The sequence below is a fragment of the Onychostruthus taczanowskii genome, unplaced genomic scaffold (assembly GCF_017590055.1).
Source record: "Onychostruthus taczanowskii isolate IOZ18803 unplaced genomic scaffold, ASM1759005v1 scaffold43, whole genome shotgun sequence".
Taxonomy (NCBI): domain Eukaryota; kingdom Metazoa; phylum Chordata; class Aves; order Passeriformes; family Passeridae; genus Onychostruthus; species Onychostruthus taczanowskii.
The window spans coordinates 1,286,321-1,428,582 of NW_024501792.1; the positions used below are offsets into that span (position 1 = coordinate 1,286,321).

Below are 142,262 nucleotides of genomic sequence, written 5' to 3' on the forward strand. Positions count from 1 at the left end.
GGGTTGGGTCACTTTATAAGAGCTTAGGCCAGACACCAACCAATAACCTGGTCCACGAAAAAAAAAAAACAACAAACCCTGCACCAATTGGAATCAATCGGTTTTTAACAAAAGAACAGAGGTGGGCAGGTGGGTTGTGCATCCAAAAGGTGGAAAATGTGACTGTGAGCACCAGAGGGTGCTTGAGCAGCCCTGGGGAAGAGCTGAAACCCTCCCTGCAGGGCTGGGGGAGGATGTGGAGGGGCTTGGATGCTCTCAGAGGAGGGGGACAGAGTTGGGAGTGCCTCCTGCCAGGCTCAGGGCTCTGGGGTTGCCCACTTTGGGGAAAAGCAGCTCAGGGGAGACCTCCTGGCTCTCTGCAGCTCCCCAGGAGGACAAGGAAGGGAGGTGATGAGTGCAAACTGGTTATTGGGAGGCATTTTTTAGCCAAGGAGGGGTGAAACACTGCAAGGGCTCCCTGGAGAGGGGATTTTGTTCAATGCCCTGAACACACTTTGACTTCTGCTCAGCCCTGGAGTGCTCAGGCAGCTGCACTGGGTGATGGTGTAGGTCCTTTTTAACTGAACTGTTCTATAATTCTGACCTTTTTTTGCCAGTTTGTGGCAATAAAAACGTCCCCAGGGATCACCCTGGATCCCAGGGAGGAGCAGAAACCACAGTGAAACCAGCACAGAACTCAAACCTTTCTGACAGCCAGAGGCTTCTTGGGCACAACCACAGCAACACCCTTTTTTTTTTTAGCCACAAAGCCCCCAAATAAATGTAAACATTCCCTGCAGGCAGCAAGCAGGGATCTCTCAGTGCCAGGCACACAAACCTGCAGCCAGGCTGAGAGAGGATGCTGACACAGCCCTGCCTGTGTGAGGGCACTGAACACCTGAGCAGAGGCAGATAAGGGCCCTAATGACAGCTGGGAACAACAATATTCTCCATTATTCAACAATATTCTCCATTATTCAACAATATTCCCCATTATTCAGCACTATTCTCCCCATTCTCCAGGCTGAGGAGGGATCCAGCAGGAGCTCACTGAGCCCAGTGCCAGCCCAGCCCTGCTCTCACCTCCCTGGCAGGACCAAGGGCAGGGCCCTGCAGCTTTTTCCCCTCCCTGGAAGGAAAAATTCCTGCCACCTGCAGAGCACCTGAATCCTCCAGGTGGGGTTTGTTACCTGTGTGGGCAGGCTGCAACCCCAAACCCCCCGGATAATTAAACTGAGGTGATCCATTGCACGCTTTCCATCCCAGAATATCCCTCCTCTGCAGTGGGATTCAGCTGCTCTCTCTCTGGAAAAAGCTGCTGGATAATTTGGCACCCCCTGCTCTGAGGGGACAAAGGCTCCCCACAGAGCTGACACCCCCAGGTGCCAAGGAGGGGAGCTGAGGAGCCATTTTAAACTCAAACTGGGCTGAATTGTGCTTATTCTTCACAGGAATGTAATAAATTCTTCTGTTTCCCGTGGGCAAAACCAACAACAACAAAAAAAAGCTATGCTATGTTTATGGCCATTAATTAAATTTATGTCAGTTATTAAAGCAAAAGCAGCCTAATGCAAGGGGGTATTTTGGTTGGTAGCTGAGATAATAAATCAACTCCTTCCTCCTGATTCTGTTTCACTGGCTTCTGTGGGGGACCAAAACCACTCCAAAAAGCCACTGAAAAGTTGAATGAATTTTATTAAAGCAGAGAAAACTCAAGAGCAGTGAGAGGAAGGGCACTTGTGGAAGGGGCTCTGAGGAGTTCAGCTGCTGTGCACGTATTTCATGGAGGAGTTCAGGATGGCCAGGCCATTGAGCTTCCTCAGCTGCTGGATGTGCCTGGAGAGACAGCAGGGGGACAGGTGGTGACTAAAAATTAAAATTTTAAGCTCTAACTGCTCTGCCCAAGCTTTCAGGGGTGTTTAATGCTGTATTCAATATAAAACAGAGTTTCTAGATAATAATAATAATATAATAATAATACAGAGTTAATGCAGATACTCTTAATAGAGTTTCTAGATAATTATTGCCCTCAGAAAGGCACATAAACAACATTCTACAAATAGGTTAATTTCAGATTAACAAAACTAAGAAAAGAAAGAGTTTCCCTTCTATCTCTGCTGTTTCAGACACATCTCAGGGCTGATATTTTCTCCACTGCTCATTTGGGATCTACAGACTTTAACATCCCTTCTGTCCTTCCAGCACAGGTCAGTGAAGTCCTTGAGAGATGTGGGGACAGAACTGGCACCCCAGGAGCCCTAAAGCAGGATTTGGGGACAGATCACAAGGGGGAAATTCTGGCTGGAGGAAGGAAATAGAATTCATGGAGTTAAATTAACCTAACAACTCAAAATTTGGCTTACCCTGCTTGGTTTCTCAGGGATTATCACCTAATAACAGAAAAGGGGAATTAAAACAAAGGGAATTTTGGTGCCTACCTTGGCTCAGCCACACAGAGCCTGCCCAGGGCTATGGCTGAGTTCTGCTGCACCGAGCTCCTGAGAGCATCACCCCCAGCCTGCCTGAGCAGCAGCTGCACCACGCTGGAGCCCAGCAGGGACGAGGCAGCCCCGGGCAGCAGCAGGCACTGGCTGAGGCAGAAAGCTGCATTGCCCACCGTCAGCTCATCCCCTGCCTGCAGCAGCCTCAGCAGCACCTGGAACCCTGGCACGAGGGGGAATCTCTGTTAGACACAGCCAGAGCTCTCCAGCTGTTTCCTGCTGGCTGCAGGGACTGATTCTGGAGCTGTTTCCCTGGAAAAGCTGGAGAAGCAAGGGGATTTCGTAGCAATTTCAGCAGCCTGGGGTTGCCTCAGCTCCTCTTGCCCAGAGTGTCTCACAGAGAGCTCACCTGGAACCCTGGCAGGAGGGGGAATCTCTGTTAGACACAGCCAGAGCTCTCCAGCTGTTTCCTGCTGGCTGCAGGGACTGATTCTGGAGCTGTTTCCCTGGAAAAGCTGGAGAGCAAGGGGATGTCATGGCAATTGCAAGGGGATTTCGTGGCAATTTCAGCAGCCAGGAGCTGCCTCAGCTCCTCTTGCCCAGAGTCTCTCTCACAGAGAGCTGAAGGTGCCACGTTAACTGCCTTAAAGCAGAGATGCTGTTGTGGAAAGAACAGCTGGAAAAAGGAACATAAAAAAAGCTTTCTGTGCATCCAGAGCTACCAAAGCTCACCTAAGGACAGCAGAGTTTGGGCTCTGACACCTGAAAGCATTATCTCAGGCCACAGAGTCCTGAACACTCAGAGATCACTGAACAGGGGCTGGATAAATCCAGAGGGAGGTTCCCTCTGGCAAACAGAGCTGACAAAACAAGAATTAGTGACTTCCCCCAGTTTAAACCCCAGAGCTTTGGTGGGGAGCTCAGGGTGAGGTGCTGCTGCTGGTTTGAGGCAGTGGGAACTCTGTCTGCAGCTGGCAGGGAGAGAGTCTGGGCTGCACAGAGGGGAGGGGATGCTCTGATGGGAAATCCTTGGGGTGCAGGCTCTGACAGCCTCTGGAAATCTCAGGGTTCTCTGCTGTGCTTCCATCAGCACTGACTGGGGCTGGGCCACAGAGCAGGGACACCCTAAAACTGCCCTGGCACATCCCTGTGCCCCCAGCTCCTGCTGGATTTAATGCCGGGCCACCATCCCCAGGGAGGACACCACCAACAGCCCCAGCCCTGGAAATCAGGGGTTATTTTAATAGGATAATTGTTATTTTAATAGGGAAATCATGAGTTATTTTAATAGGATAATTGTTATTGTAATAGGGAAGTCAGGGGTTATATTCATAGGAAATCAGGGTTAATATTAATAGGAAATCAGGGTTTATTTTAATAGGATAATTGTTATTTTAATAGGGAAGTCAGGGGTTATATTCATAGGAAATCAGGGTTTATATTCATAGGATAATTGTTATTTTAATAGGGAAGTCAGGGGTTACATTCATAGGAAATCAGGGTTTATATTCATAGGAAATCGGGTTATATTCATAGGAAATCAGGGGTTATTTTAATAGGATAATTGTTATTTTAATAGGGAAGTCAGGGTTATATTCATAGGAAACCAGGGGTGATATTCACAGGAAATGACCAGTTTCACTTACTTTTGTCCCCCTTGAGCAGCTCTTCCTGAGCTCTGCTGCTGCTCTTGGTGCAGGTGGCGAGGGTCTTTATGGCATAGCTGGATGTGAGCTGTCCCCCAGCCTGAGGGTTGAACACAGGGAGCAAACACAGCTCAGCCCAGAGCAGCCTGGGCACCAGGGCACGCTCAGGTAAATGAAAACCTTCACAGGGCATTCATCTCACAGGCTGAGAATTACATAAATCTCGTTTAATTCCTGCCAGTGAGGAACACACAACATTCCCTGGGTCTCTGCAGGCCAATCCTTTTCAAATCAACTCCATTTGACAAGAGCCCAGTGCCACAGATTTTTTTCTAGACTAACTTGATCTGCATAAATACCTGCTGGGTGCAGATATACAGCAAAAATTGAAGAAATGAAATTAAAGAACAATTAGAATTAAGAATTTTTAAAAAATATAAGAAAGAATTAAAAGAAGAAATTAAATGGAAAAAATTAAAGGAAAAAATTGAAGAATTAAGAACTAAAAAAATTAAGAGCGATTAAAGAAAAAGAAAAAAAATAAAGAAAAGCATTAAGAATTAGAATTAAGACTTTAAAAATAATTTAAAATAAAACCTGGGAGCAGTGTTACAATGAAGATGCAGACACATCCTCCAGGGAGAGGAGGATAAACCCAAGGGGAGTTAAGATTTGCTCAGGACAGGCAGAAATGAAGGAAGTTGGATTTACTTTCAAGAATTTGAGCATTTTCTTCACCACTCCTCCTTTCACCACCTCCTCCACGGCTGAGGGGGACGCTGGCAGGACACGGCTCAGCACTCCCGTGGCTCTCTAAACAGGGGGAAAGGAGAGAGAAGCAAAACCCAACTTTTATTGGTCCAGGCAGCTGGATTAGTTTGTTTCTTGCACGGTAAGCCTGAGGTAATTAAAGTGCTGAAAGGAGAAATTGCCAGGAATTAGGGAAATCCCAGAAGCTAACAGAGAACATCTTTAGGATGTGGCTTTTTGGTCATTTCGTGGAAACTGAGCACAGCAGAGCTTCAGCACAGGGGAGAGGGAGCCCAAATGGGGATCCTGGGTGTTCATTCATTAAAAAATAAAATTACAAACTCCTGGTAGAGAGCAGCCCAGCACTGGGAGGGATAAAACAGCTCAGAACAGGTCCTGGGAGCTCAGAGCCCCCATCTGTCCCTGCCTGCTCTCCCTGGAGTCCCACCCCATTCCCAGGAGTCCACCTGGAATTCCCACACGAGAACTGCAGAGGAAAACAGCTGAACACCCAAACTGCCCTGGCTGCTTTGCTGCCCCACTGATTTTTAAAGGGTTCCACGCTGAAATGGTTTGTAAGAGCTTCTGTTAAGCAGATTGCTAGGGAACCTTGAAAACCTCTTGCATCAAACCATATAAAAATGAATATTAAAGTGGTCTATTATTGTTTTATTTCTTTTGGGAATGTTTTAGGCTTCAAAGCCTCCTGCACAGGGCAGAAGTTGCTCTGAAGAGCTCAGGAGAGCCAAATCCAGCTTTTGTTGGTGACTTACTGTGACAATCCTTCCGTCCTGATGGCTGAGCAGAGCCAAGCACCTGCCACTGATGGGCACAGCAAATTCCTGGAAAACACAGGGGAAACTCAGGGGGAAAATGGGGAAAACACAGGGGAAACAACACAGGGAATACTCAGGGGAAATTCAGGGGAAACTCAGGGGAAACAACATAGAGAATACTCAGGGAAAATCAGGAAAAACTCAGGGAAAACTCAGGGAAAACAACACAGGGAAAACTCTGGAAAAACACATGGGAAACAACACAGGGAATACTCAGGGAAAAGACAGGGAAAACTCAGGGGAAGCTCAGGGTTTCAGCTGAGCTGCAGCTGGGGCTGGGAGGGCTGGAGCAGAGATGGACCCAAGGCCAAAGGAATGCCCTGGAGATCAGGGGACAGCTCTGCAGCACCCTGGGGAATTCTGCCTTCCCTGTGGGACCCTGAGCTTTGGATAATTTGGGAAGGTAACCAGGACCTCAGAACAACTGGAGAGTGGGTCCAAACAAAACATTTACACCACCATGAAAAGATGATTTATGCACTTTACACTGGTTTTTCCTCATAGCTGTTTATATACCGGAGGTGGTGGCAGAGGAGAAAATTCTGTAGCTTTTTTCGCTTTTCAGCCAAAAAAAAATTATCAACTACCTTTAAAAACAACCTGCAACACTACAATTTTTATTTTTTTTAATTCCCAGTTGTTGCTTACCTGGATGGTGCCATTGGATTCAAGCAGCAGGTTCATCATCAGCCCCAGCACTGCAAACACACACTGCTGGTAGCCAGGGTTGGCATCAGGACACCCATCCTGAGACACAGCAGGGAGGAAAATCAGCTCCAGGGCCAGGACAGCCCTGCCTCAGCCTCCTGGGGCAGCTCCAGGGGAGGAAAAGTTCTGGGAGAAGCAGAGCTGAGGACACTCTGTGACACAAACCCACATGTTTGGGCCCCAAAACTGCACCCCCCAAACTTGGCATGTTTGGGATGTCACAAAAATCCCATCCCAGCCCACGAGCCTTCAGGTTTTGGGGACTGTGCTCACAGCACAGCCTCACCTGGGAGGTGTTAGAATCCTAGAATTTTCAACTTTCTGTGCTGAAGAATTTGAAACTGGAATTTAAAATTTTCTGTGCTGAGGGATTTTAAAGAAGAATTTCAGACTTTCTGTGCTGAGGGATTTTAAAGAAGAATTTCAAATTTTCTGTGCTGGGGGATTTTAAACAAGAATTTCAAATTTTCTGTGCTGAGGGATTTTAAACTAGAATTTTAAACTCTCCCACAAGAAAATACTTTACTTGACCTGAGGCCACAGAACAAGCTTCCAGCAGGAAGGGGCCACTTTGAAGGGACACAGCTGAGGGGGGGCAGCTCTGAGACCTCCCCCCAAAAGCCCAGCTGGAAGGAAGGGCTCAGGGCTGTGAGGGGAGCACACAAACAGGGAGGTTCCTTTACCAGCAGCTCCAGGCAGGCCTGCCAGCACTCCCTGCTCTGAGCCAGCTGTGCCCGCAGCACAACATCTGCACACAGGCTGCCCAGCACGGCCACGGCACGGGCCAGGGCTGCCTGCTGCACCTGCCTGGCACACACCTGAAACACAGCAAGGCAAGGCACAATCAGCCCCAAAAAAACAAAAAATCAGCCCAAAAAAAGCACCAGCAAACAGCACTGTGTGTGTGCCACCCCTCTGGCACTCCAGAAGCTCTCAGGTAAAAACCCCAGCTGGCCAAGGTGTCACAGTCATGTTTTCTGGAAAAATCCCTTCGCCCAGGATTTCTGCTTCTGGGAAGCTGAGAAGCCTCAGAGAAAAAGGAAAACAATAATTATCTGATTTGTTTCTCCTGTGTTTTGCTGCTTTGGAATGTGGTTGGACATTGTTCACCCACAGGTGGTTGTTTCATTGGTTTCATGTGAATTGTTTTGACTTATTGGCCAAGCAGGGTCAAGCAATGTCAGACTCTGGAAAGATTCACAAGTTTTCATTATTATCTTTTTAGCCTTCTGTCTGTATCCTTTCTGTATTCTTTAGTATAGCTTAGTTTAGTATTCTTTAATATAATATAGATCATAAAATAATAAATTAGCCTTCTGAGAACATGGAGTCAGATCCATCATTCCTTCCTGCCACGGGGCACCCCACAAATACAACACCAAAGTTTGCAGGTTTCCTTCATTTTCACTTTATCTCCTGCTTTATGAGCTCTGGGGAAAGGGGATTTTGTGTCCCTAAGTGTGAACATTTCCTGCAGTCACTCCCTGGGGGCACAGAGCAGCTGCTGAAGCTGGAATTCCAGCAGAAAGAGCCACAAACAATGTGAGAGTTCTGGAATTATTGTCTTGCTGCTCATTTGGAGAAATGGGAGTATTTTAGTGCCCAGCAGAACCCATCTTCCCACTTCCTCAGGACAGGTTTCTGCACCAACCCATTTGAAATTTGCTGCTGGATAAAGGATGCCCAGAAAAGGGATTCTTTATCTCAGCACCCAATGTCATCTCCTCACCCTGATCCCTCAGATTAGAAGGCAAAAATCACCATCCAAGACAGAACAGGGATTGGGTGCTGACAGGGGATTAAAGTCACAGCAAGAAGAGCAAAACTCAAAGCTGAAGGTGAATTACCAGTGGGAATCTGCAACCAAGGCCAGAGTTTATACTGAATATTAAACTAGGAATGTGTAGGACAAAATATTGAAGAAAAAGAACATTTTCCTGACAAAACTCAATCTCTTACACCCATAGAGCAGACACAGGACATGCTACAGAAAAACGAACTGAAAATACAAAATCAGATCTTCCCTACCAGCAGCTGGGTGAATAAAGGTAAAACACCCGTGGAAAACGTGGCCCGACACTGGCTTTGGAACCTGTTGGGGATAAAAAAACAAAGTTTTGGTCACAAACCACAGCTGAAGGCAAGAGAAGAGCAACAGAAAGACCTGAGTAAGCTCAGAGCAGAGGTGGCCAAGAGCCTGTCCCTGGCTTGTTCCACACCGTTCACAGCACAGCTTTAGAGAAATGAATGAGGAATTTAAATAAATTACCTTTCCTCCCCAGTTAAGTCACACAGGATGTTCATGGCAGTATCAGCCCTTGCATCAGTGCACTTGACAAATGCCATCAAAATCTGCAGCCATCTGGTGTTAAAATAATATTTAAAAAAACCAACCAAAAATTGGTGTCAGCCTTGGTTTAATCATTAAAGATCAAAATTCTATTTTTTTGGGTTGTTGGTATTTCAAGGCACAGTTAAATCTGCCATTTTTAAGCATCCTCTGAGATGTGGCTCATTCCTTTCACCTTTCCTCCCCAGGAAAATGGACAATGCCTCCTGATCACCCATTATTACCCAAACCAGTAAATGGACATTTCTCAGAGGGAGGAAGCAGCAGGATAAGGGACAAAGGCAATGGCATGGGGTTTCCTTCCCCACTCAGTGAGCCATGGCAACACTAAATAACCCCAAATCCTGATTTTTAAATGAGGAGAGACTCTCAGCTGCAATCCAGGAGATTTTAGAGGCAGCAGGGCGAGCTCTGCCTGAGTGCTACATGGGTTTAGAGGAGGGGACTCCAAATTATTAAATCAATTTAAATCCTGCTTTGTTTCAGACATCAAAACTTCCTGCAGCTCTACCCCACACATCCAACTTGCACTTCTGCCAGCCCAGGCCTGTCCCCACGGGGCAGAAGCCTCAGTGCCACTGTGTCCCCTCAGGAATTCACAGAATGACCAGGTTGGAAGAGACCTCCAAGATCATCGAGTCCAACCCAGCCCCAGCACCTCAACTCAACCCTGGCCCCCAGTGCCACATCCAGGCTTTGTTAAACACACCCAGGGATGGTGACTGCACCACCTCCCCGGTCCCTGGGAATTCCCAAAATTCCCAGAATTCACAGAATTCACAGAGTGACCAGGGTGGAAGAGATCTCAAAGATCAACGAGTCCAGCCCAGCCCCAACAGCTCAACTCAACCCTGGCCCCCAGTGCCACATCCAGGCTTTGTTAAACACCCCCAGGGATGGTGACTGCACCACCTCCCCGGTCCCTGGGAATTCCCAAAATTCCCAGAATTCACAGAATGACCGGGTTGGAAGAGATCTCCAAGATCAATGAGTCCAGCCCAGCCCCAGCACCCCAACCCAACCCTGGCCCCCAGTGCCACATCCAGGCTTTGTTAAACCCCCCCAGGGATGGTGACTGCACCACCTCCCCGGGCAGAACATTCCAGAACTTTATCACCTTTTCTGTAAAAACTCTTCCCTGCTATCCAGCCTGTATTTCCCTTGGTGCAGCTTGGGGCTGTGTGCTCTGGCTCTGTCAGTGCCTGGAGACAGAGCCCAGCCCCAGCTGAGCACAGGCACCTCTCAGAGCTGTGCAGGGTGATGAGAGCACCCCTGAGCCTCCTTTTCTCCCCAGCTGGGGCAGCTCTGAGCCCTGCCAGGACACTTTCCTGGTGCTGCTCACCTGCTCAGGTCCTGCTTGCCCAGCAGCCTCCGGCCCTCCTCGTGCTCAGAGTAGAGAGAGATCAGTGCCAAGGTCTCCCTCTGGATCTGGGCTGTGCCACAGGAGAGCAGCTCTGGCAGCTGGGCCCCCACCTCGGGCTGGGCCAGCAGGAGACGCTGATTTTCTTCTGGAAGGAGAGACAAAATCTCACTGCAGTGTCACTCGTTGGCATCCTCGTTTCATTTATTTTATTTTTTTTTCAGCATGACTATTTTATTTAAACAGCTGAACCCCGCAAGTCATCACAATATCCTGAATTTCCACTTTACCACCCACCCCAGCCCATTTCTCACCCAAGTGGGTATTCCCTAAAAACAGAGGCAGGTACCTGCCCGAGCACTATTGATTGGTAATTCTAAAATAATTCAGCCTTCTCTTCTGTAAAACTCTGCTTTTTGCAGGTGTAATTGCTTAAAACAGAGAAAATCGTGCAAGTGGTATTATCTTAAGAGCAGCAAAAATCACAGGGAATTTACTTCCCACCCCCTGGGTGGATTGGAAATGCTCAGAGAGTGGAAATTTCACCCTGCCAAAATGATGTCACCTCCTCTGACCTGCAAAACTGGGTTTCCAACCACGTCTGGATGGGTGTGGGTGCTCTGGGAGAGGGGTGGCCATGCCCAGCCCCAGAAATGCCAAATTAATCTCACATTAACAAGGATGAGGGGGATTCCAGGGCTTTACCATTCCCAGCACAGGCAGCTTGCCACAGCAGGAGAAGGGAAACACAGAGCTCCACCTCAGCAGGGCTTTTGCTCTCTGCACAGAAGGCCCTGGATGAGAAAAGTCAGCTTGTGAAAGAGCAAAGGAGGGATCAAACCACGGGAGGCACCCGGGGAAGGGGAATTTGGATGTGCTTCACCCCTCAGGTCTGCCTGCAGCCACCACCCAAAATAAGGATGAACCCTAAAAAGTCTCAGTGCTGCAGGTGCCAGGAACACCCAAATATTCCCTGGTGCTCAATCCCAGCTCCAGGGGGTGCAGGCAGAGCCTTCAGATGTTCTTTCCCACTCAGATTTTTTCCTGCTCTCACCACCAGGGATAGGATGACTGCCCAGAAAGGGCAGACACAAACAGCAATCCACGAGTTCTCCTCCCTGCATCCGAGGGAGCACTGTTTGTGCCAGGGGCAGGTACAAGCCCCTCCATTCAGACACTAAAATCTGGGATTACATCCTCCTCCCATCAGTTCATCTGCATTTCAAGAGGCGATTCTGTTTCTTGAAAACAATATTGCATTTCCCCGGGCTGGAGTGGCCCTCTGGAGAGCTCTCACCCTCTGACAGCCTCGTTCCTCAGGATACTGAAGCCATTGTTTGTCCTGAAGAACGTTTGCCCGGTGCCTGGAAGAGGCAGAGACAAACAGCTCAGCTGTGTGACAGCCAGGCAGGCTCCTGCTCTTCCTGAGCAGTGCTAAAAGAAAAGGTCACTGCAGCAGCAGCTCTGGGGAAAAAACATCCTTGGAAACGGAGGAAAATTCAGGAAGGAATGAAGCAGGAGTGCTTCTGAAGCTGAGGATTGCTCTGGTTCATGCCTGGTGCTGTTGGTTTCAAGTGAAAGATTATTCAGGAAGGCTGAAACACAAAATTGGCTTTGTAACTCAATGGCCTTTAACAGAGAATTACAAATATTTATAAACAAATGAGAGCCCAATCCCCAAGAACTCTCAGCAGCTCAGCTACAGCATCAGTCTGATTCTAAAAAAATGCTGTAAACAAACACTGGCCACGCTGAAATACCCACCAGTGCCAGTTTTGTGGTTTAAATTGTTTTAAACACAGCAACAGTTACTGTGCTCCTTTAAAAACCGCTCCCCTGACTTCCTCTGCCTGGGTTACACCTCCCAAAATCAACAAAATTAACAAAATTAACGTTTTTCAGCACAGACTCACAGCTGTTGACGGCTGCTGCCAGCAGCCTGACGGCCCCTGTGTAGTAGGGGATGGGGTGGCCAGGGCTGCTGGTGCTCTGCAGCAATTCCTGGATGCTCTGCAGCAATTCCTGCACGGACACAGCAGCCTCACTCCCAGCCTGCAGCTCCCTCTCTGCCCTCTGCTCCTCCCTCAGCCTCTTCTCCTCCAGCCTGGCCTCATCCATGCACTCTGCCAGGTCACAGAAAACCAGGAGTGGAAAACCAGCAGGGAAATAAATTCTGCTCCCCCTTGGGAAAACAAGGGTGAAAGGATTTCTGTCTTACCTTTGAACAGGTTTTCCTTCTGGGGGTCAATCTGCAGCATCTTCTCGTAGCACTGCCTGGACTGCAGGGGGACAAAAAAGGGCTCTGGAAACAGGAATCAATTCTATCAATGATATCCCAGTCAGACCCCAAAGGTTTCTGGGGCCACAGTCCTGAATAAATGTGAAAAGTAATATTTATGGAGACACAGATGTCAAAACTCTCAGAAAAGTCAAATATTCTCAGTGCCTACACCTGCCTGCTGTTGCAAAGTCAAAGGGAATTTTCCAGTAAAACCCAAAGAGCAAAAAAAATCCGAGTTCCAGTGAGAAAACAGAAACTGAGGCATGGAAACTCTCTCCCTGTCACCCCCCAAAGCAGAACAAAGCACGGCCCCAGAGTTCAGCCAGCTCACCTCAGTGAAGTGCTGCAGGGCCAGGTGAGCCTTCCCCATCAGGAAATAGGCTTTAAGGCAGCTCTTATTGCACTGAGGTAAACCAGAAATTATTATCAGTTATGTCTTTAGAACGTTGCAGCCTTTCAGGATTTTTTTTTTTCCCAGCATTCTGATTAATTATTAGAGTTGCCTGAAGCAAAGATTAGGGTGTTTATACCATTTATTAGTGGTGGATAAAGTTTTTATGCTGAATTATTGCCCCCAAGGAACTGAAGAAAGGCTTGAGGTGAGGATGGAAAACAGGGTTTCCAAAAGGTGATTATTTCTCCTGTTCATTTTAGTCAAAAATACGGATTTCTGTAAATAATGCTGATCTCAGGGCTCTTTTCCACTTGGCAATTCTGGAATTACCTTTAATGCCCATTCACAGTCACTGATGGCTTTCTTATACTCATGGAGCTTCAGGTAGGCCTGAAATAAACCAAAAAATAGTCCAGGCAGAAGAATTAGAATCCTTTAAACAATTTCTGCTCGCTGTTGCACAAGCACTGGCTAATTAAAAAGAATAAAATTAGGCTGCTGATTGGCCTGGCCATTGATTTTGCAGGGTAATTTCCACGCTTAACTTGTCTGCCATCTCCCTGGATTTTCTAATTTAGAATCAATGGAACAGAATCCTAGACATACAAAAACATGGAGCATACAAGGCAAACAGAGACTGCAAAGCAAATATTTCACTGTGCAGTTACAGAAGTGATTCCTGGGAAAGCATTAATAATAATAATAATTTAAAAAAAAATCAGAGTATTTGAATAAAACTGGGACTTGGAAGGATTTTCCCCTCTTGCTCTGCAGGAGCAGGGGTGCTCCACATGCAAAGGGGTGCAACAGAACAATGCCTTGGGCTTTTACCCTGGCACAGCCACCCAAAAAGCAGCCAGAGATGGCTCCTTCCCTGCACTCACCTGGGCCCTGTTTGTGTAGAGCTCCTGCTTGTCCCTCAGCTTCTGCAGCCCCTCTGAGTACCTCTGGATGGCCAGGGAAAAGTCTCCTGCCCTGAAGGCTTCGTTGCCCTGCTCCTTCAGGGCTGCAGAGCAGCAGAAAGCATTGGGAACAGCAGTGATGTCCATCAGTATTGAATGTATTTATTTAATTAATATTTAATTTATTTCATTCCAGTGGGGCTGAGCAGGCAGAGGCCACGCTCTCCTGCAGAACAGCCCCAGGGTTCCAGCCCAGCCATTATTTCCATTATTTCCATTATTTCCATTATTTCCCTGCAACCATTCCCCTTCCAGAGGGAAACCTGAGTGTTCCCCTCCCTCCCTGCATCCCAAACCAGCTCCAGCACCAGGAGATCATGCAGAGAACCAGGAGCAGCAGCTCTGAGGAGCCCCTGACCCTGTCCCAGGGCTGGGGACAGGGACGAGCCCAGCTGTGCCTCCCTCAGCCCCTGGCAGGTGATTTTTGGAGGCAGAGCCTGCAGAGCTCTCGGCAGTCACCGTTTGCCAGCTGCTCATTCCTCCTCCTTCGCTGGGCTCGTTCCTTGGCATCCTGTTCCAAAGCTGCCAGGAAGCCATCTTCCAGCCAGGAGAGTTGGTGGCATTTCAGGGAGGGGGGAAAAAAAGAGCAAACTTCATTAAAACAGAGAAGAAACAGTAATGCCTAAGGTGCTTCTGAGTCATTTCTTAATAAAAGCCAATACTAAGGGGCATTTCAGTAATTAAAGTGCAAGTGGCTGACGAGCTGTCACAGACAAGGATGTGACACCCCTGAGGATCTGCACACCTGCCTTGCTCCTCTCCAGGGGAAAACGAACAGGTTTGCTCTGAAATCCACAATAAAAAGTGTAAAAGGATGAGGAGCCAGAAGAGAACAAGGCTCCCACCTGTGAAAAACACAGCCATGCTGCTGAGACCTTGAGTGTGGTCCTAGACCTGACTGAATTTTGGTTACAGACACCAGGAAAAGTCAGCTTGGGCTTTGGCAGGGGTGGAATCAGCTCTTGATGAGCTCCATCCCTGCTAGGACTGATTTTGGAGCTGTGACAGAGTGAGAGGAGCAGTGTCCTACCTGCATCTGCTGCCTGCACCCTCGGCGTGCCCTGGAAAAACAGAAACAGGGCACAAATGGTTTGGGAAAAGCCACAGGAGCACAGGGACAGGGCACAAATGGTTTGGGAAAAGCACAGGGACACGTGGCTGGGCTGCACAAAGCCACAGCGAGCATCAGGAACGTCTGGTGCATCCCAAATTCCCAGCCTGACACACAGCAGGAGCAGCAGTTTGACATTTAAACAAAGGATGGCAAGGATCTGATAAATTCTGGTGTTCCTGGAACGTTTCCATTTGTGTCTTTAAGGAGGGAAGACCTGGACTGAGCCCAGCTTTAATTTCAGAGGGAAAAGCCCTTACAGAGGTGTTGATGAGTGTTCTGTTCACCGTGGTCCTGCTCTCCTCCTCCTCCTCTTCCTCCTCCTCCCTGCTGGCCCCTTGCTCTCGGAGCCTTTTCTCTGTCTCAGCAATGGCTTTTTCCTGCACAGCCGAGTCCGGGGACTTCAGGCCTTGCAGCAAATTGGCTAAAAAAATCACAGAAAACACCCAAATAAAATATATATCCACACACAGGACTTCAAAGGTGGAAGCAGCAGGAGCTGCTTTGAAGGCAGCGCTGAGCAGGATGGCTTTTACCATAAAACCACAGAATCCCAGACTGGTTTGGGGTGGAACAAAAAACCCCACCCAGTCCCATGGGCAGGGACCCCTCCCATGGACCAGGATATTCCAGCGGGGCTTTGGGCACTTGGAATAAACAGAAACGTCCCCAGGGGTGGATTTCCTGGCACTTTCAGGAGCCACCTGCAGTTTCTGCCAACACGAATGAAATTCCCAGAGGCCAGCGGCTCCCAGCATCCCGAATAAAAGCGAGAGCCGCTCAAAACCTCCGCAGGGCCGAGATCGCCGGGAAACGCCGAAAAAACCGAACCGGGGAGGGGCACAGCGGGGATCTCCCCCTTCCCATCCATGGTCCGCCTTCCTCGGTCCGGACCCCCCCTTCCCCTCGCTGTCCCCGGGCCCCTCCGGCACTCACTGACATCGTCCACGCGGCGCAGGAAGCGCTGGAAATCCGCCTCGGTGTCCTCGTCGCGCAGCATGGCCGGGGGACACCGGGGGGACAGAGAGGGGACAGCGAGGGGACACAGACGGGACACCGGGGGGACAGAGAGGGGACACCGAGGGGACACTGAGGGGGAACCGACGGGATACGAGGGGACAGCGAGGGGACAGCGAGGGGGACAGCGGGAGCCGCCGGGGCCGGGCTCGAACCCGCGGCGCCGTTGCCGGGGGAACGCGCCTGACGCCCGAGGGGACACAGAGGGAACACAGATGGGACACCGGGGGGACAGAGAGGGGACAGCGAGGGGACAGCGGGAGCCGCCGGGGCCGGGCTCGAACCCGCGGCGCCGTTGCCGGGGGAACGCGCCTGACGCGGCACGCGCGGGGGTGGGCGTGGCGATGCAAATGAAGGGCGGGGATATGCAAACAAGAAACCCACCGCTATTCAAATTAAAGGGGCGGGGATATGTAAATGAGCAGGTAATTGGGCGGGAGAGCCGCAGGTCCCGGCCGCGGGGCCCCGGCTCGGAATCCCGGGATTGTCCCGGCTGGAAAGGAGCTCCGGCAGCACCGAGCCCTCCCTGTGACCCGTGCCCGCCTTGTCCCCAGCCCAGAGCTCCGGGTGACACGTCCAGGCCCTCCCGGACCCCTCCCGGGATGGGCACCCCAACCTCCCGGGCAGCCCTGCCGATGTTAAACCTTTCCATGGGGAAATTCCTGCTGATGCCCAGCCTGAAGCTCGTCCCCATTTTTATTCCTGACTGGGATTATTTTCCTGTTGCGATCTCCCTGAAAAGCTTTCCGGCTCCCTGCGATGGAAGCTGTCGGCCACCGCAGGGAGCCCGAGCACCGCGGAGCTGCGCTGCCCGGGATTGGCATTCCCGGTACATCCTCAGCCCAGAATTGGCATTCCCGGTACATCCTCAGCCCCGGATTGGCATTCCCGGTACATCCTCAGCCCGGGATTGGCATTCCCGACCCATCCTCAGCCCGGGATTGGCATTCCCGGTACATCCTCAACCCGGGATTGGCATTCCCAACCCATCCTCAGCCCGGGATTGGCATTCCCGACCCATCCTCAGCCCGGGATTGGCATTCCCGACCCATCCTCAGCCCGGGATTGGCATTCCCGACCCATCCTCAGCCCGGGATTGGCATTCCCGACCCATCCTCAGCCCGGGATTGGCATTCCCGACCCATCCTCAGCCCGGGATTGGCATTCCCGACCCATCCTCAGCCCGGGATTGGCATTCCCGACCCATCCTCAGCCCGGGATTGGCATTCCCGACCCATCCTCAGCCCGGGATTGGCATTCCCGACCCATCCTCAGCCCGGGATTGGCATTCCCGACCCATCCTCAGCCCGGGATTGGCATTCCCGACCCATCCTCAGCCCGGGATTGACCCATCCTCAGCCCTGGATTGGCATTCCCGGTCCATCCTCAACCCGGGATTGGCATTCCCGGTACATCCTCAATTCGGGATTGGCATTCCCGGTACATCCTCAATTCGGGATTGGCATTCCCGGGACATCCTCAACCCGGGATGGCACATTCCGCGCAGGGACAGGGACAGGGACAGGGACAGGGACAGGGACCTGCTGCATCCATTGCCCCGCTTCCCCATCCATCCTCATCAGCTGGAATGGGATCCTGAGTGCCTGGGAGGTGCTGAGCTCTGCAGGCAGCCAGAATCCCCCATCCCTTCCACCCCTTGGCTGCAGGAACAGCCAGGATACCCCTTCTCCCTGTAGGAACAGCCAGGATACCCCTTTTCCCTATGGGAACAGCCAGCATACCCCTTTTCCCTGTAGGAACAGCCAGGATACCCCTTTTCCCTGTAGGAACAGCCAGGATACCCCTTTTCCTTGTAGGAACAGCCAGGATACCCCTTTTCCCTGTAGGAACAGACAGGATACCCCTTTTCCTTGTAGGAACAGCCAGGATAGCCCTTCTCCCTGTAGGAACAGACAGGATACCCCTTTCCCCCCTCATGCCCCAAACAGTTCCCATCCTTCCCCTCACTGCCATCAGCTCTGCCTGCACCACCCTCCATCCCAAAGGGGATTTTTTCCCTTTAATGAAGCTGTTCCCAGCTCAATGTCCAATTAAAAACACCCACGAAGCCACAGCTGGGGCGGTGGGATGCTCGGGAATTCGGGGTTTATTTGTTATCCCACAAAACCTGGGGAGTAAAGCCACACAGGGCAGCGAATGTGCAGAGGGGAGAGGCACCTTTAGTCTCTGAATACTTCAAAAAGCACTTAAAATGATGCTCTGAAGCTCATGCACGATATTCAGATACTGAAATGTGATAAAAGTCCAGATAATGATGATTTCTAGAAGGGATGAGAGAAAGAGGCAGCACAAAAATCTCCCTCCAGCCCCCCAAACCCCCTCAGACTTACCCCAAATTCAGCCCGGGGGAAAAGGAGCCACACTCAGCCAAGGTGACACTGCCAGTCGGGTGCCATGGCCTTAACAGAGGGAGAGACGAGGGAAAATTACAATTAAACGGAAATTAAAAGCTCTGAGGGTTGAGAGAACGGCCGAAGAAACACAAAGCTCCAACGAGGGATCTCTCAGTGGTTATGCCACTGAGCACGGCCCCAGCTCCAGGGGCAGGAAAATCCCTTTTCACCTCTCTGGGAGAAGAGGGAGGAAGCCCCGAGCTGCTCCAAGGAGCAGCAGGAGCGGGGCAGAGGCAGGGCACAGCTCCCACCCCGCTGGCACGACACACAGGGAGGGGGATTGAGGGGGATTGAGGGGTCTCTGAACCCAGAAAGGGCAACCCCAAATGTCCCCAGCGCCTCCCCTCGACCCCAGCCAGGGGCTTGGGCCCACTGCTGCTCCCCCACTTGGAAGATGTTGGTGTTTTTACATCAGATGTGACTTAAAGAGCTTTTTTTTTCCAGCTGAATGGGAACTTCCATGTGAGAATCAACCGTTTTTTGCCCAAACTGGTGAAGGTAAAACAACCCTCCCCTCCCTTCCCCGTAATCCCCAGAGTAAAAAATATTAAAGTTGGGCATTTGGGCAATTTTTAGCTAGTATTTAGGAAAAAAAAAATCAAGACTTTAAATCAAGACTTTAAAATAAATTAATTACATTTAAACTTCATGAAATTCAGGCTGGGCAGAGGTCACCTCTTACACCCAACACTGTCACCCTGAACACAGCCAGGCACCAGAAAAGTGCCTTTTTTTGGGGGAAAAAAATCTTCCCAGTAGCTGTGAAACTTCATTTCTGTGTTTGCTATCTCCAGGAAAGAAGTAAATAGACGTAGAGGGACAAAGAAATAAACTTTCAAGTGGGACGAGGCAACCAGAGCAGCTAAAGAAGGGCAGACTGCAGGCATCAGCTTTTTTTTTTTTTTTTTTTTTTTTTTTTTTTTTTTTTTTTTAGTTTTTTTTTTAGTTTTTATTTGAACACAGTATTCTGACAGAATGCAAAGTCAAAATCCTCAGTTAGTATCAGTATTTACACCAGTGAGAATGGGGATAAAGGTGGAGTCGATGTTTCACTCGGTAAAAAGATTTTTTGTTTTTTTCTGTTTTTTAACAAGATAGAAGGCCCCCAAAAGTAGGGAATGCTGGGGAAGGATGGCCATGGAGGGGCTGAGAACAACTACCAAAACAGCCTGGTGGTGAAAGACGCGGGGTCCGAAGGCTCCGTGGAAAAGTGTGAAAAGAAAACGCCACTCTGGAAGCTGACGGGCGGGATGCACTACTGTCACCGGCACGAATGGTGCAGCACGAGATGGCACCGCTCCTGTGACACTGGGGACAGGCAGGGGGCGGCCACGGCAGCGCCACCGGCCCCGGGTGGACACACGGAGCCACGGCAGTGCCACCAGCCCCGGGTATTGACCCACGGAGCCATGGCAGTGCCACCAACCCTGGAGCAGCCATGGCAGTGCCACCAACCCTGGAGCAGCCATGGCAGTGCCACCAACCCTGGAGCAGCCATGGCAGTGCCACCAACCCTGGAGCAGCCATGGCAGTGCCACCAACCCTGGAGCAGCCATGGCAGTGCCACCAACCCTGGAGCAGCCATGGCAGTGCCACCAACCCTGGAGCAGCCATGGCAGTGCCACCAACCCTGGAGCAGCCATGGCAGTGCCACCAACCCTGGAGCAGCCATGGCAGTGCCACCAACCCTGGAGCAGCCATGGCAGTGCCACCAACCCTGGAGCAGCCATGGCAGTGCCACCAACCCTGGAGCAGCCATGGCAGTGCCACCAACCCTGGAGCAGCCATGGCAGTGCCACCAACCCTGGAGCAGCCATGGCAGTGCCACCAACCCTGGAGCAGCCATGGCAGTGCCACCAACCCTGGAGCAGCCATGGCAGTGCCACCAACCCTGGAACAGCCACGGCAGTGCCACCAACCCTGGGGATGGACACATGGAGCCGTGGCACTGCCACCAACCCTGGAACAGCCACGGCAGTGCCACCATCCCTGGGGATGGACACACAGAGCCATGGCAGTGCCACCACCCCCGGGATGGACACACGGAGCAATCACAGCAGTGCCACCAACCCTGGAGCAGGCATGGCAGTGCCACCATCCCCGGGATGGACACACGGAGCAATCACAGCAGTGCCACCAACCCCAGGGATGGACACACAGAGCCACAGCAATGTCACCAACCCTGGGGATGGACACATGGAGCCATGGCAGTGCCACCAACCCCAGGGATGGACACATGGAGCAGTCACAGCAATGCCACCAACCCTGGAGCAGTCACGGCAGTGCCACCAACCCTGGAATGGACACACAGAGCCACAGCAGTGCCACCAACCCTGGAATGGACACACAGAGCCACAGCAGTGCCACCAACCCTGGAGCAGCCACGGCAGTGCCACCAAGCCCAGGGATGGGCACATGGAGCAGTCACAGCAATGCCACCAACCCTGGAGCAGCCACAGAAGTGCCACCAACCCTAGGGATGGACACACAGAGCCATGGCAGTGCCACCAAGCCCAGGGATGGACACACAGAGCCACAGCAGTGCCACCAACCCTGGAGCAGCCATGGCAGTGCCACCAAGCCCAGGCTGGTGTCCCCTCAAGGGGACAGATCACAGCTGTGAGGCTGCAGCCGGCTGGACCGGGGCAGTTGGAAACGAAACCTGAAATTCTGTGCTGCTGAGCCCAGCACAGGTGTGGGGAGGGTCACTGAAGGAGCTGCTCCCTCAGTGCCACCCCCAGACTGTCACCAGCGCTGGGCTGGGCTCTGAGCTTGTCCCCTTTTGGGACAAAACCTCCAGTCCAGGCGAGGCTCTCCCCCAGTGCCTCTGGCAGCTGCTGGTGGAGGTCCCTGGGCAGGTTTTTGGGATGGTGCTGTGGCTCCTACCAGCTGCTGAGCTTTGGGGGTTACAGCACACACAGGTGACAAAACCAGCCAGAACTGGGCACAAAAAGGGACAAACTGTGCTCGGGCACGGGGATGGAGGCACCGCTGCTGCCCGCCTGGTCTGTGGACTCGTTTCTTTGGGGAAAAGAAAGGAATCCTCGGGACCAAGGTCCCCGGAGGTCAGGGACACTGCTGCGAGGGTGTCACCAGGGCTGGGTTGGGGGCAGCCTCAGGCTGCACCCTGCCCGTGCCCCCCAGGAGCTGAGCAAAACAAAACCAAGAAACCCCACAGTTAGCAAAGACAAGAGCATTGTTTCTCACAGCTGGGATGGTGGGATGCCACTGGAACAGAGTGCACATTCCCAAAAAACACACGGACACAGCCTCCACAGCCCTCCTCCTCCTCCTCCTGGAACGCCAGAGTCACCTCGGCTCGCTTCTCTCCTTTCAAGGCTTCTGCTCTTTGTAAGAGTTGTTCTCTTTCTCTCTTTGTTTTAAATTAATTCCTGAATGTTTATTTTTCTTTTATTTTTCTCAAATCTGAACTAGCGCTACACCTTCCACATCCAAACTATGTTGAAGCTTTTATTATTTCAATACTATGACAAAAAACACGGTTCACACTAAAATAGTCACGCACCCACAGTGCACAAGCTTGCAGATCTAAAGTAGAATTAAAAAAAAAAAAAAAAAAGGAAAATAAAAGGGAAAATAAAATAAAAATAAAAATAAAAAAAGGAGGAAATAATATCCAAAACCCCAACAGGAGGAAGGAACCTCTCTATACAATGGGCTGGTCTCTCCCTACACTCCTCTGCCTTCCTTCTGCTCAAAGCTCCTTTTCACCCCCAAATCTCAGTGTGCTCCATGATTCCTGAAAATAAATCCCATGGATCAGCTCCCCCACCCCAAATCTCAGTGTGCTCCATGATTCCTGATAACAAACCCCATTGATCGGCTCCCCCATCCATAATTTGATTTTTAGGGTGCTGCCTCAGCCCTTGCCCAGGGATGGCCCTGGCACAGAATTCCAGCCCCTGCTCCTGATTCCAGGACTGGGTCCTGCTGGAGCTGGAGCTGCAGGAAGGGTCTGGGGTCTGCCCAGCACCTGTGGGATAAAAATCTTTACTTCTGGGTTTGTTTTAGGGTTAGAGGTCACGGTATTTTCTGAAATGGGTGTTTACTGAAATTGAGATTTTCTGAAATTTGGATTTTTCTGAAACTGGGACTTTCTGAAATTGGGATTTTCTGAAATTGGTGTTTACTGAAATTGGTGTTTACTGAAATAGGAATTTACTGAAATTGGTGTTTACTGAAACTGGGATTTTCCGAAATTGCTATTTACTGAAATTGCTATTTACTGAAATGGATATTTTCTGAAATTGGCATTTTCCAAAACTGGAATTTGCTGAAATTGGAATTTACTGAAGTTGGGATTTTTCTGCAACTGGAATTTTCTGCCCTGATCAGGAGGGATGGATTTGGTCACACACTTGAGCCCAGACCAGCCCAAACTGTCCAACCTCCCTTGTGCTCCCCAGAGCTGCGGGAGGGCTCCGTGAAGGAAAGGGGAGAATGTCCTAAAAAAGCAGAGATGATATTTCTCTTATGCAGTCAGGCCCAGGTCCAGCGAGGGACTTCAAAACTAAATTTAAGCACAGAAGGATTTTCTCCAGCAAACCCCAAGCAGGTTTGGGGATTGCTGGGTAAAGCCCTTGACTGGTGGCAAGTGGTTTGAACACCCCCACCCCCCAAAAAAACCCCAAACCAAACCCCAGCATCGCTTTTCTTCTTACTCCAGTAAGAAATAATAATAATAATAATAACAATAATAATAATAATAACAATAATTAAGAAAAGAGAAAAGGGGAAACGACTACTGTAAACATCCATGGTTGAAAATGTCTCCCTTTGCAAAGCAAGCATGCTGCTACCCTAGTGTCTACAGGACTGGATTGACTGAAAAAACAAAAAAAAAGAAAAAAAAGGCAGCTATTTTACACATCCATTTCAACACAACAGAAGTTAAAAAAATATCTGTCAATTGTAAACACTGGAAAGAACCAAAGTTGGCCAAAACAACAAAAGAAAAAAAAAAATTGAAGGTAAAATTGGAAAAAAGAAATGTAGAGTCTGAATACTGCAAATTGAAATACATCCCCCAAAGCTGCAATTTTGGCATTCTTCCTAAAAAACAGATAATAATAATAAACCCCAAATAAAGGTCTAACGTGGCGAGCAGGATTCAGTCACAAAGAGCTCGAGACACTTTGCATACTGACCAGATACAAGGTGAACAGAAATTATAACTTATTTATGAGACTTTACATATTTCAAACTCGACTGAAAAGTATAAAAATAAATTGTGGACTTTGTTCTTTAAGCACCAGCTGTGCCCAGCAGCACAGTGGTTATCTCTGCTATACTAACAAAGGAAACAACAGGGTCTCTTTTCTTTTTTTTTTTGTCTTTTTTTGTGGTTTTTTTTGTGTCTAGGACTACTTGATTTTGAGCTTCCCGACCACATTGCAACCAGCATTGCAATGTTTGCCTGTTTGAATATACACAGGGCCAGCTGGGCCCTGATTTGGTGACGGGTTTAACCCTGTTTTTAACATGTTTTACTTTTTAAAAGCAAGTGCACAACGAATAGAACCTTTCTAGAAATCTCAAAGAAAGCAAAAAATAGAAATTAAAATTAAAAAAAAAAAAGAAAAAAAGGGAAGAGAAGAGAAAAAAAAAAAAAAAAGGAAAAAAGAGACATTCCCTCCCTCCCTCCCCCCACTGATGCATTTTTCTGGTTGGTTGGTTTGTCTTTCTTTTTTAAAAAAAGGCAACAGACACTAGAGGAATGAGATGGGTGTGTGGGTTGTGATTTCAATGCTCGGGTGAAGGTTTCCGCCGTCCCCTCCGCGGTGCTGATCATGCTTTGCTCTCGCTCTCGTTTGTTTGTGTGGCTTCGTTGGGCACCGTCTTCACTTCTGCCGGGGGGCTCTTCCTGTCCTGCACGGCGCCTTTGTCCTCTGCTGGCATTTTCCTGGGGAGAAGCACCACAAGGACGGGGTTTAGAGGCACACAAACACAGGCTGGGAACAGATCCTGCTGGGAGAGCAGAGCCAAATTCCCTGAGCAGGAGAAAGGAGAACCGAGCTCAGCTCCCCCACCCTGCTTCCTTTAGGTGCAGGTTAACTTTTTTTGGGCTTGCCCTGGCTTGGTTCAGGACTCAGCTGCCGGAGCAGCAAAGGAAACCTCCCCCAGCTGCAGAAGGATTTGGCTTTAGCACCCCCAAGTCCCTGACAATTTAGCAGCAATCCCATTTTTTGTGCTCCTACGGGAAGCCAGTCCTGAAATCCCCGGGATGCTGGAGAAAGGGGAACACAGAAGACAGGAATTCTGTCACAGACACTTTCACAAGCCTGAGGGAGGTGACCACCCTCAGAGGTGACAACTGCCAGCCCGGCCAGGGTCCAACATCTGCAGCACAGCTGGGACCCCCCCAGCCCCCTGGGGCTGCTCTCTCTCTCCTGCCCAGCTCAGGGTGCTCTCCCCTCTCTCAGCCAGGCTCATGCTGCCCCAGCTTGGGGACAACTCCAGAGCTTCCAGTGCTGTCACTCCTGCCCAGGGCACTGCTTGCTGCCCAGCCTGACCCCGGGTGAGCCCTGAGGCTCCTCTGACCTGCACGAGATGGGATCTGGGGGCTGTGCTCGCTGACCTGCAGGACCTCAGCACCCTGAGGAGACCAAACTGGACTGTTTCTGCTCTTCCTTACGAAAGAATATCCCAGGACAGACAAAGCTGCCCAAGAGCCTGAGGAACCACACATTTCTGACCAACTCCCAGCTTCCTGTCCCCTGCCTCCCTGGCACAGCCTATCCCTGCTCTCCTCTGGCACCTTCCAAACCAAGCTCTGAGGGCTCTCAGGTGAGTTAGGTGGCTAAGGAAACAGCGAGATTAGTCAAGAGAACACCCAACAGAGGACACAGCACGAGCACCAGGGCACGAGGGACACAGCACACAACCAACACAAGAGTAAAGGTGGCCGTACTCGGTCTCTGCGGGGGCAGAGCTGTCTGCAGCAGCAGCAGCAGGCTCGGGGGCTTGCCCACCAGCCCCGCTGGCAGCAGGAGGAGAAGCAGTGCCAAGAGCTGCAAAAACATCCTTGGCAAGGTCAATGTCTGGTGGCTTGAAGGTCCCTTCGTCCATTTTAAAGTCCTCGTTCTGCGAGGGGTTGGCGGCGCTGCCCGAGGCAGCCTCGCTCTTCACGTTGCTCGGGTTCTTGGGGGTCTCTGCTGGGCTCTTCACCGTGCTGGGCTGCACAGGCTCCTTCTCGGGGCTCTTGGCCACCTCCTGCTTGGCCTCTGAGGGAGCTGCAGGGCTCGTGAGGTTGGCAGGGCTGGAGGCGGCCGCCTTGCTCCCGGCACCGGCGGCGTCGGCGGCGCTGGGGCTGAGCACGGCCTGCCCCGGCAGGACACTTGAAGATAAATTACTGGTGGCCGGAGCGGAGCTGGGGGTGTCGCTGAGATCAACAAGAGGGGCCACTTTGGGGGTGGAGGAGGGCGGCGGTGACGACGCCGGGGCGGCGGCCGCGCCTTTGGCCGGGGTGGCCTGGCCGGGGCCGGCGGCGTCGGGAGCGGCCGCGGCCGGAGGGGCAGTGCTGGAGGTCAGCGTGGTGCTCTCGCTGGTGGGGCTGTTCTGGGCAGTGGCAAAGGTTTCAGTGATAGTGTCAGAGTTAGTGGTGCCCGTGGTGACAGAAGGCAGCATGTCCTCCACGGTGGCCGCGGTGTCGGCGGGGTGCCTGCGAGGGGGACACGGGGACGAGAGAGAGAGAGAGAAACAGAGAAAGAGAGAGAGAGAGAGAGACAATGAAGGCCCGAAACGACAGCAGGGAGAGGGGGCAGAGAGGGAGAGTGAGGACAGCACACACAGTGACGTGGAGGGGGACTGAGGAGCAGAGACATGCAGAGGTCAGACATGCAGAGGGAGCCAGGCTGGGATGGCTGAGGATCATCAGGAAGAGGAAAAGGCCAAGAGGATGTGACCTGCAGGAATGGTTTGTTCACGTGCACTGTTTGGGCTGAGGCAAATGGATCCTGTCAGCTTGCAGAGACTCTTCTCACCTACAACTCTCCTCTCAGCCTGCTGGTCCTGACCTCTCCAGGCAGCTCTGCCACCCCCCTGAGCCTGCAGCCCTGTGCCACCAACACAACACGGTGCCAGCGTGGCACCCTGCATCCAGCTCCTGCTGCAGGTCTGTCTGAAGGCCTGCACAGCCCCCCTCGGACCCAAACTCCTTCCTCACACAGGAGTGCAGACTCTCAGCTCTCTCTCAGCATGCTCAGCCTTGCTGTGACTCCACATCCTGGGGGGGATCTCTCCCCACGGCTTCAGCTCTCACCCAGCACTGCTGGGGCAGTGCTGGATCCTTTGCAGCGACCCTGGACAGTGCTGGATCTCCACATGGGACAGAGCCTTTCAGGAAACGCTGCTTCCTTCCCCTTTCCCTTCCAGTGCTGGCCACAGCAACCACTGAAGCTCGACAGGAGGCACTTCCTCACTGGCACGTGGAGATTTTACCTTTCTTCCTCTCTTCCTGCCCTAACGGGTGTTCCTGAGGGACTGGGGCAGCTGAGGGCAATGCAGTGACCCTGTGCTAGGGCTGCCTAAGGCCACATACTCTGGCTCTGTCAGCGGGGTGGTCTCGTTGGGCTCCGTGTGCTTCCCCCCGTCGTGGTTGGGGGTCCTCTCCTCCTCCGTCCGAACCTCCACGATCGGCTCCTTGGACTCATCCTTCCTGTAACGAGGAACAGCATGGGGAGTGATGGCTGCTCCTGCAGAGACAGCCTGCACAGGGCCACAGGGAGACACGGCACGGGCTGAGCAGCTCCCACTCCGGGGTCACTGCTCCCGCTCCGGGGCCACTGTTCCCGCTCCGGGGTCACAGCTCCTGCTCTGGGGTCACTGCTCCTGCCAGCACCCAGCACTGAGCTCCAGGGTCACTGCTCCTTCAACACCCAGCACTGAACTCCGGGGTGCGCTCTGGGGTCACTGCTCCCGCTCCGGGGTCACTGCTCCTGCCAGCACCCAGCACTGAGCTCCAGGGTCACTGCTCCTTCAACACCCAGCACTGAACTCCGGGGTGTCCAGCACCGGGGTGTCCAGAACTGGAATGTCCAGCACTGGGATGACTGGGACATCCAGAACTGGGATGTTCAGCACTGGGATGACTGGGATGTCCAGCACTTGGATGTCCAGAACTGGGGGTGTCAAGCTCTGGGATGTCCAGCACTGGGATGTCCAGAACTGGGATGTCCAGCACTGGGATGTCCAGCACTGGGGTGTCCAGCTCTCGGATGTCCAGCACTGGGGTGTCCAGCACTGGGATGTCCAGCACTGGGATGTCCAGCACTGGGATGACTGGCGTGTCCAGCACTGGGATGACTGGGGTATCCAGCACTGGGATGTCCAGCTCTGGGAAGTCCAGCACTGGGATGTCCAGCACTGGGATGACTGGGATGTCCAGCTCTGGGATGTCCAGCTCTGGGATGTCCAGCACTGGGATGTCCAGCACTGGGATGACTGGGATGTCCAGCTCTGGGATGTCCAGCACTGAGGCCACCTATTTGATGCCTACCAAGAGGAACAACCCCAAACCCACCTTCCCGCCATCCCCCTCCCCGCAGAGCCCAGAGCCCCCCTCCCTGAGGCAGCTCCTTTGCTGCCCGTGGGGCACGGTTTGGGGGGGAGGATTTGGGGCACAGAGGGGGGGATTTGGGGGGCAGTACTCACGAGAAGGCCGCCTTGCCCTCCTCCATGTCCTTGCCCTTGGCCCCCGGGCCCGACTTGCCGCACATGTTGACGGCGATGCACATCAGCAGCCCGCACTTGTTCAGGAAGTAGCAGGTGACATCCACGGCCACCAGCAGCGCCACGAAGACCACCACGAGGATGCCAATGATGGCAGCAGTGCCCAGGCTCGAGGCAGGGCTAGTGCTGGCTTCAGACACCAAGGGAGAGAAGAAGAGAAGGCGTTCGGGTTAAAATTTGGGGTTTCAGGGCTCAGATTTGGCTGCACTTAAGCTGCTTTTTTAGAAGCCCACCCTCTGTACCAGCCCTGTGCAATAACCAGTGCTTCACCCTCCACACAATCTGCCTGAAAGGATGGCCCTGATGGGGCTTCTCCCATCCCTGCTGGGATAAAGCCTGGGAAGCAAAGAGCAGAATCCCTGCTGTGCACGCAGGGCAGGGCTCCTGCTTCCCTCCTCCTCCTCCTCAAGAGGAAGGTCCAGAGTGGCCCTGGCCCTGCCCAAGGGGCAGTGGAAGCAAAGCCCAGAGTCTGCAGCAGGGTTTTCCTGGTGGGATACAGATGTCTGGGGGATGCTCAGTGCTGGTGAGCCCCTGGGGTGGGGGGACACTGAGTTGAAGCCCTCCTGGAGCTCAGGTGAGCCCCAGCTCTGCAGGACCTGCTCATGGCCCCCCAGCCTCTCACCACCCCACCCCTGCAGCCCCAACCCCCTGGAATCTTTGCTCTGCAGAGCAGAACACCTTGATCCCCCACTTGGACAGGTGAGGAGACCCTTCCCAGGGCTCCAGCCAGAGCCACAGCCTCTGCCATGCATTTGTCTGGTTAAAAACAGGAGGCAGAGAGGTGTTGTTTCATTCTGTGACCCCGAGATGGATCAAGGAGTGCAGATTCCAGCAGGAAAAGGGCAGAAAAGCCAGCGTGAGGCACCTGAGTGACTCTGGAATCACAAGTCCAGCCCATGTGAGCAGAACACTGTCCCACAGCCCAGTCCCTGCCAGCAATCTGACCATGACATGGATTCACCACCCTCTGACGCCTGCAGGGAGTGAGGAGGGCAGGGATTTTCCCCTTTGGGTGTGCTCGGGATCCTTGCAGGGATGATTCAACAACTCAGGTGCTCCTGGAGCTGTGTCACACTTCCCATCCACCCCTCTTTGTGGGCAGGAGCTCCTGAGGGTGAGCCAAGGGCATCAGACTTCCCTGGGTGCCTCCAGAGCTGCAACATTCCCCTTCTGGAGAATTCCCCTCACACCAGAGTGCTGCTCTGTGCCTCCTCTCCCCACTCCAGCTTTTCCAGGAGCTGTCACCCCCAAATTCCTGCTCTGGCAGGCACAGACCCCCTGTGCTCCCCCAGAGCCCTGAGCAGGTACCAACCCTGCTCCTCTGCCCCAGGAGGAGGAGGAGGATGGAGCTGGGGAGAAGCAGGGCAGGCCTGCAGAGCAATGTCCCTGTTCTTGTGCTATTCTGGGATTCCACACCTCACACAAGGGAACTGGGCCAAGGTAACTGCCTGCAATTTGGGTTTCTAGGCTGGCAAGGCAGCCCTGCAATTTGCAGGAACTTTCCAACCTTTTCCATTAGCTGTGGTTTCATAAATCCTAACTCGTGGCATGAATTGAGATTCCAAACCTTCCAGGGACTGGCATAAAGAAACATAATATAAATATAAATATAAATATAAAAATCCTCCACCACCCCGTGGACTCAGGAGGCTCTTGGTACTGCCTTTCTTTTTCCTTGTAAAGGAATTTTGCTGCTCCTACAAAATGCAGGAATCATAGTGGAGATTATTCTTTTCACAGACTGTCCCATCTGATTAAATTAAATTGATCTCCAAATACTTTCTGGAACCATTCCCTCCATCCTGTAGCTGGATTTATGTTGTATTTAATGAAACTAATGTTTAAACATCCCTAAAGGGTTTGCTGGGGCCTAGAACAACACTGTGTACAAAAGAAATGTATAAATAAATGGGCTGTGGAGCAGCTGCTCACACTGTGTGTATGAAATAAATGTAATAAATTGATGTTGGACATTTCTGACCTGATCCACATCCAGCCCTTCCATTAATCCCCTTCTGCCATTCTCAGGACATGGAGGAAAAACATTTCCACCGGTTAAATAAGGAAACACAAACCATTAAAGAACTTCTGGAGTCCTTAATTCTAAAGAAGTGAAGAATTTATTAATTACAAATTACGTTTTCCAATGGAAAATGAGCTTCCTGCGAGAGTGGCTTTTCTAATCCCCCTCATTTCACAGTGCACAGGAAAACCACCCAGCATTTTAATTTCTGCACAAAACCTGCCCTGTCAGAGAGAGCTCAGCTGTGTCTTCCTAGGGGGGTCTCAGCTACACAATGTCCAGGGCACAGGCAAAGAGACAAAAAGAGGGTGGAGAGAAGCAGGTGGGACTGCAGGCATGTCAAAGGTCCTGCAGGATTTGGCAAAAGGAAGAAGAAGGGACAAACCAAACAAAAATCCACTCTGTGCAGCCAGCAGCAAAGCCCAGGTCAGCTCTTTGTTCCCAGGGATGCCAACAGCTCCCAGGGGGAAATTCCCTTTGCAGGAGGTTTTTTTTTTCAGGTTTTCCCTCAGACACTGCCCAGCTCACCCTGGGGACAAGGACCCACCTCTGGCAGGGACAGAAATCCACGTTCCAAACCCTGAGAGTGAGCTCACAGCAGCATCCCCAGGGGATGGGGATTCCCAGAGCTGCCCTGCATTCCTGGGCATTGTGGCCTCAGGGCTCTGCTGTTCCCTGGGCCTCAAGGGACCCTAAATCTCATCCATCCCACCCCCTGCCACGTCCAGGGACACCTTCCACTGCCCCAGGCTGCTCCAAGCCCCATCCAAGCTGGAACACTTGGGGATCCTGGGCAGCCACAGCTGCTCTGGGACTTCCATCCCAGCCCCTCCCCACCTTCACAGGGAAGAATTCCTTCCCAAGATCCCACCCAACCCTGCCCTCTGGCAGTCTGAAGCCACTCCTGTCCCTCCATCCCATGGAAATAATCCCTCTCCCCTTTTCCTGCCAGCTCCTTCAGGTCCCCCCAAAGCTTCTCCTCTGCAGGCTGAACACAGAGTGACACCAAAATCCTCTTTCCTGCCCCAAAATCACCTGCCCACCCCACCCCAGCAGCTCCAAGAGTCAGGAGAAGCTGGTTTTAAAACCTTTTAGATAAAACCTTCTTTTTATCCCCCAGAACCTCGCAGGGGCAGACACCTGCAGCTGCTCCTGGTGGAGCAGGACGTCCCCAAACCTTCCAGCCCAGGAAAACAGCCAAACAATGCTCTGAGAAACAGCTCTGGGAATGTGGAGGGGCTTCAGCAAACTGGGAATCCTGCAAGGCTCTGCAGCCCCCCACACACCCAGGAACTGCAGCTGCCTGTGGCATGGAAATCCCAGGGCTTGAGCATCTTCTGCTCCCACATCTGAGCCTCTGCCTCCTCTCTGCCTTGCCTAAAAACTATTTAAATTTCATTTTACTCACATCAAGGGACCCTGAAATGCCACCCCAAGGGCCTGACAGATTTCTGGTACTTGGAGTGTTACAAACCTGCACAAATTAGTGATAAAAACCCAATTCTGCTCCTTATTTTAACCAGCAGAAAGAAAGAAGCACTTTCTGTCTCCATTCCACGCTGGCTGGGCTCCTGATTGCTGCTGTGGAGTTTGGAATTTCTTCCCAACTGCTGGCCAGGGCTGTTCTCTCTCTGTTCAGAGAATCCTGAACCCCTCTCTAAGGACAGAACCCCCTCCCCAGGTGCTGCTCTCTCTCCACACCAACCACACAAAGTTACAGATATAATTTTAATAACTGTGATTTTGTGAGAAACATCTCAGCCTCAGGCAGCGATCTCCCTCTGTGGATGGGGGGAAACCCACGAAAAGCTGATCCCAGATCTACAACGAGCTCAATTAATCCAGTTAGAGGGCAAATCACACAGTTTTTTTAGTACCAGGATTATTTTGCTGCACTTCAGCAAACTGCAAAGCTCTGACCAAGCGTCTACACTCTACGACACTGGAAATGAGGGGGTTTGTAAAACAAAATAAACCCACAGGCTTTTGTGTGTGACACACCTGGCCCAAGTTTTAAATCCAGACAGGAAAGTTCCCAGCTCACAAAGAACAAGCTCTGAACCAACACAGCAGAGCAGAAAAGGCAGAGTCAGACACGAGTGGGGGCAGGATTTTGTCTGTCCCTGTGAGAATTCTGCCAGGAATTCACCCAGCTGAGAGGGCTGGAGACATTCTGGGCAGACACTTCAAGGGAGAGACCCCTGATTTTAGGAGAGCATCAGAGGGGATGGATTTCCTATCCCAATGGATTTCCTGTCCCAATGGATTTCCTGTCCCAATGGATTTCCTGCTCCAATGGATTTTATATCCCAATGGATTTCCCATCCCAATGGATTTCCTGCTCCAATGGATTTCCTGCTCCAATGGATTTTATATCCCAATGGATTTCCCATCCCAATGGATTTCCTGCTCCAATGGATTTCCTGCTCCAATGGATTTTATATCCCAATGGATTTCCCATCCCAATGGATTTCCTGTCCCAATTGATTTCCTATCCCAATGGATTTCCTGCTCCAATGGATTTTATATCCCAATGGATTTCCCATCCCAATAGATTTCCTATCCCAATGGATTTCCTGCTCCAATGGATTTTATATCCCAATGGATTTCCCATCCCAATGGATTTCGTGCTCCAATGGATTTCCTATCACAAAGAATTCATTGGGGTGGTTGTATCAAGTTTTTTGTGTTTTTTTAGGTTTGGGTTGTTTTTTTTTTTTTTTTTTTTGCTTTTTTTTTGGCTGGGAAGTTCTGGGGTTTTTTTTCAAAGAAGCAATGCAAAAAATCTGAATTTTTGCCAAAATCTCTGACTTTTGCCCAAGGGAACTCCCAGGATTTGACACCAAAGATGGCTCTCCTGCACCAATTTAGCCCAGGCATTAATCCTGCCACACTCACAGTTAGCCAGGAAGATGATTAAGGATCAGTAATAACAATTCTGCTGCTCAGCTAACTCCACCCAAGCCAAGATTTCCTGTTGGAACAGCGAGGGAAGGGATCTGTGTGGCAGCACAGTGCAATTCCAGGGGGGTCAGAGGAGCACTGGCACTGCGTGTGCCCAGCTCCACCAGGAGCAGCCAGGCAGGGACAAGGAGAAGGAGCAGCAGCAGTGCCCCCAGGGGATCCCAGCAGATGTTTATGGTCAGAGCAGCACAGCAGGAAAACCTTCCAGGCACTGGAATCCACATGCAAAAGCCCCCAGAGACATCTGGGCAATCAGCAGGATGGTCTCTGACAAATCTTCTCTTTCTTTTTACAGTCTGTGGGTTTGTGGATGGGGCCTCCTTTTGCACAAGATCAGCACCAGATGTGCAGAGAAATCAGTAAGAAGCAGGATCTTAAAGGCTTTCAACATTGCACCTTCCTTTGATGAAAACAGCAAGCAAACAACACAAAAAAAAAATCTTTCTTTACATCCATTTAAAAGGGCAAATTCATTACAAGTAACAAAAAAAAAAAGAACGTTAAAGAGAAAAAACTTGGCTTAAACCTTTTTTCCTTGTTACAAAATACTGACTCTTTCAAATGAAACATTTTTTTAAGTGTTCTGTTTTGTTTTTTTTTTTCTCTGAACTGACACGATCCTCTGAAGCAAAATTATCTCCTTCCACACCTTGGTGGGACCCAGGCCTTCCCAAGCAAATATTGCTTTATTTGACTCTTTTTTTGTTTTTTTTTTTTTTTTTTTGAAAGTTTCTAACAGAGCAAAAGCAGAGTCACTGCAGAAAGAAGCAATGAGACAAAGGAGGACGACGTTGATGGACTTCCCAAGGTCGCTGCAGGTGCCAGACAATGGTTCCCAGGAGGGGGGAATATGGTTGTTTTAAAAACAAATTTGGTGCATGTGGCAAGCGTGGATGTTCCCCGTGAGATCCAAGGTGACCATGGATGACAGACATAGGAAAGGAATTGGGGGAAAAGGGAGAGGGGAGGGAAAGAAAGGAAGAGAGGAAGAAAAAAAGAAAGAAAAAGAGAGAGAAAGAAAGAGAGAGAGAGAAAGAGAGAGAAAAATAGATAAAAAAAATTAGGTCATAAATACAGAAAACATAAGAATCAAAGGTTTATTTAATCTCGTAAATTAAAATGGCTCAGGGTTCAAGGAGCAGCACATTCACCACAAAAGGGGCAGAAGCTCAGCAAAGCCCAAAGCTGCAGAGCAGGGTCCAAGGCAGGGCGGGTGGGGGGTGCAAGCAAATGAGATTAAAAATGAAGGGACAGAAGGGGCTCAGCGAGAGACAGGGAGATGGTGTCTGGAGCCTGAGAGCACAACGCTGCCTTCAACAGGGAAAAAAAGGGAAAACAAGAAAAGCTTTGGTGCAGCAGAGAATCCACCTGCCCGCCCAAGCCCTGCCCCAAAGCCTGGATAAAAAATCCACTTTATCCTGAAGGAGCACCAAGGTCTCAGGAATCTCTGACTTTGCCATTCAGCCTCCCAGCTGCTTGGGAACCACTCCAATGCCAGTGTGATGATTGTTGTTATTGTAATTATTATTGGTATTATTACTGAAAATAACACCCTTGTCCTTGCAGCCACTCAGAACTCTGCACAGGTGAGGGGGACAAAGGACTCCACACAAGAAATGCACATCTTCCTGCAGGGAATCCCTGGTCATTGCTGTCAGGCACAGCACAATTCCTGTTCCAGCACTGGGTCTGACCCCTGCACGGCTCATTCTGAGACAAAAACACAGAAATGCCACGGGAACACAAGGAAAGGAAAAAGGGACACACAGAGCCTCTTCCCTGCTGCAGCTTGGCAATAAAACCTGTAGGGCTGCACTGCAGAGGAAAAACCAACCTGTCCCTGGAAACATTCTCCTCAGAATTCAGTCTGGGCACCAGGGGACATCTCGGGAGGCCAAAATGACAAAAACCCAGGAGAGAGAGTGACAGAGGCAGCAACAACCACGGCACTGCACAAGGACACAGCACTTGGTGAGGAGCAGCTGAGCTCCAGCTCCTGGGGCAACCCTGCACGCCCAAAAACTGCTTTTCCTCCTGCAACATCTGAGTGGCAGCCTCAGATCCCAGCTCCTCCTGGGCTTCACACCAAGCTAAGCAAGGAATAACTGCAGAGAGGCCAGAGAAGTTTCACCCCTGGTTACAAACTGGCTTTTCCCTGTTTTTTAGAGGGTTCCTGCTCGTGTTACATGGATTTAAAGGGCTGAGAGGGGGAGCAAGGGTTAGAGCTGCTGAAAATGAGAACCACAGAGTGAGTTAATGAGTTACTGAGGGTCCTTCCACCCAAAACTACGCCCTGTTCAAGCACCCCCAGGCTCTCCCTTGGCCCATCTCCCTCCTGCTCACTGCCAGTCCCACTTTTCCCACTTTTTCACCCATTTCTGTGCTCAGCAAGGTGACCTGCCTCAGCCAAGGGGGCTGAGCTGTTCCCTCCAGCCAGGGAATGGGCTCAGGGGAGCAGGGACTGAATTCTCAGGGGAAGACTGAAGGAAACTTTCTGCTCCCAAGAGAAAACATGAATGAAATCCCATCAGGATGGGCTGGCAGCACCAAGCCTGCCTGTGCAGGGAAGCCTTGACTCAGCACCCCTGTTTTCAACCACCACAACTTCAATTTACAGCCACTGCAGCCACCCATCCTCAGGTTTTGGTTGCTTTATGTGGGTTTCCCCCCTGCTTTTTTTAAACGTCCACATGTAGGAAAGAAATCCTAACTGTCCTTTCAACAGATCGCCACAAAGTGCTCAGTTCCAGTTTCCCAGCTGAGAGTTCTGCAGGAATTGTCCTTACCCCTCACTTTATGAGCACACTAATAAGTACAGCCTGTCTTAGCAGCACCCTAAAGCCTTTGAGTTATTTTCTCCTCAACACTGAATCTCTGCTGTTCGAAAATCGCTGTCGTTTGGTGATTTGAACTGAAAAATGGTCTGAGAGATTTTTCACTGCCTTCTCATCCAACTGCCAGCAAACTCCTGATTATCACCTTTACTCCTCCAGAGACGGACTTGGGAAACGTGCCCTGTGAAGAGCACCCCCCCGCAGAGCTGAAGGGAACAGCAATTCCACTTTCCGCTCTCCGAAAGCTTTTCCTACCCCACACAAGGAGCCAACATTCCCTGGGAACAGCCAGGCAGGGCGGGGGGGTTTTTGCCACGGGGGAGCACTCCCACATACCTGCCGCAGGTATGCACGCAGCCACAACCCTCAGCTTCGGATGGGGGAACCAACCATGAGAGGATGGGCTGGAAGCAAGCGAGCTCTGGGGGTTACCGGGGCACATTAGGGCAGCTCGGTGGCATTAAGGGGCAGCAGGACCCGCGGGGGCACAGCAGCAGTACCTGGGATGGCCGTGGGCTGCGCGGACGTGCGGAAGGCGTAGTGGGCAGGCTTGGACTTGCCCTGCTGGTTCTCGGCCACCACGTACACCTCGTAGTCGGCGTTCCAGTCCAGGGACTTCAGCATCACGTGGTCGCTGCCCGACGGCAGCCGGATCTCGGGCTTCCACTCCGAGGACTGCTTCTGCAGGGAGGGCACAGGGCGCGGCTGTCAAAATCAGCACTGCTCTGGGATCCACACAAAATTAATTGTGAAAAATGGGTATTTCACAGGGCGCGGCTGTCAAAATCAGCACAGCCTCGAGATCCACACAAAACTGATAGTGAAAAATGGGTATTTCACAGGGTGCGGCTGTCAAAATCAGCACTGCCTCGGGATCCACACAAAACTCACTGTGGAAAATGGGTATTTCATTTCACAGGGTGGGGCTGTCAAAATCAGCACTGCCTCGGGATCCACACAAAACTCACTGTGGAAAATGGGTATTTCATTTCACAGGGTGGGGCTGTCAAAATCAGCACTGCCTCGGGATCCACACAAAACTCACTGTGGAAAATGGGTATTTCATTTCACAGGGTGGGGCTGTCAAAATCAGCACTGCCTCGGGATCCACACAAAACTCACTGTGGAAAATGGGTATTTCATTTCACAGGGTGGGGCTGTCAAAATCAGCACTGCCTCGGGATCCACACAAAACTCACTGTGGAAAATGGGTATTTCATTTCACAGGGTGTGGCTGTCAAAATCAGCACTGGCTCTGGGATCCACACAAAACTGATAGTGAAAAATGGGTATTTTAATTTATTTTATTTCACAGGGCGTGGCTGTCAAAATCAGCACTGTTCTGGGATCCACGCAAAATTAATTGTGAAAAATGGGTATTTGACAGGGCGCAGCTGTCAAAATCAGCACTGCTCTGGGATCCACACAAAACTCATCGTGAAAAATGGGTATTTCATTTCACAGGGCGTGGCTGTCAAAAGCAGCACTGACTCTGGGATCCACAGAAGGCGGATTCTGAAGAATTTGTATTTTAATTTCTTTTATTTGACAGGGCGCGGCTGTCAAAATCAGCACTGCTCTGGGATCCACACAAAACTCATCGTGAAAAATGGGTATTTCATTTCACAGGGCGTGGCTGTCAAAAGCAGCACTGACTCTGGGATCCACAGAAGGCGGATTCTGAAGAATTTGTATTTTAATTTCTTTTATTTGACAGGGCGCGGCTGTCAAAATCAGCACTGACTCTGGGATCCACAGAAGGCGGATTCTGAAGAATTTGTATTTTAATTTCTTTTATTTGACAGGGCATGGCTGTCAAAATCAGCACTGGCTCTGGGATCCACACAAAATTCATTGTGAAAAATGTGTCTTTTATTTGACAGGGCATGGCTGTCAAAATCAGCACTGCCTCGGGATCCTCACAAAACTCACTGTGAAAAATGGGTATTTCCTTTCACAGGGCGTGGCTGCCAAAATCAGCACTGCCTCGGGATCCTCACAAAACTCACTGTGAAAAATGGGTATTTCCTTTCACAGGGCGTGGCTGTCAAAATCAGCACTGGCTCTGTGATCCACAGGAAGCTGATTGTAAAAAATGTGTACTTTATCTGACAGGGCGTGGCTGCCATAATCAGCACTGATTCTGATATCCACAGGAAGCTGATTGTGAAAAATGCGTATTTTATTTGACAGGCCACTGCTGTCATAACCAGCACTGACTCTGTGATCCACAGAAGGCTGATCAATCTATCTTTGTTAATGTCCCAGACTGCAAGGCCACGTGTATTCTATTTGCCATCTGTTAGATGGTTCTCTTCTGTTCATGGGGCAGTTTTCTTGATCTCTCCCACAGCCAATCCTCCCTCCAGGAGATCTCTGCTGTCCATGGCCAGGGAGTACCCCTGCAGGGCTGATCAAATTCCATCATCCCATGGGGAGATGCTCCGCCCAGGGGAGGAGCCAGGCATTCCTACCTGGATACAATCTGAGGTTTGGAACACCAACACAGCCTTTCCCCTGGATTCCCAGAGGAGCAGCTGCCTTTTCCACTGGATCTTCAGAGGCAGACTCCACCCTCACTTCCTCCTCTCACTCTGCCCCTAACTAAACTATTTCCAGAAGCCAAAACCTGCAAGTTCTGCTCCTACAAAAGCGCTCCTTCGCATCTCAGCACTTCAAATTTAAACCAGCTGAGTGGCAGAGATTCCTCTCCTCGACCCAGCCCCTCCCAGAGCCCGGGGGGCTCAGAAGCTCACAGCACAAAGCTGTGTAAGCCACACTTACAGCTTTGTACTTGATCAGGTAGTGCCTGATCGGGGAGCCACCGTCGTCCTGCTTGATGACGTTCACCTTGATGGAGTTGCCATCCTCTCCTATGTGACCTTCCAGCTTGGGGGCACTGGGTTCCCCTGCAACAACGGGGCAGTCAGGGTTATTTGTGAGGGAAAGAAAAAAAAAAACAAAAAAAAGGCATTATCACATTAACAAGGAAAAAGTGCTTGTAAAAAATCAGAATAATAATTTATCATCCTCAGCTCAGGGTATGAGATGACCCAGGCACAGAGGACACCGTGTGTCTGAGGTAAATACTTCCCACACCCAAGTGTTTCTTGCATTTGAAACAACGAATTTCCATTTTTGTGTGTGCTGGAATGGAGTCAGAGTGAAAGAGATTCTCTCCTCCCCCAAGAAAACCCCAAAGCAATGAGCAATTCCTCACTGCTTCTGCTGTAAGAACTGCTGTGGAACACCTGGCAAACACCTGGCTGCTCCTGGGGGTGGATGTACAGAGCACCACTGGAAAGGACCTCGTGCCTCTCAGACAGACCCAGGTCTGCACTCTGAATTTGTTTAGGGATTTTAGACTTGCTGGACCACTAAATGAGTGTGAAAACACCTGAGCAGGACCCAGAGCACATCCCCTCACTCAGCCTGACTGTGACCTCCAGGGGATGCTGGAGAGAATTCACAGAAACCCCTTTGCTCCTCTGCAACAACCATTTCTAGGAGAAAAAGGCCACCATGTCCCAGGCTGCACCCTGCCACCAGCAGAAAATGGAAATGTCCCTTCCTCTGCAGGACACTCTGATTTACATCCCCAGCCCTGCAACCCACAGCCCCCAAACTGCTTCTCCTGCCCAGCTCCTCAATTCCTCCCTGCCAGGGAGGATCCCAGCCCCACCCTGCAGCTCTGCTAGAAAAGCCAAACACAGAAGGTCCGAGTGCACATTTGCACCCCTGGATTTGTGTCCAGCTCCTCGTGCACAGCTCAGGCACTCCTGAGTGGCCACACGAAGGTTCCTCTCCCAACATCCTTCAAAAGTTCATCTTCAGAAGGAATCTGAAGCCCTTTCCCCTCCCTCCTCCCTTTCAAAGGAATATGAGCACAGTTTTTTGGTGAAACACCAATGGGAAAACTGCAAGGAACTGTGATTGAAGATGAATTCTGTGCTCTTGCACTGTTCCAGGAAGGGAACCCATCAACTCCAGGCGTGTGGGACACACACATTTGTGTCTAACAATACAGCAACTCCTCTGATGGATGTAAAGAGGCAACGCTCCTTTTCTTCCCCAGGCTGTTTTGCTTTTCCAAATCCTTTCCTCTGCCTTTATCCCCAGTGCAGGGCTCCCACACCCCCTGGATGTGGATCCCACCCTGGGACAGCTTTCTCAGTGCACACTGCACAGGAAAAGGTGACACAAGTGTGGTTTAAGGCACAGACAAACAGGAAAACTCCATCCTCACCTGGGCACATCGAACAGACCAGTTAAACAACGATATTCTTTTCCTCCATCCCAAAAGACAAACAGCACCACCAAGTCCCTGCTCTTGGCTGTGGAGCTGAGTGGCAGGAGCTGCTGTGCAGCAACTGAGCTGGTTCATCAGAGCAGGAAAAGCCTGCTTCTGTCACCCTGAGCCCCAAAGCAGCTCCCAGGGGCAGCCCTGGCCCTGCTTTGGGGGAGCCCTGCCCTGCTGGGCTGAAATCTCACAGGGACAGAGCAAGAGCAGCATCTCCTCGCTCCTTCCCCGCTCCCCCGTCTCAGAGATGATCAGTAATGAGCACAGAGATCCTCAAGTGCTGAGGGAACACTGCACTTACACAATCTGACCTTTTCTCTAACACTGCCTGCATTTTTTTTCCCAGTGATTGAGCACTGAAACTAACAGGAACATCCTTTGCAAAGATGCCTATTCTTGATTTCAAATGTCAGAGATGCTGCTGTAGCTTACACACAGCCATTCCCATGATTAATTACCTGCTCTGCTGAAACTTTTCATCACTTTGAATTGTCTAATTTCTAGCTCCTGATTCACTCCTTCCTCCCCCAATAGTTTAAATTAATTTCAGCTTCGAGAAATGTTTCTTGTCAAAGAAAAGAACACTCCTAAGTGCTGAAAACCAACAGGTGGAGCAGTGCAAGCCCTGGTAAAGCATAGTTTTCTCTCCAGAAATAAGGCTTTATTTCATTTATCTCAAGCAGGTGGATGCAATCCAGACACAGGGCTGTAAAATGAAAACTGGGTTAGTGTGTCAAACAGAGGAGGAAGAGGTTTAGTGGGAAAAGTTTAGTCCAGCAGAATCAGCAACCCTACAATGAGTGAAAATGTGAGTAGCTGCAGAGAGAAGTGGTCAGCAGGAGCTCAGAGCAGGACTCATGCTCAGACATGCATGGGGCTGCAAAGCCAGGGGGGCTCCATGCCAGGGCAGAAACCAGCCTGTCCCTCCCTCCCCTGAGCCCTCCCCAGCCCCTAAAACAGGGCAATCCTTGAGGGACCCCACCTGCTGCTGCTGCTGGGCTGGTGAGAGCCAGCAGCTCCACAGAGCCCAGATTTCCTGTCTGATCACCAAATATCTGATTGAAGTCCTCTCTGTGCAGGAGGATGCAGGACCTTGTGCTCCCAGTGACTGAGGGACTGAGGCTGATGCTCAAATTTCCCCCAGGACACTCAGCAAAAGAGAAAAGGGCCAGACAGGAGCTTTAGCTGAGAGAGGAGCAGCCTTTGCTGTGCTGGGATCCAGGACAGCCCAGCCACCCCCACCCTGGGCTCCACAGGAACCCAGGGGCAGTCTGATCAAGAAAATGAGGATTTTTCTCCAGGCTCTCAAAGCCTGAAGGGCTTCCCAAAGCTGCTGGTGGCAGGGGAGCTGAGGGCAGGGCTCTGAGCCATGACATTTCCAATTTATTTCTCACCCAATCCCAGCTAAGCCATCAGCACTCTGCAGGGAGCAGGAAATGTTTCCTGGTATCCTCTCAACCCTTTGGTTTCTGTTCAGGGCTTCCTTGCCCTAACACAGCTCTGCTGGATTGCAGAAATTCTTGTTTTAATTCTGTGTTTCAGAGGGTGCCACGAGCACCAGGAGTGGGTGCAACTTGAGGTGGGGAGAAAAGGGAAGATGAAAAATCACCGAGGTTAAATCCAGCTGGCAGCAAGGCAAGGTCCTGCATCCTCCCTGTGCTCAGAGAGCAAACCTGGAGAATTCTGCAGCAGAGGAACGAGGGGAGGGCTGATTTCTGCAACCTTTGAGCACCACGAAACCAGAACTGGGAACACACACCAGGCAGAGCCTCCAGGAGGGCAAAAACACAGAGCAAGAACAGGCTGGGCTCGGGGTGCACACAAGGGGAGCAAAGAGCAGAAACAAGGAACAGAAGCAGAGCGTGCAGAAACGAGACAGGCACATCTCCCATCCTGCTGGAAAACCAGCACAGGGAGGGGACAGGGACAGGGCTCTGCTGTGCATGCAGCCACGTGGGGAGGTTACTGGTGTTAGTTTTTCCTGAAAAGCCCAGCCTAAATCCTTGCCTGGGGGTGGTCCCAGCCAAAAAGGTGATTCCAGAAGTCCTGGATTGTACAAAGCCAATTCCTGCCTGGCTCTCACAGCTCCTCCTCTGGCTGGGGCAGCAGCAGAGCAGGAGCTTCCCTCCCTCCCCTGCTGGGACTGGGCTCAGAGGGAAGTGTGGCAATGCTGCAGGAGCTGCTCTGCACCAGCCCAGCCTGGGCTGCAGGCTGATCCAGCCCAGACACTGCCAGGCTCAATCTCTGCTCCTTGCTGTGCTGGGGCCCAGCAGCTCCTGTGAGCTCAGCTCAAGGCTTTGCCAGGCTCAGTCTTTGCTCCTTGCTGTGCTGGGGACCAGCAGCTCCTGTGAGCTGAGCTGAGCTCAAAGCCTTGCCAGGCTCAATCTTTGCTCCTTTCTTTGTTGGGGACCAGCAGCTCCTCTGAGCTCAGCTCAAAGCCTTGCCAGGTTCAGTCTCTGCTCCTTGGTTTGCTGGGGCCCAGCAGCTCCTGTGAGCTCAGCTCAAGGCTTTGCCAGGCTCAGTCTTTGCTCCCTGTTCTGCTGGGGACCAGCAGCTCCTGTGAGCTCAGCTCAAGGCTTTGCCAGGCTCAGTCTTTGCTCCTTGCTGTGCTGGGGACCCGCAGCTCCTGTGAGCTCAGCTCAAGGCTTTGCCAGGCTCAGTCTTTGCTCCCTGTTCTGCTGGGGACCAGCAGCTCCTGTGAGCTGAGCTGAGCTCAGAGCCTTGCCAGGCTCCCAGAGCCTCAGTGGGAGGAATGAGGGGCTCTGGCAGGAGCCAGACTTTCCCCCTGATGACATCTGTGTGAGGTCTGGCTCCCACCACGGACCCTGTGCGTGCTGTTTCACAGGATTTATAAGCAGAGTTTTATACAGAGAGAGGATTTTATAACAGCATTTTACAGAGAGACTATTTCATAGCACAGCTCTCATTCTAGCTATGCTTAAGTTTTACTCACAATAAAAAGAAAATGGTTTCTTAAATCAAATTGTGACATACTCCAAATAAGCAGATTTCAGAGAATTCAGGATTTTTCTGGGAGGCTACTAAACATGTACAGCGTGGATGTGTGCACATATCTCTACATACATGTGTATTTTAGAGGGTTAAAATGCTGCTAAAGCAACAGGAGAGAGAGTGCTCCCAGAATTTGAGCCCTCCTTTCCCATCAGATTTGGGTCTGTGGTTGGTCCCACAGAGAGGCAAAAGGATTTTGGCCTTTGGTGCTCATTCCAGAGGATTTTTAGCACCTTCCTAGGACAGTTCCTTGCTGGACTCTGAGAGTGAAGAAGCAAATGACTGAGCCAGGTGATTTTTTTGGGTTTTTTTTTTCCTGTTTTCCCTCCAAGTCTTTTCCAGCTCAAGGCAGAGGACTGAAGTCGAGTTCTTCCCATGCAGACAGTGAGGAGCAACTCCTCCAAAGAGGCTCAGTGGGATTTTTTTTTTCTTTTTTTTTTTTTTGGAATTTGGAGATCCCACAGGGGAATCCTCACCCCAAAAATCTAGGCAACCAATCAGAACAAAGTGTTTTACCTTCTGTTCACCAGCGAGGACGACATCATCAGCACCATGCAAGCCACATGACAAATTCACATGATACGCACGCACATGAGTTTGGTTGAAAGGAAAGTGGAGGAGGTCACATGGAAAATACAAAAAAATTAAAAAACTGATGTAAACAATGGGCAAGGGAAAAAAAATCAACAACAGAATTACAGAGTAAATAAAAATAGGAGCAAAATTAAATTAGCCAGCATATATCAGAAACACTGGGGGGGGGACAGTAAAACCGCCTGGAAAAGAAGAATATTAAACCACAGCAAGCACTGAGTTATGGCCTTGTGTTAGGCACAGCTGCGTCACTGCTTAGTCATACAAGGAACAAAAGGGACAAAAATCATTGTGCTGTGTGCCAGGACTGCTGGAGGGATCCACAAAACTGCTGGGAAGAAAAAGGGAATATTGTTATTCCGAGGCAGCGGAGGTGAAAGGGTGAAAAGCAGCCCAAAACGAGGACAAACCCCGGCACCCCACAGCGGTGTGTCCTCCCTCTGCAGCACAAACTGCTCCTGACCAACAACAACAACTGCAGGAGAGAAAACCCTGCTGGGGTGACCACAGCCAAGGACACTTTTCTCATCCAGGAGCTGCGGCGGGACGGGAGGAGAGGCAGAGCAGGGACACCGAGGGGCTGGGTGGGCAGGGGGGCTCTGCCAGCCCAGCCAGGACAGGGAATTCATCACCACCAGGGCCCAGGGAAGGCAGCAGCTGCTGGGAGGGACGGGCAGTGCAGGAACAGTGGCAGGGAATGAGGAAAAATCAGCTGCCAGCCCAAGTTCCCTTCCCAGATCGCTCCAAACTCGAATTTCTCACGCTCGTGCCTCTGTCTCATCCTAATGAGGCCACTCCACAGTGCTCTGGTAGTTCCCTGCTAATTTGATGTATAGAGAATTAAACCCTTAATCTTGTGGGTGCTTGTCTCTGACAAGATTAAGGGCAGACCATTACCGGGGAAAAAACTGATGGCACAAAATGTAAAATCCATTTGTTACAGCCAAGCTCTCAATCCATTCTCTTTAAACACAGGCTCACAGAACTCTGGGCACTGTGGAGGAGGGAGGCTCAGGAGTTGCTGTGAGTTGCCTGGAAGGAAGATCCGTGTCTTCTGGTCAGGAAGAAACCTCTCCCAAACTGCAGGAAACTCAATATAACCTGAGATTTCAAACCAGGCAAGAGAGGCATCCTGTCCTCAGGAGAGGAGCTTTAGGTAAAGATCAAGGGCAGAGTTAGCAGCATAAAGAGAATAAAATGGTTTGGGCTGGAAGGAACCTTAAAGATTATCCAGTCCTAGGCAGGGGCACTTTCCAGCAGAGCAGGTTGCTCCAAGCCCCTTCCAACCTGAAAAAAAAATCCCCTTTTTCAAGTGAGCTCAACCACTGCAAGGCAAAGCAGGTCCCAGAGAGGAGAGAGCTGCAAGAAAACCGTCAAAACTGGCACAGAACTATTTCCTGGAGCAACCTCAGAGGGTTAAATCCAAGGAGAGACATTCCTAAACCTCCCCCATGCCCACAGACATCTCCCAGGCGCCCCTGATCCCACACCCCAAAAAGCCAGCTCAGCCTCATTAGGTTTCCATCCCTGCCTCCGTGGTGCCACAGGGCAGCTCTCATCCCCTGATTGCTGCTGCTTCCATTCACTGACCCTCAGGAGAGGCCAGGGGACAGCACAGATCACTCCCACAGCAGCAGCAATTAATTAATTATGCAGAGCTGGAGGAGCATCTGCCCTTCCTCTGCTGCTCAATTCCTCCTTGGCACGGGCTGCAGCACAGCCCAGCACACCAACGTGGGCAGTGCCTGCACGAGTGGAGTGTACACACAAAGAACAGCTCAGCCCCAGGGCAGGGGAAAGGGAAACGTTCACCCTCCTCCTCCTCCTCCTCCTCACACAGCCCCCACGCCAACAGAACCGTGGAAAGTGTTTATCATTAGGAGCTTTTCAGGGTAAAGATTCTCTTTTTTTAAGAACAAACTGTTCTGTCAAACGTGAACCCCAGGTTCTCCCTCCAAGGGAAGCTGTCCAGCCCACACAGGAACGGCCAGGAGGGAGACTCTGCCTGCTGAGGAATGAAGATGATGAGCAGAGCCTGCCCTTCGGCCTCTCCAGCCCATCCTCCAAGGCTGGCAGGAATGAAAAGGTCTCTTCAGCCCCTGAGTGCAGCAGGGGTTGGGGTTTGGCACTTTGGAAATGAAAATTACTGCACAAGGAACACGCTGCTGGCAGCCAAAGGACATTTAAAGCCACCTGTGAGACCATGAAACGTGCCAGCCATAAATGCATTCATTATAATTAATTATAAAGTCATTTGACTGGCCACACTCCACACTCTCCTCTCCCTCCATCCCAACCCCAAGATCATCCCACACTTCATGCTGGGAGTGTTCTCCATCCAGAAAACCATTCCTGCCCCAGCTCAGGTGAACACCTCAGCGGCCTCACATGCCACAAACACACTTTGGATTATTGCAAGTCACAAGAAGAGCACTTGGCTTGGCAGAGATCGTTAGTGGCTCAAACCACACCCATGCACCAGGTAACTCAGAGCTTCACTGAGGGGTCTTCTCCCTTGACCACCCTACCAAGGCAGTTCCCATCTCAGATATGGAATCTTCTGGAAGCCTGAGGCCTCTTTTAAGGCAAGCAGGGCCCTGGGATCTCTCCTGCAGGATATTTTACCTCCTCATTTGCATCTTCTTCCAGCATCCAATACCCCTAATTTTAATATCAACTCTATCTCCCTATATTCAAAGCAAACAGAGCAAGGCAGGGCAGCAAGAAAATTATTTCATGCACATCCCTTTTGCAAAAGGCAGCTGCAACACCAAAACGGGGAGGGCAAAAGCAAAACATCCCTTTTGGAAAGGATGATTTGGGGGGGGTTACTCCTCCTTCTCTCCCTTCTCTGTGCTTCTCCTAACCCTTTCATTCCCATTTTTCAGCCGCTGCTCGGCAGCACGGGGTGAAGAGGGGGCAGCATGCTGGGGTGTGGACATGCTCACACGGCACACTGCTGTCACAGCCAGCCCAGCATGCCCCAGGGCCCTGGCACTGGGGCACCCCGGGCTCCAGCAGCCCCAGAGCAGCCCCAGAGCAGCCCCAGAGCAGCCCCAGGTACTCACTCGGTGCCGGGGATGCGGCGGCAGCTGGGGTTGCTATGGAAACAGAAGGATGCACACAGGGCAGTCAGGGTGGGAACCAGGGGGTGACAGCAGGGAAACAGAGCAGCTTGGAGGAGATGGGCACTCAGGGGGACAGCCAGACCTGGTGGCAGGGCTGTGGCACCCAGGGAGGCTGCAGAAATCCTGCCCTGCTGCAGGGAGGGGGGTCCTGGCAGCCCCAGGGGGGTCCTGGCAGCCCCCAGCCCTCCAGGGCACGGGGAAGGACAGCCTGGCCTGAGGCTTTCCTCATCCCCAAGAGTTCTGGAGCTCCAAATCCCCGTTTTTGCCTCTTTTGACCCCACCCTGCCCATCAAAGGAATATTTGGGAGGCCTCTAGGGGCAGCTCCTGAGGAGAACTGAGCTCCTTGTTCCCACCTCCCTGCACGACACCCAGGGACACAGAGAGAGGAGGAGAACAGGGCTAAGAACCCCAAAAATGTGAACACCTCGGGAAAGAAATGGGTCTGGAGAGAAGCCTGCACTCCCCAGGGCACAGCAGGACTTCCAGGGCAGGAGGACAAGGAATGTCTTTGCTCCAGAAGTCCTGGGAAGAGCCCGGCAGGGGGACGCAGGCTGGGAGGGATTGATTTCTGTTAGTCCCCACAAAACCTTCAAAACCAAAGGAATTCTCACTGCTGTGCCTACAAGAGGCAGGGACACGAGAAGGGGAAATCAGACCTTGGGAAGCTGCAGAGCAGCTCCAGGGAGGGAGATCTGGGGGGGAAAAAATTTCCAGGGAAGCAGGAGAACATCCAGGGACATTGCAGTGGGGTGGACTTGATGTGGTAATAATTAGTATTGATTTTATGATTTTAGAAGTTTGAATATTTGTTTTATACTGTATTATACTACACTATTCTACTAACAAAAACTCAATGCTTTTGCAATGGGTATCTGGATATACAATTTCAAGAATCTTTTTCCTAGGCAAAAATGATAAGATTATTGAAAAGCATGTTCGTTTATTACTACTCTTTTTTTTTTGTTTGCCAAAATTTACTGCCTCATCATTGCATGGCAGAATTATATGTAGTTTTATTTTACATATATCTTATACAGTTTATATGAATTTTATATGACTTCCTTAGAATCCAAGTGCTTAGCAAGATAAATTAAATTTGCATTCTGATCTAGAGCACTGGATCACTCCCTGCTTTTCAGTTTTTTAGGCACTGATCCTTCTGAGCTGCTTGACATTTTTACCTCCTTGATTTCAGTCCAATACACTCCAGTCAAGAAGACAGTCCAATCCAGCTTTGACCTCACTGGTCCTGGAATCTAAAACTATCACTAGTGGCTAATTAAGGAATCACCCTTTGGTGAACAAACCCCCGTGACACATTCCACACGTGCACCAGCCAAGATAAGAATTGTTTCTCGCTCTTTTTTCCTGAGCTTTCTCACAGCTTCCCAGGAAAATGCGGGTTTGAGATGAGCACCCAGGGGTGTTAAGAGATGCAGCACACGGTGAGGAGATCATGCAGAGCCCTCCTGCCATACTCACTGCCTGCTGGAGGGGAGCTGGGGGCAGCAGCCCTGGCTGGAGGAAGAGAAACCAGGTGAACATTGCTGGAAATGCTGCCAGAGCCAGGAAAGGAGCACAGGGGGAGCTGGGCTGGTTGCAGTTTGTGCATTTTTGTGTTTTGGCAAAACCACACACACGCTCTCTTTGAACGCTCTTGGGTTCAAAGCCCACCCCTGCTCCCCAGGACTTTGTGTGGCTGCTGATTTGTGAGGAATGGGAAATGAAGAAAAGCAGTAAATGGTTAAAATGAAAATACAAACCCAGGTCAACTCAGATGCTCTCCCAACCTCCAGAGCTCTCATCTGTGCCACTATAATCCATAATTATCCCTAATTACCTCATGGAGAGGCCCTCTAAGATAGACAGAAGCTTCTTTTTCTTATTGAGGGAAATTAGATAAATCAAAATTACTTCAGACTTATCCCAGCAGGCATTAAAAACTGTGTCAGGTTTTACATTCAGACAGAAACTTTAAATAATAGGGCAAAGAAAATAAGAGGCCTTGGTTAATCTGAGCTGTAAAATTCCTGAGACATCTCTGTGACCTTCAAATCACACTTGAGGGGACAAAAATTCCTCCTACTTGTGACTGTGCTCACGAAGAGGTGATTGGAATTCCAGCAGAGATGGAAAAAATGCATTTTTGTGGTGCCATTTCCTCAGGCAGGGTCCGAGCTGGGCTCTGGGAAGGAGCAGAGAGAAGTGGGGACAGTGCCCAGGGGGATCCCAGCTGCAAAGCTTCGAGAGCAGGACGGAATTGTGGATGAAAAATGAGTTAAAGGAGGAAGAAATGCAACTTACCCTGCACTGGGGAGCACAGAGGGACTGGCAGCCCACTGACATGTGAAAATAATAAAAAAAAAGGCAAAATACTCCAGTGCAGAAGTGCTGGAATGTTGTGCAAAGCCACCCACCTGTCCCCAGGCTGGCCCTGGGGCTGGGCACACAGCTCTGGGGCTGCAGCAGAGCTTTCCTTGCTCTTTTTTCTCTCTTCTCAGCTGCATTTCCCCCTTTTCCTGCAGCTCTGCTGGGGATCCCCAGCCTGCTCTCCCTGGGGATTTTATCTCCAGCTCAGGAGGGCCCCAATCCTCAGCCTGGGCTCTAACCTTGACCACCACCCTCATGTCATTACTTTTTAATGGTTTTTTCTTTTTTTTTTTTTTTTCTCTTCTCAGCTGCATTTCCCCCTTTTCCTGCAGCTCTGCTGGGGATCCCCAGCCTGCTCTCCCTGGGGATTTTATCTCCAGCTCAGGAGGGCCCCAATCCTCAGCCTGGGCTCTAACCCTGACCAACACCCTCATGTCATTATTTTTTATTGGTTTTTTTTTTTTTTGTATTTTTGTAATTTTTGTGTATTTTTGTTTATTGTATTTTTATTTTTTATTGCTCCTGGAATTAAGAGGATCCCAACAATCTCAGCCTGCACAAATGCTCTGGAAATGCCTCCCAGTGCTCCCTAACTGCTGCAGTTTGCAGCCCTGCCTGTCCATCTGTCCATCCATCCCTCCCCTGCCTGCTCCCCTACATCCAATTCTGTCCAGTGCAATCTTTAAGGGGAAATGGCACAAACAGGATCCAAAATTTGGGTTCAAAATAAAAATATCAAAAGATCCTCTCCTGCTTTTCACTTCAGGAAATCTCAAAGAGGCTTCTTCGAGCTTGTCCTTGTAATCTTGGGAGTCACAGCAGCTCCCCAGGAGGATGCACTGATCAATGCAATAATGCTCACTGGGATAAAGAGGTTTTTTAGCTCCATTGATCAGGTTTGATTGGAAAGGCACAAAGCAACGGAGCCATCTCCATATTTCACTCACAATTACACAAATCCATCACATTCCTGGCTCGTTTTGCATGGGGAAGTGGGGAACATGCCATTTTTTTAAAATTTAGTATGAGGTTTATTTATTTAATCACACAATCTACACAAGTGCTGGAAGACTGTCCAATGGTAAAAACCATTAGTGAGAAGAGGAAAAGAAATTGAATTTTTTTCTTCAATTCCGTGCTTTCAAAATTGTGGAGATATTCGAAATGTTGAAGTTTTTGGTTGGCTCTGGTCCAAACCAGATCTGCAATTCAGCTGAATTGATTTCCCTGAATTATCTCAGTATCATTAAAATTGAACTATTTTTAATGGATTCATAAATATGAAGCCTTCCACTACTCCACGCTGAGTCAACAAGCTAACTATTATTATTTTTATTATTATTATGATTAGATAATCACTACATTAAATATTTCAACTGCATGCTGCAGAGCACAGACAAAGACAAACCCTAATTCTGCTCTAAACAAGAGCAGTGGCTACTCCAGAGTCAGTGTTGTTAGGAAATGAACACTACCAGTTACTCCAATCCTACAGCCCCTGAGAGGAAAAAGGCACTAAATTAAAAGTTCTGGGTGTTAGAGGAACACTCTAAAAACACAAAAAGAGAGTGAAAGAAATGCAGAGAGCACTTACGTGGGTGAGGGATGCCTGCAGTTTATCCATGGATGGGACACAGACCAAAAACGAAATAAAAAGACAGAAATAGACACACACATACAAAAAAAAAAATGTAGAAGATGTGAGGTGACAGAGAATATGGAGCTGGAAAATCAGCATCCAGTGAGCCCTGCTCAGCAGGGATGGGCAGAGCCTGGGCACAGCTCAGGGACTCCAGACATGCTCAGGGTGGGCTGGGACAGCCCCGGGTCCAGCAGAGGGGTCTGGAGAGAGAATTCCAGCACGGGGCTGGGAACAACAGTCAGGGCTGGATGCAGGAGAAAGGGAAAGCAGAACACCTCTCCCTGCCCTGGTCACACCTGCCCTGCCCACTCCACCTTTAATCCTTTCCTCCTTCCCACCCTGAAGAGCTCCCTGGGATTTATTTCTTCCCTGGAAGAGCAGGACAGTGCTGGGCCACAGCAGAACATGGGAATGGCCCAGGCAGAGCAGAGAGGAGCCTGAGGAATCCATGGAATCCCCTCAAAGCAGCATGTGCAGGACAGAGCAGCCCTCCCTCCCTTCACCTTCACAGCCCAAGGCCAGTCCTGTGCTGGGCACCTCAAAGTGGAAAACAAAGCAGCCTTGTGACACTGACAGCACACTCTCTGTGACCAAAACCCTCCTCAGCTGCTTTTCCTCATTAAAATTCTCCTTCAGAGCCCCTTCTCCTTGGCACCACCAAGGCTGAACTGGAAACACCAACCAGCTCACACGAAAACAACTCCTCCCTTTTAATTACCAACAAAACCCAACCCAAAACCAGAGAAAGCAGAGGGTGCAGCGAGGTCTGTGAGAGAGACAAGGTGAGATCCATGCACGGCAGAGGCTCCAGGAGAGGGAGGCTGGGCTGTACTTACGGACTGGCTGTGTCTTGAACTCGGCGGGCAGGCTGAGCTCCCCCACGCCCTTGCCATTGACTGCTGACAGCCTCACTGCATAGGTGGTCTCAGGCTTCAGCCCCGTGATGGTCACTGTCCCCTCCACGTTGGCTGGGGGGGGGAAAAAGCAGAGAAAAGCTCAGGATTCCAAGAAAGAAATGAACAAACTTTGTTTTCTCCACGCGGGGAGAGAAGGGATAAATAGAGCTGGCTCTAGCTGGGATCACACCACTCCAGGGGGCAATAAAATCAGAATTTCAGCTCCACGTGGGATTGATGTGGAGGATTCAGCTCTGGAGCAGAACTCTCCCTGTTACAGCCCTCCCCAGATCAAAATTCTTTTGCTTTATTTGACTCCAAGATGGATTTTGTGCCACAAGCACTGCTATAGATCATTTTAACAGGACGGATTTGCTGCTGGAATAGCTGAGTTTATTTTCTAAGTGGTGACAGATGAGGGTTCAAAAGCCTCCTGTGGGAAGCAGCAATAGTGAAAACTGTAATTCCAAACACAGGGTTCTTCACCCTGCTCAGACTGAGCTCCCAGCAAAGCCCAACCCTCATTTCCAGCTGCAAATTCCACGCGTCCCTCACAGCAAATGTTTTAAAACTCCATTGGAGCCTCCAACCAGAACCTGGCTTTTCCCTAGAGGAATTTTTCAGTGCTGCTGGGGAAGGAACCAGGATTTCTTGTCACTCCTACCTTCCTTGGCATCGTAGAGCCTCGAGTGCCAGTCCCCCTCGCCCAGGGCCCTCCACTCCGCCTTGTACCTGAGGATGGGCACCCCGCCCGTGGCCTCGGGCTCCTCAAACTCCACCTGGGCACTGCTGGAGTAGGGCTCCACCCTGCCGATGGAGGGCGAGGACGGCGTGTCTGGGGACAAGGGACAGCCGGTGAGACAGCTGGGAAAGAGCCCCCAGCCCCCAACAGCACAGGGCACGGGGGGCTGAGCCTCGGACAGGGGTTAGGCAGGTTTGGAGATGTTAATTAGGGCACAGGTCTTAATTTTGTCTCCTCTCTAAGAGGCTGGAGACTCCCAGTCCCTTCTCCAATAGAGAACGAGCAGGGCAGTGCAGCAAAAGCATCCTGGATGTCACTCTGTCCCCTCTGTCCCCTCACAGGGCTGTGCAGTGCTGGTGTCCCTCTGTCCCCAGTGTCCCCTCACAGGGCTGTGCAGTGCTGGTGTCCCTCTGTCCCCAGTGTCCCCTGACAGGGCTGTGCAGTGCAGGATGTCACTCTGTGTCCCCAATGTCCCTTCCACAGGGCTGTGCAGTGCTGGATGTCACTCTGTCCCCAGTGTCCCCTGACAGGGCTGTGCAGTCCTGGTGTCACACTGTCCCCAGTGTCCCCTGACAGGGCTGTGCAGTGCTGGATGCCACTCTGTCCCCAGTGTCCTTTCCACAGATATCTGCAGTGCTGGATGTCTCTCTGTCCCCAGTGTCCCCTGACAGGGCTGTGCAGTGCTGGATGTCACTCTGTCCCCAGTGTCCCTTCCACAGATCTCTGCAATGCTGGATGTCACTCTGTCCCCAGTGTCCCCTGACAGGGCTGTGCAGTGCTGGATGTCACTCTGTCCCCAGTGTCCCCTGACAGGGCTGTGCAGTGCTGGATGTCACTCTGTCCCCAGGGTCCCTTCCACAGGGCTGTGCAGTGCTGGATGTCACTCTGTCCCCTCACAGGGCTGTGCAGTGCTGGATGTCACTCTGTCCCCAGGGTCCCCTGACAGGGCTGTGCAGTGCAGGATGTCACTCTGTCCCCTCTGTCCCCAGGGTCCCCTGACCATCCCCAAACCCCTGAGGCTGCCCTGGAGCCCTGCCAGGCTGGCCCAGCTCTCAGACCCTGCAGTGCAGCTGCTGAGGGGGCTCTGCCTGAGCTGGGGGGCACAAACCAAAGATCACAGGGAAGAACAAACCCCTGCAGAAACAAGGACCGGAGATGCTGAGCGGCTCCAGCCCAGCAGGAAATCCGTGAACAGCCTCTCTGAAGGCAGCAGCTGCTCTGCTGCTGCCCCAGGGACAGCAGCCATGGGTCCCTGCCCGGCCTGGCTGCTCACCTGCCTGCACCAGGATGAACTCAGAGGACTCCTGCCCGATGCGGTTCACAGCCGTGCAGTTGTAGTTCCCAAAGTCGTTCTCCGAGTCCGGGGTCACCTGTGGGGGAAGGAAGGCTCAGGACGGGATCACAAAACCCTTTTCACTCTGCCAAGGCACCCTGAACTTAGCTGGGGAGAAGCTACAATGAAAGCCGGGTGTTTGTGCTCCCAGGGCTGTGCATGGAGAGCTGCAGTGGGCAAAAAGCAGAGACAAGCAGGGGCTGTCTCTTCTGCTACCAGATTTCCTCCCATTTCCTGCCCCTCTTGATCTTCTCCAACCCGATTTTTTCAGGATTTATACGCTAGAAACACCACCCCAGCTTCATTTCTGCCAAGAGGACAAGACTGAATTCCTCCAACAGCAATTATCTGATGGCACTCCTGGCTGTTGCTCACCTCCAGGTAGCTCGCTGAGGGGGTGTTGTAGATCTTGATGTTGCTGTAGTTGGAGCTGGGCAGGAGCTGCCCATCCCGGAACCAGGAGATGACAGCACTGGGGTAGGCAAACACCTCACAGGTGATGTTCACCTGGTTTCCTTCCCAGGTGTACACGGCCACGGGGCCCTGCAGCTTGGGGGCATCTGAAAGACACGTTTGGGAAGGCAATGGAGCCAGCTGAGCTCCCAAAAAAACCTCCCTGTAAGGATCCCTTGGCTGGAGTCCACCTCAATGCGGGCAGGGGAATATTGGAATATTCCATTAATATTGGAAATGGGAACTGTCCTCTCACCCAGGGCTGGGAACATCTTTTGCTGAAGGGCACAGAGAGAAATCCTGCTGAGCCCCACGGCTGCTCCTGGGCAGCGTGGGAGGAGCAGGCAGCAGGATGGGGCTGGGAAGGGGGAGAACCAGGGGAGAACTTGATTCCCAACAAACGGGAGGGCAGCAGATCCGTGGTGAGGTGCAAAGAGCACCCAGGCAGGGAGAACACCCTGAGGCATCTCACAGGGAGACTTCCACCCCTCACCCTCAGCACCACTTGGCACAGGGAGGGAACAGGGAATGAACCAGCCCCCGTGAACCCCCCAGGGCACCTCCAGGGACATGGCCTGCCAGCACCCAGGCTGGAGATGGGCAGAGAGAACACCCTGAGGCATCTCACAGGGAGACTTCCACCCCTTGACCTCAGCACAGGGAGGGAACAGGGAATGAACCAGCTCCCATGAACCCCCCAGGGCACTTACACTGCACCTCCAGGTACATGGCAAGCACTGGAGATGGGCAGAGAGAACACCCCACAACCTCTCACAGGGAGACTTCCACCCCTCACCCTCAGCACCACATGCATTCCCAGCCTCAGGGAGGGAACAGGGAACGAACCAGCCCCCGTGAAGCCCCCAGGGCACTTACACTGCACCTCCAGGTACATGGCCTGCGAGTCCTGGCCGATGGTGTTGCTGGCCGTGCACACGTACTCGCCCGCGTCCGTGTACTGGATGTCCTTGAGCGTCAGCGAGGAGACGCGCGCGTGGCTGCGCACCACGATCCGCCCGTCCAGCGTCTGTGACAGCACAGCCCGTCAGGGCACAGCCAGCAGGGCACACAGCCCGCCAGGACACAGCCAGCAGGGCACACAGCCTGGCACAGCCCCGGGGCAGCCCCAGGATGGCACATACCCTGCCCCAGGATGGCACACAGCCTGCCCCAGGCAACGCCAGGATGGCAGCCCCAGGATGGCAGTCCCAGGGTGGCACACCCCCTGCCCCAGGATGGCACACAGCCCACCCCAGTGTGGCACACAGCCTGCCCCTGGCAGCTCCAGGATGTCACACTCCCTGCCCCAGGATGGCACACACATTGCCCCAGCCCCAGGGCAGCCCCAGGATGGCACACAGCCTGCCCCAGGATGGCACACTCCCTGCCCCAGGATGGCACACTCCCTGCCCCTAGCAGCCCCGTAGTGCTGAGGATCCCTCACCTGAGGCCAGGTGAGAGCACCAGGGGCAGCTCCCTGGCACCCAGGGGTACCTCCCCGGCACCCAGGGGCACCTCCCTGGCACCCAGGGCACACTGCAGTGGCTCAGAGCACGCAGGGGAAGGGGCAAACACCAAAAGAAGGACCCAAGGTCAGCCCTACGTGGCTGGGAACACTGCATAACTGAGAGCAAAGCTTCTCCCCAGGGTGGGAACTGCAGACATCCAGCTCTGGTTAAAAAAAAAAAAAGCTTCCAGTCAGAGAATCCTGCCCTTCCTGTCCCCTCAGCAATACTGGTTTTATCTCAGTGCCCCTGAAATGGGTAAGGAAGAACAGACCCAGAGCTCAGAGTTGAATCAGGCCAAAAGGAAGCTCAGAACTTTCACCTGAACGTGTCACACCAAGAGAGGAAAGTGCAGTGAAAAGGGCAAGAAAGCCTCTAGAGACAGCCCTGCCTCAAGAAAATTCCAAAATTCCATAACCATTTCCCACACGCAAGAGATTGTGGGGATGCCACTGAAAGAGAGAAACAAGGAGTGTAAAATCCCAGGGGACTGCCAAGGGACTGCAGCCACCCAGCCACCCCAGGCTGCGTGGTTTTCCTCTCCAGTTTGTCACCAAACCCAAGAAAACACCAAGCCAGGGACTCCTCTCTCCCTCCTGCTGCTCCTGCCTCAGCCTGGAAGCTCTCAAGCACCAACTCCCTCCTCTCATTTCTGATTTTGCAGCACAAACACAAGGGAGTAAATCTGGCACCCTCGTGGCTGTGCCTGCTGCCACTCTCCAGGAGCATCTGTTTCCCTGGAAGGTACAGGACAAGTGCTGATAAATGAGGAAAACCCTGAGGATTTCCAACAGCCAAGTGCACAAAAAGCATCTCTGGTGTCTCAGGTGTCAGACCCTGGGCCTGAGCCTCTCTCTGTGCTGAGACTGACAAAGTTTCTACAAATAAATGTCTTTTGTCACCTCAGTTAGCTCCAGTATCAGCTCATGGGCACCAGGCCAATTTCAAATGCACAGAAATAGTGTCTTTTGATGGCACATGAACAACTGGGTGTATTTTTCTCCTCTCTCCTTCCCTGCTGCAATCCCTGGCCAGTGCCATGAGCTACAGCCTCCATCCCTGCCCTGGAACAGTTATTCCATGGGCTCGTGGTGCTGTGGGCATCATTTCAGAGCCTGACAGGAAACTACAGTGGTACCACACCACCAAAATCTGCTTTTATCTGACTGCACTGCTCTCCTTCTGCCTCCCTCCAAACCCCAGCTCATTCTAGCAGCACCCATGGGTGCCAGGACTCCAGACCTGGGGGAACATTCTCAATATTTGTCTCTGTGAGCTCACCAGAAGAGTGGAAGGCACAAAACACCAGTGTGGGATCACCAGAAAAGGCAGTTTTACACCCAAATGCCTCCTGACTTTGTCCCCACTCCCTCAAGATCCACCACCAAGGAGTGCCAGGAAATCATGGTCAGGGATGATTTCATGAGCAATGCAACTGATTCTGAAAACAAAGCCCTGGTTTTTGAATGCAAAAAGTCGTAAGGGAAGAAAAAGAAAGATCAGGAAAAATGCTCAAAGGAAAAGAAAAAGGCCTAGCCAAGAAAGCACAACCAAGCTTTCTCTCTCCCTGCTGCAGCTCACCAGGAGCTCTGGCTGCTGGAGACAGGACAGGCAGGAATTTGGGAGCCAGATGTTGACATCTGTAATCCTTCTACTCAAATCCCCCAATTGCAAGGATCTGGGCTAACAGAGTAACAAACTCCTCGTGCTGGGGAGAGCAGCTCAGGGACACAGGGAATCACTCCTCAGAACAGAGCAGGATGTTCTCTATACTGCAAATTACTGCAATTTATCCCGAGCTGCTGCAGAATTTCCCCAAATTCTGGCCATGCCCTGGGGCACAGATCACAGCTGGGCAAGAGCTCAGGGCCAAAGGGGGAGAGCAGAGACAAATAAACTGCATTTATCCCCCTCCCTTCACCTTCTGGAGCTTTCAGGCCTTTCCCAAACAAGCACCCAGGGATAACTCTGCAGTCCTGCCTGCTCCTCAGCCACTTCCCACCCCCACAAAGCCCTGAAAACCCCAACCCAGGCAGGAATTGCACTGAGGAAGAGGAGGGGTCTCTCCTTGCTCTGTGCTTGCAGAGCAGTGTTTGATATTTGTATTTAACTGCAACCCTAAATACTCCTAAGGCTGCACCAGTTACCAGTCTGGGGTGTGACTGAGGGTACCCAGAGATGCTGCCAGGACTGACTTCACCTCCTCACCTGAAATTCCTTCAGGAAAAGCAAAATATTTAATGCCAAACATTCCCTGACCTTCATCCTGCCGCTGGAACCCACGGCTAAAAGCCCCCAGGCAACTTCAAAGCAATTTAAAAGCAATTTTAGAGAGATATCCTGCACCCCACTGGGGTATTTTGAGACACAGAGGCAGTAAGAAATTTAGAGACAGCAAACTTAATAGTATTAGTGCTCATATTAATCACAAGCTGGAGAGAGAGAGCACAGAGGAAACACTGGGGCAGGGAGGGGACAGCTGTGACAGGAATTCCTGAGTCCTGGAGAGATGCAGCTACTCAAATTCCAAATTCTTCAGCGCAAACTGCTCAGAGAATCTGATGCCTCCACCTGCCACAAGCCAAGAGATTATTCTGAAGGAAGAATGGGCAGGATCTCCCCATGAAACACAGCTGGGTGGTGCTCAGGTTACAGCTTCACGCTGTTCAGTCTCTGGGATTTAGGATGGCTTCAAAATGATTTAAAAAAATCACAGCCTCCACAAAGTTGATCCTAAAAATACAAATCCAAGTCACCCGGTTCTGAGAGCTCGTTTTGTTCTCCACCTGACCCCTGTTATTTGCTTGGGATCTTTCCTTCTGGTCCATTTTGAAGCAAGAGTGCTACAAATCAGCTGCATTATTATCATTGTTGTTGTTGTTACTATGATTAAAGCACAGCACTGAATGTGAAATTAAATCAAACCCCATTTGCACCAACCCCAGTCACTGCATTATCCCACCTCCCCCTCGCTGACCCTTGCAGATCAAAGACAAATGAAAAAAATGCAGCAATTTGGGGCATTTTCTGGAGAAATGCCCCTCGTGCAAGGTTTCTCTGCATTGGCTTGGAAATGGAACATGATGCAGTTTCCTTTACAGAGAAGGTCAAACTGAAATGAAGGAGTGCCATGAGCAAATAGGTGAGTTGGATGGAGCAGAGGAGGCTTTCCTGGGGAAAAATGACTTTCCCAAAATACAGGTTGGTGCTAATGCTTCACTCTCTGAAGGAGAGGATGATTCACTGGCAGCACAGAAAAAAAAAATGGTGAAAAGAGCACTTTACATTTGCTTTTCATTTTAATTGCCTTTTCTTTCATTTTGAAGTGACAAGCAGAGTTCCTCACTCCCAACACAGCTACTTTGCTCATCCAAAAATTGCATCACTACATGCCAAGCAATTTCTACCTCTAGAAGCTGCTTCTTGTACGTACTGGCATTTAACTGGGTCACATTAATGCTTGTTTAGTTGGTTACTGCACTAGAGATCTGTTAATCTGTAATGCTTAGAAGAGAAACCAAAAACCAACAACCTAAAGAAGTTTGCTAAAGGTCTGGGAATCTGATACCTCTTGTTTCTCGGGCCGGGTCCACGAAGCCTGGAGAGAACAGATATAGAACACAACAACAACAACAGAAAAAAAGCAATAAGAGTTTATCAAAGGTTGCTTTCAGGCACCAGTGTCTGCAGCACATTGAGCTGTGTGCACATGCAGGCTCCAAGCTGAGCATCTCCTGTCTGTGGGGGGGGTCACAGCTTCATTTCCCATCAATTTAGGCTGGCATTCACCACTTCACAGCCTTGCATTGGTCTTTAAATGGCTAAACAAAGGCTGCTGCCACCTCAAGACTGATTTATTACATCAGGGATCATTTCCTTTGTCACATCTCACCTTTCCTACACACCTGGTGCTCAGGAAGTGGCTCTGGCCACTGCATTGCAGAGGACAGACCTGGTGGTGTGCCCCTGTTTGCCACCCCACAGCGGTTAATTAACACTGATTAATGTGCTCATCATGCATTTGGAGGCCTGGTTCCATGCAGGCTGTGCCAGGAGGAGGAGGAGGAGCAGCCCCAGAGCTGCAGGGGACCCCCAGCTCCCTGTGCTCAGGGATGGCAGCCCCCAGCCCCACAGCAGTGAAACATGCCCAGACCTTAGTGCAAAGCAAATATTTCCCACTCAGAGAAAGGCACCAGCAGCAAGGACCACGCTCCCCGTGGCTCACAGAGAGCCAACTGCCGTGTTCCATCCCCCCCTGTCATTTGTATTTCAGTTTTTTCTGATTTTTTCAGGAGTCAAAAGTCACCTGCTGGCACGAGAGGCGGGATGGCACCGCTGGCTGTGAGGCACGGTGACATTGTGGGGGTGTCACGGCACACACGGGTGACAGGGATGGAGATGGGGGCTCGGGGAATGAGAATCAGAAACAGAGCCCTGCTGGCAGCCAACACTGAGACTGAAATGCCAACAGATGGGACACACACCTCTCTGGGGAAAGCAAGTGGGCTCTCTGGGACTGGGAGAGGAGCTCCCAGTCCCTGCAGGGCTGCTCATTTCTGGGTGCACAAATCCTGCTGTGCTTGGAAGCCGAGCAGGAGCCCAACAATCCAGAATAATCCCTCTGCTCAGTGCCAGGGATGTCCCCGTGAGTCCCCTGCCACTGCTGCTCTCGGCAGTCTCAGCACAGGGAGACACTCTTCATCCCTGGTCTTCAGCCTCAAGGAGGGTGAAGAAGGAGAAGAGCCCATTCCCAAAGGCTCAGAGTTTCCCTGCAGTGACCCTTGGGAGGGGGGAAGAGGCAGAGCCACGTTTCCCCCCCACCCAGGGGAATTGAAGATGCCCCTTCTCCTTGCAGGGAGACTAAATGGCCTTTAAAGGTCCCTCCCAACCCAAAGCATCCTGTGATTCCATGGTTCAGAGTTTCTCAGCAATGCTGAAGCCAACTCAGAGATGTCAAAATTACCCTAAGAGATGAAATACTGTTGGACACACCAAGCTGATTTTAAGTCTGTTATTATTTCTGTGATCACACATGGATTCTGCCTGTGCTGTGCTCTCTGAAATGTGTCTGCAGCCCACAGGAGCAAGCAGGGCTAATTACCTGTTCCTGTGTGCTTTCCATCTAGGTTTGTTCTTACTTGTTCATATGTGCTTTCCATCTTTGTTTATTTTTACTTGTTCATATGTGCTTTCCATCTAGGTTTATTCTTGTTCATATGTGCTTTCCATCTAGGTTTATTTTTACTTGTTCATATGTGCTTTCCATCTAGGTTTATTTTATGGGTATTAACCTGAAATCGAGTCAGCACAAAAGAAAAAGATGAACTTTTATCTTTTGTGAAGATAAAAGAGAGAATCCCAGGCTAACTCTTCCTCACCCAGACAGAGCCAGAGCAGCTCCACCCAGCACCACACAGGGAATGAGGGGCAATCCAAGGCCTCGTGCACCTTCAGATTCCTAAATTCTGGAAAAATCCTCCCTCTGCTTTGGCTGCCCACAGCACAGAGCTGAGAGAGGCAGAACAGCAACCCAGGCAGCAGAGGAAGGATGGGCTGGGCTGTTTCCAGGACAGCACAACGCCGAGATGGAATTCACCTGCCAGACACTGAAATTCAGCCAGGCCCCTCAGATCCATGCAGAAATCTGCATTTTCCTGCTGGAGGAACAGGGAGCCTTGTGGGGCAGCCCTGGGGGAAGGCCCAGGGACAGCACAGGGGTTGAAGTGTGTTTGGGATGCAGGAGGGAGAAATCAGAGCTGATCCCTCTGCTCTTCCCTCCCTGTGTTTTCTGCCCTGCAGGGCGAGCAGCTCCAGGAGATCCAGCCTGGATAAGGATCAAGGAGCTGCAGAGTGTTTCCCTCCCACCCCACAGGCTGGGCTGCCCTGCTGGGTGACAAACCCAGCAATGTCCCTACAGCTGCTCCCTGGAGGGACAGCCCAAAATCTGCCAGGAGACACAGCTGAACCAAACCTTCCTTTTTTAGGGGGGTTTGGGTGGGTTTTCCAGAATGTTGTGGGAGTTAAACCATCTCTACACCTCAAAAAACCTACACTGAGGGATGATTGCAAGAGCAAACAACACAGAGCAAAAGAGAAGTATCCAAGTACCTGGATAACAGAAATGTTCAAAAGTAGGCTTGGTAATTCTTAAAATAGCATTGTTTGTCCTGCACCAAAGACCATCCACTTCCCTGTGCTGTCCCAGAGAGAGAAAGTGGAGAATAAACTGAATGTATTTGTAAGACAATATTTAATAGAATTAAATATTCTAATAGAATTTGTAGTAGAATATTTAGAGAGCTGTTCTGACCTCAGGATTTTCTGGACATCTGAAGCATTTCCCTCAACTTAGAGCACAAGCGAGAGAATGAGAAAAGTACAAGACAAACCAAAACAAAATGCACACACACACACACAAGAATCCAGCCTAGAAAGTGCATGGGATGTGAGAAAACAACGTTTGCCCTGAAGGTTTGAGCCAGCCCATGAACACATGGCAGCACCTCAAACCTTGGCTTTTCCCCCATCTCAAAGTGTCAGAGCATGAACATTCCCCTTGCTACTGATCACCCACCCGAGAGCATCAGGCAGAGTCTCAAAAATCAGCAAAAATGAGTTAGCAGTTTTGCACTGAGCTGTGATGGTTTAACTGGGCTGCAGAGGGGGGGCTCCTCTACCACCTGGTTCAGCTTTTACATTCTGCTCCCTGCCCAAGCTCTGCCCCTGGCTGGGATCCAAACTCCAGAGCCAGCAGCACTGGAGCCTTGGCACCTGCCAGGGCTGTCCTAACAGAAACAAACCCGGGAATAAATAACCTCAAATCCTGCCCAAGCAGGTGCCCCAGCCAGGCTGCAGCTTCTGCAGGCACTGGAAACCTCTCCCTGAACATTGCAGGGATTCACAGCAGCCCTGGGATCCAAAAGATGCTGACAAAGAAATGGAGCTGGAAAACTCTGGCACCCTGATTAATAAAGTTACACATGAACAACGTGGGGAGGGGCTGACGTCATGGGGGCAATTAAAAAAGCTCATTTAGGAGCTGCAGGGCAGGACAGCAGCTGTGGGGACAAGGGACAGTGGACACCTCTGTTGCTCCAAGACTTTCAGAGTGTCACCTGCTGCCTCCACGCCGAGCCAGAACCCCTGGCATGGCCAAGGCAGCTGAGCCCTCAAGCACCCTGTTATTAGGAGATTATTAATTAGCAACAACTCCTCACTCCTACTTCTGTCTAGGCTCCAAATTCTGCCTCCTGATCACTCATGAAACATCTCCAGTACAGCAGCACACCCCAGCCTGGTCTAACTAAAGGAATTATTGTCGCCAATAACAACACCAGCAATCCCATTCAAGAATAAGAAAAAAACTGCTAATTATTTTTGCCTTTTAAGAACAAAATGGTATTGATGGGATCAACAGAACAGGTGAGCACAAAAGGCAGGCAGGCTTTTGTGCTTCAGGGATGTGCAGTGTCAGAGGGCAGCACGGAGGAGGGATGGACAGGCTCGTTTTGGATCCACTGCCCTCACCTGCCCCTGCCCAGCTCGGGGGTCAGGGGGCTCAGTGCCATCCCCCAGAAGCTCCCTGCAGCTGCAGGAGCTCCTGGGAACAGGGCTCAGGGTGTCTCCAATGGAATTCACCCCCAGTGAACAGAGCAGGGATTGCAGAATGACTCCCCAGCTGTCCTGAGCCGAGCTGGCTCTCACAGGAGGGTACATGGGGCACTGGCCCTGGTGTGGCACTGGCCCTGGTGTGGCACTGCCCAGATGTGGCACTGGCCCAGATGTGGCACTGCCCAGGTGTGGCACTGGCCCTGGGCCCTGCAGGAGCAGGGCCAGCAGCAGGATCTTTTCAAAACTGGGGTGACTCTCACAGGAGGGCACCTGTGCCCCTGTCCCAGCTGTGCCCCTGCCCGAGGTGTGCCCCTGCCCCAGGTGTGACACTGTCCCAGCTGTGCCCCTGCCCCAGGTGTGACACCCATGCCCCTGCCCCAGCTGTGCCCCTGCCCCCAGGCCCTGCAGAGCAGCCCCCCCGTGCCCCCCATGCAGCTGCAGGCCAGGGCCAGGCAGGTGCTGCTCCCACCCCCCGAGGGGCTCGGGGCAGGGCTCTACCTTCTCCTCACTGCTGATGTTCCTGCTGGAGGTTCTCCAGGTGATGGAGGGGATGGGGTCCCCCGAGGCCTCGCAGGTCAGCGTGATCTGGTCCTCCAGCTCCATGGCTGTCTTGTTCTCCACGTAGGTGATTTTGGGTTTGGCTGGGGAGGAGGAGGAGAAAGAGGAGCCTTGGCTCAGGTGGGGCTCAGGGTGAGCTGCTGTCACCAGCAGTGCTGGGAACAAGCAGCACTGGGGACAACTGGGGCCACCCCTCCTGCCAGCTGGGGAAGGAGCAGAGGGAATTTTACCAGGGCACCTCCTTGCAGAAGGGAAGGAGCTGAAAAACCTCTTGTGCTCATTCTCCCAGCTGAGGCTCCAGCAGAGGAGCCCGTTCATAGTGCACAAATGCTCACCCTGGGATTACCAGCTCCCCCTTCCACCTCCCTGGCCCAAAGCCCCCAAATTCCCCCTGCCCCTTTGCTAAGCAGCTGGGCCAGCTGCACACAGGGCAGGGGGAATTCCATGTTCCTCAACACTTCCAGGCTCCTGGGAGCCAGGGAAGCTCCTGCATACCAAAGCAGGGACAATTCCATGTTCCTACACACATCCAGGCTCCTGGGAGCCAGGGAAGCTCCTGCACACAGGGCAGGGGGAATCCCAAATTCCTCAACACTTCCAGGCCCCTGGGAGCCAGGGAAGCTCCTGCACACAGGGCAGGGACAATTCCATGTTCCTACACACATCCAGGCTCCTGGGAGCCAGGGAAGCTCCTGATTCTCCCCTCCAAGCCTGAGGTCACTCCCGCAGTGCTGGGGTGGAGCTCACCTCCCCATCCAGGCTGCAGCAAGCCCCACTCAAGTGGCTAAAACCCTTTTTCAACAGCAGCTTTGGTGGATTTGGAAATATCCTGGAGGACATTTCCATCAGCCTGTGGATCTGACCCACCAGCCCTGCCTGTGTTTGAGCTGACAGGAGCTGGGACGAGCTCCCCACACACCCAGAGGGGCACAGGCACAGCTGGGGATACCCCCAGCAGGATTAACTGGGACAAAGATCTCCCCCAGCTCCCGCCAGGGTGGGCAGCACCCAGCTGGGCTGCCAGAGCTCTTTTGGGGGCTGTTACCAAAGACTTTGAGGTGGATGGTGGCATCGGCCTCGCCAGCCTTGTTCTCAGCAATGCAGATGTACTCGGCCTCGTCGCTCTTGTCCACCCTGTGGATGGTCAGCTCGGAGCCGTCCGAGGTGAAGCCGTACTTGTCCTCGTCCTCCACCTCCTCCACGGGCTCTCCATCCCTGGGGGCACAGAGCACACGGGGCTGAGCTGGCAGAAGCCATGCCAGCCTGCTTCAGGCCTGCCCATGCAGTTATTGCACTGCAGCTCACAGGGAGCAGCCCCTTCTCCTCTCCTGGTGGGCTCCAGAGCTCAGCTGCAGGCCATTCCCAACCCCTCCTGCCCCAGGGCTCTTGGCAGCTGCAGCTTTCCCCTCCTGGCACACCACAGGGCAGCTGTAACCCCATCAAAGGTGGCTCCTTGCACACCAAGGCAGCACTCCAAGCTGCCATCAGCTTTTCCAGGGCAATTTCTGCTCCTAACCTTCACGCAGAATTCCAAGAACTCCAGAATTCCAGAGTCCCTGGAGCGGGAGTCACTGCCTGACAGGCAGGGAGCTGGGAGGGGACACAGCTGAACAAGGGGGTGCACTGAAGGAATTCCTTGGTTTGCTCTGCTTTATGAAATTGTTTTTATCCCAACCAACAAGATTTTCACCCTCAGATTCTCCTCCCTGCGTGGGCTCTGTGCTCCCAGCCTAACCCACAGCAGAAGGTGATTTCAGCCCCACCATGAGGCCCTTCTTGTGAGCAGAATCAGCTCATCCCAGCCAGAGCATTCCCTCCCTCAGCCTGGCTTGGCAGGGAAGCACCCCCAGGCCAGCAGCACACTGCACACAGCATCTTACTTGGTCCAGGTGACGGTGGGCTCGGGAAAGCCATCAGCATCACAGGCCAGGGTGACAGACTGGCTGAGGTTGGCAGTGGCATTCATGGTGCTCTGCCTGGCACGCACCGAGGGAGGCACTGCAAGAGAACAGAGCCACGGCTCAGCTGGGGAGGACAGAGGTGGGAGCCACAGGGAGCTCCCTGGGCACCTCTGGTGGCACCAAACCCTGTCAGCAGCACCACCACCAGGGTTTAACCAGTGAGTTTGAGGCATGGCCAAAGTTATCAGCACAGGGGAGAAAGGGCAGCGGGGTGGGAGACACAAAAAAACTCAGCGTGGTGGCCAGAGCCACTGGTGAGTGCCACCAAGCTCAGCTCCTCACTCTAACCTTCAGGTTCCTCGAGGTGTTACTCCTGTAAACACCTGGCAAACACTCCCTGAGCTCCAGGGACATTTTTGTTGGACACAGCAGAGGAAGAGGATGGTGTGAATGCGAGGCAGCACCTCCTGCAGCAGCCTGGGGTGAGGTGCTGCTGAGCCCCTCACCGTTCACGATGACCTGGATGTCCTTGAAGTTGATCTCCCCTCGGGCCAGGATCCTCCCCTCACACCTGTAGGTGCCCTCATCTGTCTTCTTGATGCCCCGGATCTGCAGGTAGTTGTTGGACAGGACGATGAAGCGCACTGCAAAGCACAAAGGCACGGGGAGCTCGCTCAGCCTCTCCTCTGCTCGGCCCTGCTGGCCCTGGGGGGACAAAACCTCCCTCCCCACCCTGAAACGGAGATGCTGCTGGAGCTGGAACTGCCTCTGCCAGGCAGAAACAGCTGTGGAGAGCAGCCAGCTGCTCTGGGATGTGCTCAGTGAGATGGACAGACTGACAGGTGTCAGCGTCCCACAGACAGCTCTGGGATGTGCTCTGGAGGTGACAGAGCAGTGTCCCAGGAGGTGACAGAGCAGTGTCCCAGGAGGTGACAGAGCAGTGTCCCACAGACACATTTACACTCCATCACATGGCCAGCCAGCAGTCTGGGACTCATCCCCCCTGCCCAAGGGCTCCAACCTCACCACCTGTGTGCCAGCTGTGGGAAACCTGCTCAGCTGGAGTCAGAGCCCCTGCCAGCCCCTCTGGAGCACTTGGGAATAAAGGGAAAAGTTCCTGCAAGGAGCTTTCAGCCCCTTTCCCTCAGGAAGGTGGAGGGTGTCACAACATCCAGCTTTTCTGTCTGATGGCTCTGCTTTGCTCTTTTTTTTTTTTCCAGCATTCCTTGGCTGGTTTCGTGCCACAGCCTGGTGGCCACTTCAGTGGGAACATGATTGCCCTGCCCCTGGCAAACCACAGCACTTGGGGTGACTGAATCCACATCCCATGGTCTCGGGTCAGGCAAAGCTGCTTCCCCCACCCCTTGTGACCACCAGCACCCTGTGTGGGAGGGAGGTGGACACCTGACCCCAGGGTGGACAAGAACCAAGCCCTTACCATCCTTTTTTAGGATGACATCCCTGCCTTTGTGCTTCCAGATGATGGTGGGGGGCAGAGAGCTGACCACGTCACACACGATCACAGCATCGTCCCCCTCCTTGAACTCCTGAGGGGTGGGAGCGTTCTTGAACATCAGCTTTTCTGGAAAAAGGAAAGGAAAAGGTCACTGCAGCTTTTTCATCTGGAGCTGTGCTCCTGCCTCCAGCCCGAGGGCAGCAGAGACACCCCCAAATCCCAGGGATCTCCCTGTTCCAGGATTGGGGTCTGAGTGAAGGCACTGCCCACAGCACACCCATTTCCAGCCCTGTGCCCACAGGGGGCTGAGTTACCACCCTGAACACCCCCTGGCACTGCTCAGCTCCCAGCAGGGAGGGAGAAGCTGCTGCAGGGCTCTGCTGGAGCAGCTGCTGGCTCTTCACAAACCCTCTGGACCTGGGGGTCCCTCTCCCCTCCACACCAGAGGGGTGTGTGTGTCACCCACATCAGCTCCTGTCCCTGTTCCCCCTGCCAGGAGCTCCATCCTCTTCTCTCCCTCCTTGCTCTGCTGCCTCTCAGAAAGATTTCAGCCACGGGGCTGCTGGAGATGCCCTGAGCTTCCAGCCCATCCCATTCCCACCTTCCCCTCCTCACCAGGAAACCAGGCAGCACCTCAACACCTTTCCTTCACCCTCCTCTACCCTCCAGACCTTTTCCTAGGAAGGTGAGCAAGGAAAGAGCCAGCGGGTCAAGAAAGGAGTAAGGGGAGCAAGGAAAGAGCCAAGGGGTCAAGAAAGGAGTAAGGGGAGCAAGGAAAGAGCCAAGGGGTCAAGAAAGGAGTAAGGGGGGCAAGGAAAGAGCCAGGGGGGCAAGGAAAGAAAGAGCCAAGGAAAGGGCCAGGGGGGCAAGAAAAGAACTAGGCAGGGGGGCAAGGAAAGAGCCAGGGGAGAAAGGAAAGAACCAGGGGAGAAAGGAAAGAGCCAGGGGAGAAAGGAAAGAGCCAGGGGAGAAAGGAAAGAGCCAGGGGAGAAAGGAAAGAAAGAAGCAAGAGGGTAAGGAAAGAGCCAGGGGGGGCCAGGAAAGAAAGAGCCAAGGAAAGGGCCAGGGGGACAAGAAAAGAACTAGGGGGGGCAAGAAAGGAGCAAGGGGGTAAGGAAAGAACCAGGGGGAAAGAAAAGGGCCGGGGAGACAAGGAAAGAAAGAGCCAAGGAAAGAAAGAGCTGGAGGGGGGCAAGAAAAGGGACGGGAGGGGCAAGGAAAGAACCAGGGGGGACAAGAAAGAGCTGGGGGGCACGAAAAGACCTGGGAGTGCAAGGAAAGAACTTCTGAGGGGAAAGGAAAGAGCCAGAGGCAGCTGCCTTACGGAAAATCTTGACGTTGACGGTGGCCTCGGAGTCGCCCTCCTCGGGGCTGCTGACCACACACTTGTAGATGCCGGCGTCGTCGATGTTGGCGTTGTAGATGGTGAGCGTGGAGGAGAAGTCATCGTTGCGCACCACCGAGATGCGCTGCTGGTTGGGGCTGAGCCGCTCCCCGTTCGGGGAGAACCACGAGATGTCCTTGAACTTGGCCTCCCCGGCCACTGCGGGGACACAGCGGGGTGAGACAGCCCGGCCCTGCATGGCCCCAAGCCCAGGGGGTGCCCCAAAATCCACGGGCTGCCCCAAAACCCCACAGCACAGTGAGACAGCCCGGCCCTGCACGGCCCCAAAATCCAGGGGCTGCCCCAAAGCCCCAGGGGTTGCCCCAAAACCCCACAGCACAGTAAAACAGCCCAGCCCTGCATGGCCCCAAGCCCAGGGGGTGCCCCAAAATCCACGGGCTGCCCCAAAACCCCACAGCACAGTGAGCCAGCCCAGCTCTGCATGGCCCCAAAGCCCAGGGTCTGACTCAAACTCCCTGCTGAGGGTCTGCCCCCAAACCCTCCTGTTGAGGGTCTGACTGACTCCAGAGCATGGTTAGACAGCCCAGCCCTGCATCACCCCCAAACCCCAATGCTGAGGGTCTGCCCCAAAGCCCAGGGTCTGACCCAAAACCCACTGCTGAGGCTCTGCATGTCCCAAACCCCACTGCTGAGGGTCTGACCCAAAACCCACTGCTGAGGGTCTGACCGACCCCACAGCTCAGTGAGACAGCCCAGCTCTGCATGTCCCAAACCCCAGGCTCTGCCCCAAATCCCACTGCTGAGGCTCTGCATGTCCCAAACCCCACTGCTGAGGGTCTGCCCCAAAGCCCAGGCTCTGCCCCAAAGCCCCCTGTGAGGCTCTGACCGCCCCCAGAGCAGCAATACCATCCCAGCAGGGTCTGTCTCATTTTTAGATGAACCCTTCAGCCAGCACGCACCTTGACATAAGAAGAACTTGGATTCTCCAACGCTGATCTCCCCCTGGCTGGGAACAATGTCCACTTGGAGAGAGGCTGGAAGGGAATGAGCACAGTCAGACACGGGCTGTGGGCTCCAGCAAAACACCTCTGCCAGCCTCACCATCCCCATGGATCCTTTATTCCATTTACAATTGGATGACACCTATTTTCTGATCTGAACTGCTGGTTTTAAACACCAGGGGAAGGTTTTAAACATGAGAAGAAGGTTTTAAACACCAGAACAAGGTTTTCAACACCAAAGGACAGCACCCATTTACCATTTCCCATTCCCATTTACCATTTCCCATTCCCATTTACCAGCAGCCCCTCCCAGTGCACACCCACGCAGGCCCAGTGCCCTCTTCCCCCAGCATCATCCCTGCCTCCTTCTTCATTGCATAAATTATGACCCATTAGGCAGAAAATGTAATTGGATTCTGGCTCTCCTCCAGCTACAGCTTAATTCCACAGCAGATCTGTGGCCTAACAAGCCCAGGTCAAGTTGAATTTGAGGACGCCAAAATAGGTTTTCTTTGGAAAACACCCTCTGTGCTTTCATGTAGAGCACGAAAATCTGAAAATCTCTCCCCCAGAGCAGCTAATTTTACCTCCAGACCACAGAGGCATTACTTCAGCTGCCAAGCACACCTGGGGTTACGAGAAACAAGCACAAGAAATGAAAACCTGGCTGGGTGTGCCAATGGCAACATTCCTTAAATGTGGGGAAACACGTGGGCTGGGGGTCAGGCACTGAGCCTGCAGCTCCCACAGCTGAGGGAGCACTGCCTGCCCTCGCCAGCAAACACAGGAATATCAGGGATGATCAATCTCATTCCATGTTCTTAGAGGGTTAATGTATTATTTTATGGTATTAAAGAATGCTATACTAAAACTATACTGTGGAATAGAGGAAGGGTACAGACAGAAGGCTGAAAAGATAATAATGAAAACTCCTGACTCCTTCCAGAGTCCTGACACAGCCTGACCCTGACTGGTCATTAAGTCAAAACAATTCACATGGAACCAGTGAAACAACCACCTGTGGGTAAACAATGTCCAACCACATTCCAAAGCAGCAAAACACAGGAGAAGCACATGGATAATATTGTTTTCCTTTTCTCTGAGGCTTCTCAGCTTCCCAGGAGCAGAAATCCTGGGCAGAGGGATTTTCCAGAGAATGTGGCTGTGACATTCCCAGCTCCCCTGTCCTCGTTTCACTCCACAGAGCTCAGCCCTGGCTGCAGGAGCGGCTCCAGGGGGATTTGCTGCCACTGTCACCTGGACAAACAGGTCCCCAGGACAACGGGCTGTGCCTGCAATCTCACAAACCACCCCCAGCCCTCAGCTCGGGCTGTGATCACACTGCCAAAGCCAGCACTGCTGGTTTTAATCGCTGTTTAATCGTTATTTCTGCTTTGCAGTTCAGGGAAACGGGACTATTTTTCCACTCTTCATTTAATAGACACTGCGAGCCCATTTGTATTCTGCTTCCAACTTCAAGCAATAAAGGCCTTTTTAGCATCACATAATAACTGCATTAAAAGGCCTCTTCATAATCACACAATAACACTTTTTATAGCTCTGCCCTCCCCCATATCTTTTATCTGGTTATAAAGTTCCACAGCCCCCAAAAAATGCTGAATAATTCCCCATTGATTAAAAAAAAAAAAAAAAAAAAAAGACAACAAATTTGCTAATGCAACTTCCTGTTCATCTGTAGTTCAATATAATTAGTTTTGCATCTCAACAAAAGAAATGAGCTCAAATTAAGCCGTGGTTCTGGTAATAGGCAGGGAGGCTGTGTCCCTGCTGGGCTCAGACTGAGCTGAAGGCAGGAGGCTGTACCTGGGCACTAAATAAAGTAAATTATGGGGAACTGGGCCTGTGGCTGCCCAAATTCCACAGGTGACACGCCAGGAACAGGAATATGAGTGGTCACACTGCTCTGGCTCCACAAAAGGAACGTCTAGGAACACTAAATACACCCAATTAGTGGGTGTATTCCCTCAGATAAATGCAGCTCAGCCCCTCACACCCCTCCCTTCCCACAAAACCACTGCTCCTTTCCAGCCCCCAGCACCGACCCCGAGAGGTCCCAGGTTGGGCTTGGAGGTCAGCAAGGACTGAAACCCTCTGGCCTCAGCCCACTCCAGCACTGGGGTCACTCCAGACCCACATCCCCAGGGATGCATCCACACTGCAACCCCCACCAAGGGCTAAACTCAGTTCTAAGAGCTAAACTCAGTTCCAAGGGCTCTCCCTCCCACTCTGAGCCCAGGAGGGAATTTGGATGGGGTCTGCCTTGGAGGGGGTCCCCAGGAGCAGGAATGCTGTCACAGGTAACCCAGGTAACGATGCTTTACTGCAACAAAGCCCAGAGAAAACCCAGAATCAAAAAACCCAGAAAAAAAAACCCCAGAATCAGAAAAAAACCCAGAATCGAAAAACCCCAAAATCAAAATATCCAAAAGATCTGGGCCAATCAAGCCCAGCAGGGATGAATTCAGCTGTGACCAAACCCCTGCTCCATTCTCACGGGCTGTACCTTTAATTTCGCTCATTTCTAGCAACGATTCACCAATTAAACCCAATTCCAGAAATAAAAAACCATCAGGAAAGAAACATCTCCAGGATCTAATGGCCGGGATTTGCAGAGCTCGTGAGCACGAAGCAGATTATGGTGAAAGCCCTCGGGGTTTAATGCACAACAAAGGCTTAACGAGACAAAGACAAGGCTCCTGTGCGCGGTCACTTTATTAAAAATACGCTGAGTGCTCGGGAGGAGGAGGAGGCAGCAGCTGGGATTGATCCCAGCTGGGATGCAGATCCAATTCCTGCCCCGTCGCCATGGCAACCGCTCCCTAAATCTGCCAGGAGCGGGAGGAGGGGATGGCTGAGTCCTGTGGGAATATCGGGTCCTGGAGAGGCGGCAGCTGAGTGCACAACAGCAGGGAAGGTGTGCCCAGAGAACCCCAAAATTAAATAAAGGTGTGCCCAGAGAACCCCAAAATTAAATAAAGGTGTGCCCAGAGAACCCCAAAATTAAATAAAGGTGTGCCCAGAGAACCCCAAAATTAAATAAAGGTGTGCCCAAAGGCACCTCCAGGGGAGGAATCCCAAAATAAAGGAGTGCCCAAACGGGAGGGACACCCCAAAATAAAGACACCAAAGCCACCTCCAGGGGAGGGACATCCAACATAAAGAAAGGAGTGCCCAAAGGCACCTCCAGGGGAGGAATCCCAAAGGAAAGATGTGCCCAAAGGCACCTTCAGGGAAGGAACACCCCAAAATAACGACACCAAAGCCACCTCCAGGGGAGGGACATCCCTAAATAAAGGTGTGCTTGGCCACCCAGCTGAAATCAGGGGCCCAGGCAGCTGTGGCAGCACAAAAACGCAGGCAGGGAACCCAGAGAGGTTTCTCCTCTGCTTCGTTTCAGTCAGAATTATCCTGCTCCTGAACAAAGTGACACGGCCAAGCTGATGCAGGGAATCTGTGCAGGGAAAAGGAAATCATTCCAATTATGTCCACCTCGTGAGCCCATCCTTTCCTTGCACAAGATCTGCTCACAAGCGCTTTTAATTTTTAAATGACCACAAGGCACACTAAAAAATGATCCCATGAACACCTTTTCCTACAGGAATTTATGAACTGCAGTAAAACTTCCCAGACACCTCAGTATTTTTACATGGAACACAATTTTATGCCTCTTTTGACGACATTCTTGATAAAAGCTTTTTATTGCTATGGATCATAAAACTAATAGTCCTATTTACCACAGCAAATATTTTCATTTACCTGAGGCAGGGTAAGCCAGGATGCTTTATGGAGCCATTAAATCAGAGAATGGACAACTTTAATTAAAAACCAAGCAAGTTACAATCTCGTGCTGAAAGAGAAATCTGGGTGGGTGACAGGGTGCTGCGGGAAGAACCCGGAGCAGATGAGGAAAGCAGGAATTGTAAAAGCTCAGGACTCAAGGATCTGTCAGATCTCTTGGTCCAGATGACCCTGAGGTGTTAGAAAGTCTCTTTTCCCCAGCCCCAGGACAGAAGAAGGAGTTGGGATTCCTTGGCTCTGCTTTCCAAGGCTGTTTATTTTCTCGTATCTAACACATTCCTTCTCCAACCCGCTGAGCTCTGTCAGCTCCAGCTCGGGCTGGCAGAACACAGCCAAGGTGAAGGCAATGAATCAGAGCCCCTCCAATGCACACAACAGGAACAGTTCACACAACCCCAAATTTAGACATTTACAGCTCCAGAAGCTCAAAAATAGGTGATGCCAAGGCAGAAACAGAAGGAATCTGCACCCAGCCAGGGGGTCCAAAGGCCTTGAGCATCAGCTGTGACTGACAGGATAAATAAACACTCCCCAGATTGCCAGGAGCCAAGAAAAGCCTTCATCCTTCATCCCTGTCCTCTGGGAAGGCTCCTGGAAACCCAGGGAGAATGCAGCCCAGCAAACACAAGAAATGCAATCACTGCACCTCATCAGTTATGCAAGGCAGACAAAGAATGTTTCAGCTGAGCTTTTGTGCCCCAAAATTTAAGAGAACTGTCAGGAGCTCAGCTCTGAACCTGCCTTGGTCTCTACAAGCAGCACACTCCTTGAAATAACTTACTCCTACTTGCAAGAATTTACTCCAAGACTTGCAAGAATTTACTCCAAGAAAGCTCCAGAAGAAAACGTCCAGTGATCCCCAAACACAAAATGGATTGCACTGGGTTTTCACACCTCTCTCTCCACTGATCTCCAAACACAAAATGGATTTTCACACTTCTTCTTATGCAGTAAAATCCAGGACAGGGGGAAAATTGAAGGAAAGGGAACCAGACTCCAGACTTCAATTTCCCAAATTCTACACACGAATTTCCCAAATTCTGCACTTGAATTTCCCAAATTCTGCACTTGAATTTCCCATATTCTACACCTGAATTTCCTGAATTCTGGCAACAGCACTCCCAGGCACAGGGTGGGATTGCAGGGCCAGGAGTTGGACTTGGTGATTTTTCTGAGTCCCTTCCAGCTCAGGATGTTGTGGGGTGACTTTTGCAAAGGGTTACAAGTCCCAAAATCTCGACATGACTTTGAACAGCGATGTGTTTGACTGATGCTAACAACAGGGCTCTCATATAATCAGGTTTGCCACGTTTTCCTGGTACCTGCAATGTTTTAATTGGAATTATGGTGTAAGAACTACTCACTGCAAGGGAGCAGGAAGGGCAGGAGATGCTCAGTGATCTGTGAGGGCAAAGACCTTTAAAGCACCTGAGGATTCCTGCTGAATTCCTCCCCTCCCACACTGCCTGCTCCTCTCCTGGGTGTGAAATGACAGCACCAGAACAGCAGCCCTGCTCTGGAATACAAAAAAACAGCCAGAAAAGGCAGCAGGAGTCAGAGAAATGTGCTCAGAGAGCAGCAGCAGAGTGGAAACGTCCCCAGAATGACAAACCCAAAGGCAGACCCGCAGCAGGGATGGATGTGCTGGAAGGACAAAGCCAAGTGTCAGAGCCTGGCCACGACTGAAAACCCCCTGCAAACCCTAACCCCCTGCCCCTCTGAAAACCCCCCTGCAATCAGCATCGTTAATTAAAGCTCTTTGCTTTAAAGCATCCCCGGGGAGCGGCGAGAGGCACAGCTGAACATCCCAGATCCAACATCCCGCTGCCATCCCCACCCCCAGGAGCCCATCTCTGGTTTTCCAGCCCAAATCCCAGCCCTGCTCTCCTCACCCAGAACCAGGAACACGGGAAATCAACTCGCTGCAAACTGCCCCCATTGTTTCAGGCTGAAAAAAGGAATTTCATCAGTGCAAAAATTCAGCTGGGACAACACAAAATTGTGTGGACAGGCAGCATGAAACCAGCCACGGCAGAAGGTTCTGGAAGGGATGAAAGTGGAACACCTTCTTCCCAACAATTCCCATTAAATAATCAATTGTGTTCTTTGTTATCTGCATTCCTTTGGTTATTTGCAAGGCCCTTTCCTCACCATCTCCCAAAAAACCAGAGTTCAGGATGTCACCTTTCCCCTTGGATATAAAACCCCTGCCCTATCAACACAGATCAAGAAAAAAACCCCACACAAATCCAAACCTGCTGAGTTTATCTGACTGAATGGACAGTAAAAGGTAAACACAGTTTTTTGGTTTATAATAAAAACAATTCTGGCAGAAACTGGGGCAAATAAGGCCAGAAAGGACAGAGAACAGATCTGGGCAGCAGCAGAAAATCCTGACAGGACGAGCAATGTCCCTGACATTCTCCAGTGGCAGTAAAAGTGGAGAACTGAACACTCCTTATAGAAAAATAAAAAGGAAAACATGTCTTCAGCCCTGCTCCCTTCATCCCCTGCCCAGCAAGCACGGGAAATAATCCTTTGTAACTGTCCCTGAAAACTGGGATTCCTGCCAGTTTCCTGAATTACACATGGATGGGGGTTTGACCTCCTAAACCATATATTTTAAGGTCAGAAAGCACCACTCTGCTGATCTGCTCCTTCAAAGGATCCAGAAAGGAATAAAGGCAAAACCTGCCAGGAATGGCTCAGTTCAGCCCTAAAATTCATTGTGGATAATCTGGATTGTGACAGGTCAGGACAGCCAAGAAACTGCCTTTATTTCAGTGACATTAAACCAAATTTCAGTGACATTAAACCAAATTTCAGTGAAATTAAACCAAATTTCTTTGTGCCTACAAGTCAGGCACTCACAGCACAGGATTCCAAGCCAGCCCTCTCTCACTCAAATGAAGTTCTCCAAAAATCCAAGCACAAAGCTGTGCCATGCACTACACCCAGAGCCAGGAACCACCACTGCACCCAAGGACAGCAGCATTTTCCACTCTAATTCAGAAAAGGCTTGGACTCAGCCAGACAGCACAAGGTTAATGGCCATGGAAGGGCAAAAAGGACTTTGTGTTCCCATTTCCAGGATGCCTTATGAGGGAGAAAGAGCTGGCATCAAAGCTGGTTCAGCAAATTTAAAAAAAAAAAAAGCAGCATTAACTTTCTGCCACTGAAGGCAGCAGGTTTGAGATGCTCACTTCCACCAGGATGCCTGCAAGACATCGAGGTCCACCAACCTCCAGCTCAACCACCTCCCACCCATGGCTCCACTCAAATAATCCCAGTTACAGCACGGAATTTGTGTCAGAACAGCAGAAAAACTGACCAGCTTTTTCAGCCCTCCAGTCCGTGGCTTTCACGGGAAATCAAGGCAAAGCTTCAAATTCCTCTTAAAAACACCCCGAGATATCCTTGTGCCTTAAATAACACCAGACCATTTCTGAACTGCTCCAGAGGTGAGAGCAGCTCCAGCAAAGCAAAGCTGCCCCACCATGAGCTGGGGTGCCTCAGGTATATCCCAATTTCACAGCCTGTGCCGCACAAACACCCCTGTGCTGGGATTTTGGGGTGCCTGTGCTGGACCTGGCTGGTCCTGGTGCCTCCAGGATATCCTGAGATTCTGGGCAGATGCAGGAAGGAGCGGCAGGAGGCAGCAGCCACCACTTCTCTGTATTTTCTCTCCCCACATTTTTATCAGGAGCAGATGGGGCCCCTGCCCAGAGCCTGCTCCAGTTCCCCACACAATCCCCCAGCTCTGCCACTGCTATTTCTGCATCTCTGGGACAGATTTCTGCTGCCACTAACAACTGCTTGCTGCTGGAATGAAGGCCACAGTGGGGCTGGGAGGCTCTCTCCCTGCGTGGAGGGTTTATTTTTGTATTCCTGCATCCCACAATGAAATCCCATGAACGTGGCCCCTCCCCAGCAGAAAAAAGGCAGCTGCAAGAAGCACGAGCACAATGCAGAGCAGAGAGGTAAAATAATCAACATTCCTTAACCCACAGCCACTGGAAGGGAAAGGAAAACTTGTCCACTCATCCAAACTGCTTCTGTTTTGCTTGGGTCAGTCCAAAAGGCAAACCCAGCCCAGGAGCTTGCACAGCAGGAGGCAGAGCTGGCACTGACAGCAAATCCTCTCTGAATTATGGTTTGGGCATGGTGAGCCCAGAAATGCCACAGCAGGTTCCTGTGCAGCACTGGGAGCAGAGCAACATGTGCAATAAAGAGAAAAAAAATGGGGAAAAGCCAGGCCAGGCAGAATTCAGCAGCACCTTCCTTGCTGGATCTGCCTGCTCACCCTTGGCTGGGATCACAAATGTAGGAGAGGCCCCTGCTGCACCCTCCAGATCCCGCTCAGAGTTTCAGCATCTCTTTGCACCACCCCACAAACTCCCAGAGCCACTGGATGGGAAAGGAAAACTTGTCCACTCATCCCAAACTGCTTCTGTTCTGCTTGGGTCAGTCCAAAATGCAAACCCAGCCCAGGAGCTTGCACAGCAGGAGGCAGAGCTGGCACTGACAGCAAATCCTCTCTGAATTATGGTTTGGGCATGGTGAGCCCAGAAATGCCACAGCAGGTTCCTGTGCAGCACTGGGAGCAGAGCAACATGTGCAATAAAGAGAAAAAAAATGGGGAAAAGCCAGGCCAGGCAGAATTCAGCAGCACCTTCCTTGCTGGATCTGCCTGCTCACCCTTGGCTGGGATCACAAATGTAGGAGAGGCCCCTGCTGCACCCTCCAGATCTCACTCAGAGTTTCAGCGTTTCTCCAGATCCCACTCAGAGTTTCAGCATCTCTTTGCACCACCCCACAAACCCACCAAAATGCCTTCTAACTTCCTGACAGCAAAATTACCCCAGTTCCTCCAAACGAACCGACTCGGTCACTAACTCCTCATTACCAAGGGCTGGATTTGGGTTTGGAGCCTTTTCTTTCTGTACCCACAGGGTGAGAACTCAATAAAAGCATCCCTGGCAGTGCCCAAGGCCAGGCTGGACCGGGGAATGTGTCCCTGCCATGGCAGGGCTGGCACTGGGTGGGCTTCAGGGTCCCCTCCAGCCCAAATAATGTGTCCCTGCCACGGCAGGGCTGGCACTGGGTGGGCTTTAGGGTCCCCTCCAGCCCAAATCCTTCATCACTTCCATGATTTTCACCCCAGGTTCGCACACTGCCAGCTCCCAATCCTTCAGACCCTCCAATGGAATGCACAAATGGAAAGGGAGATCCCTTCCCCAGCCCTTTTAGGGTTATTTTCCGTTTCTCACTCAGCATCAGGGTCTCCAACCTTCCTGCAGATGCCCCTCACTGAAAGACCCCCAAAAAAGAAGGGGATGGCTCCTCTGAGCTCTGCTCAGGGCAGAGCTGCCTTCCCAACAATTATCAGTACAGACTATAACAATAACAATATAGTGATAGTACAACAATAGTAATATTAGAACAATAACAATACCACTAATAATAATAATACCAATAATACCAATGATGATAATGATGATAATTATAATGATGATGATGATGATGATAATGTCTTTATCCATAATTTATTATTAATAATAAATAATTGGCATAACTAAAATAATAAATAACCAGCAACGTGCCCCCAGTGCCTTTCCCCTCCCCAGGCACAACAAAGGCAATAAAGCAGCTCCACTGCAGCCTGGATGAAGGCAGGGCTCAGGTAAGGGAAGGATGTGGCCAGGAAAGGAGCACGGGCTCTCATTGGGATGTTAATGAATGCAGCATCATTAACACCGCACGGCTGCAGAGCTGAACACACAATCTTTGAACCCGGCCAAGCAAGTTAATGCTTGCATCAAACAAGCAGGTCAAGCCTTCCCCTGCCCCAGTTATTAAAATGGGAATTCTCGCCGTTATAGGGCGGCATTAAAAGGAATTTACTGGCCCTTTTATGTTTTACATTCGCTCGTGCAGTGCTACAGTTATTCAAAGTATTTGGCAGCCGGCTTTGCAGCCACAAAGGGCGTTTTGTTTCTGCTGGAGCGAAGGACAGGACAGACAAGGACAGATAAAAATAAGAGGAAGAAAAGGAGACAGAGGGTGACGGAGCAACGCCACATCCGAGGAGCTGAAAATCGGAGGGGAAAAACTTCCTGAAACAAAGGCAAGGGCCACAGAGGGATTTCTCTGCCCGGGAGAACTGCAGCATTTTTCCTCCTGTGGGATCTGCCCTTCCCTGTAGTGAGCTGGGGGTCGTTCTCTTTCTTGGGACAACAACAGACAGAACAAGAGGACACAGCCCCAAGCTGCACCAAGGGAGATACAGGATGGACTTAAGGAGGAAGTTTTTCACAGAAAGAGTGGTCAAATACTGGAATCATCTGCCCAGGGAGGTGGTGGAGCCACCATCCCTGGATGTGTTCAAAAAGAGACTGGATGTGGCACTTGGTGCCATGACCTCGCTGAGGTGTTAGAACATGGGTTGGACTCGATGATCTTAGAGGTCCCTTCCAGCCTAGAAATTCTGTGATTCTGTGATTTTTCAGCGGGTTTGGCTGCATGGCAAACAGCAGCAAGGCAGGGAGGCACTGCCAGCAGCACCCACTGAGCCACCACCCCACTGAAATAGAGCTGTGCTTCATGCCAGGGACACACAGGCAACGTGAGTCTGGGATTGTGTACGTGTGCAAACCGACCGTGGGACAGCTATAAAAACAATTCTAATAAATAACTGAGGGAGTAAAGCATGGGAGAAGGCCTTTGAACCTGTCCTTTGTTGGCAATTAACCTTCATAAGTCTTGATTTAGGAGCATTCGAATTAAAGCTTTAAAGGTGTTGCTGTTTGACAGGAACTTTCTGCTTCTAGCTAAAAAGAGTTTTGCAATAATAACCTCTTGAAGTGTAATTTTATTTTATAATTGCTTGTAGTAAAGATCTTTGAAACTACAGCTTTAGAATATATAAAAAGGAAACATGCTTATCTCGATGCCTTAACAAAACATTGAAAAGCAGCTTGAGAAAGGAAGATGAACATCAACTCAAGGATTGATAGTTCAGACCAAGGGAAGCTGGACATCAGTGCTATGAGATTTATAGTCCTTAAATTAAAAGGTGGACCCGCATCTGGAATCTGGACCTCACCAGCAGCTGGGAGACTTCCTTCTTCTTTGGGAAGCTGGACCCCACCATCTGGGGATACTCCTTTCTGGGATACATCCTGAGAAAAACTACATCACAATAGTGTATAGAATTGTGATGTAAAAACTGGGAACAGAAACTGCTGAGAAAGCTCATGAGTGCCCCTATAAATACCTGTGAGCCCCAACTATCAGGGTGCAGCTGGAGGGAAAATTTCCCCCACTGTACCCAGCGCTGTATGGCTCACACTTCACCATAATAATTAATTAATACATTGATTGCTGCTTGAATATTGGCCTAGTCAAGCTTCTCATTTATACCAGCCCCAAAAAACTGCATTTTCATCTTTTATTTCACACCCAGGCCGGCCAAAGGCAGCACAAAGCATCAGCAGAGCCGTGTCACACTCCGGGCTGGGAGCTGCTCCAGCACAAATCAATTCCTTCTCTCCATTCCAGCTTGGGCCTTTTTCTCCAGGCAGAATTTTTTTCCCTGTCCTGAGCTGAATTTTTATTCCCTGTACTAAACCAGCTCCCGGGAGAGGCAGCCCAGGCTGGTCAGGGCAGGCAGCTCCAATTAATGAGGTTTTAATGGGATTTCCAGCAGGTTGTGGTGGGAGCAGCACAGCCCTGCTCCTGCAGCACCTGCCAGGGAAGGGCAGGTCCCACAGGAGGGGAGGAAACTGGAAAAATCCTTCAGAAGGAAAAAAAAAACAAACAACAAAACCAAAAAAAAACCAGGAAAAAATCCTACAGATCCCATAGGAGAGGAGAAAAGAACAGGAAAAATCCTACAGATTCCATAGGAGGAGAGGAAAAACTGGAAAAATCCTACGGATCCTATAAGAGAGAAAAACTGGAAAAATCCTACAGAAGAGAAAAAAAACCCCAAAAAACAACACCCAAAAAACCCCAAAACAAAAACAACAGGAAAAATCCTACAGATCCCACAGGAGAGGAGAAAAAACAGGAAAAGTCCTACAGATTCCATAGGAGGAGAGGAAAAACTGGAAAAATCCTACGGATCCCATAGGAGGGGAGGAAAACAGGAAAAATCCTACAGATCCCCAGGAAATGAGAAAAAATACAGGAAAAATCCCACAGAAGGAGAGGAAAAAACTGGAAAAACCCTAGAGAATGAAAGAAAAATATACCAGGAAAAATCCTACAGATGTCACAGAAGGAGAGAGAAAAAAAAAAAAAAAAAACCAAAACCATGAAAAATCCTACAGATATCACAGAGGGAAAGGAAAAAACCAGAAAAAAAGGAAACTCTAAACCCCCCCAGGAGCCCTGACAGCGGAGGAGGAGGAGGAGGAGGAGGAGGAGGAGGCAGATTTTTCCTCCCAGGAAATTCAGATTTTTCCATCCAGGAAATTCAGATTTCGATTTTTTCCTCCCAGGAAATTCCGATTTTTCCACCCAGGAAATTCAAATTTTTCCACCCATGAAATCCAAATTTTTCCACCCATGAAATTGAGATTTTTCCACCCAGGAAATTCAGATTTTTCCACGCATGAAATCCAAAATTCTCCACCCGTGAAATGCAGATTTTTCCACCCATGAAATTCAAATTTTTCCACGTAGGAAATTCAGATTTTTCCACCCAGGAAATTCCGATTTTTCCTCCCAGGAAATTCCGATTTTTCCTCCCAGGAAATTCAAATTTTTCCACTCAGGAAATTCAATTTTTCCTCCCAGGAAATTCCGATTTTCCTGCAGAAGCCCAGCAGGACCCAATCTGTTTTAGTCGGGCAGCCTCAGAGCACGAGGCCGACCTGGGGCTGCGCTCGCAGCTTTTCTGCCCTGCAGGGTTTCCTCCGGGGGTGAGCACTGTCCTCACCCAAATCACGGGCTTTGGAGGGTTCTTTGCAGTAAAGGAAAGGGAATTGCAGGGCCCTCTTTGATTTTAATAACATTCTCTAGGAAACACCCTGAAAATACCTGATCGTTTATTTATATATAATATAAATTTATATTTATATAGTATATTTTATATATTTATATTATTTACACTTATCACCCTGAAAATACATAATATTTTATATATATAATATAAATATATTTATTTATATACTATATTTTATATATTTATAATATTATTTATACTTATCACCCTGAATATACCTAATAGTCTATATTTTTTTGTATTTTATCACCCTGAAAATACCTGATATTTTATATTATTTACATCTTATCACCCTGAAAATACCTGATATTTATATAGATTATTTCTATCTTATCACTCTGAAATTACATATTTTACATTATTTATATTTTGTCACCTTGAAAATATCTGATATTTTCTATTATTTCTATTTTATCACCCTGAAAATACCTGCTATTTTATATACAGTATCTCTATTTTACACATAACATTTGATAGAAATTTCTGGCTCCAAAGAGAAAAATCTGCACGTGTTCTGTCTGCATCCCAGCAGGATCTGCCCAAATTCCAGCAGGAGCAGCCCAGGCAGGCCCCGGGGGAAGGGGGAGCAGCTGCAGCTCCCGCGTTGGGTGGATCAAGGTGTGAAGCAGCTCTGAAAATCTCTGGGATGGTTCAGGGAATGGAGCTGGGACCAACAGCCTGAATTTGGGGATGAAAATTTGGTATTTCCTAAGAAAGCTGAGCTGCAGGCTGGGACAGAGGATCCCAAGTGTTACTGGTTTAATTTTTGGAAAAATCTCTTTATGCGCGATTTTTCTCCCGGGAAACTGAGAAGAAAAAAAAAAAAACAATATTATTTTATTTATTTCTCCTGTGTTTTGCTGTTTTAGAATGTAGTTAGAGATTCTTTACCCACAGGTGGTTTTTTCATTGGTTTCATGTGCATTATTTTGATTTATTGGCCAATTGAAGCCAAGCTGTGTCGAGGCTCTGGAAGAGCCACGAGTTTTCATTATTATCTTTTTAGCCTTCTGTCTGTATCCTTTCTGTATTCTTTAGTATAGCTTAGTTTAGTATTCTTTAATATAATATAGATCATAAAATAATAAATCAGCCTTCTGAGGACATGGAGTCAGAGCCATCATTCCTTCCCTCATCTGGGAGCCCCACAAATAAAAGACCCCAAACCTCCCCACTCCGTGCCCTCCATCAGCACCTGTGAAAATCAAAAAGGAATCTATGCTTTGGTTAATTAAAATAAATAAATCTGTGCCTTTTCTTCGCTGGATGAAAAGAACTGCAAGAGGCAAAGGAAAGGCAGCCAGGGAGTCCAGCAGGGCCACTGGGAGCTGTGTGACACCAGCCCAGCCCTCCCGGGATGTCTGCATGAGTAAAGCACCCACCAAAAAACATTCTCCCCTCAAAAAAAAGGGAAAAAAAAAAAAAAGGAAAGAAAAAAAAGGGGGGGGAAAATGGAAAAATTTGAAAAAATAAACACAAAAAGAAAATAAAAAAGAAGGAAAAAAAGTTAGAAAAAAACTAGAAAGAGGAAAATAAAAGCCGTGCTGGCTGTAAATGAGAGCACTCAGGTCACTGCAGTAAATCACAGCCCTTAATTTCATGTGAAAGGAGGGAACGTTAGACGACCACAGGACCCTCAAAGAGGCCTTTGTTAGGAGGAGCCCTGCGCATAAATACATTTCAGAAGCCTGGAGAAAGGAGGCTTAGAAAGCAAAACGCCTCTGGATTTTTTGGCCTTATTTTCTCACCTTTCAGAGGATAAAGAAGCTGAAAATCAAGAAGAGCTCCAAGTGACAATTAAGCCATTAGCACCCACCAGGAGCCCCTGGGCTGCACTATTTCAGCAGCACAAGCTCCTCCAAGGGCTCTGGGAAGCCACAAGGACTCAGGAAGAGCAGGAAAAATGCAGGAAAAAAAGCAGGAATCGGGAGTTCTCCGTCCTTCATCACTCCTGCAGATCCCACCACCACAAGGAGCAAGAGCTGAAATTCTTTGTCCCGCCTGATAAATGGGTGTTAAAGGCTCCTGCTGGAGCATCTTCTGCTGCTGGTTATGGTCTCCTCTCACCCCGGGTATTTCAGAGCACTGCAGATCCTGCCCTGGTAAAACTGCAGAGGAAATTCCCATGGGAATGTCCCCAAAACGCTCCCCCGGGGCTCCTCCATCCCCTGCCACTGATGCTGACCTCGCTTCCCTCAGTGAGAGCAAGGGCAGGCCTGAGCAGGAGCTGATCCCAGCTGGAATTCCCCCAAAATCAGAGCCCTGTTCTCCCAGGAACCACTGGAACAGCCTGGAAAAAGCTTCTGGAGCACAGGGGCTTGGGAGAAATCATTTCACGGGCAAATGAGACATGAGGAATGAGTGGAGAGCATTAAAACAAAAACTGGACATTTACAGCTAATTAATGCAATTGAGGGGAAAACAATCTCCTGCAGGAGGATGCTGCAGGTGGTGTCAGTGATTCTGCCCAAAGCAGCAATGCCCAAGGTGGATTCGCTTCTGGAATTCCATCTTTTTTTCCCTAAAACAACGGGGGGATGGGGGGATTCTCAGCTGGAATGAACTCAATTCCCCTGCACCCTGACACACCAGGCTGGGCCTGGGATGGAAGAGCTTGGGCAAGGATGAACTGAAGCCCAAACTGAAGCCCAGATGAATCCCAAATTGAACCCCAAACTGGAGCCCAGATGAAACCCCAAACTGGACCCCAAACTGGACCCCAAACTGGAGCCCAGATGAACCCCAAACTGGACCCCAAAGGAACCCCAAATTGGACCCTAAACTGGAGCCCAGATGAACCCCAAATTGGAAGCCCAAACTGAAGCCCAGATGAACCCCAAACAGGACCCCAAAATGAACACCAAATTGGACCCCAAACTGGAGCCCAGATGAATCCCAAACTGAACCCCAAACTGGACCCCAAACTGAAGCCTAGATGAATCCCAAATTGAAGCCCAAACTGGAGCCCAGATGAACCCCAAACTGGACCCCAAAATGAAGCCCAGATGAGTCCCAAATTGAAGCCCAAACTGGAGCCCAGATGAACCCCAAACTGGACCCCAAAATGAACCCCAAACTGGAGCCCAGATGAACCCCAAACCGGACCCCAAATCAATCCCAGGCTGCTGGGGCACGGACAGGACTGGCCACGGGACCAGCTGGGAACAGAGGCCCTGAGCTCGTGTTCCATGGACTCCATGCTCCTTCCCAGTGTGTGCAACCCACAACGGATCAAACCCTGCCCAAATTCAGTGCCAGGAGTCCTGGGCTGTGTGACGTGTGGGAATAAACACAATAAACACAATAAACCCCAGCAGGGCCTTACTGGCTCAGCTGAACACGGCGGACAAAGCATTAAACAAATTGGAGCCTCCAAATAATAAACACCTGCCCCCAATCCATGAGAACAGGGCAGAAATCTCCATGTAAAGAGCAGCCAGCTCCTGCAAACAAGAACTGGCACCATTCCAGAGCCAAAACCGGGCTTCCAGGACAGAGCAAAATTTGGGACTCGGCGGAGGAGAGGCCTGGAATGTGTTTGTTATCACGCAATTAAAGCACTGCTAATTCCTTGTGCAGCAAATGCAGAACTCTGCTCCTTGCAGGATGGATGGATGGGTGGATGGATGGATGGATGGATGGATGGATGGATGGATGGATGGATGGATGGACAGCAGCAGGGATGAGGACCAGGCAGGCAGCAGCAAACACAAGTCCATGGGGAATGGATTATACATGGCTTAAATGGCCTAATCCACTTTGCCTTCAACAGGTCCCACATAAACAAGGCTCCAGTGCATGTTAAATAAAAGCCCCATGAAATTTTAATGAAAAGCAATATGCAGTTACAGAAACTAATCTGCTAAATGGAATCATTTCATAAGTGGCAAATTCTGCGAGGCAAGAGGAGTGGTGAAATAACCTTATCTAATACCCAATATCTGAGAGCAGCGTGAACATCGGGTTTAGGGCACAGCAGAGTGGAACAGGAGATTTTTCCAGCCTGAATTACTGGAATTAGGAAGCTGTTCTGAACTCTGCCCCTGACATTGTGCTTTACCTTGAGCAGAACACTGCCCATGCTTGTGCTGCTTCAGCCTGACTTGTTATTTTAATATTTCCTTTAGCTTGGTGACAAGCCCCATAAGGCACCAGTCCTGCCAGGGCACTGGAGACTCCTGTCACCCAAATCACTGCAATTATGGCCAGGAACAGGAGCCACAGCCCAGTGCCAGGAGCAATCCTGTCCCTGAGCACGTCGCCATCCCCTGCCATCCCCGTGATCGTGGAGATGAGCACACACAAACCAAACCCTCTGCACTCCTGACAGCCCAGCGATGGAAATGAGATTTCCCTGCAGCACACTCACCAGGCATTGCTAAACCCCTGGTTTCAAGGCCTGGGGGCCAGCACTATTAGAATCCAAGAGTAGATTTTGCCACAAGGTAAAACAGGATTAGGAAAAAACCCCTCAGTCTTTCTTTTCAGGGCTCAGCTACTTCCTCAGGCTGGATCCAGTCTTGGTACAAAGCACAGCACATAAACAGCATTTGTTGTCTGCAGAGCTTCCTTCCACACACATTTCATTCCTCACCCCTTGGAAAGGAATTAAACCCCAACCAAACTGCTTCTGCAGGCAGCTGAGCTTTGGCTGGGGCTGATAAAGGATGTGAGGAGCAGGCTGTGGAGAAGAAGGGAATGGTGTAAAACAGATTAGCAGGGACCTCTGGCACTGGGAAGCCCAGCTGGCAGCTCAGCCCCAGCAGCCACTGAGGGTTATCAACCCTTATCTGTGGGCAGGCAGCTGATGTGATCACCTCTGAGTGTGACCAACAGCAAGGCCTGAGCACAGCTACACCCTGACCAGAGCCTGATCAATGGAGTGACTGAAACCTGATCAATGCACTGACCAGAGCCTGATCAATGGAGTGACTGAAACCTGATCAATGCACTGACCAGAGCCTGATCAATGGAGTGACTGAAACCTGATCAATGGAGTGATCAGAACATGATCAATGGAGTGACTGAAACCTGATCAATGGAGTGACCAGAGCCTGATCAATGGAGTGACTGAAACCTGATCAATGGAGTGATCAGAACATGATCAATGGAGTGACTGAAACCTGATCAATGCACTGACCAGAGCCTGATCAATGGAGTGACTGAAACCTGATCAATGGAGTGATCAGAACATAATCAATGAAGTGACTGAAACCTGATCAATGCACTGACCAGAGCCTGATCAATGGAGTGATCAGAACCTGGTAATTCACTCATCAGAACCTGATCAATGGACTGATGAGAACCTGGTAATTCACTGTCCACAACCTGATCAATGCACTGATCAGAACCTGATAATTCAATGTATTGACCAGAACCCGATCAATTCAGCTGCTGTTCATTGGATATGATCAATGTCCTATAGAACCCCAGGAGTCTGTCCCTGCAGGAGAGGAGGGGTTTGCTCTGACCCTGATCCCTGAGGATCCACAGAGAGGCTTTGGTGTCACCCTGGAATCACTGGGAAGGGGAGGGCACGTCACTCCCTGCCTCAACACCCAGCCCAAAACTGAAATGTTGTTCCCTGCCTCAACGTCCATCCCAAAACTGAAATGTTGTTCCCTGCCTCAACACCCAGCCCAAAACTGAAATGTTGTTCCCTGCCTCAACGTCCATCCCAAAACTGAAATGTTGTTCCCTGCCTCAACACCCACCCCAAAACTGAAATGTTGTTCCCTGCCTCAACACCCACCCCAAAACTGAAATGTTGTTCCCTGCCTCAACACCCATCCCAAAACTGAAATGTTGTTCCCTGCCTCAGTGTCCATCCCAAAACAGAAATGCCACCACGAAACCCATCCACATATGCAGCCAGCCTAGCAGAAACATTCCAGGGATGAGACAGAGAGATGAGAAAAAAAAAAATCAGAAAGATAAATTAGATTAGTCTTTTGTTCACTGTGTCACATCAGATTCTCTTGAAACAACTTGAAAAATGAATGTGTCAGGAAATTGGGGCTGCTTATCAACTCTGCAAACTGCAACACCAAAGCAACCAGACACACTGTGTATTTCCCCCCTCTAATGTGCAAGATAATTGCCATAAATCATATGTTTCATTCCTTAATTATTTTGAAAAGGGAACAGATGATAAAGAATGAAACACCAGGAAAAAATGAGCTGCAATGGAAATGCAGAGGGAAGGGAAATGCTGTGCAGGAGGGGCACAGCTGATCACTGATTAAAAATCAATGCACCTCCCCGAGCCCACATGTCCTGACACAAACATTTTCTATCTGGGTGTGGAGATTTAAAACCTAAAGCAGCTTTGGGTTGCTTTCAGGCCATTTTTTACCATTCTTTCCCTTCAAAAATAAATAATACTTATCTGTGTTTGTTTTCCAATGAGTCCCATTCAATAATCCATTTCAGAAAGCAGATTTCTCACAGAGAAGTGTCACAGTCAAGGATGCAACACAGCCACTGGCTCCCAAAACACAATCCCAAGGGTTTTTTGCAACACTGAATATACACTCTATTATTTAAAAGCACTGAATATACATTCTATTACTTAAAAACGTTATGCAGCCCTTGGGAGCAGCCAAAAAAAAAAAAGGAGAGGCAATCTGATTTATAACCCAGGAAGAGGGAAAACAAGGAAAATTCCAACAGGAGTACATTTTGGGACGAGAAGCGACACAATTTCCTTATTTTCCATATTGTCTCTGTAAGGAAACTCCAGCCATGAATAAGTCTCTTGTTCATTCTGGGGCATCACAAGGCAACAAAGAGCAGCCAAATCCTGCCCCGGGAGCTTCCACTGGAGAGGAACAACAGGGAAAGGAAAGGGGTTTGTCCTCGTGGGACACTGCCACCTTCATTAGGGTCACAGCCACTAATTACAGCCACCAGCAGGGCCAGGGCTCCTTCCCAAGCAGATGTGCAGAGAACCCCATGCCACCATGGTATTTTCTGGAAAATCCTCTTTGCCCAGGGTTTTCCTCCTGAGAAGCCTCAGAAAGGAAACGTGAACAATGATGATGTGATTGCCTGGAATGTGCTTTGGAGCTCGTTTACCAACGGGTGCAGCTCTGCTGGGTTCCATGGGGGTTTTTTACTTCGTGACCACTCCAGCTCTGTCAGGACTTTGCAGAGGCACAGGTTTTTATTATTCATTCTTGTCCAGCCTTTATTCTTTTTAGTTTAGCTTTAGTATAGCAATATAATGTGATATAATGTGATATGATAAGATATATGATATGATATAATATATACCATATATAGAATATAGAATAATATAGAATACTAAATATAATACATATAATACAACAATATAAATTAATAATATAGAATATAAAATATAATATAATAAATATAATAAATTGATATAATAAGTTAATAATATAATTAATATAATATAATATAAGCCTTCTGAAACATGGAGTCAAGATTCTCATCTCTTCCCTTGCCCTGGGGACCCTCGAACACAACCACACATCCCCAGCATTTCTGTCCAGTGAGGATGATGATGGTAAGGCTGGGTGAGGGAATCCAGCTCCCCCAGAAATAACCCCAGCTGCATTTCCCCAGGGCAGGCAGTGACAGCTCCCAGTGGCAGGTCTCTCTGCCTGTGGCACGCTGAATGAACCCTGAAATCTCCTTCAGGAGGAGGAAAACACCTTTGGCACTCTGGAATCAGCTAAGAGCAAAGAAACCAACTGGAGATTCAGGTGGCGTGGCAAGGAAGATGTTTCAAACCCAGCACAGCCCCTGTGAGTCCTGCACACACTCAGGGCACTACTTACAGCAATTAAAAACCCATCAGAAACCCAAACGCTGGAATTCTCGCCCTGAGAACAGGCACACTCTGTTCCCTGCTCAAATCCTGCCTCCCTTCACAGCTCAGTGCCCGTTTTCTTGGCACAATTATCATTTTTAACCACGATTTAACCACAATGCCTGTCCCTGGCAGAGCAAGGAGGCTCTGTGGGCTCCCCACACCTTGGGAGAATCAAGGAATTCCCTCCAGGATTGTGCTGTCCCAGCTCCCCCCCTGCACAAGAACTGGGAATTCTGTGCCCAGGGACACCAACCCGGCTGAGGGCTCAGAAAAGGCTTTGGAGCAGGGAAAAATGGGTAAAATCAGCTGCCTCTCCAACTGCAGCAATGCTGGAAGGAGCTGTGACCCCAAAATGCTGCAGTGGGACACCCCAAAGCCCAGGGACACCGGGGGGGTCTCCCCATCCCCAGGACTCAGCAGCCTCCCCTTTCCACCCAGATATTCCAGCTCCTGCCAGTTATTCCAGGCTGTGCTCCCAGCCCCCTCAATCACACAACTTCCAGAAAAGACAAGCTTTCCCACCCATGGAAAATTCCAGCAACATCACGTTATTGGGGGGGAAAAAATACAATAAATCAACTCCCAGCACTGCCAAAATCCTGCCCACAACAAGGACTGACAGGGGTTTAAGCTGCTCACATCCAACAGGAACAGCCTCGTGTGCCTGGCTTGGAGGAGCCTCAAACCGAGGACATTGAGTCAGGATTGTCTGCAGGAGATGATAATTTAAATTAATTAAAAAAAAAAAAAAAATCAGGCAGCTGCTGCCAAGGGAAGTGTTGGCTCTGAGTTTCTCTGCAAGTGCTCTGTGGGCAGGCAGTGAAAGCTCCTATACAGCACTGCTGGCATCCCATAATTTCCTGTTCTCCCTCCTCTGGCTGCATGGATGGTTTTCCTTGCACAAGGAACCCCAGTGCTGGAAAAGGGCATCTGTGCTGAGCAGGGATTCATGCTCACTTTGCATCATTAAAAATGGCATTTTTGGTCAAGCCTGCGGGTGGCAGGGCAGGCAGGAATTCAACCCCAGAGAGAAGGGTTTTTATTGGGAAAAAATAAAAATCAGAACTTTTTATTGAAAAAAAAAATTCAATTTGAAATCCACTGAAATCCAGATCCCATAAAACAAACATTCTAAATCAAACACTCCATTTCATCTCCACTGGGTTTTCCAGAAGCACCTGAAGGTGAAGAGCTCAATAAAAAAATGGCCAAAACTTCTGTGAGCACCAGAGAACAGCACAAACCAGAGAGAAAATGTTCCCAAAGGGTTAACGGGGCTAGAAAAGGTGTTGGTAGCTGGGTCTACCAGGATATCCAGGGAAACACAATGCTTTTAATGCACATTTTAATGCACATCAGGTCACAGCCCAGGGTGCAGGACAGACCCTGGGGTGCAGGACAGACCCTCAGGATGCAAGACACAGCCTGGGGTGCAGGACAGACCCTGGGGTGCAGGAGAAATCCTGGGATGCAGGACAGACCCTGGGGTGCAGGGGACACCCTCGTGATGCAGGACACAGCCTGGGGTGCAGGAGAAACCCCAGGGTACAGGACAAAGCATCTTCAGGAGCTGTTCCATCAGGAGCAGCCTCTGCAGGCTGGGCCAGCAGCAGTGCAGGATGCCCTGCAGCAGTGCAGGGTGCCCAGCAGCAGTGCAGGATGCCCAGCAGCAGTGCAGGATGCTCAGCAGCAGTGCAGGGTCCCCAGAACCCCCCCTGGGGATGCTCGGGAAAGCTCCTCTCAGGCTGAACCCCCAGCAGGATATTTGGATTTTGCGATCTCTCGGCTGCCAAGTGAAGGGTTGCTCAGGTGGGCCCATCAGCCAGGCACCCAGACACACCTCCTGCAGAAATACCCTGCAGAAACAACCCCTGCTGCTCCAGACCGGCTCTGCCACACCGAGACCACCCAGGGAGGCTGGCAAGAGCTTTTTTAAAGGAACTGCTGCTCGTTGTTCATCACTGTCCCCTGGCTGTCGCTTTTCACATCACCTTCTGCACTTCGGTAATGCTCAGTTTGTTTGAGTTCAGCACAGCAGCAGCAGCCAGGTCTGCTCTCCTCAGAGCTGTCACTGTTACCTTGATTGAATTCCCTTTCCCAGCCCAGCCCAAGTGACATTCCAGCAAACAAAATCACCCTGAAGGCGACTCAAGCCAAAGCGAAATCCTCAGGAACCCTGCAACGCGCACAGAAGCATCAACAAACATTCCTGACACCGTGCAGCAGCAGGGTTCCCTGCAGCAGTGCAGGGTGCCCAGCAGCAGTGCAGGATGCCCAGCAGCAGTGCAGGGCGCCCTGCAGCTCTCCCAGCACCCCGGAACCCTCCCTGGGGATGCTCGGGAAAGCTCCTCTCAGGCTGAACCCCCAGCAGGATATTTGGATTTTGCGATCTCTCGGCTGCCAAGTGAAGGGTTGCTCAGGTGGGCCCATCAGCCAGGCACCCAGACACACCTCCTGCAGAAATACCCTGCAGAAACAACCCCTGCTGCTCCAGACCGGCTCTGCCACACCGAGACCACCCAGGGAGGCTGGCAAGAGCTTTTTTAAAGGAACTGCTGCTCGTTGTTCATCACTGTCCCCTGGCTGTCGCTTTTCACATCACCTTCTGCACTTCGGTAATGCTCAGTTTGTTTGAGTTCAGCACAGCAGCAGCAGCCAGGTCTGCTCTCCTCAGAGCTGTCACTGTTACCTTGATTGAATTCCCTTTCCCAGCCCAGCCCAAGTGACATTCCAGCAAACAAAATCACCCTGAAGGCGACTCAAGCCAAAGCGAAATCCTCAGGAACCCCGCAACGCGCACAGAAGCACCAACAAACATTCCTGACACCGTGCAGCACTCCAATTTCCTTCAAACAACGGGATTAGCTGCTGGATTTGGATGGATTGGATGCTCAGCACAGCTAATAATACCTGACATGGGGCAGAGCAGCCAAAGCTGATCTGTCACTGCCAGCTCCATCATTCCCTGCATCTGGACACCACTGACACATCAGAGCAGAACAGGAACAACTCCAGGCTGCTCTTCCCCAAAGGTTCAGACATAAACAAGATCATTCATGGCTCTTAACAAGAGTAATGTGCCTTCTAGGGGAAAAAATATATTAATTAATTTAAAAAATCAAGGCTGTAAGAGGATAAAAGGGTTTAGGGTGCACAAAACCAGACTCTGAGCAGCCCCAGGAGCCCCCACGTGGGACCAGCTGAGATCCAGCTGCTCCTGTCTCAGGTTTAAGCACAATTCCACTTTGAGGTACCTAAAATGCCCCCAGGTTCAATGCAGAAAGAGCCAAAAGCACGACCTTGAACCAAAGCTGACCCTCACATCTGGGGACAGATGTGCCCAGTGAATTCACACACTTCAGGCAGCGAGGGGAAAGAAAAAAGGATTTGGTGCCTAAGTCAGCGTGGTCAGGGAATCCAAAGTGCAGGTGGAATCTGTCTGTGTGACAGAAAAAGATAAAAAATCAAAGCTTGCTAATTGAATCTTTGAAGGGAAAGATTAAAATGTTCTGTTATAAATTCTTCTTTACAGAAAGCAGAGCTGTAGGCACAGTTCTGCCTTCAATCCTGCAGCTGCACAGATAAAAATACCCACAGTAACCCAAGATAATTTCAACTCTGGAGTAGCATCTACGTAATTCATGTCCAATCAACTCCTTCCTAAAATCAGCCCTGACTCATGAATGACGGGGGATTTCAGTTTTAAGAAACATTTTCATCCCCTGTGGGAAAAACACAAAGTGTTGTTTGCTCATCCATGTTCAAAAGTCTGCTTCGAGCATCACATAATGCAGTGGGAGCTTTGTATCGCTAAAACACAAATAATTAAAGATGCATTTGGATGGGGGTTTTATTCCTTTTTTGTATCTGCTGAAGAAAAAGCCAAGCCCAAAGGATAATTCCCACAGAATTATTAAGAACTGTGGCCAAGCAGAGAACTGCAAACAGCACAAGCCAGCAATTGTCTGTGCAGGGAACAATGGATCTGTCCACGGGGTGAGCTCATTAAAAAATGCACTCTGGAGGCAGGGCTGGCACTCAGAGCTCAGTGCAAGGTGATTTTTGTTATCAGCCAGCACCTCCTGGGACATCCTCACCCCTGCCTCCATCACAACAGAGATAATGAGCTGCAATTACAGCCACACTCCATGGAAAACAAAGAAATAAACTGAAAATTGGTTCATGACAGGGGGAATACAGTCAGAATATTTGAGTGAAACCACCTTCTGTCAGAGGCTGCTGAATTTACTAAAGCCCTGCTCCAGGCACTCTTCATTTTTAACTTCCTGGTCATCACACCAATGTTTTACATCACTTGAATCCTCCTTTTAATCACCTGCTCTATTTCCCCTACTCTCCCTCAAATTGCTGCAAACTGGGAAAAACAAAACCCTCCAAGTTTGGTAACAGATGGCAGCAGGAATGTGGGATCTCCTACATGCCTGCGAGCAGGAATTCACTCACTGCTGTCACTGAGGGAACAGCAACAAAAACCCGGGGAGAAGGTGACTCACTGGGATCCTGACACAGAGTTCTGGGCAAAACAGAAATGAGAATGGAGCTCGGAGCTTCATGAGCCACGGGTTTGGGTGGTGTGAGGCAAAAAATGGGAGATTTTAGGGAAAGAAACACCTGTGAGTGTTATTTCAAACCAAGCCCTAACCCAGAGCACTGGGATGGGGGTTCTGTCACCCCATTATCCCATCCCCGTCCCTCCCAATTCCTCCTCCTAACAAACACAAGGATCCACCACCTCTGCTTTCCTGCTCTTTTCACAGCACCTCACTTTGCAGAAATTCGGATTTCCTGCACTGAGACACCTCCTTTGCCGCACAAATCAGGAGGGGATTACCCAAAAATTTCTGGGTGTCCACTGCATAAAATACCCCGGGAAAACGTGGGCACATTCTCCAGAAAAACCAGACAGAAATAGCTAAATTTCACTTGTGCACAAGAACATTTCCTGAGATCTCTCAGCTCTCTCCATCTACACCAGAAGTTTTCTCCCCCTTAATTACACTTTGCTCTGAATTAAGCTGGATTTTCCCCTCCTCAATGAGGACAATTTCCCCCCTTCATCCTCATTTATTTGCCAGCAGCATTAAAATTCTGCTGCCTCCCAAGTGCATCCCTGCTGAAACCCTGACGTCCCAGTGATGGCATTTGGGAGCAATTTCCTGTGAGATTTCCATCTCGTGTCGCCCCTCACGTCCTCCCCACTCCCAGAGCCCCCAAACAAAGAGCAGAGCAAGGAGAGGCACTCTGGAGCTGGAACAGTGACCCCATTGTCCTGCAGGACATCAAAGTCCAGCCTGCAGCTGCTCCTAATGGGCACCAGGACAAGGCACGGGGGTCTGGCACCAGGGTTTGGGAGGGGATTTTCTGATCCTGCCGCAGGAGGCCTGCCCTGGATCAGGCAGGAGCTGCTCGTTTTCGTGAGCGTGGTGTGCTGGCATCTCCCTTTTCTGCCTCTCCCAGGCAGCACAGGGAGAAATTCAGGGAGGGAATTCAAACAGGTCCTGCTCTGATGGGGGACAGAAAGAGACTGAAATGAACAGTCAGATGGTGAAAACATCTCAGTGCTCATTTTAATCTTTGCACCCCGCTACAAATGCCACTGACAGATCCGAGTGGTTGGTGTAAAAAATGGGAATGCACTGGTAGTGCATGGATGGGAGATTCCCACTTAGCTACAGCCAACGTTCATGCCACGAATGGTTTTTAGTGGAAAAAGGGAAACCCAAACATTCCCTGGAGCTGTAACCAAAGCTGTAAGGGGGAATCTCCCAGGTTTCTGCTGGGATTGCCCAGGAATCAGGAGACCTTGGTGCCATCCCCTGTATGTGTCCCTGACACTGCGAGCAGGATTTCCCCCTCCAGGAGCTCCGAGGGACATTTAATGTGCCCTGGATATTGAATAAAGCACTCACACACCTCACACAGCAGCTCTGACCCCGGAGAGCAGCCTGGGCCAGGTGTCCCCAGGGAATTCCGGGGATTTAGGTTAAGCACCCATCTGTCTGATTCCTTCCACTGCCTCCTCCAGGCTCTGTGTTCCGCAGGGAAAAAGCTGCAGCCCCAGTCACAAACCCTGGCTGCTGTTCCTTTAGGAACCTCTGCAGTGCCTGATCACAGCCCGGAGGGCACAGGGCACACGCCCAGAGGGCAAATTAATTACCCAAAACTGCAAAATCCCCATTCCCAAGTGCTCCTATCTGCCCTCCCACACCCTTTCTCATCTTTGCAGGGTGAGAGCTCCCCGGTGTGACACTCACTAAAGGCAAAACCCCTCCCCACCAAAACAAAGAAACAAGTTAATTAATTGCCCTCTTGAAGAAAAGCACAAACAAAGGCCAACTACAACACAAACATGTCACTGCTGCAAAGGGCACTTCACTGCTCACCGATCTGAGCCCTTCATTCACCTGCTCACTCTTTAATTAGCTGGTTTTACCCTTAGCATCTCCTCTTTGTCCACCATCAAACAGACAGGTTTATTCTACACTAAAAAATGCAAATGTGGGGTGAGAACCAAGCAGCACTAGCAGAGCTCGCTGCACTGCTCAGCTGTTGTTTTATTCCCATTTCTTCCATCCATTTCCCACGTTCAGAGTGGATGTCTCTTTTATCCACCTCGACAGCAGGAGCGGGAACACCACACAAGTTTCCTTCCAACAACAAGGAATGACTTCATTCTTGTTTTCCTAAGCACGCAAAAAAAACCAAGGGGGGAAGGACATATGCAAAGCCTGCTCCCAGAATCCTTTCCCTTGCAAATTCACAGGCAGAGTGGTTTCCATCTGTTTGCCAAGAATGTCAGATAATAAATTACTATTCCACCTTCTGTGCTGGAAAACAGAACAGCAAACGGAGCCTGGAGTCCCCAGCCAGCCCTGCCTGATTCTCCCAGCAGCACAAACCAAACAGCCCCTGCCATGCTCCTCTAAATCCCCCCTTTTTGGGCCAATTTACAACCAGAGCTGTGAGATCCAAGGGACAGCAGGCACCCGGTCCCCACCCACCCCTGGGGACAGCCAGCCTGTTCCCAGGCACTGCACATGATCAATTTATTAATAATCCATTTATTCAGGGACATCCAGGCTTCAGCAGGCAGCAAACAAGAGATAAACGCTGTGAAAAAGAAGGGAAAAAATGGCAATGGGAAAAAAGTCAGGAAATAATGGAATTAGGAATTAATAATATATAAAGCCCAGAATGAAATGGAATCGATATAAATCACAGAGTTAGGAAACAATGGCATTAGGAATGAATTCAAAGCCAGGGAACATCACCTAATACTTCCCCACCAAGGGTAAAATTCATAAATTTATGTAAAAATTCATGGTGTCAAAAGGAAAAAAAAAAAATTTAGAAAACGCCAACCCTGCCAATGTCACAGGAAGGAGTCCCACAGACTGCAGTGAGCTGGGCCTGAGAAACATGACTAATTATGAACTAATTATGAACTGGAGGCCAAAGTAACAACTGAACCTCCAGTTGGAGGGGAGAGGAGGGGAAAGCACCAAGAAACCCCGGAGCAGACAGGGAATACGAGCACATCAGCCCCAGCTCTGTGGCACTGAAGCCACAAAAGCTGCACAAAACTGGGTTTCAGTCCCTCACTGCGGTGCTGCTGAGCCCCTGCCAACGCCTCCCTGCAGCCTTTGGGGAGGGGAAACACAAATTCCCCAGGGAAACACAGAAACCCCAAAATCTGCAGCTGGAGGAAGCAGCAGCATCCACAAAATGCTGAATTCTGGGGAGTGGCCGCTGGTTTTGTCTGAGGTTGGTCCCTCCAACCACAGGCCAGGCAGAGAACAGATCCTTCCAACAGAAGATTGAGGCTGAGCTCCTTGGAAAACCGTTTAATTGCAGATCCCTGGGAAGGAAGGCAAGGAAGCAGAGGGAGGCAGAGCTGCAGGAACAACTCCTCCCGTGAGGCAGCAGATGAAAACACCCACGAGCGCTGGAGTCACGCGAGGCCAAACCTGCAGCGCTGCTCAGCTCCCCCTCAGCTCCAGGGAAAGGAGATCACAGCAGCAAAACCAGGTGGAACCAAGCCCAAGCCCAGGTTTATCCCCATGGAGCACCCCAAATGCTGAGCAGAACATCTCCTGCTCCGCTGGGATGTGGGGTGCCCCAAGGGCAGCATGTGGGATGCAGGAGAGGACAGGAGAGATGGAATTACAGATTCCATCTGGGGTTCCTCGCTGCCCTTCCACCCTGGGCAGCAGGACACAGAAGGTCCTGGGGAGAATGTGGGCACAAATTTACCAAAAGAACTCTCGTGGCCATTTTCTGGAATAATTAATTATTTGCTCTCACCCAGTGCCCTCAGCACCACCACAATGAAATCACTTTGGTCTGAACCAAAACTGGCACTGTGAGACTGGAACCCACCAGGAACCCTCTTTTCTTATCAGAAAGACAAGAATTCTATTTATCCTGGATTCTGTGATGGTTTCAGACACAGTTATGGCAAACCCAGCTGCCTGCACCAACACTGGCCCAGCTTCTTCCTTCAACTTCCTTCCTTCCACACAAAGAGGATCAGAAAAACCAGGTATTTATTTAGAGATGTCTTCCCAGTGCTACATATTTCAAGGATATGCTCAGCCCATCCAAAACTGCACTTCAGAAGCAGGGAGGTCATGAAGGAATCTATCAATGCACCCAGCAGACAAACAAATAAATATTGAGCATCCTCATCACCTCCTTTATGGCTTCTGTTCAAAAAATAAAAGTCTCCCACTGCATCTGATGGGTTTTTATCAACAGCACAATAAATCAGTGCCATCTAGTGGAGTCCAAAATGTTAACCTGGACCCCAGCTTTGAAAGCTTACCTGTCTGGAATTTACAGCCTCTCACAGAGCCTTCCCTGCAGGGCAGGCAGCTGATCCATCACACTGATGAGTTTAACACTGCTCAGCTCCCCTCAAAGCTGCAGGACCAACACCTGGAGCCCAAAACACTCCCCCAGCATCAGCAGGAACTCACCTTTGGAGCTCCTGGATGTGCAGCCAAGAGCTCTGCAGTCACACAAAACATGGGCCAAAAATCAACAGAAATGTTCAGTGTAAGGGAAAAAAATCCTGCATTGATTTATTGGGATTTTCCAGCAGTTCAGAACTCATAATGCATGAGGGTGTTGAACACGGTGCTACCACCACATTTCATTAAAAACACCCCAATTAGCACCGTGGGATTCTGTGTTTCTCTGGTTCAGCCCCTCCAAAAGGGCACTGAGATCATTTCACTGCTCTGGGAATGTCAAATTTGCCAACCAGATCAGGAGCACAAGCCACAAGCTCAGTCAAAACCCCCTCCCTTGCCCTAGTGAAACTCCAGGCTTTAGGTAAGCACAAAATGTGATTATTTCCCTTTGCATTGCTGCAATACCAGGCCTGGGGTTTGGGATTATAAACCCCAATGCAGTGCTCACACACCATTATTCACAAAAACCCCAAACTATCAGCAATGAGCAAATTAATTTGCACCAGAACTGACCAACAAGACGTGACCAAATGCTGCAAGAACCCACCCCAAAGTTACAAACCAATTCCTGTCAAGGCTCCCACAATGTCCAAAGAGAGAATGACACACCTGTCTGGAACAAAAATCACCTGGTTTTTGTCCAGAACAAAAAATCACCTTTTTTGTCTGCAACAAAAACCACCTTTTCCTTCCCAAATTCTGCTTCTGTGGGCTCCCTCTTCAGCAACCCCCAGGATTTTACAATTATCCCCAACCCTGCTGCTCCACTGAAGAATCCTGGCTCTCCTTCACAAGGCTCCCCCTCAGCTCCAACGTGGGAATCTTTAGAAATTGCCATCAAACATGGAAATGCAGATACTCTGGAAGGCTCTGACGCAATGCCAGGCAGGGATATTTTTAGTTCTAATCCATTTAAAGTGCTAAATTCCAAGGGAATCAGCAGCATTGCTTTCACTCACCACTCCAGCTGAATTCCTCTGGTCCCACTACTGCAATCTTCAAGGAAAAGGAGATAAGAGAGCCCTTCACCTGATAAGAAAATACCTTTATCTTTTGTTCCTCTAACGCTTGGAGGTTCTTCTGCATGTGCCACTAAATAATAAATCACACCCCATAAATCTCCTGGACACAGAGGACACTGCAGGAACCATCAATAATGCAGGGTCCAAACCAGGAGTGGGGGATTTGCTATTTTTATCTCCAGGTTGACCAATTTAGGTTGATAAAAAGCAGCTCCTGGGAATACACAGAAGCTTTGGAATAAGGCACTGATCACCCTCCAGACCTGCCAGAGTGCCTGCAGCTACAAACCAGAGCCTGAAATTCAGGGCTGAATACACAAAAATGGTCCTGAAATTCAGGGCTGAACACACAAAAATTATCCTGAAATTCAGGGCTGAATACACAAAAATGGTCCTGAAATTCAGGGCTGAACACACAAAAATGATCCTGAAATTCAGGGCTGAACACACAAAAATGGTCCTGAAATTCAGGGCTGAGCACACAAAAATGGTCCTGAAATTCAGGGCTGAGCACACAAAAATGGTCTTGAAATTCAGGGCTGAGCACACAAAAATGGTCCTGAAATTCAGGGCTAAACACACAAAAATGATCCTAAAATTCAGGGCTGAGCACACAAAAATGGTCCTGAAATTCAGGGCTAAACACACAAAAATGATCCTAAAATTCAGGGCTGAGCACACAAAAATGATCCTGAAATTCAGGGCTGAATACACAAAAATGGTCCTGAAATTCAGGGCTGAGCACACAAAAATGGTCCTGAAATTCAGGGCTGAGCACACAAAAATGGTCCTGAAATTCAGGGCTGAGCACACAAAAATGATCCACAATGGCTTTGTGCTTTCATTTAAATCCAGATCCACTCTAACGAAGCAAGAATTCTTCATATAAAAATGGCTTCTTTTAACCAAAATAATGGGGATTGCAGAACTTGGGGTTTCATCTGAACATTCTGGCACATTCAGCCTTTTTTTGGGGATTAACAGGTAAAATGTAACTAAAACAGAGACAGGTTATCAGAAACTGAAGCACACCTATTAAAAAGCAAAAAAAAAGCTTTAATTTATTGGTAATTAATTTATTAATTTAATTTATTAGATAGCACTAACAGAGATTGTCCTCAAGGCCAGCCTTTAAAGTTCCCCCATCTTTTAATGCGAAAATAATACCACAAGGTATCATTTTCACATTAAAATAATGCAACCTCACAAGCTTGTGCATAAACCATTTATTTCTACTATTGTTTTATCAGCAAACACCAACCACTGCCATTGATAAAAGCAGAAATACCTGAAGTGTGTTTGCCCAGAACACAAAAAACCCAGGCAAACACACTCCAGGAGCACCTTTTCACCTTGAATATTCAATAAAATAATGGGAAAAGCTGTGCTTTAAAAAAGAGCCCAATCAAAGGGTTTGAAGTGCAGTTTTCTCCTGGAAGAGAGACTGAGTGAGAAAATCCCTCAGGGCTGGGTTTGCTCTTTGTGACGATGTGGAGAGTTTTATTCTTACAACAGAACCCAAGAGTGGGACAGCACAAAATGCTGAGATTGGTCCAAACTCCCCCAAATCTGCCCCTCTCAGAGCTGGGAGCACCCAGCAAGGAAAAGAGGACAATTTACATCAATTTCTGTGTTCTGCCTCCCCACCCACAGCAAGGCATTCATGAGCAGCAGGTCACATTAATTCCAGTGTGAGCAGCCAGGCAGGGTCAGGGTGAGAAAAAAACCACATTTTATCCTTCAATTAAAAGGCTGCTTTTCCACCAGGTGTAAGAAAGATCAGCACAAGGCATTTATTTAAAAAGAAACGGTCCTTGAGCAGATTTACATTGATTTTTACTCATGTAGGCACTTGGAATTTTCATGGGGATCCCTCAGTACCTGTGGGCAGGTGAGAAAAATTCCTCCCTGGATATTCCCTGGGACCGGATAAAAGCAGGATTTACCTCCTTGTGCCTGACACTGTGCAAAACCAAACTGCACACCACAAAAACCCCACCTTATCTGCCAGGAATAAAAGCATGCTACCAACAGAAACGCCCATTTCTAGACAAAAATAACTTTTACTCTATACAGAATATAAAGAACTAAATAACTTTTTATTTACTAGTGTTTATACTAAATAACTTTTACTCTAAACAGAAATATTTCGCAGTGTTTCCTGCTCTGGAGCTGACAGTCATGCCAGCCTGCAGTGGGAAATTAAAATTACAAACAATCACTGCAGCATTATGTTATTTTTGTCTATGAAGCACAAACTACTCCAAGTTTGCTTGTATTTCATGAAATATTCATTTGACAGAGAAACGGGGAAAAATCAGAGACCAAAATGGCCAAAGCCCATCCCCAAATAAAACCCAGTGGCAAAGCCAGAAATTAATCAAGATGAAATTAAATCTCTGATGCTGCAGATCTTCTTAAAGAGAAAAAGAAAAAAAAAGAGGAAAAAAAAAAAAGTTGTTTCAGTTGTCTACAATAAATAAATATAAATTTTATCCCCTTCATGTATTCCAGCCTCCCTCCTTCATTCCCAACAAACCCCAGCCAGGAGGGAGCAGGGAATGAATGGAATAAACAGAATAAACGGAATAAATGCTGCAAGCCTTCCCAGAGATCATGGGGAGATTAGAGTGCAGGAGGATTTAGGGAGTGGGCAGTAATTCCTGTGTCTCTCCAGCCCTGCAGCACGCTGCACTGGGGGGATTATCTGCTGCAAACACAACTGCAGCACTCTGTTCTTTTGACTCCTCTCAAGAATTGACTCAGTTCCTTGGCCAAGCAGCTGCTGGTTGTGTTTTGTTAAAATGCCGTGCACGAGGGTCTTCTTCTCACTATTAACACAGTGAAAAATGCAAAATTAAACCCTCCGATGTTGTAATTAGCCAATAATGATTGGGCATTTTGCTCCCGAGATCCTGGACTGCACAGAATCTCTGATGCACGTTGTTTAAAAGAAGTTTGGAAATGGTTGTTTTGAAGATTTCAAAGCACAGCCAGGTGGGCTCCAGGTGCTTTGTCAGAGCAGTGCCACAGCCCCACACGATGAATCTGAATGATGTAAAAGCAGTGAGGGGCAGCTCTCCCTGAAGGGAAATGCCAGCACTGGCTGTACTCAGCATTTCCTGCTGCACCTCACCTCCAAATCCTGCAGTGCAATGGGCTTTGGGTGGGATTACGAGGGAAATAACGGGAATTGGCTGGCATGGCTGGTTTGGGGGTTTCCTCCTGACTGCAGTGACACAGGCAGGGCTCTGCTGCACCATGGGAATCCACCCCAAAACATCCACACATAAACCCCACGATTCTCACTGAAACACAGCAGAATGAACACTGAGCAGAAAAATGCTCTCCCCATCTTGCTGCCTTGACAGCATTATAAAATTACACAAAAATCCCTCGTGTTCCCTACAAAAATGTCCAAAAAATACCGTTTTGAACACAGAGAACAACAACAAACACACCAAGAGCTCCACTCTGGTGATTCATTTCCACAAAGACCTTCCCACGTTAACACCAACCTCAGCCCAGCCTGAACATCATCCCTCAAGGCTTTCTCAGCTCCTTGGGCACCTGCTTGGAACTGCTGCTCTCCACAACCCCACTCCTGAAATTCACACCAACAGGGAACTCTCTGCCAGTGCTCTCGCAGAACAAAAGAATCAAGTGTGAGAAAATGTGCCCAAGAGTTGATAAAAGGAGGAAAAGCAGAAGCAAAGAGACACCAAGGACTCGGCAAACAGCTCAATAATATTGATTAAACACAACCCAGGGTAACAGCTTTGCATTTGGGGAGCAGTGTGGTATGTTCACCGCTTGGCTGAAATGCAGATTTTGCCTTCCCAACAAAAGGTTTTCTTCAGCACAACCAGGGTCAGTTTTCACCTGTCCTCACAAGGTGAGCTGGTGGTAATTCACAGCCACAGTCTGCAGCCCAAATCTCCACTCACTGCAACAAAAATCCTGTGCTGGAACATTTGTGTGTAAATCTAGATATAGACAGATCTTTTTATCTGCCCATTTTCTCCTTCAGAGTACCAACATCACCCACTGAACATCTCTACTGCTCACTGAAGTCCATGTTTCAGTATCTGTGGTGTTTTGAGATTTGTACGAAGAGAAGGATCCAAAATCTCCCCTTTTCTGGAATTTTTCATACACACACAGCTCATTAACACCTCACCTCAGTGCCCCAGAGCAGCAGCTGGAGTCACATAAAACCCCATCACCAGAGGAATGCTGTGTTATTCCCAAACCCACACAATCTGAACTTCCCCAACCTTTACCTGGGAAAAATCCTGTTATTCCCAAACTCACACAACTGAGATTTCCATAACCTTTACCTGGGAAAAATCCTGTCATTCCCAAATTCACATAATCTGAGATTTCCATAATCTTTTCCTGGGAGAAATCCTGTCATTCCCAAACCCACACAATCTGAATTTCCCCAACCTTTACCTGGGAAAAATCCTGTTATTCCCAAACTCACACAACTGGGATTTCCATAATCTTTATCTGGGAGAAATCCTGTTATTCCCAAACCCACACAATCTGAACTTCCCCAACCTTTGATGGGAGAAATCCTGTCAATCCTAAATTACACTACCTGAGATTTCCATAACATTTTCCTGGAACAAATCCTGTCATTCCCAAACTCACAGAACTGGGATTTCCCCACCTTTTACCTTGAAGAAATCCTGTCATCCCCAACCTCACAAATCTGCCATTTCCCCACCTTTTACCCCCTCCAAGTTTCCCAGCGGGATCAAGCCCTGGAGCTTGGCCTGCTGAGATCCCAACCGGGCAATATTTTATTTCCCACCCCAGCTGAGGAGCAGGGAGACCTGAGGGTGAACATTTGGCTATTTTGTGCCCATGTTGGGGGGCAGAGCGGGGCTGTCCCCCCCAAACACTGCCCGGATTCTGCTGCTCTCAGCCCCGCCACTCAAATGGAATAAAAACCCTTTTGAGCACCACAGCCCCCGAGCCTGCACAATGCAGATCAGAGCTCCTTTGAGAGGCTGATTAATATGCAAGGACAGGCTGGGCTCTGAGGAACCACCAGCGAGCATCCCCAGCCCTGAGCTGCCCTCAATCCCCGCTGTGTTTATTTTAAATTGTGCAATAATGCCACAGATTAGAGCCCAGTTTGCCAATACTGTGCCAAACTGGCTGCTCCTATCTTAAATTCTTCAATAATGCCACAGATCAGAGCCCACTTTGCCCATACTGTGCCAAACTGGCTGCTCCTATCTTAAATTCTTCAATAATGCCGCAGATTAGAGCCCACTTTGCCAATACTGTGCCAAACTGGCTGCTCCTATCTTAAATTCTTCAATAATGCCGCAGATTAGAGCCCACTTTGCCAATACTGTGCCAAACTGGCTGCTCCTATCTTAAATTCTTCAATAATGCCGCAGATTAGAGCCCACTTTGCCAATACTGTGCCAAACTGGCTGCTCCTATCTTAAATTCTTCAATAATGCCGCAGATTAGAGCCCACTTTGCCAATACTGTGCCAAACTGGCTGCTCCTATCTTAAATTCTTCAATAATGCCGCAGATTAGAGCCCACTTTGCCAATATTGGGCCAGCACCTCCAAACTGGCTGCTCCTATTTTTAATTCTGCAATAATATCACCCATCAGAGCCCAGTTTGCCAATATTGTGCCAGCACCTCCAAACTGGCTGCTCCTATTTTAAATTCTGCAATAATGCCATCAGTCTTCACTGTAAAAAGAACTGCACTTTATAAATAAATTTTTAGGGTGGTTTTTTTTTTCCCATGAAACAAGGACATTTACAATCCTACAGTTTGATTTCGGGGACAATTAACTAAATTCTGCAGGAATATATTGCAGTTTTAGTAACATTTGAAGTAATTTTTATGCAGCTGCTTTTGGGACAAGAGATATTAAACATCTGGAAAAGCCCATTCAAATTTGGAGGCAACAATTCTCTATTTCCATTGTCTAAGATCTTCATCACTTTACCTCATCATTTATCACCTGCTCAATTCCACAGCTCAGCCAGGGCTGTCCTCTGGAAAGGACCTTGAGTTTCAAGCACTGATTTTGACCAAACTCTGCCCAAAACGTGGCCTGAATGTTACCTGGCTGATTTCTTCCTCTAATCCTTCATTTCACACAATTCCCCATTTCTGTACACAGATTTACACACCCCCTTTCATGTCTTTGGATTTGTATTCCAAGTTAATCAACGTGGTAAATCATAATTAACCATAAACCAGCAACAAACAATTAATATTCTTGTTTATCCTAAAGATTCAAGGGTGATAAATGTCATGAATATAAACAAAGAAGGAAAAGTGAATTAAATATTCAAACAAGCTTCTATTGTAACTATTTTTGTAAGAGTAGAGGTAGGAAAATCACAGAATAATTTGGGTTGGAAGGGACATCTTGAGGTTATCCAGTCCAGGAGGGGAAGGCAGGAGGTCCCCAGGGGTCTGGCCAGGAGTGTTCTGAAGGTCCATGGATGGAGAATCCACAATCTCTCCACTCAACCTGGTCCAGGATTCATCCAACAACAAAAAAAAATAAAAATAAAAATAGGGATTTTGGTGTGTTTTCATCCGTGCAGAGAGGATTGCTGTATTCCAGTTTGCTGGGCATCCCTGGGACATCCTGGGATCTTCACTCCTTCCCAGCAGGGGTTTGTCCACATCCACATCCCCTCCAGCCTTCTCTCTGCAGCCTCAGCTTCTTCTCACACCAAGCTGCTCCTCCAGTCCCTCTGCAGTAAATCCACTGATTGTTCTGGCACTGGGGAGCCCAGAATTGGACCCCACACTCCAAATGTGGCCTCAGCAGGTGGATTTTCAGAGAATTAATCTGACTGGCCTGATTTTAACAACAAATTTTGGAAAGAACCTACCCTGATTTACCTTAAAGTACCTACCCTGATTTACCTTAAAAACTCAGCTAGAAAGAAAACATAAATATTTCTGTTCAAGACATGATGAGATTGACAATTCTAGAACAATTCAAGCAGTCAAGAATTCCTTTAAATGGATTTTGTCCTGGCCAATGACGCCCTGGTGAAGTGATGGACATTTGTTTTAACTCAAAATAAATCAAATCTGCTCCCTGTTTTAAGAAATCGACCATTTCAATGGATTTCCCAGGTTGTACTGAACCAGCCAACTCCCATTCTCCCAACACCCCCTGCATCTGTCCTGTCACAAGATCTGGATGAAAATAGAGGATGGATCAGCCCTGCCACGGATCCCATTACTGCCTGCAGCCTCAGCTGCATTTCCTGCACCAGAGGTGGCTCTGGGGCTGCAGCCCTGCCTGCCCAGAGCAGCAGCAACAGCTGTGGCACCAGGGCCTGCCACCCCTGGGCTCTGCCCCCTCTCTGACCTGGTTTTCAGCCTGAATTTACCTGGGACCTTTGGTCCCTCCATCCCTGGGCAGGGCAGGAGCACTGAGCCCACCCTGAGCGGTTCCAGAGCAAACACAGATTCCTGAAAATCCCCCTCCCCCCATTTCCCAACCCCAGCTCTGTTCCTGCACAGGCAAGTGGAGACATTAATCTTCAGGCACAAGCAGAATTTTCATCTTGTTCCAACCCTCTGTGATTTCTGCTGCAAACACCAGCTCTCCATCCCAGTTATTATTCACGTGTAAGAATTCAGATAACTCCCCCTGCTCTTAAGCACGGCTCTGTGTGACTCTACCCCACAGCTGCTGCCGCTGCTTCTTCAGAGGAATCTCAAAGCAATTTGCACTTGCTTTGCAGGATAAACCTCCCATTGTGTGCTGTTCCCCAAAAATCAGCTTTTCCGGCAGCTGCCTGCAGATCTGGAGCTCTCGGGACTGAGGCTGCTGATGCCCCACATTTGTCCCAGTCAGAATTTAGCTGAAATACATAAATTCTTGGGTCAAACTCAGAAGCAAAGCTGTAACAGGGTCCCAAAAATGCTCTGAGGAAGTTTTCAGGTGGCCTTGGGTGTTTTAAAAGAGGTCAGCACCTCCCCTGGACAGCCCAGCGTGTTGTGGCACGAGGTTTGCCATGGAATCAGAGCCACTGAGGCTGGAAAAGCCTCCAAGGCCATCGAGGCCAAGTGTGAGCAATCCCCACCTTGCCCAGCAATCCTTGGACACCTCAGGGATGGGGAATCCAAAGCTCCCAGGGCAGCCCTGCCCATGTTTAACCCTTCCCATGAAGAAATTCCTCCTGAAATTGCTTTTTGTGGAACCAGAGAATCGTTAAGGTTGGAAAAGACCTTTGAGATCATCAAGTGTCACTGTCAACCCTGCACCAGCAGCGTGGGCAGCACCAAACCCTGCCCCAAGTGCCATGGTCACATATTTTCTGGGCACTTCCAGGGATGGTGACTCCATCCTGCGTGTGTGTCACTTATCCTGGGAAGGTCTGGAATCTGCATCACTCACTCTGTGGAGAGGGATTATCTGCTTTACCATCAATACAGTGGGAAGTACTGCATTTAAAGCCATACATTTATTTTAATCTGAATTTCACCCTTGATTTTGATCTTTTTTTCCCCACAAACCCAAACCCCAGGAACAGCTCCGTGCAGGGGCTGCCTGAGCCAATCCCAAAGGCAGGCAGGCAGGCAGGAGCAGGAGCTGCCATTTGGCTCTGGGGTCACTTCAAAAGGCATCGTTGCTAATGAGCAGCTGCATTTCCCCACCAGGAACCCAGGGCGGCCCTGCTGCCAAGCCCTGCTCATTTCCATCCCTGTGCACAGCCAGCCCTTTGCTCCATGCTAATGTGTTTTCCTAAACAAAAGGAGCCACAGCCAGCCCAGAGCTGACCTTCACATTCGCTCCTGTGATTTGGATGGCTCAAAGTCTATTTGCCTGGTGGCTCTTTTTATTTATTTTTTTTTTTCTTGGGGGTGGGATGAAAAGCGACACATTAATTCCTGAAAAACATGCGCAAAGGAGGCATCCAGGAGAGAGGAGAGGAGCTGCTGGGAGCAGTAGTTCCCTGCCAGACACACCCTCAGCCCAGTTATTCCCATTCTCCCAGTTTACAAACAGCGAGGAAAACACAATTCTGTTTCCTCGTCGTTTTCAAAGCTCCTTATTTACAAGTGAGTCGCTTCGCTTGTTTCAAATCCGTGGGAAAGGACAGAGTTGGGAAATAAACGAAGCAATAAAAAACCTCTCTACACAGCACCTGGAAAACCCTGCCCTGGTAGCATCAGATCCTTGAGGCTTCCTCAGAATTCCCTGCATAAAAGCCACGACACAAATCCAGGGGAAACAGCTCCTGCCAGGCTGCTTAGAGAGGCATCTGGGGAAGTTCATAATGCCCATCTCAAGCTGAACACACTGCAAAAGCGATGCTTCCAAACCCAGCCCAGAAACCCACCAAAAAACCCCAGAAATGTGCCTTTTTTTCTGTCACCAGGTGTGTAAAATAACGAGGAAAACCGCGGGATGGCCTTTTTAAAATGAGGAAATTAACTGTGCTTTGTCTGCTCCCCGAGCTATAACTCGCAGACTGATGGCAGCAGATGCAGGATCCCCTCCTCCTCCTCCTCCTCCTCCTCCTCCTCCTCCCCCAGCAATTGGTTCTGCTTCCCTGGCAGCCCGTGCAGGAAACCCATGGCATCGCCCTCCCACCCCAAACAAACAGGAAAACCATCAAAAAAAAACCCCCATGGCATTCTCTGCCCGGGAGGAAGCAGCGCCTGTACCCAACGGCAGAGCAGTTATCCTTAAAATACATTTCTGGAGCCCAGCCAGGAAAAGTGAAGGCACTTTCAGCCTGGAGAGCAGCCACAACGTTTAACACTTAAAAACCGGCTAGTCGTGAAGTTACTCATTTGAAATGTCCTTAAAAAAACCTCTGACAAAACCAAGACCCAAAAAAAACCCGCCAGCCCAAGAGCCAGTTTGGGAATTTTCGAGTTCATGTGTCAAAGGGATAAAGTTGATACAAAATCCTCTCTATTCTTCAGGAAACCACAGTTCTCAGGATGTACATGAAAGGAGAGGAGCCATCTGCTCTGTCTATAAATCAGCTTCTAAATTATCAGAGAATGTTTTAATTTTACAGCAGACTAAATAAAATAAATCATCACTATCACAGGCCACGGGGGTACACACGAAATGTGGAATTATTCTAAAAGACATAAAAGGCATGGTTTGCTTGTGAGCCTACCCCACAACTGTGCTCACACAACAGTTCCCTCACTGATGAATATCTCCCTCTTGCCTCCTCTTACATTTAAGCTTAAGGTTTTTTTAGCAGCACAATCATAAAATAAATAAAAATAAATAAAACACCCTCTTGCACTGACAGCTTTGAAAGCAAAATTCCTTCTCCCCCCTCACAGACTGGTGAGCTCAGCTGGGCAAAAAAAGAAGGAACACGACCAGAGCATCCTTTAGGGTGGAAAGCAGAGCTGGATGTGCTTGGTGCTGCTTTCACCACAAACACTGCTGCTGCTTTGTTCTAGCTTTTTAATATTTTATTTGGTTTTTGTGTTCTCCATTTTATGCTGATTTAACAGATCCAGCTGTGCAGCTCCCTAGGCAGTCTCCATATTCATAATTATTATTATTGGATAAACATGTATTTGAGTGGGGCAACAGATGATACGCAGATAATTTTTTCTTTTGCTTACTCCCATTTATTTCCCCTGCAAAAAACCAAAAAAAACCCAAAAAAATCCCCAAAGCAAGGCGCTTTATTGTGCCCTCCCGCAGCTGGGAAGGCGGTGGGGATGTGTCGGGAGGCGGTGGCAGGCTGGCAGCGGCGATGCCAGCGGGGATGGGAGGGTGTGGCCGGGCAGGATGCGGAGCTGGGCACGGCAGGAGCGGCTGGAACGGGAGCGCGACCCCCGCGCTGCGCACAGACCCTCCCACGGCCGCTCTTCTCTTGTATTTTAATTCAAGGGAGGCTAACCAGCAGAGCTTCGCCGCGGGAGAGGCGGGCAGGGCTCTGGGGTGGGTGCTGTGCTGGTGTTAAACAGGTGGCTCGGGTTTGGAGGTAGCCCTGGGGACACTGGTGGCACTGCTCCACCACGACAGCCACGAGCGCAGACGGAGCCCCAGCAGCCGTAATTGCTTAAGGAGATAAAAATCCTCAGCGTGGGGAGGGGTGGTGGGCATGGAGGCAGGGATGGAGCACGGCAAGGACACACCGACAGCTCCCGGAGCGCGGGGACACGGACACGGCACCGGGAAAAACGCGGAGCGCAGGGGGCTGCCCGCCGAGAGCGGGGACAACGGCGAGGAGCGATGGCACAGCCAGCCCGGGATGCTCCTCAGGGACGGGGAACGAGGGCTGAGGAGACACGACAGGACGGGACAGGCAGCAAACACCGGCGGAGCCCAGCGCGGCTCGGGAGCGCTCCCCGGGGAGGAGGGACAGACGGACGGACGGACGGACGGATGGAGAGCACAGGGATGGAGAGCACAGGGATGGAGAGCACAGGGATGGATAACACAGGGATGGAGAGCACAGGGATGGAGAGCACAGGGATGGAGAGCACAGGGATGGAGAGCACAGGGATGGATAACACAGGGATGGAGAGCACAGGGATGGATAACACAGGGATGGAGAGCACAGGGATGGAGAGCACAGGGATGGATGCAGCTCGGAGCAGGGATGGATAACACAGGGATGGATAGCACAGGGATGGAGAGCACAGGGATGGATAACACAGGGATGGAGAGCACAGGGATGGAGAGCACAGGGATGGAGATCACAGGGGGGATGGAGAGCACAGGGATGGATAACACAGGGATGGAGAGCACAGGGATGGAGAGCACAGGGATGGATAACACAGGGATGGATAGCACAGGGAGCAGGGATGGATAACACAGGGATGGATAGCACAGGGATGGAGAGCACAGGGATGGATAACACAGGGATGGATAACACAGGGATGGAGAGCACAGGGATGCAGCTCGGAGCAGGGATGCTGGCAGGGGCGGGGCCGGCGCAGGTGTGGCCGCTCCATCCTGCCGCTCGCAGCCCACCTGCCGCTCCCGGACCCGGGGGTGGCGACCCGGGCGGTCACCGGCGGCTACCGAGCGGCCACGGCGGGGCCACCGCACCACCGCTCGCGCCGGGGGCCGCTCCACAACGGCAGCGCCCCGCGCCCCTCCTTTTTCTTTCTTTTTTTTTTTTATTTTTTTCCCCCCCTCTCCCTCTCCTCTTCCTCCTTTCATTATCCCAGCCGCCCCACGGCATCCCTCGCTCCCTCCCCGGCCGCGTCCGTGCCCCGCGGGCGGAGGGCGGCGGCCGCGGGAGCATCCTCGCGGTGCGCACCGAGCCCGCCGCGACCCCGCACGCAGCATCCCCTCCTCGCCCATTGTCTGCGCCCCCCGCGCACCGACCCACGGCCCCGGGGGAGCCCAGCCCGGCCCAACCCAGCCGCCACCACCTCCTCCTCCTCCTCCCGCTGCGGGCAGCTCGGGGTCCGCCCGACCCCATTGTTCGCGGCGCGCCCCCGCCCCGCCGTACCTGCGGCTCGCAGCAGGACGAAGGCGCAGGGCAGCACGGCGAGCGGCAGCAGCATCGCACCGGCGGAACGGCGAGCCGCTCGCCGGGGCTGCGGGCGCGGGGAGGGCGCGGGGAGCCGAGCCCGGGCTTGGCCGCTCCGCTGCGCTCGCTGCGTGGGGGTGAACGAGGGAAGGGGTGAGGGAATGGTTGGTCGTGGTTATTGATTGGTTTTTGTTAGCGTGGCGGCGTTGTTGGTTGTTATTGTGTGTTTATTGCATATTGTTGCTTATTGTTGCATATTAATAATAGAATGTCATAGAATATAATACTATATAATATACTATACTACACTACACTATAATATAATATAATATAATATAACATTAATATAATATAATATATCATTAATATAATATAATTAATATAATGTCATATGTCATATAATATAATATCATATAACATAATATAATATAATATCATATAACATAACATAATATAATATAATTAATATCATATCATATCATATAATTTCATATCATATAACACAATACCCTATAATATACTACAATATACTATACTATAAGTTATATTATAATACTCTATATGGTATATTATATAGTATTGATATTATTTTTATCACACTACCGTTAATTATCATAGCATCATTATTCATTATTATCATATCATGCTATAAGATTAGAATAGAAATTATTCTAACGTGTATATAATGCGTGTTTAATAAGTTTGGAAATATGTGCATATGATATGTATTATGTGCTATAGAAAATAGCTAGTTAATATTTATGCAAATAAATATTATATTATTATATATTGCAATATGCAGCACACTACTCCTATTCTATTCTATTCTATTCCACTCCATTCCATTCCATTCCTTATTATCATAGTATATTATAGTATTAGAATATAAATTCTTCTGATGTGTACATAATATGTATTTAATACGTATGTAAATATGTGTATATTATAAGTATTAGGTGCTATAGAAAATAGGCATTAATATTTATGCAAAAATGTGTACATACTATGTATTATATACTATGGAAAAATGTATATATTATGTGTTATATGCCATATAAAAAGACAATGATGTGTGTAGCTTGTATCAATTACAGCATATTATTGATAATGCAACAGCAATTATGCTAATGTTAACAGCAACCCCAGAGGAGAACAAAGCAGGGTTTCACACCTTTGTTTTTGTTTGCATGGGCAGATGGTGACAGGACAAGGGCGATGGTTTCAGGCCTGGAGAGGGGATGTGTAAATGGAATTTTGGGGAGGAATTCCCTGGGAGTGTCCAAGGCCAGGGCCAGTGTCCCTGTCCCCTTGTGGAAATGACCTTTAGAGCATCCAGAAAATGAAAATATGACAGTGCACAGGCTGCTATTGACACAATTTCATAAACTGAGGGGTTTCCATGAAATCCCAGCCGTCTTCTCCACAAAAATCAACACATCCTTGCAAAGCAGGAGCATTCCTCAGTGGTAAACAACAGTCTTGGAGAGAACATTCCATCAATTAAGGCAGCCCTCCTTCCCTGCAAGCTGACATCCCCAAAAACTGGAACAGAAGGATCTGTGAAGAGAGAATATTGCAGACAACAAACACCATGAATTATTGTGTACTGTGGGGGAGCAGTTGTTTGTGTTGGAGATATCAGCAGATCTTTATTGCTATTTAACAATATTTTAGGCCGTGATGTGGGAGTTTCAACTCCCAGGGTGGATAAGGGGAAGAACTCACATGGAAATCAGCAGAGGAAAAATCACCCAAACCCCCTCCAGCTCAGGGATGAGGCAGAAAAAAGGAGAATCTGGAGAAATCAGAATTCCAGAAATATGAGCTTTTCTCTTCAAAAGACTTGACAGAGCAAAGACACCAAGTGCTAACCTGAATTTAAGCCTCCAAGTAATTTAAAAACAAAATCATGGGTTTTATGATGAAAATCCGATGGAGACGAGTCCCAGGCATATCCAAATGGAATGAGGTGCTCCAAGTACATTACCTGACACATTTCCCTTTTTTTTTGGCCATTAACAGAGGTTTATGGGCCATGCCTGTGCATTTCTTTTTGTTAATATATAAAATGAAAAGGGGAAAAAAATCCCATCAATCAATAACTGAAGTGCAAGTCTCAGTTCCTGGCTTCACTGGGTACTTGGCATAAAAGTGAGCAGGAAATTTGAAGTTTTCTGCCACATTTAAAAGCAGCAGCAGTGGAATCTGTCAAATTAATTCCACTTCTGCTATGCAAATATAATAAAAGTGAATTTTAACTATACAGGCATTTCACAAATATTAGACCCAGATTTTTAAACCACAAAGCAGAGTTCTCCCTTCTTTGTAGGCTCTGCAAAAGGGGAATAATTAGGGAATGCACCTCAGAATTCCTCCTGGCCAGAGGGGAATTATTCTGTGCTCTGCAGATGTTTATGGTGATGGATAACAACACCATGCAAAGTGACCTCAAATCAATATTCTTCACAGCCAGGCAATAAAAGCAGAGATAGTCCCTTGAAACATCCCTCTCTTTGCCACGGATTATTTTTAAAAGTCTTAATATAGAAGAAAAGTAAGAGTGTGTCCCTTTCCTTGTTTAGACAACGTGCCTCACGAAGATATTCCTGTGCTCCGCTGATGTCACCAACCATAGGAATGAGGGTGAAGTCATCAGAAATGGAGAGGTAAAATTACAGGCCAGAAAGTCAGGATGTGAGCACTCAAAACCTCTGCTCTATGTCCATACCTGGAGCCAAGCCCTGGATTTCTCCTGGAGTTCTGCTTCCCACATCCAGGGGATGGTTCCTGCCCAGAGATGGGAGGAAATGGGTAACAGTGGAGCTGTTAGTCATGGATACATCCAGGGAAAGGATATTCCACTTGGTGGCCATGCTCTGTCACCCTGACTCACAGCTCACATGTCACCCAGCTGATGGCATTCCTGGAAGTCACCTGGCACTTGTGGGAATACAGGAAATCTTCCATCTCTGAAGATCAAATGTTACATTGAACCTGCATGCTTCCATCTGTGAAACAATTACACACTGGCAGTGTGCACTAAATGTCTCATTTTAATATTTTTAACCTACCCAGTCAACTCTGGTGCTTCAGTTCAAAGGAGAAAAGGATTCTCAGCTGAGCAAAATCACAGAAATTAAAAGGGGTGTAAAGAGTACATGAGGATTAATTGACTGTTCTCTTCTACTCTCCCCATGGTGTCACTAGTTCCTGTTTTAATTTAAAATATTAAAGGTATTTAAAGCACCTCCATCACCCAGTGCCTCTAAATAACAGACATCAGCATCACTAATACCTGTCTATTTTAAAAGAACAGCTGTTCTAGTTGCTGCTTTTATTTACAATAATATTTATTCCAAGCCTCACCATCACATCACGTGCATTGATGCAAGTGTAAAACCAGTGTGTGCAAAATTAGCATAGAAGAGACTAAAACAAGAGGGTGTCTCATGGTAGCAAGCAATAAAGGATTGTTTTAATTGAAAAAATCCATCCCTCGGTCTGCTTTGATTTAAAAAAAGCATAAATATGCCTGGCAGGAATGCTGAAGCACATGTGGAAGCTCTGAGGAGCCACATTCCCAGCACGTGGAGTGCACTGCCAGACCCACACTCAGCAGATTTATCCCCCAGAGCTGCCTCTAAAGCATCGATGACCAGTGGGCTCACTTTGAAACTCAACGAAGGCTCCCCCATCCCCCAAAAGTAAAGGGCTGTCCAAAACACGACCAAAAAAAAAAAGAGTAATTTACAACTTTTTGCTCCTCTCTTTCCTTACCACAGGGAGCTCCTTGCCAGTCAGAGCTGCAGAAGATGAATCCACTGGAGCAGAACTGTGCTTTAATTTTTCCTCTTGCTGAGAGGCAACCAAACAGGATTATGCTGATTGCCCACAAGGCAGGCAGGTAGGCAGTCATTCCAAGAGAAGAAGGAATAATTCCATTTTTAAATCAGCCCAGAGCAGAGCTGAATGTTTCCCCAACATTCTTTGGTTGTGACTGGGTTTCAGGCACAGAAGAATAAAACTTGTAACAGAATCTCACTCTCTGACTCTGTGTTATGTCAGCCTCACATTTCTCCAAAAATATTGTGGAGAGGATAAAAATATGAGTAAAGGAGTGTTTCTATTTTTACATAATGGTCTTAAGATGGTGCTGAAATGCAATGAGAAAGAAAAAGATCCTGGAAAATTCTTGCTGTTGAGGCAAAAATCATTTTTTTCTGGAACTGAATACATCCTTTGCTTTGTTACCAAAGCCTGGATGGAGGCTCTGGGATTTACAGCATCCAGGTTGTTTTGAGGCAGCTTCCCAGGCACATGAGAATGCTAAAATTCAGCCATGAAACCTTTGGGCACCACTTTTGGAATTTCATCTTTGCCATCACCGGTCTGAGGGCCCGAATTCACTCGTGAGCATCACCCCCAGACCCCAGGGCAGCTGCTGCCCCTCCAGTCCTGGCCATGATTTTCAGAGCTCATGGATTGGTTTTTAGTCAGTTTTTATTGCTGCTGCTCTTGTGCTCATCTGAATTAAAGTGATATTCAGGGATTTCCTAAACACAAGATGCTTCTCCACAGGCAGGTTCTTCATACAAAGCACTCACCAATAACAGATGTGGTGGCTTTCATCTTCACATCAGGGTTAGGAGGTCCTAGGTTGGCAGGAATGCCACTGAAGCCACCCAGACGGGATGAGGAGAGCACCTTTAGTGTGGATCCAGCTCTCCTCACCCAAATTTCGTCTCTGATGAGGAATTGTTGGGCGACAAATCAGCGGCTCTGAGCTGGCAGGAGCGGTGCCAGATGATGTAAGATGATGCATTTCTCTGGCAGATGTCTGCCATCTGCACAGCTGCTCCGGCCTCTCCTGGAGAAGGGCTGTGCTGGAAGGGGAAAAAAACCAGCACAAAAAGCTTTGCCGTGGCTCAGGTTCCTCTCTGGAGCCATTTGGATCCCAGTCAGGTAGGACAACCAGGGACAGACACTGCCTTTGGCAGTCAGGGGGGTCCCTTGGGACTGTAAGTTGTCTTGATAAATCTGGAGGCAAACACATCGTCACCCCTAAACACAGCCCAGCTCGTGCAGCCTTCCCTGCCCTCCAGCAGCAGCCCTGGAAGATGCTGGAATCCAGCACACTCCCCTGTTACTTCATATTTCTCCTTTTACAAATTTGCTTTGCCCGAGTCCTCCTTGTTCTGAAAGCCCAAACTCGGTGGATTTTCCCAGCACAGCCCCTGCTGAGGACACGGCCCAAAGAGGCACAGCAAAGTCAAAGCCCAGCACACTTTGATTCAGTGATGTGTCTGGTGCTTCCCTGTGGGAAAGCTGTGGCCAAAAGGGAGCTGAAAGCAGAGCTCAGCTTCAACCACGGAGCACCAGGACAATCCTGAAAGCAGCAGGATGGAAATAAATGCAAGAAAAACAAAATATCCCTTCCCCTCTCCCTCAAGCCCTTCTCCAAAAGCTCCATTGCAGTAATGTGAGTAATTAAAACCTAAGCTGTGATTTGTCCTTTCAAGTGCATTTAATGTTACAAAACCTCTGGAACTATGGGATCTTGCCTTTTTTTCTTTTTTTTTTTTTTTTTTTTTTTTTTTTTTTTTTTTTTTTTTTTTTGCCATTTCAAGGTTTGTTTCTTGTTTTTCCAGTTCCACATTAGAAGGGATGTAAATATTTTCCTTCTCAAAGCCAAGCTATTCTGCAAAGATGTTTTTTTGAATGAAAGTCATTGCCATTCCACAGCCCACACTCCCTTTGTATTTCCCTTTTTTTTTTTTCTTTTTGAAGCCTAAACCAGCCCCTTGGGCACGCTAACACTCAGCAGTGTATCAGAGGAAATGAGTCACGATTCCAGGGCTAATCAATATCCACAGTGCACTTCATTCCCAGCATGGCTGGGAGTCAGAGCCACCACAGCACCAGGCCATTAAACACAGCCACTTGAGCTGGGCTTAACTCTGAGATCAGCTTTTATCTTATAAACAGTCAAACGCTTAGCAGAGATGCTGCACCCAAGGAAATCGCTTTCAGTATTCCAAATCACTTTCAAGATTTCAAATTTCCATCTTCCGTGTCTGACCAAGCTTCACTTCTAAAATAATCCCACTACAAAAGACCCTTCTGACCCTGCAGGGAAAGGATCCTGTCCTAGTGTCAGGCTGGTATTTCCTATTTTTGCTACCAAGATCAAAATATGCAGCAGAGGGAGCAAAACTGTTTATTTGTAGGAGCTTTAAAATGCATGTGGAACGTGCATGTTCCTGCAGGACTCTTGCTGAACACGTAAACTGCATTTTTAAACTCCATGAACTCCTTTTCTTCTGGGGCTCTTCCTCCTCCCACTCTTCTTCAAGCTCTGTGCAATGTCTGTGAAGTCGTTCACACCACTAAAGATGGAAATGTGAGAAATGGTTGTTTTTCCCCAAAAGTACTTTCTACTATGTAATCAAAAAATATTTCAAATTGGGAAATTTACATGAAAAAGAAAATCCTGCTTAATTACAGGTTTACCTTCTGCCCATTGCCCCTCTTTATGATTTAACACCATGGGAAAGCTGCAAAAATAATTCATCTTGGCATCAAGGGTGAGTGGTCTCACTGCTGGCACAATGCAATCTTCCAAATTGTGCTCTCCATATAAATCACAGGACAAATGGAGCAGAGAAAAGGAAAATCCAAGAGCAGAAGATTTTGTTTCATGTTTCTGTGCTGTGTTTCCAGCTCATTTAAGGCGTGCACAGGGTGAGGGGTGCTGAGCTGACATGGGGCACCTCTCTAGAACTGGGGGAGGATCACATTTGTGGTCAGCCAGGTGCCAACATTGTTACCTGGGACTGTTGGGGGTTTTTCCTCACTCTTTTCTGACTTCATGAGGAAAAAAAAAAATCATTTTTCAGCAATAAATTATGGAATTTGTCCCTAGGTTTCTAGTTTGATATCTGTTTCATTTAAACTAAAAGTACAACTCACCCTATTTTTTTCCATAATGCAGCCCCAGGGTTGGGATTTTTTGCATAACAATCCTTTGTACGTCAAGACCTGGTTTCTACTTTCTTAGCTGAGGAGTAATTTTGTATTTCTGGCCTTTTTGGAATAAAATCCCAGCTGGAAATTGGTGCTCCCCCATGAATAGAGGCATCATTTTCCCTCCATGCCCAGCAGCACAACGTGCCCTTGTCAGGGCAGAGCTGGGCGTAAACAAATCCCAGATGGGGGATCCAACACATCCCTCCCTGGAATACTGATCCTGGAGCAGAGATGGCAGAAATCAGAGATGTTTTTATAGAAGGAAAGGGGGAAAACCCTTCAAGGTGTCGGGTTGGTGTTTGGGGTGGCACTGAGAGCTGCCAGCAGCACCAGAGTGCCCCTGGCACTGCCCACGGGCACAGGAGGGAGGCTGGGGGTAATTACCTGCCTTGGGCCTCTGCCAGGGGAAGGGATCAGCACCACGCTTGTCATGTAGGACATCAGGGGAGCTGTAATGCCATTAATTTATGGCAGTGGCTCAGGAAGGGAGGAACACGGGGTTGTGCTCCATCAGGGTGACAGCAGGGCCACAGACGGAGGCAGAAGGTGGCACTGCCAGCACCACCCAAAGCTCTGCAGGCTGGGAGAGGTTCTCTCCTTCTGCTGGGGGTGAGAACCCACAGCTGCCAGAGACAGGAGAGAATTCCCTTTATTCTGCATTTATTATTCCCCCTGGTTTGTGGGAGGCAGGAGGCTGCAGCGTGGGCTCCCTGTCTCACTGCAGGGTAAATCCTGCACAGAACGTGGTTTTTGGATTCACACAAACTCAGTGCAGGTCCTTCTCAGCTCAGACTGGCAGCTTTAATCAGAAAGAACAATTGCCACGGTCTCCTAGCCATAATAATCATTATTCACTTTTATTTTATGTGGTTACAGGTGGGAAAAAACGGGGCTGGGGAGCTCAGGCAGTCGGATTTCAGAGGCTGAACAGACCTGCTGAGTGCTGGTGCTCACTAATCCATCGCCTGCTGCCTTCTGCTGTGACCTTCTGCAGTTCTTCACAGTGCCCCAGCCTGTGAAATGTTCCCAGACTAATTAACCAAAGTGTTTAATAAGGAACGGGGCTATTGCTGGTAATTTAGCATCTCATTTCTGATGTATGGCGTTACTGAGTGTATTCCTGAAATCAGCCATTAATTCAGGCAACACATTTTCTGGCTTTGGGAAGATAATGGCTCCCAATTTTCCTTGGTTTAACCTCCTGCAAATCTGCAAGACTTGCTGCAAGAATAATTTCCATTCCAGCATCCCCTGACTGAGTTGTCTTACTTTCCAGAGAAACCAATAAAAAAACAAAGAAAAAACCCCCAGAATGGAATTAAAAATGGAAGGTTTCTCTCTCCCAGCAGAAAGAGACAGAGGCCAACTTGGAAAAGTCCAGGATTTGTTACAAGCAAGCTGCATCCTGGCAGTAAAACCCAATTCCAAGCAGTTGCCTGAGCCAGAACTTTGCTGTGTTATTATGGGGGTGCTCAGAGCAGAAAATTGCTCGGATTTACCACAGCCATAGAAAAAGTTCCTGCAAGCAGCTGCACCCGAGGTTTCTGCCATTCCACAAATAACTGGGGATGGGGCAGGGTCCCAGGCAGCCCTGGGAGCTGGGCAAGTCTTGGGGCTCTATGGGATGTGGGGGTAGCTCAAAGGATTTTGAGGCACACAAAAATTCCACTGCCTTGGGGGAGCTCTGGGCTCCAGTGCCAGGATGCTCTGCTGAGGGAACAATGGGAATTCTGCTGGAATCTCCTGAAGAAGGCACTGAAACAGCTTCCCATCCTTCCTCCTTGCTGCAGAGCCCTTTTTAGGAGTCATGCTTTGCCTTTTCTCTTCTGCTTTTTGCTGATTTATGCACTGGCACCTCTGCGAATCCCCAAACAGGTGGAAAATAGCTGGAATCCCTTTGGAATAATCCGAACTCACCTCTCCCAGTGAGCCCACAGCTGAGTGGGCTGGTCAGAGGGGCTCAGGGCTTGGATCCTTTGGGATTTGGAATTGCCAGGAAGGGCATGGTTCCACCAGGGAACAGGCTCTGAGATGAGCAGCTAACGGCGTGTAAGGAAAAGTCCTAAACTGAGGGAAGGAGGCTGGGCTGATGAAGGTAATTTGTATTTTGCCATGGAAATCCTTTCTTTCCAAAGCCTTCTGGCAGGGAAGGGCAGCTGTGGTTTGCACCTGCAGGGCCACAGGATCTGGGCTCAGCCTTCCTGTGACACTCCTGCAGTCCTGCCCCATTTGTCCTAACAAGAGCTCAAAAGAAAGAAGAAAATTGAGATTTTTACATTTACAGCCTGTCTATGGCCCATTGTGTCCCTGTTGTTATCTGTGAGGGGGAAAAAAAAATCCATTAAAATTTGGAGGTGGGAGATAAATAAATGCAATTATATTTCTGGATATCAGCAGCAAACTCCTGACAAAGTTCCAGCGTTGTTTTGGTGCTGGGGATTAGCTGATAGTGTAAAAAAACAAGGCTGAAATAAAGAAACCTTTAACTGACAATACACAGACTTTCCCTTCCTGCTGCTACCAAGTGTTTAGGAATAAAGGCTGTAAACTGTGATTAGGAGGCAAAATATTTGGCCCAGAGCAGGTCTGACATTTACCAAAGTTAGAGTGTTTGAGTGTGAGTGCTGATTATGTCCTGGTCACTAATTACAGCCTTTGAGCCTGACAAAACACTGAAATTCCATTAAATCCTGAGATTTAAGGTGGACTGGGCCAGATTTCCCGTCCTGTTCATCTTCTGGAAGTACCTGCAGATTAGAAAAAAAAAAGATCCTCACTTGAGGAAAACCCACAGCACCACCTGGGCTTGGCGTTCTCTCAGAAGAGAGGCTTTCCCCCCCCCCCCCCCCCTTTTTTTGTAATGTTTGCATTTCAGTTGTGGTTTCTTTTGATGAGTTCATTTGCCTTTGTGTGGTTTGTCTGATTGCGAGGCATTCCTCCACTGAAAGAACATAAATATTTACAGAGCACCCTCCATCAGAAATGGCTTTTGTAGCGAGATTCCATCACTTACAGCCTGCGAGGAAAACTTGCAATTAACTGCCACGGGTTGCTGGCATTTGCATCCAGGAGACAAATCCAATTTTCTGGGTTTGATAGCACCAGCATTGGAGGTTTTCTCACTGAAACGTGGAGCTTTCCCGCTGCTAAAAGGCAATTCCGGCCTAAATTCCCCATTGTGATCAGGCAGTGAGAGGATATAAAAGTGAGCTCTGTAAAAAACGTGGGTTCCAAGGCGTGGCAGCTGATGGGACGAAGGGAACACCTGCAGGAGCCCATCCCTGGGGAATCCACACACTTCTGAGGCAGCTCCAAAGCCTGCAGCTCCAGCTGCTGCTCCTCCTGCCGCAGCAGAGCCACCCAGGCTGTGACAGCAGCTCCGTCCTCGCCCAGCCCCTCCAGGCCCAGCCCAGCTCACACATTTGGGCTTTCACAACCCCAAATCTTCCAGGGACAGGGTGCAGGACTCCCTGATTGCCTCTGGGTCTCCAAATATCCCTTCCTATGTCCCCATCCAATTTATTGTCACAGGGAGTTTAGGGGTTGGTGAAAATCTCCAGGGAGGTTTGGAGTGCCCATCCCTGGAGGTGCCCCAGGAAGGGCTGGAGGTGGCTCTGGGCTGGGCACAAGGTGGGGATGGGGCACAGCTGGGACTCGATGGTCTCACAGGGCCTTTCCAACCTCAGTGATCCCGAGATTCCACGGAAAATGGTGGTTTAACCACCAGGGATGAAGGCTGGAGAGCAGTCAGGCCCTGCCCAGCGCGGCCTTGCTGTTGCCATGGCGATGTGGCACTGGGCTCACTGCTAAAGTTCAGCTCAGCTGGGCTAAACCTGCTTTTCTTTGTTCACACTGGGATGCTGTGGTGGTAGCAGAGCCTGGGGGATCTGCTCCGTGTGGGTGGCTCCTGCCAGGGAGGGGAGGATGGGCACCCATGGCTGGAGAAGCAGCACTGCCAGGGCATCCTCCCCTCTACAGGGTGATCCCGGGGTTACTGTACCTGGAATTCATTCATTTAACTGCTGTTCAAGAGCACATTCTGGTAATTCCATTGCTCCTTTTCTGGTCATTCTGTGAAAAAACCAACCCGAGACCCCTCCTGCCCTGCTGCTGGGGGATCCTCCACTCTGCAGGTTGATCCCAGGGTTCCTGTACCTGGAATTCATTAACTGAACTGCAATTCAAGAGCACATTCTGGTAATTCCCTTGCTCCTTTTGTTTGGCCAAGCAGGAAGATCCCAGCACCACCTTCCCTCAGCGTTCCACCGTGGTCATTCTGTGATTCTGTGAAAACCAACCCCGTCCCCTCCTGCCCTACTGCCAGGGCATCCTCCCCTCTGCAGGGCGATCCCAGGGTTCCTGTACCTGGAATTCATTCCTTTAACTTCTGTTCAAGAGCACATTCTGGTAATTCCCTTGCTCCTTTTGTTTGGCCAAGCAGGAAGATCCCAGCACCACCTTCCCTCAGCGTTCCACCGTGGTCATTCTGTGAAAAAACCAACCCCAAGACCCTCCTGCCCTGCTGCTGGGGGTGCAGGAAGCCTTTTTTGCAGCGGGTGCTGCCCTTCCCAAGGCAAGGTGCTGCTCAGAGCCCAGCCAGGGAGCTGCCAGCTCCTTCCTCAGCAGAGTTCAGGCAGGGGCTGAGCAGCAGGGCCCCTCCAGCACCCGTCACACTGAGCTGCAGTGACACGCTGCTGGTCCTGCTGCTGTGAGCAGGGCTGGGCTGCCCCTGGGCAGCACTCTGCACATCTCAGCCCCTTCTCACAGTGTCCTTCACACACTGCCCTGCACCCCCTGCCTGCCAGCTCAGCGTTAAACACTCTGCAGCTCTCCTTTCCCCCTGGACAAGGGAGCCTGAGTGGGACAATGGGACACAAAACCCCAAGGCTGAGTGGGATAAGAAGTCACAAAACCCCAAGGCTGAGTGGGGTCACAAAACCTCCTGAGTGGACAAGGGGTCACAAAACCCCCTGAGTGGACAAGGAGCCCCAAAACCCCGAGGCTGAATGGGATAAGGGGTCACAAAACCCTCTGAGTGGACAAGGAGCCCCAAAACCCTGAGGCTGAGTGGGACAAGGGTCACAAAACCCTGAGGCTGAGTGGAACAAGGGCTCACAAAACCTCCTGAGTGGGATGGGGGGTCACAAAACCCCAAGACCGAGTGGGACAAGGGGTCACAAACCCCCTGAGTGGGATAAGGGGTCACAAAACCTCACCCCTGATGAAATTCCCAGTGCTGGAGTCCAGCAGGAAGCTTGGAGAAGGCTTGGAGAATTTTCTTTCTCAAAAAAAAGAGCTGATTTTCTCCTTGCTGTCCACCCACCTGGCCCAGCAGGGCAGAGAGGATCCGATGTCGTGTGGGTGAGGAATGCGTGGCCACGAAAACAAACACGCTCTGGTGATTAAAGCCAGCACTGGGGGGGACACAGGGGACAGGCTCTGGGAAGGGAAGTGGGAGCTGGCTCCTGTTCCTGGCCGCTGCTCTGCTGTGTGACCTGGAGCACATCCCAGCTCCTTTCTGGGCTGCTTCTCCCCGGGTGGCGAGGGGAGCTGGCCCTGCCCGGGTTCCCAGGCACAGGAGGGCACAGAGAGGCACGGAGAAGGGACAGAGAAGGGACAGAAAGGTACAGAGAGGCACAGAGAGGCACAGAAAGGCACGGAGAAGGGACAGAGAAGGGACAGAAAGGTACAGAGAGGCACAGAGAGGCACAGAAAGGCACAGAGAAGGGACAGAGAAGGGACAGAAAGGTACAGAGAGGCACAGAGAGGCACAGAAAGGCAGGCCCAGCTCTTTCCCATATCTTGGGACAGTGCCACTGGCACTGTGGGGCAATGTCACTGTGCAGCAGTGTCACTGTGGGGCACTGTCACTGGCACTGCTGCGACAGTGTCACTGCTGCCAGCTCTTCTTTTGTTTTGTCCCCTGCTCACCTCCCACCCCAGGGCTACCAGGGAAGCAGAAACTCTCAGAACACCCTCGTGTCCTCCTCAAAAGCTTTCCAAAGCTCTGAGAGCACCAGCAGGGTGGCTTTGCCACAACAAGCTCCACGCTCTGAAGTTCCCCTTCCCTGCCACATCTGAGCTGCTGCCCCGGGGCACTGGGAAAACACCCCTGCAATGCTGCAGGCTGCTCTGGAGCTACAGGTGTGCTCAGGTGTGCTCGGGTGAGCTCAGGGCAGGGACAGCTCGTGCTCAGGTGTCTCTGTGTCTCAGGGAGCGTTTGGCAGGGCTGGGGGTCAGAGGCAGCCCTGGGGACAGCAGCACAAACACAGAGCCCAAAAAGCAGCAGCAAGGGGATGAAAAGCTCTCGGGTTTTGGAGCAGAAGTGCCCAGCTGCTGGTGTGGGGATGCAGAGCTGTTTGCACTCACTCCTGACGGGCTGACACCCGAGCTGGGCAGCGGAAGGTGCCCGGCAGAGAAATCACTGCTGCTCCGAAGAACCAGAGGAATGCAGCTCCCTGTTTGCAGGAAATGAAGCCAGCAGTGACCAGCAGAGCAGGGCAGGACTGGGGGAGTGTGTGTGTGTGTGTGTCCCACCTGTGACCCCTCGGAGGGCAGCTCTGGACAACATTCCCACAGCTGGAGGTGGCACCACGGGCACGGTGGGGCTGGGAGAGGCTCAGCAGTGCCAGGCTTTGTAGGACACACCTGAGAAAGCAGCAGAACATCCCTGGGGAAGATGGGGAGGGGGGAGTGCTCAGCCTTGGGGTGCTGGCCCACTTAATCCTCCACACCTTGAATGGTTCAAATACTTGACAAATGACTGCCACACCTTTTGGGCTGTTTTTCATCTGCACACGGAGATGCTGCTTTGATAAAGGTTTCTTTTCCTTGTCTGGCAGAGTTTCCGTGGGAAAACAGCCCAGCTGCCTCCTGCAAGCTGAAATGGGCACAGGGAATTCAAACCCAGGGCAGTTTGGGGCAGCTCTGGGGGGCAGAGAGGAGCCTCTCCACTGGAAATGCTTTTTCTGGGCCCAAATCCTTGCTCTGCACCTGGACATCCCTCTCCTGGCTGGCAGTGATGCCCATTTTCTGCCCAGGAGTCCAGAGCATCCCTCGTCCCCTCCTGCCTGAGGAAGCAGCAGGGAGATCCAGCTTTCCCTCTCCTTAGCTGTGTTTTATAGCACCAATGCTCACCTCTACATTTTAATTGCCTGGATTTTAATTGCCTCTCCCCCCACACGATAAATGCAAAGCTCACAGAACCCATTCAGGGAGGAAAAAAAAACAAAGGACTGGCAATAAAACTGGCATTTCCTAATATATTCTCCCTCCCAGAGACTCCTGGCCTGCAAGAACTCATCTCTCAGAGCAGGAAGGGTTTGGAAGCATTCAGATCATGCACACCTTATCAGTTCGGGAAGTAATAAATAATAATAGCAACAATAATTAGCAATTACTTCCCGGTGTAACTGAGATTTTTAAAGAGGAGCTCCAAGAGCCTTTCCCCGTTCCTGAAGAGGCTGTGACCCGGGCCCAGAGGGACTGGGAGGGTTTAATTGTGGCACTGAGCAATTTCTCTGCTGTGCAGCTGAAGTGGAGCGGGCTGGCACAGCCAGAGCTGTCTCAGGACCTTGCTGACACTCAGTTCATGTGAGAATAATTGCGAGGTGCCTTTTTACCTGCTCAGGGCTCACCTGCACCGCTTTGAAGCCTCATCCTGCAGGGTCCTACCCAGGCAGCAAATTTGCCCATTTCCTGCCTTTGGGAAGGAGCAAAGCAGGTGCTTTATTAGCTGCCACTTGCTGGGAGTTTGGGGGAGGATGTGGCCTCCCCCCTCCTTTGTTTTTCACTTTCCTTTTCAGCAGAGGAAGCAGGATTGGCCTCTGAGGCATTAAAACCTATGAGATTTGATATCTAGGGCTGCAGCTGCACCAACAGCCACTGCTGGAGCCCATTCTGAATGAAATTTGGGGGTTGGCTTCTGTGCTGAGCCAGAAATGAGGGAACCCCCCTTCTTTTAGGGGATTAGATGGAGATGGCTGCCAGGACCTCCTGATTTAAGATCCTTGATTTTCTCTTAGATTGTTGCAGCAGAGACCAATCAATTCTGGTTTTACAGGAAAACTGGCTTTGCAGCTCTATTTGTTTGAGTGCATTTCTCTATTAAAATGTGCCATATCAACAAGATAAGATGAAACACTTTTTTTACAGATGCCAAGCTGAGGTTTCCATGCAGCCATGGAAGGCTGGGAATGTCTGGGGTAGAGGGTCTAAATATACAGTGCACACACTTTCTAGAGGCTCTCTAAAGATCTAGAACACAAAAGTCATCCTGAACTGCTCTGAATTTCTCTCTTCTGACAGAAATGAACCCTTTTTGCCCGGTGAATGCTGCACTGGCTGTGTTTTGTGAAGGACACACATTTCCCCAGGTGAGCACGAGGAGCTGCTCCCTGTGTGTGTGAAACTGGGCACACTCCCCTCTCCCTTCCTACATCTGAGCAGTTCCTCCCCTGCTGAAGGACTGGGTGTGTTTGCAGCCTGACAGATTCACCTGTGCCTGCATTTTCCAGTCCTGAGGAGAAGCTGGATGAACTGCAGAGTGAATAATTCTTCCTCCCCTCAGGGCCTCCTGCAAGCTCCCAGCTGCCATCAGACATTATTCCCTGGGCAACACAAGGATCCTGTCCATGGTGACCTCAGATTGTTTCTGGTATTCATGATAGAAAGGTGGGAGGGCAGCAGAGAAACTGGGCTGCCAAAAATTGGGAAGGGGAAGAGACACGAGGAGTAAATTCTACTTTTGTGTGAATATTCAACCCTTTCTTTACAGCATCGCGGATCTTGGCAGGTTATCAGCTTGATAAATGTCCTTTCTAGACTGACAGATGATTACAGATCATTCTCTGCACTCTGCTGACCCACAGCAGCTGAAAATTCAAGGCAGCTGTCGCTGCTGAGCCTTGCTCCCCTCTCTGCTCCCTCCACATCCTCATCACCCCCTCTGGCTCCCTGCTCTTCCCAGGATTCTCCTTTCCCTGCTTTGTGGCCCAGTTTGCAGCACTATTTTTGAGAGCAAACCCTGCTCCACTCCCACGTTGGGATGGATTAGGAGCTTGTAATTGCTGCTGCTTTAAACTCCTCGTTAAGGAGCTGCCCAGAGCAGGTTTAATCAAGGCAGCAGCAGCTGCCTGCCCCCGGGAAGGCTCCGGTGGTGACAACAAGCAGTGGCAGCTGGGGACACATCCCTGCTACCTGGGGGCCTCCCGGGGCACAGCAGGTGTGAAAACAACGCTGTTCCCCATGGAGCTGCTGTCCCAGGGGAGCCTGAGCTGGTGCTGGGGTTTTCCTGGGCTTCCCTCCCACCCCAGAGCTCTCTCTGAGCAGAGCCCTGCCAGCATCACTCCAAGTGCTCCCCCAGGCTCTGCCAGGACACAGCAGACTCCTCAGAGGAGGGATTTGTCCACAAACACTCCCTCGGATTTTCCTGAAAAGAAAGAAAGAAGAGAAAAAAAAAAAAAACCCAAACCCTTAAGACATTCTCATTCTAAATCTGCAGCTCTGAGAGATTTGGAACCCTCCCACACCTCACTCTGCCAGGCTGGCAAGGGGCTGTGAAACTGCCCCGGATCCCTGCACGGAGAGCCCTCAGCAGCATCCCCAAAGCCCTGCTGCTCCTGCCCCCTCCCTGCCAGCTCTGCCAGCCCTGCTGCCCCACCTGTCATGCCAGGCTCCCCCCCAGGGTCCCCTCCCAGAAATGGGCACAGGGAAGGAGCACACACAGCAGGGGCTGCGGGAGGGCTGGGGGTGCTAAGCAAACACTGAGGAGGGGCACAATTCCTTCCCCAGTGGTTCCTGAGTCAGTCTCCAGGGCAGGGGGTGGGAGGAGGGAGAGCTCACCCCCTTCCCCAGTGATTTCTGCGCTCTCCATGCCTTGCTTGATCCTTCCCCTGCAAGGACTTTTTGGCAGCTGCAACCAGGATTTGTGACTTTAATTTTTGCCGCTTGCTGCTGCTCAGTGTCTGTCTCCAAAGCAACCCTCAATTTCTGTGTGGCTCCAAATCCAGGTCTCTTGGCCAGCAACGAGAGAGCCCCAGGAATCTCTGCTCCTTTCCTCTTGAAGAGCACAAAGTGAAGGAATTCCAGAGTCTAAGCTGAGGATGGAAATGCTGCTTTCACACAAGATGCAAATAGGGAACTCCTCACAGCAAGTCCCAAATATGGCAAATTTGGCAAGGGAGCTGAGACAATCCTACATTTGAGGTATTTAGTGTCCTGTTTAAAAACAGTGCCTGACTTCCAGCCACTCTGAGCAGACTCCTCGTGCAGCATCTGTCATCTCTCCTCCCTCCAAAATGAGGATTCTCATCCTTTTCCTTGGGCAGAGGACAGGGGCTGGGCTGGCCCCACAGGGTCTTGGTTTGAGACCACCATGCCACCTGCCCCTCAAACAAAAATCCAATTAATTTGCCTTAAAGAATGCTTAAGTAATAATGCTGTTTTTGTAGGAAGAAGCAAGGTAAGGGCGCTCTGGAAAGCTCCATTAGGCAGATGGGACGCCCAAAACTTCACATCAGTTTTTGCCAATAACAAACCTGTCAAAGCACTGAAAGAGGCTCAGTAATTGAGACTGGAGGAGTTTTAAGAAGGGAGAAATGTGTTTGGAATGTTGGGATCTCAATTTTAAGACAGTGGAGTGGGATTTCTGCAATTGGACAATGTGCACGTGCAGTTATTTCTATTCCCTGAAGAAAAGTGCCGTTTCCTCCTCCCTGGCCCGTGTCCCTCCCCGCTCCATGTGCTGAGGCACAGCTCACACCAGCTGCCATCAGCAGCTCCCTGGCCAGGCAGAGCAGCTTTGCAGTGCCTGAGCAGAGGCAGGAGGGAGCATCTCCTCCATGGAGCTGCTCAGCAGAGAAAACGCACCGGAGAATTGGAGCAATGACACCCAGCCAGGGCCAGGGCCAGGAGAATCCTCCTGGAGAGCTCTCAGATGGCCTTGGCAGCTGCTGAGGCCAGGGTGGGAGAGCTGTGGCCAGCACGGTGTGGAGCAGCCAGGTGTGCTCAGCTCACAGGGATTTTCCTGCACTGACTCATTGGATATTGAGTTGAAAGGAAATTGGGCTGGCCACGTTTCAGCACGTGCCTGCTGGAATGGTAAATCCACAGGGAGGGCAGCTCTTCCCAGGCTGGTTCCTGGGTAAAAACAACAAATATCTGCAGAACTCGGTACCACAGCAATGATTCTGCTCCAAACTTTTCTCATTCAGCAAAACTCAAATCAAACCCGTGGTGAAATTGCTCCTGAAATGCTGTGAGCTTCCCTCTGGAAGGAAACCTGTCTGAGCTGCAAGGAGTGCTTGGATTAGGAACAGTCTGACTTTGAAAGCTCCCAGTCTTCCTGGAAGGATGGGGATCTCAATATTCACTAATTAACCTATTAGTTTGAATTAGATACCATCACAACCACTTCTTTTCTAATCTGGAAAACGAGCATTCCACATGCAAAGGGGATGATTTCTTTTTCTCTCACTCATTCTTTCTTTCTTTTCTTCCCTTATTTCTTTTTCTGCTTGGCGTTTAAATGCCTTGTCAACACAGAAGAAACACAGGGGGGGAAAAAAGTGACACGATGAAAGATTCAGGAAAATGGGGAAGATTAACAAAGCTTGATGGGCAGGCAATTAAAATCGAAGTGAAGGATCGTTAGTATTCATTACCAGAAAACACGGGCAGGGAGGATTGTGCAGCTGCTGAAAATCCCCAGGATGTGAGTGGCGAGAAGTCATCCCAAAAACCCACTTGCTCTTTTGGCTGCTGAAGTTTCCCCTGGCAGTTAAGTGGATTAGCTGCTTTTTGTTGCCTCTTCACCCTTCAAGCCTTATCTGGGCTAAAGAGTGTTTGAAAGGCCTTCGAAATGAGCTTCTTGTCGGGCCTTTCAGGGAGGTGAGATGTTTAATAACTCCAGCACGGTGACAGGCACTGATTGCAGCCAGCCCAGCCAGGCCAGCACCTCTGGAGCAGGAGAGAGGCAGGGAACAGGGAGGGAATGAGGGATTCAGGGCTCTCACTGTCCCAGGCATCACCAGGACATGAAGGGAAGAGGAGAGGAGTAGAGAAGGTGAGAAGGGTGAAGCCTGCAATCGGTTCAGGCTCAAAGGCAGACAGCATTGTGAGTGTCTGTGAGGGGAAGCTGGGGGAAAAGGGAAGAGGAGTGGGCTGGGAGCTGATTCCTGCAGCAGGAACGCTCCAAGCCACCTGCAGGTCCCACAGGAGAGTCAGGATGCTGTGTCCAGGAGCAGATCCCACAGCCAAGCATCCCCCAGGATCATCACACACCATGGAAACCTCCCTCAGCTGCAGGAAGAGCAATTCCAAACCAGACACCTTGAACGTGAGCTTAAAAGTGCCTAAAAAACCTGTCAGGAAATCCTAAAAAAGCTTGAGAGCACAGGAAAGTTGTTTTCATGGAACATCTTCCAAGACTGCGAGACTTTGAACCACTTCTTTCTGAGGGAAGAAGTCAAACCTGCTCTGTTCCTCGAGGAATAATGAAGTGCATTAATTGATCCTTTGGGCTTCCTGTAGGTTCCTGAAAGTCTCTGGATGGAGGAAGAGGGATTTATAAACTTGTTTTTAATGGGTATGGGTTTAAGGAGATGAAATTCCACCTGGTGTCACCTCCATCCCTAGGACACTTTTCCTGGCTCCCAGCTAACTTCAGCAAACTTGTTAATCACCAAGCAGGTGCTAATCACCTTAAACACCATGTCAGAAAAGGAGCCAGAAAGCTTTGGGAAGCCTTTCCTGCCCTGAACTTGTGGCTCTGCTGCTGGGAGAGAGAAAATCCTGCTCTGTGTTCCAGGGAATCCTGCCCTGTGTCCCAGGGAGCTGCCCACTGGCAGTCTGGGCAGTCAGGCCCTGGCAGTGCTTCAGTCCCAGCCTAACCCCCTGGGCCTGGCTTTTCCTGCCTCTCACTGGGGACTCCTCCAGCCCAGGCACTGATCTGCTGCTGGGCAGCTTCAGGCTCCTGGCTTTCATGTTGATCATCTGTGATCTGAGAGACTGAGGGGATTATTTAGGGCTGGAGCCCCAATTAATGATGCTCCTGAGGGGCAGAGCAGAGATGAAAACTCCCCCTGGCTTTTCATCTCCCTGTTGTAAACACAAACTCTGTCTAGGAGGGATCTTGGAAGGGAGACACAGCCTGGACCAAGCCCTGGAGCTAAGGGCACCTCAGCTGTAAGCAGAGGATGAAAGGCTCTGGAAAAGGGGCAGGCTTAAGCCCCACAAAGAAAAAATCTGCATTATTCCTGCTCCCCATTGATGCTGCAGGTGGTGTTCACCCCTCTCCTTTCCCAGCAACTCTCTTGGACACCTCACCTTTTACAGAACTTCTCTGCCAGGAGACAAACGGCAGGACACAAACATTTTCCACGTTTGGTTTGGGGTTTTTTTGATTTTTTGCCTTCTAAGAGTGCAGGAACCTTGCAGTGGCCTTGCTGTCTCTGCCTCCCTGCAGCTCCAGGTGGCTCCAGGTGCCTCTCGCTGCCATTAATGCCTTCCCTGTCTGCATGCAGCACTGCTCTGAGGCTGGGGCCACACAAATTGGTCCCTGGGGAGGACAAGGATGTGTGGCAGCCCTGGTTTGCATCAGCCAAGCAGCAGCATCCAAACAGCCAGGCCAGCCCACCCCACAGCAGGGGCTTTGGGGACAGCAGCCTGAGCCTGGGGACAGCGATCCACCTGGGCATCATTAAGGCACTACTGGGGCTTTTCTCTGTGTATTTTGGGATTTAAAACCTCCTCCATTTCAAAGCAGGTCAGGCTAAAATGGCTCTGAACGTGCTGCAGCCCAAGCAGAGAGTTCAGGCAAGAGGGGAAGGTGTTTGCATCACTGAGAACCTTTTAAAATTGCAAAGCTGCCTAAAAGATTCCTTAAAGCAAATATCCTTCCCTGGCAGGCAGCTGGGGGTGGGATCAGTGTCCCGCTCCTGCAGGCTGGCATCCCCTGCCCCCAGATCCATGGGAAATGCATCCCTGGGGAAGGATGAAAGGTGCCCAGCCTGATTTAACCCCCGTGGTATCTTGGTTAGGAGGAAATCTCAGCTTTCATTGGGTACAACCAAGACCAAACACGAGGGCTGTGCCTGTCACCTTCCCTGTGGAACAGGAGGAGGACACCCTGAGTTTGCCCCCATGGTGGAAATGTGAAGGTCCTGGCCCCGTGGCTGAGGTGGATTTGGCTGTGGGTCCTTGCTGAGAGCTGAGGCTGGGGCTGATCTGCCACGAGAACATTCCCAGCTCTGCCCAGGTTAATTCTGCTCTGTAATTGCGAGGGTGAGAGTTTAATGAACGCAGGGAAGGTTTCATTCAGTGTTTGTTGCCTTCCCCAGCTGCTGTCTGGGCTCTTTGGATATGGAAGGAACCCCTCAGTGGATCCACAAGCTGTGAAAACCTGAACTCCTTCCTTCTGCCACCCCTCCCACCTGCCAGAACCCACAGCTCCGAGCTCTCCTCAACAACATCACTGTTTCCTCCTCCTTGTGCTTCCTGTGAAAATCCACACGCCTGCCTTGCTGGATGATCACCAGGACATGCAATCCAAATCCCTCCTGCTCCACAGATGGAGAGGGAGACCTGCAGCCAGGAGAGGGGTGGGGATGGCTCAGCTCCCCACAGCTCCTGGGGCTCTTTTTTGCACCGAGGTTGCAGAGTTGTTCCTTCCCTGCTCCATGTCCCGAGTATTAATGCAGCTCCTATTCCCTGGGCCCAGGGGAGAGCTCCCTGACAGGGTAACCTGTGCTTTTGTCCCTTTGATAAATGAGGCACCGTGTTCTGAGCATCTTCTTGATATCTTTTTCCTGGCCTAAAGCATCCAACATGTTCCTTTTTAATATCTGGGCTGAACTCTGCAGCTTGACCAGCCCCAGCCAGAACATTTCCCTGTTCATCACTCAGCTTCTGCTCCACCTGGGAGTGCCATCCATGCCCTGCTGTCTGCTCACTTCCTGCCTCATATTGGTCACTCTATCACCACTGACAGCCCTGGGGGTGGAGGGGAGGAATTCAGAGCTTCTGGACAAAGGTTTGAGCCTGGTGGTTCACAGCTGGTGGTTTGTATACTGGGATAACCAAGGCTGCAGTTTTAGCTCAGTGCTTCTGGTTTCCTTCCAAAAGTGGGAGAAGAATGCTCCTGATAATTCCCAAACACAGAGCCAAGGCAGGATTCAGGTTACCTGAACATCCTGAAGGATATCCCAAGTGAGGATCGTGGTGGTCCCCTCTACCTCCTCTGCTCTGGAGGGTTTTTAACCCCTGAGCATCTGTCACAACCACCTGTTCTCCCCTTTTCCCAGCTTTGGAAAGAATGCAGCTGGAATTGGAATTGCTCGGCCATTTGCTCCTGCTGGGCTGGCTGGAGAGCTCAGTGAAGCCAGGAGCCACTCACACACAACAAACCCCTCTTTATCCCCCGGGGGATCCGTGCCAGCTCATCCTCCCAGCGCCAGCAGCTCCACGTGATTCACCAGCAATTTCTGCAAAACAAAGCCAGGACCCAATCCTGGCTGCAAACCAGGAACTGGGAAACTTCCCACACATCCTACAAGTCTTTGCTAGGGCTTGTGCTCAGCTGTGAGGGCTGGGCTCCCTCGGGATGGGATCTGCTCCCTGCACTCCAAAGCAATGTCCAACATCTCCGGGGAGATCTCTGGATCCAGGCTGCTCCCATGGGAAACACGGGGTTCCTGGAGCTGCTCCTTGCAGGCACTTTGGTTCCTGGCTGATCCTGAAATCAGCTGCCTGAGGTCTGGGCTGACTCAGCTCCGTGATTCATTTTTTCATTGATGAATTGGGAGAGCTGCTCAAAACCAGAAATAAGGAAACATCCCTTAGAATGAAAAAGTGACAATGGAGGTGAGTGGGGTATAAGACAGAAGCTGTCTCATGCCACTGCAGGTGCTGGTTATTCCCAGGTTTTCCCTCAGCCGGACTGCATGGAGAGGAAGGGCTGGCAGGGCTGGTGTGGCAGAGCAGTCTCTGGGGAGCAATCCCCACCTGTGAAACTGGGAGAGCTGGAGCTCCTCTGGCTGGGGCTCCCTCCCAGGCTCTCGAGGGAGGCTGAGGTGGGAAATGCTCCTTCCCAGAGCCCCCCATTGAGTGCATGGGAAATCTCCAGCTGGCAGGGAGGCTCACACGCCTGAGCCGGGCACAGCTCCCCATGAGCTCTGCTCTGTGAGTTTAAATCCTGGAAGAAGTGTTTGCTCTTTCAGTGTTTGTTCTTCTTTCTCTTCCTCTTTCAAACACCCGAATAAAAGCAAATCTGTGTGTCAAGCGCTGATGGAAGGAGTAAGACCATCCCTACAATCCCTGCCTCAGTTCTCACCCTTCACTTTTAACACTTCTGCCTCAGCCTGATCCTTCTCACTGCAGCCCTGCCTCCTCTGCTTTTCCCCCTGGAGATTCCACCACGTTGTGTTTAGCAGAGGAAAAGGGGTGAATTTCCAGCTGGGGCAGGTTGGATGAGCTGCAGTGCTGTCAGCAGAGCTGGGATGATTTACTCTGACCAAGCACGAGCAGCTACAATAACTCACAGCTCCGTGCTGCTCGAGGGCTCTGCACCCACTGCTTGTGTCAGCTCGGGAATGTGCTCCCAGCTCATCACACGTGGATTCCATCCCTGGCAGCTGAGGAGACACAGAGAGATGATTCCCCTGCCCTGGAAGCTGATCCTGGTGTGAGACACACTGAGGATGCACCCCTGGGGCACGAGGTTTGGGGATCAGGCTGAGATCTGTACAGAAACAACATTCCCCCTCAGTGCTGGAGGGGAAATCCTCTTTTTCCCAATTTCAAGCCTTGCCTACAGTGAAGGTGTCATTCAAACCACTAAGAGGGAGCTGTAGGTCTGGAAAAGGGGGGCCCTGCTCCTCAATCCCTTTTTTTTTGAACTCCAGACACAGCTTTTCCAAGCCAAGCCTTGTCTTCTTGCCAAGCCGTCTGTTAAATATTGCGAAAATGTTCGGAGCAAACAACATATTTATGCTTTCAGAGCAAATGATGGGTTTGTTTCCAAGCAAGCCCCCGTTCTGCCGTGATTTATTCCTGCAGCCTGCACCTCTCATTCCCTTTTAAAAAACTCACTGAATGCAGGTGATGTATTTTTGACATGATTGATTTTGACCTGCCTGTGCCTGAGCTAAATGAATCAACACTGGCAGTTCCTGTGCCTGTGCCTGAGGAACAGCCCAGTGGATCAGGGCATCCTCCTTCCATCTGGAATGTTCCAGCAGTGGCCCTTGTTTTGCAGCTCAGGAATCATCTCCATCACTCCAAAGTGCATCTGGGAAAAGGTGGGAATGTCCCAGAGCAAAACCAGTGCTGGTTCATACCCTCTGCATTCAGCTTTCCCTTGTTTTAATGGACTTTAATCCAGGCTGATTAGAAATTTAGATGGGCTGATAGTGGCAACTTGTTGAAACACCATTATTATTATTATTTCCCATTAATATTTCCATTAATGTTTCCATCTCAGCTTACTGGTGAGAAATCCTCTTGTCTTGCAGCACTTTCCCCTTCCCATTTCAGCCCTCGGAGGCTCAATTAAACGGCTCCACTCTCTGCTGAGTGGAGTTGTCACCCTCGGGGATTTTGTTTCCTGGCAAGCTGCACCTCGGGAATGCCGAGGTGTGCCCGGGTTTGATGTTTATCACACAGTCACAAACACATCCTTCCCAAAAACGACGGGTTTGGCAGCAAACAGCTCCTGGAGCCAGCCACTGGAGGGAGCCGCTGGAAGGAGGCTGGCCTTGGGCAATTTAAACCGGTGAAAATGGGATTTAAAAAGCCTTGGAGTCACAGTGGCTCCTGCCTGCCAACAGAGCTGGGCAGGGATGGAAATGCCCAAGTCATGGGCAGGCGGAGAGGGAGGGCTCCAGCCCAGGTGCCACCATTCTCCAGACCTGCTGAGCCCCTCACAACCCACGGAAAAAAACTCCGCAATATTTTGTCAGAATGTGTGCAAACACCCTGGTGTGGGGGGGGGAAGCCAAGGCTGGAGGAAATCCCCACCCTGGGAGCAGCAATAAGGCCTCACTCACAGCAAAAAACCCTCACTCACAGCAAAAAACCCTCACGCACAGCAATAAAGCCTCACTCAGCACCCCCTGAGCCTTCTCTGCCCAGGCTCACCCCCTCAGCCTCTCCTCACACAGGGAGTTCCAGTCCCTTCACCTCCCACCATCCCAGGCTGCTCCATCCCTGTCCAGCCCGGCCTGGGTCACTTCAGGGCTGCAGGGACAGCCACGTCCTCCCAGGGGAATAAAAGGGTGGCCCAGGTGATTTGTGTTCATGCTGGGGGCAGGAAGCCTCAGCAGTGCTCCTGCATTTCGTGCTCTGCTCGTTCCCAGCCAGGGATTTTGGTATTTCTGGGAAGGTTCCCCATTCCCCTTCCAGCCACTGCAGCCCCTCAGATGAGTTCTGCAGAGGCCAAGATGTTAAAATGGAAATGCAGGTCAAAGGCATAAATGCTGCTGTAACCTCCCCTCACTCCTGTGCTGCCCTGGAACCGACCCAGCCTTGGCTTTTATTTTGCAAAAGCAAGGCCCAGCTTCACAAAGGTTTCAAAGGCAGCCCTCTCTTGGCCTCTCCTGCATCCACTGGCAGCAGATGGGAACTCCTCCTCTCCCCCTCTGCTGGAGCTGAGCCCCTGCCGGGATCCAGTGCCTTTTAACACCCTCCATAAATAAAATGTGCTCCCAGGAGAACAAAGCAGGGGGTGGGTGCAGGACAGGAGCCCAGCTGGGCAGCTCTGGGCCGTGGCACAGGGACACCTGGCCCGGGAAGGGCTGCCCGGCCTGGATGGCACTCTGGGGACACACAGGGACATTTGCCTCAATTCATTCACTCAGGAGGGGCTGCCCCTCAGCTGGCTCCTTCCTGCAGCTCTTGATGAGCTCTCAGAGTGATCTTAGCTAATTGAATTGTCTCCTGATGAGGTCTGGGCTCTGAATGGGCATTAGGGAAAGGAGAGGAAGAGAGAAGAGAAGAGAAGAGAAGTATTCAATAGACTGTTCAATATTCAGATTTTTCTCACACAAGCCTTGCACTGGATGTCACCAACACCCTCCTCTGTCACCCAGGCTAATCCCGTTGTCCAGAGCTTGCTCTGGAGCACTGCTGTGATCCCCTGGGAAATGGAGCCAGAGGAAGGAAGAAAAAGAAGGCAAGGAAAGAAAGAAGGTCCTTCCACCACCAGGAAACATCCCCACCACATGCATCTGAAGGGCTGGGTGTTCACAGGCAGATGAGAGCAGAGCAGTGCTGAAGGGGAAATGGAAATGGAATCAGCTGGGAATGGAGCACAATGCTATGTTTAGCCTCACCAGGCACGGAAAAATATTTATTTCCAGCCCCAGGGATAGAGCAGGGCACGTAATTAAGCAGCATCAGTGATGAAGGCCACTCTTTTGATGCCTTTCTGACCCCAGGGAGCAGCTGCAGCAGAGCTGGGGACACTAAAGCAGCACCAGTGTCACCACTCAGGAGTTTTGGAGTTTTGGCCCCTGTTTGTTCCTCTTGTCTCAAGGCAGGAATTGCCAGGAATGCTCTGGAAATGCCTTTTCTCCCAATTCTGGGGCTGGGAATCTCCTTGAGCTTCCTCTGGTGCTGTGCTGCTGAAACATCCCCAAAACACTGCTGGAACAAATCCATCAGTGCCCATTTCTCTCCTTTCCCTCTGTCCTGGAGCCTTTCCAGGATGCTTTGCCTGAGCTCTGAGCACCTCCAGCAGCCCCAGGGCTGCATTCACCCATTCCCAGCCTGTCTCAGACTTCCAGGCAGAGTTTTAAGGGAATAAAAGCAGCGTTTGCAGCAGGAGCTGGCTCAAGAGGCTCCAAGCGGCCAGGCTGGTGGTTTGTGGAATTCCTGTTGCATTCCCAGCAGGAATCTCCTCCAGGGAATCCTGTGGCTTTAGCAAAGGTTCTCCCACCTCTCCACCTGCAAATCCCTGGCTCAGATTGCACCCAAAGTGTGGCACAGCTGGACCAGGACACTCAGGGACACCTGGGGAACTCAATCCAGCAGGAACTGAAATGCAGGATAAATGTTCTGCACCTTTGGGATGTGGCTCTGCAGGAATCCAGCTCTGCCTCTGGCATCTCAACACCTTTGGCAGCATAAAGAAACCACTTCATGAGCAAGGAAAAGGGCAGAAAATGACAGAAAAGCTTTCCTAGAATGAAAACTTGGTGGAATCCTCCCTCCTGAAAGCTGCTCCCTGCCAGTCTGTGCCAATTTCAATGGAAAACAAGTTATTCCTATTGGATCAGCACATTTGTCCTTAAAATGCTGGGTTTCCAAATTTCCTGCTTAAAGACTTGGATGGGAAACAACTCACAGGAGGTGCCAGCCTGTTTTTTGTGTGTCTGACACTCCATGTACACTCCTGGTGACCTATAAATAATTAATAATAATAAATCTGCATATGCAGAGCTGCAGGCAGAGCCTCTCTCGTGCCTGTGCCCACACAAAGAGTTGAGCAGAGGCTTTTAGAGCAAAAAACCTCAATTTTCTGCCCCACCTAGGTATGAAATTATAGCACAGACTTTTAGCAGTCCCAAAATTTTAATGTGCAGGGCCAGGTTTTGGGCAAAAGGAGGAGTTGCATTGCCCTGTTCAGCAGAGGGGTGAAGAGAAAAGGGTGTTTGTCTCATTTTTCCCTCTCCAAGCTGCCTCTACCTCTCATTCCCACATTATTTTGCCCCTTTCCAAACTGCACCGTCAGGAAAAATCATCCCAATAAACGACACATTGTGTGCAACCTCATTCTGGGCTTTCCAAATAATGGCAGAGTGGGATTTCACAAAAACCTGAGTTTTCAATGCTTCGTACATTCATATTTTTTTTTAACAAGGGTTTTATTTCCCATTACAAACGGTGCATTCATGCATTGACACAAGTTATGCCTGGGTTCCCTGCACTCAGGGATCCACATGGATTTACTGATTTACTCCTTTTCTCCCTCATGCAACTCTGATTTTCCCCAAGCACTTTCCAGATTGTGCCTCGGCACAAGGATAAAATAAAAAGTTGATTAATTATGAGAGATAGCTCATGAGTAACTCTACAGGCAGAGAGTAATTTTTGATTTCCAAAGGGCACATTCATTTCAATATTGGAAAGCCATCACACATCCAAGGGACCTCCTGAGAGAGAGCAAAATTCACCATCCAGAACTTTTAATTCCCCTTGAATTTGTGGTTCCAGGACAGTACAAGGGGCTCGCTCAGCTCATGAGAGAATATGAATTTTCTCATGGAGAAATGGCTAGAAACAGGTCACCAGCATTCTCATTTTAATATTTGGGGTATTTTTCCCAAGGATCCCCTCTCACCATGTGGCTGCTGAAGCTTCCCTGCCATTTTTCCTGTTTATCCTCCTGTTTGTGGGTTTCTGTTCCATTTCCACTGCTTTTTCCACTCCTCCTGCTTTTCAAATGCTCTTTGGAGAGTTCTGTTAGTGTTCAACTCCATTTATTCCTCCAATTGACAAACCAGGCAGGAAAACTTCCACTTCATGGTCCAGCACAAGCTCTGTGTAAATTGTGCTGCCTTGAGAGAGTTCTTTTTAAGGAAAGATATTTAATTTTATGTTTTAATTGGCACAGGGGTTTTTAAGTTTACTGCATTCCAATCTCACCTTCCATGGATTTAATCTTCCATTAAACTCCTATTTTTATCCAGCCATGACACAATTTGGAGGGTGATTTCTCATTTCCCAGTAAATGTGGAGCAGAATTTCCTCCCTCCACACTTCCCTGACCTCTGCTGTGACAAAACACCAAATATTTGGGAACAACTCCTGTTCCAGGCTTCCCATTTGGATCTGCACACAGAGTCCACTCTGAATCCAGCCCTGCCAGGAGCCAGAGCTGCCAACTGCAATTTTCTGGCTGGGGGCAAGCGGGCAACTCTCAGGCATGTGTTAAATTCAGCCTGAAATGAGCATTATTGGTCCCAAAGTCATGGTGGGGAGGCAGAACGATCCCTGCTCCCGCTGCTCCCGGGGGTTTGAGGCAACGGGGGATGCTCACCAGAATAACACCCCCACTCCAGATTTTTTCAGTCATTTGTAACAACAATGGCCCAGATCTATATCTTAGAAAAGCCAAAATCAGCTCAGCTCCACTGAGCCAGAGCAGGAGGAAAGTGTGGCCCAGCTCCAAAAAAGCCAGCAGAGCTGCGAGCGTTGACACCCAGCAAGGATCTGGCCATATGTGGATCTGCAGGAATATTTTGACTTTCTGTTTTCCCCGTGAAACGTTGGCTAATTGGCACTGTTTGTGTTCCAAAGGCAGCTGAAAAAGGAGCTTTTGTGTTTGTGTGTCCGTGTGCAGGGGGTGAGGAGTGGGAGGAGGGAGCCCCACGGGTGGGATCTTCGGGATCTT

At 50.1% G+C, this 142,262-nt stretch overlaps 2 protein-coding genes across 5 annotated transcripts; both read right to left on the bottom strand.

The window, feature by feature from the left end:
• Positions 1-1,692: 1,692 nt before the first annotated feature.
• Positions 1,693-15,878, bottom strand: TTC12 (tetratricopeptide repeat domain 12). The gene is made up of 21 exons (XM_041413890.1): positions 15,755-15,878; positions 15,079-15,242; positions 14,738-14,768; positions 14,167-14,244; positions 13,630-13,751; positions 13,076-13,135; positions 12,683-12,754; positions 12,289-12,349; positions 11,984-12,193; positions 11,368-11,434; positions 10,776-10,864; positions 10,053-10,218; positions 8,630-8,722; positions 8,389-8,452; positions 7,044-7,178; positions 6,301-6,399; positions 5,590-5,658; positions 4,778-4,879; positions 4,067-4,166; positions 2,418-2,643; positions 1,693-1,815 (listed from the first exon to the last, which is right to left on the bottom strand). The coding sequence occupies exons 1-21, from the start codon at positions 15,816-15,818 to the stop codon at positions 1,740-1,742; spliced, it is 2,148 nt and encodes a 715-aa protein (XP_041269824.1). The 5' UTR covers positions 15,819-15,878; the 3' UTR covers positions 1,693-1,739.
• An 8,136-nt stretch (positions 15,879-24,014) lies between these two features.
• NCAM1 (neural cell adhesion molecule 1) lies at positions 24,015-112,951 on the bottom strand. Of its 4 annotated transcripts, XM_041413948.1 has the most exons (20): positions 112,826-112,951; positions 69,627-69,701; positions 68,647-68,865; positions 67,305-67,448; positions 66,373-66,510; positions 65,846-65,963; positions 65,011-65,180; positions 63,906-64,048; positions 59,365-59,394; positions 55,168-55,318; positions 54,214-54,398; positions 53,779-53,875; positions 52,428-52,598; positions 51,704-51,835; positions 38,605-38,729; positions 36,321-36,501; positions 27,922-28,129; positions 26,810-26,926; positions 25,181-25,930; positions 24,015-24,172 (listed from the first exon to the last, which is right to left on the bottom strand). In XM_041413948.1, exons 1-20 carry the CDS (start codon positions 112,878-112,880, stop codon positions 24,058-24,060), a joined length of 3,324 nt encoding a protein of 1,107 aa, XP_041269882.1. In that variant the 5' UTR covers positions 112,881-112,951; the 3' UTR covers positions 24,015-24,057. The 4 variants fall into 4 exon arrangements, with proteins under 4 accessions (XP_041269882.1, XP_041269885.1, XP_041269883.1 ...); XM_041413951.1 differs by lacking the exons at positions 24,015-24,172; positions 25,181-25,930; positions 26,810-26,926; positions 27,922-28,129; positions 59,365-59,394 and adding exons at positions 33,428-33,798; positions 43,649-43,651; XM_041413949.1 differs by lacking the exons at positions 24,015-24,172; positions 25,181-25,930; positions 26,810-26,926; positions 27,922-28,129 and adding an exon at positions 33,428-33,798.
• Between the last annotated feature and the right edge of the window lie 29,311 nt (positions 112,952-142,262).

Excerpts from the sequence above, each read along its gene's own strand:
- TTC12 (XM_041413890.1), bottom strand. The coding sequence starts at position 15,818 with ATGCTGCGCGACGAGGACACCGAGGCGGATTTCCAGCGCTTCCTGCGC. Across the intron at positions 13,752-14,166 it reads GAATGAGCAGCTGGCAAACG|CCCTGAAGGAGCAGGGCAAC; the intron begins GTGACTGCCGAG and ends GCTGCTCTGCAG. Across the intron at positions 8,723-10,052 it reads GGCAAGCAGGACCTGAGCAG|ATGGCTGCAGATTTTGATGG; the intron begins GTGAGCAGCACC and ends TTTTAACACCAG.
- NCAM1 (XM_041413948.1), bottom strand. The coding sequence starts at position 112,880 with ATGCTGCTGCCGCTCGCCGTGCTGCCCTGCGCCTTCGTCCTGCTGCGA. Across the intron at positions 67,449-68,646 it reads CGTCAACGTCAAGATTTTCC|AAAAGCTGATGTTCAAGAAC; the intron begins GTAAGGCAGCTG and ends TCCTTTTTCCAG. Across the intron at positions 59,395-63,905 it reads ACATCAGCAGTGAGGAGAAG|GCTTCGTGGACCCGGCCCGA; the intron begins GTAGAGCCCTGC and ends TGTTCTCTCCAG.